The following is a 144,179-nucleotide window of genomic DNA, read 5'->3' on the forward strand; positions in this document are numbered from 1 at the left end:
GATTTTCAGAAGGCCTTTGACAAGGTCCCACACATGAGGCTGCTTAGCAAGATAAGAGCCCATGGAATTACAGGGGAGTTACTAGCATTGGTGAAGCATTGGCTGACAATCAGAAAACAGAGAGTAGGAATAAAGGGTATATACTGGTTGGCTGCCAGTTACCAGTTACCAGCGGAGTTCCGCAGGGGTCAGTGTTGGGACCACTGCTTTTTACAGTGTATGTCAATGATTTGGACTATGGGATTAATGGATTTGTGGCTAAATTTGCCAATGATACAAAGACAGGTGGAGGAGCAGGTAGTGTTGAGGAAACAGAGAGCCTGCAGCGAGACTTAGATAGTTTAGGGGAATGGTCAAAGAAGTGGCAAATGAAATACAATGTTGGAAAGTGTATGGTCATGTAATTTGGTGGAAGAAATAAATGGGCAGACTATTATTTAAATGGGGAGAGAATTCAAAATGCAGAGATTCAAAGGGACTTGGGAGCCCTTGTGCAGGATACCCTAAAGGTTAACCTTCAGGTTGAGTCGGTGGTGAAGAAGGCGAATGTAATGTTGGCATTCATTTCTAGAGGTATAGGATCTAAGAGCAGGGATGTGATGTTGAGGCTCTATAAGGCAATCGTGAGACCACACTTGGAGTATTGTGGGCAGTTTTGGGCTCCTTATTTTAGAAAGGATATACTGACATAGGAGAGGGTTCAGAGAAGATTCACGAGAATGATTCCAGGAATGAAGGGTTACCATATGAGGAACGTCTGGCAGCTCTTGGGTTGTATTCCCTGGTATTCAGGAGAATGAGGGGGGATCTCTTAGAAACATTCCAAATGTTAGAGGGCCTAAACAGATTAGATCTGGCTAAGTTATTTCCCATGGTAGGGGAGTCTGGGACAAGAGGGCACGACTTCAGGATTGAAGGACGTCCATTTAGGACAGAGATGCGGAGAGATCACTTCAGTCAGAGGGTGGTAAATCTATGGAATTTGTTGCCATGAGTGGCTGTGGAGTCCAAGTCATTGGGTGCATTTAGGGCAGAAATAGATAGGTTCTTGATTAGCCAGGGCATCAAAGGGTATGGGGAGAAAGCAGGGGAGTGGAGATTACTGGAAGAATTGGATCAGCACATGATTGAATGGTGGAGCGGACTCGATGAGCTGAATGGCCTACTTCTGTTCCTGTATCTTATGATCTTATGATTAAGCATCCTTTTTTGCATAATTCATTACAAGTTATATGTAAGAAATATGTGAATGGCATATGTCATAATGCCACCACATCATATGTGTGCATCTCACTAAAGAAAAGAAACTAAGTAGACATGTTATACCAGGCTCCCCTGCTTTTCTTTTGGTTAGTTTCAGGATTTGCAAAACATAACAGCGGTGATGAGATAGTTTTAAAACTAACCCAAGATGACGCTGTGCCTGTTGAAGTGCAGCATGTTTTTCTTTGAAAGGGAAGAGACACGTTTGAGTTTAAAAATAGGGCAGCCTGTGTTTCTTCAGAAGGGGACAGAGACTGTTGACTTTAAAAAAAGGTAAAAAAAAATGAAGGAAATTCATGGGTTCATAAACAGTGAGACCAGATGACGATAATCTTAAATTTAAAAAAAAACAGAACCAGCTGGCTACATCAGAAAGATGGACGTGTTCGATTGTACAACAGGTAACATGATGACATATACTGAATGAATTGAGCAGTATTTTAAAGTAAATAGAATAACCAATGAAAAGCAAGTGCCAGTGTTACTGGGTGTAATAGATGAAAAAGCATACAGTTTGCTTAGTTTAACTGCTCCAACCAAGCCAGCCAAAATGAGCTTTGTTGTTATCATGAAAGTAATACAGGAACATTTAGAATTGAAACTATTGTTGATTGCTTTAGGTTTCATAAGTGGAATCAGAAGGAAGGAGAATCCATTTCAGCATATGTGGCTGAAGTGAGAAACTGAGCATTGTCAGTTCCATGATAGAATTAATCATGCACTGAGAGATCATTTTGATTGAGAAATCTTACAAGAAAGAATTCAAAAACAGCTCCTAAATGGAGCACAAATCACATTTAAAAGTGCAGTTGAAAGTTCTGTAACAATGGAGAGTGGCCAGAGACACAAATCAATTGCAGTCAGGAATGAAAGTGAGCGTGAACAAAATTACAACATCTAAACAGAAACCTGCCTGGCCGAACAAATTGTGTTACCATTGCAGCAGGGGTTTACATACATCTGTCCAATGCAGGTTTAAAGGCGAAACTTACGGAAAATGCTAAAAACTTGAACATATACGAAGAGCATGTGGAGCAAACAAAAATAAATGTACTGCACATGGAAGAGAAGATAAAAAGTCAAGTTGCAGCTTCAAAAAGAGCACTACTCTGGATGCTGCTGTTAAAAAATCTGATTATGATAATAGTAACACAGGATTGGGTATTCTTGAGATTTACGATGTGAAAACCAACAATAGAAAAGCAATATGGCTTACATCAGAAGAGAATGGCAAATTAATTAAAATAGAATTGGACACCGACTCAGCTGTTTCAATCATTCCACAAAATGAGTTTTTACAGCATTTCAAAGATACTGAACTGAAGTCTGCAGATAGCTAACTAAGAATTTATACTGGAGAGAAGATAAATTCTGTGGGAATTATATTTGTAACAATGAAATACAACAATCAACGAGCCACATTGTGCTTGTATATAATGAAAACAGGAGGGCTGGCATCAAAGGGTTATGATTTGCTGAGACAATTACATCTCGAGTGGAGATCCATCCACGATCTGCGTAAGAGTCAACAGAAAGTGAATTAAGAAAGGTACTGGATTATGCCACAGCTGTATTCAAGTTTGGAACTGGAAAACCCAGTAATATCGAGGGGAAAATGGTGTTTCATGAAAATGCCACACCCAACTTTTACAAAGCCTGTCCAGTTCCGTGTACTACCTGTGGTAAAGTAGCCAGTGAGCTAGATCAGATGGAGGCTGAAGGAATTCTTTCCAGTTGAAATAATTCCATTCATCTGAGTGGAGCCCAGGGGCAATGCCAGGGTTCCCAGTAGCCAAGAAGGATGGGTCTTTCAGGATTTGTGATGATTTTAAGGTCATCATCAACCCAGTACTGAAAGTAGAGAAATAACCTCTGCTCTGGACAGAGGATATCTTTGCTAACCCTTTCTAGAGGGAAACATTTCAGCAAAGTGAACTTAGCTGAGGCCTACCTACAGATGGAAATGGAAGAAGAGTACAAAGAGTTTCTCACCATAAGCATTTACAAAGAGCTTTATCACTATAATAGGTTTATTTTTGGAGTAGCATCTCCACATGCATTCTGGCAGAAACCCATAGGACCAGGTGCTACAAGGCTGCTCAGACACTCAGTGTTACCTGGATGACATCATTGTTGCCAGTGGTGATAAAAATGAACATCTCCAACGTCTCCAAGACAGCGTTAAAAAAAAATTAGAAGATTATGGACTCAGAGTACAATGCAACAAGTGTGAATTCTTTAAACCAAGCACCCCTTACTGCGGTCACTCCATTGATGCACAAGAATTACACAACTGTGCAGAGAAAATTCAAGTAGTTGCAGACCGCCCAAAGCATTAGAGCATATTACAGTCGTGATTCTTTTTAGGATTTGTTAATTACTATAACATGTTTCTGCCAAACCTGGCTACTGTGCTCCAACCCTTGAACTCATTACTACAGATCAGGAAGACATGGCAACAGACAAAGCAGAGTGAGGTGGCTTTCCAAAAGGTAAAGGAAATGGTGAGATCATACACTGTACTCACCCATTATGATTCACATCTTCCAGTGAAGCTGGTCTGTGATGTCTTGCATTATGGTATAGTTGCAGGCATGTCACATGTTGTGAATGATGAAAGTGCATTACATTTCCTTAACTATGCAGAAAAAAGAATATGTGAAGATTGACAAAGATGTCTTCAGTCTGGTTTGGGTGTAAAACATTTCAACCATTACCTGTACAGAAGAGTGTTTACCCTCATGAGAAGTGTGTTCCTCTGACAGCAGCAGCAGGAATGCCGAGATTGGCTCTGTTTCTTGGAGGGCGCAATTACACAGTCAAATTCAAGAGGACAACTAATCATGGAAATGCCGATGGATTGTTCCGTTTGCCTTTGGAAAAGGAAATAGCTGAAAATTTTACAGAAGACGACAGTCCTCTCAACATAATTTGCCTAACGCAAATCAAAAGTCTCCCGGTTGCAGCAGAGATGATCCAAAGGGAAAGCAGTAAAGACACCACACTGTGGCCTGTATGGCCACTCAAAATGGCTAGAATGTTCAGCAGAAATTCCAGTTCCTCTGTTTTACCGGTGCTGGAACGGACATGCCCTTGACAGGTGTTGCCTTTGGTGCAGATTGTGAATGAAAATGAAAGGAATAAGACAAATTACATCTGTACTGTAGAACCCAGCTACAAATAGCTCGGCAGAGAGGTTTGTCCAGAGTCTAAAGTACGCACCACGAACAATGTCGGCAGTACACACTACACTGACACTGAATCAGAAGCTCACCGACATCCTCCTTCCATATCACAGTATAGCACACACCACAACCAACAACTCACCAGCTATGCTGTTGTTGGGCTGTCCCTTGCACTCATGCTTGGATCTCCTCAAACTCAATCTGAGGAATGTACAGGACAAACAACTGAGTCAAATTGAGGGCTCCTCAAACAAGGAGTTTTGATGTTTTACTCCTGGGCAAGCAGTCCTGGCAAGGGATCAAAAATGAGAACTTTAAAGATTAAGGACAGAACTGGGCCACTCTTCTACACAGTCCAGATTGCTTCTGATGCCATTTGGAAACAACACATTGATCAGCTGAGGAAAGCAGAGTCAATTGTTGGTGTCCACAGCTATCAGAACCCACTTCTTGACACCCCAGAGTCGACACCTCCAACCACCACAGAGGAAGCCCCAGAACCTATAATTGTTTCAGAGTCACAAGTCTCACCAGCCTAGCAGAGTAACTCTCCCCCCTCACCTCATCATTATCCCACAAGATGGAGAAATCCTCCATAGGCCTGAATGGGACAATTTAAAATTTACTATGCTGTGGATGTCTATGTAGTAATTGTACTATAGAGTATACCATATATAAGATAACTAGAGAGCAACATGTAACATATTTAAGTTGAGATGCATTCTATATTGAGTTGGAGTTTATAGCTAAGCAGAGATGAATGTAGTGTATTTAATATTTCAGCAATATTTGAGTAATACTGTAAATATATTGTTTGAATAGGCATTCTTTCTTCACATAATTCAATACAGGCTATATTTAAGAAGTACCTGAATGGCATACGTCATTACACCACCATTTCATATGTGTTCACCACACTAAAGAAACAAAACTACGTAGACACGTTATCCCATGTTCCCTTTTTTTTGAGTAGTTTCAGGCGTTACATAACATGACCACGTAACTGCCCAGAAATCACTAACCCAAACAGTATGCCTTTGGAATGTAGGAGGAAACTAGAGCACCTGGAGGAAACCTACAGGGAGAACATACAAACTCCTGTTAGAACGCCACACATACTGCTTCACGACCTTGCCACTTTACAGTTCTTTGGGGTTTCTCCACATTAGTGAAGTCCAATATCATGACATTAATATTTAGAAGCCTTCAGGGAATTGGCATTACCTTTACGTTGAATCTTCACATTTAGAAGAGAAAAAAACAGATCTTTTAAAATCAGGACTTGTGCTGTGACTTGTCCTTTGCTTGAGTTCATAACTTCACCTTCCTGTGTAAACTAAACCACATTCTGTGGGATGAACAGTTCCTCGTTCTGCGCTGGAACTAAGCTGGTTGACTGAACTCAGCCAAACACCCAGTAAGGATAGTAGAAGTGAATTAGTCAAGTCAACAATAGGGAGGAAGTCACTCATCCTGGGCCCCTGCTCTTCAAGGTCATCCATCGGTAGCATGTGGACAGTGCAGACTAGAAACGGAATCATGTTGCCTTTATTTATAGGCCCAGACGCCAGAGGAGACCAGTGCAGTTGCAATCCTCAAAAACATTTGGACCAGTACGTGGATAGGAAACATTCACAGGGATACTGGGCAAATGCAGGCAAATAGGACTAGCTCTTGGAAGGCATCTTGGTCAGCGTGGACGAGAATGGCCAAAGGGCCTGTTTCTGTTCCATATAATCGTAGCTGAAGCCTAACTGTTAGGCCTCACATCCCCACTCCCAGTGGTGGAGAGTGATTTTGGCCAGCCCTCCACATCTGGCCTAGGTATGTGCAAGTGTGCAAAAACAGTAGGCAGTGAGGCTGTTCCAGACAGTTTTTGGCCTTGTAGTTCGTCCTCAGGGAATACGAGTGCCCAACTCCAAAGAATATTATGAGCATTCATTTTGAGTCAGTAGTGCGATCACTTTACACATGGCAACGCTACTGATAATACATGTGAAATATGAGCAACGGCAACCTGCTGAAGAAACTCAATGAGTCAAGCAGCATCTCGACACACTGAGTTCCTCCAGCAGATATTGATGCTCCAGATTCCAGCAACTGTCGTCTCTGATATCTCCATGTAAAACATGAGCTTTATCAATATTTTGTGCATTCAATCATGGTGTTACCTTAGATACTTTCTATTTATGGCTTCAAAAAAGAACCAGCTATATTGGATATATCCAGAGGGCAGAGCATCATCATGATGGCACGAAACGGCGACTCCTTTTCTTGCATCTTCTGAAACACCTATCTTTGATATTTCTTTTTTTACCTTTTCAAGGTTCTTTTGAAGACCCTGACCTGGAGTTACACTCTGACTTCGGTTCTTTGCGAGAATGGGACCCGCTCTCAGGGCTTCACAGCCGGCTGTTTTTTGATATGCCAAGAACGTGGCCTGGAAGACTAGCGCGCCTTCAGGGTGCCGGATTTTCATGGGTCTGGAGCCAGGCTGATTCAAGGCCGGTGCCACTGACTGAGGCATCACAGGAGAACACGAAACATCAGAAACAACGGGCTGGCTGCTGGCTGTGTGTCCAGAGACCTGAATTCTTTGGGCACAGAGCTCAGAAAAAGCAAAGCAACAGACTTTTACCACCATAAATCAGCGAGTAATTTGTTATGTCTCCCCTCTCATTGTGAAACCTCTTTTTCCTTTATTAGGGGGAGAGAGGGGGGGGGGAGAGAGAGAGAGAGAGAGAGAGAGAGAGAGAGAGAGAGAGAGAGAGACTGTGGTATGTCAAATTACCAGGTGAATGAGTAGTCTTTGGGTTACTGCAAGCCGATGTCTTTATTGATGCTTTGCTGCATGCTTGAGTGTTTGGTGGGGAGCACGGATTTTTTTTGCTGGTGGGGAGGGGGGTCATTGCCTTGCTGCTGCTTGTGCGTGGGGGGAGGAGCTTGGGGGGAGTAAGCTTTGGGGTTCTAATGTTTTAACTGGCCATTCATTCTTTGGGTCACTCCTCTGTTTTTGCGGATGTTTGCGAAGAAAAAGAATTTCAGGATGTATATTGTATACATTTCTCTGGCAGTAAATGTACTTATTGAACCTATTGCCAAATTCCATTGCATTAGGATATAAAATGCTCTCCATGGTACATTTGGAGAAATTTGCTACAGTCTTTAGTGACATACAAAATCTCCTCAAAACTCCTAATGAAATATAGCCACTAACTTGCCTTCTTTGTAATTGCATCAATATGTTGGGCCCACGATAGATCTTCAGAGACGTAGAAGACCGATGTGTGTTTCCCTGACCTCCCTTCCTGAAGTCCGTAATCAATTCCTTGGTCTTACTAAATGCTGAGTGCATGGTTGCTATTACAACACCACCCAACTAGCTGGTCTATCTCACTCCTGTTCATCTCCTCGTCACCATCTGAGATTCTGACAACAACAGCTGTGTCATTGGCAAATTTATAGATGGTGTTCGGGTTGTGCCCAGCCACACAGTCATAGGCATAGAGAGAATGGAGCAGTGGTCTAAGCACACATCCTTGAGGTGCACCAGTGGGGATTGTCAGCAAGGAGAAGATGTTATTTCCAATCAGACTGCCTGTGGTCTACTGATGAGGAGATTAAGGATCCAGTTGCAGTGGGAGGTACAGTACAGAAAAATCAAAATACTGACACATGCAGGGAAACACGTTGTTTGCATAAAATCAAATCAGTGAGGATTGTGTAAGTATCAGTGATCTTAACTGTACATCTTTGGAATGTGGGAGGAAACCCACGGGGAGATTATACAAGCAACACACATAAAAGTTGCTGGTGAACACAGCAAACCAGGCGGCATCTCCAGGAAGAGGTGCAGTCGACGTTTCGGGCCGAGACTCTTCGTCAGGACTAACTGAAAGAAGAGATAGTAAGAGATTTGAAAATGGGAGGGGTGGGGGAGATCCGAAATGATAGGAGAAGACAGAAGGGGGAGGGATGGAGCCAAGAGCTGGACAGTTGATTGGCAAAAGGGATATGAGAGGATCACGGGACAGGAGGCCTAGGGAGAAAGAAAAGGGGGAGGGGGGAAAAATGGGAGGATGGGCAAGGGGTATAGTGAGGGGGACTGAGGGAGAAAAAGGAGAGAGAAAAAGAATGTATGTATATAAATAAATAATGGATGGGGTACTAGGGGGAGGTGGGGCATTAGCAGAAGTTTGAGAAGTCAATGTTCATGCCATCAGGTTGGAGGCTACCCAGACGGAATATAAGGTGTTGTTTCTCCAACCTGAGTGTGGCTTCATCTTGACAGCACAGGAGGCCATGGATAGACATATCAGAATGGGAATGGGACGTGGAATTAAAAGGTGTGGCCACTGGAAGATCCTGCTTTCTCTGGCAGACAGAGCATTGGTGTTCAGCGAAACGATCTCCCAGTCTGCGTCGGGACTCACCAATATATAGAAGGCGTATCGGGAGCACCGGACACAGTATATCACCCCAGCCAACTCACAGGTAAGTGTCGCCTCACCTGGAAGGACTGTCTGGGGACCTGAATGGTAGTGAGGGAGGAAGTGTAAGGGAAAAGTTGACTTCATTAACTTTGCCTTCAACTTTCACCCTGCCCTCAAGTTTACCTGGTCCATTTCCAATACTTCCCTCCCCTTTCTAGATCTTTCTGTCTCTATCTCTGGAGACAGCTTATCGACTGATGTCTACTGTAAGCCTACTGACTCTCACAGCTATCTGGACTATTCTTCTTCTCACCCTGTCTCTTGCAAAAGCGCCATCCCCTTCTCGCAATTCCTCCGTCTCCGCTGCATCTGCTCTCAGGATGAGGCTTTTCATTCCAGGACGAAGGAGATGTCCTCATTTTTAAAGAAAGGGGCTTCCCTTCCTCCACCATCGACTCTGTTCTCAAACGCATCTCCCCCATTTCACACACATCTGCTCTCAATCCATCTTCCCGCCACCCCACTAGGAATGGGGTTCCCCTTGTCCTCACCTACCACCCCACCAGCCTCCGGATCCAACATATAATTCTCCGTAACTTCCGCCACCTCCTACGGGATCCCACCACTAAGCACATCTTTCCCTCCACCGCCCGCCCCCCCCCGCTTTCCGCAGGGATCGCTCCCTATGCGACTCCCTTGTCCATTCGTCCCCCCATCCCTCCCCACCGATCTCCCTCCTGGCACTTATCCTTGTAAGCGGAACAAGTGCTACACATGCCCTTACACTTCCTCCCTTACCACCATTCAGGGCCCCAAACAGTCCTTCCAGGTGAGGCGACACTTCACCTGTGAGTTGGCTGGGGTGATATACTGCGTCCGGTGCTCCCGATGTGGCCTTCTATATATTGGCGAGACCCGAGGCAGACTGGGAGATCGTTTTGCTGAACACCTACGCTCTGTCTGCCAGAGAAAGCAGGATCTCTCAGTGGCCACACATTTTAATTCCACATCCCATTCCCATTCTGATATGTCTATCCACGGCCTCCTCTACTGTCAAGATGAAGTCACACTCAGGTTGGAGGAACAACACCTTATATTCCGTCTGGGTAGCCTCCAACCTGATGGCATGAACATTGACTTCTCAAACTTCCACTAATGCCCCACCTCCCCCTTGTACCCCATCCGTTATTTATTTATATACACACATTCTTTTTCTTTCTCTCCTTTTTCTCCCTCTGTCCCTCTCACTATACCCCTTGCCCATCCTCTGGGCTTCCCCCTTCCCCCTTTCTTTCTCCCTAGGTCTCCTGTCCCATGATCCTCTCATATCGCATATCCCTTCTGCCAATCAACTGTCCAGCTCTTGGCTCCATCCCTCTCCCTCCTGTCTTCTCCTATCATTTCGGATCTCTCCCTCCCCCTCCCACTTTCAAATCTCTTACTAGCTCTTACTTCAGTTAGTCCTGACGAAGGGTCTCAGCCTGAAACGTTGACTGTACCTCTTCCTGGAGATAGAACCATAGAACCATAGAAACTACAGCACAGAAACAGGCCCTTTGGCCCTTCTTGGCTGTGCCGAACCATTTTCTGCCTAGTCCCACTGACCTGCACACGGACCATATCCCTCCATACACCTCCCATCCATGTATCTGTCCAATTTATACTTAAATGTTAAAAAAGAACCCGCATTTACCACCTCATCTGGCAGCTCATTTCATACTCCCACCACTCTCTGCGTGAAGAAGCCCCCCCTAATGTTCCCTTTAAACTTTTCCCCCCTCACCCTTAACCCATGTCCTCTGGTTTTTTTCTCCCCTTGCCTCAGTGGAAAAAGCCTGCTTGCATTCACTCTATCTATACCCATCATAATTTTATATACCTCTATCAAATCTCCCCTCATTCTTCTACGCTCCAGGGAATAAAGGCCTAACCTATTCAACCTTTCTCTGTAACTGAGTTTCTCAAGTCCCGGCAACATCCTTGTAAACCTTCTCTGCACTCTTTCAACCTTATTTATATCCTTCCTGTAATTTGGTGACCAAAACTGAACACAATACTCCAAATTCGGCCTCACCAATGCCTTATACAACCTCATCATAACCTTCCAGCTCTTACACTCAATACTTCGATTAATAAAGGCCAATGTACCAAAAGCTCTCTTTACGACCCTATCTACCTGTGACAACACTTTTAGGGAATTTTGTATCTGTATTCCCAGATCCCTCTGTTCCACTGCACTCCTCAGTGCCTTACCATTAACCCTGTATGTTCTACCACGGTTTGTCCTTCCAACGGGCAATACCTCACACTTGTCAGTATTAAACTCCATCTGCCATTTTTCAGCCCATTTTTCCAGCTGGTCCAAGTCCCTCTGCAGGCTCTGAAAACCTTCCTCACTGTCTATTACATCTCCAATCTTTGTATCATCAGCAAACTTGCTGATCCATTTTACCACATTATCATCCAGATCATTGATATAGATGACAAATAACAATGGACCCAGCACTGATCCCTGTGGCACACCACTAGTCACAGGCCTCCACTCAGAGAAGCAATTCTCTACCACCATTCTCTGGCTTCTTCCATTGAGCCAATGTCTAATCCAATTTACCACCTCTTCATGTATACCTAGCAACTGAATTTTCCTAACTAACCTCCCATGCGGGACCTTGTCAAAGGCCTTACTGAAGTCCATGTAGACAATATCCACTGCCTTCCCTTCATCCACTTTCCTGGTAACCTCCTCGAAAAACTCCAACAGATTGGTCAAACATGACCTACCATGCACAAAGCCATGTTGACTCTCCCTAATAAGCCCCTGTCTATCCAAATGCTTGTAGATTCTGTCTCTTAGTACTCCCTCCAATAACTTACCTACTACTGACGTTAAACTCACCAGCCTATAATGTCCCGGATTACTTTTCGATCCTTTTTTAAACAACGGAACAACATGAGTCACTCTCCAATCCTCCGGCACTTCACCCGTAGACAGCGACATTTTAAATATTTCTGCCAGGGCCCCCGCAATTTCAACACTAGTGTCCTTCAAGGTCCGAGGGAACACTCTGTCAGGTCCCGGGGATTTATCCACTTTAATTTTCCTCAAGACAGCAAGCACCTCCTCCTTTTCAATCTGTACAGTTTCCATGGTCTCACTACTTGATTCCCTCAATTCCATAGATTTCATGCCAGCTTCCTTAGTAAATACAGACGCAAAAAACCTATTTAAGATCTCCCCCATTTCCTTTGGTTCCGCACAAAGCCGATGACTCTGATCTTCAAGAGGACCAATTTTATCCCTTACAATCCTTTTGCTCTTAATATACTTGTAAGAGCTCTTTGGATTATCCTTCACTTTGAGATACTGCCTGGCCTGCTGCGTTCACCAGCAACTTTGATGTGTGTTGCTTGAAATTCCAGCATCTGCAGATTTCCTCGTGTTTGGGAGAATATAGAAACTCCTTACAGACAGTAGCGGGAATTGAAACCCAATCAGTGATTGTTCGCACTGTAATATCATTACGCTAACCACTACACTACCATGCTGCCAGTGGTAATGATGACGGCAAAAAAAAAACTGAAGCATTGTTATATAAATCCACCTCCTTTACAAAATTCCTTAGGTAGAGAAAATTGTTCATCCTTACCTGGCTGTTCAATACATGACCCTTGTCCCACCAATGTGATTGACTCCTGAATAACGTGGCAAGCCATTACATTCTAGGGCAATAAGTGTCATCTTCACCAGCCATGCCCAGCTCTTGAAATATGGATAAATATTGAAAAACAATGTTGCTTTGGACATCGTGCTCTACACTCACCACCCCACTGGTTCTTTTCACCCTTCTTCTTACTACTACCTCTGATTCTTCCCCCAGCTCACCTTTTTACCACTGCAGTGAGCAAGTGTACTGGAATAATGGTAGCAGTGTGGCACAACCCCCAACTTGTCCTCAGCTGAATGACTCTGCCAGTTATGTACAAAGACAGACAATCCAGATTTTGTGAACAGCTGCAGACGTTGGTTGCTCATTGCTATTCAGATTAATTGAACCTTACCTGAGAACCATCCCACCAGGGACTTCTGGAATTTTTCTTGCCAATGGAACAACCATGTCCCACCCTATTTTAGCAAAAAATGTTTGACGGCCCTGTTGACTGTATAGGGTCAGCATTCTTTCTGAAATGGTATCATACAATCACACAGCAATAACATTTCATTACCATAAAATCTACCACTGAACAATTTCCGTGTAGCACCACTTCTGTCTGAAATACATGTTTTTTTAAGACCCTGGCAACATTCTGCGGGAGCCTTCCACGCCAGAGCTGTGTGAAGTACAGATTAAAATTGTTTCCTCTTACTCCACCCTGTGGTGTTATTGCTGTACTTCAATAAATGACAGAGTAACAAGTTACCATAACAAGGCATCTGTTACTTTACTTAGACTTATCTCATGCTTTGAGGTCCTCTCTTTATGAGATTGACCAAAGAAGTCTTATTAATTATTAAAGACTTCTAGTTAGACTTCTCTGTTGTTCCTTATCATCTCTACAATCTACCTCTTATGACTTTCCAACTCATAGATACCTAGCACGCAAGTGGGAATCCCACCTCCTCTTCTCTTAATGGTAATGTGTAAAAATGATCTCCAACATACAAGAATATTGCACCTACTTCATGGGACAACCTACACTATGCTAACTGCTTCTGGATATTTGGACAATCTTCATCACGTCTCAGTTTTTGCAAGTCCTTTCCTTATGGGATGTTTATGATCTATTGCAGAAGAACATGCAGTGTATCAAATAGAACCAAGTCAAGTAGAACTACATAAGTCAAATAAATCACTTAAAGTCCATTAAAAATCTGCTTATTTGCAAGCTACTACCTGATGAAAAAGTAAAAATGTATAAAGTGTTACTTTGATAATAAGTTTTTGATATATATTTTTAAATATGTACTGTTCTTATTCTCTGTCATTAAATTTGTCCTCATGGAAATCAAAACCTAACGCTTTAAATTTTATTAAATGCTGACAAGTTATTTGATATAACTTGGTTAACTCAGTCATAAAATATTTTGTCACACAAAGGGAGATGCACTCCTCTGAAGTCTGGCTCATGATGTTTGATTTCATGCATCCACTACTTCCTTGAAAAGAGTGGGCCATTAAAAACAAATACATATAAATGTTTATTGTGTATCAATCTTGCACTGAGCACACACTCCCAGTAAGAAGCATGCACTTCTTGTAAATATCACACTACTTCCTTTAAGAGTTGCTTTTGCATAGCTATAAAGTCTCACTATATACTGCATATTGATATATTTGACAGGAAGGATAAAGGCCATAAATCCTCAATAAAATCTTAAGGGGATAGAGAAACAAAGGATACAGACAAAAATCATTAAAATTTGTTTCAGAACTTAATAAAGTGATTCAAAATAAAATCAAACCATACTATTCACTTCATTTGAAGAATACTCATAGAACTATAAAGGGTAGATTTACTGTAATTCTTCTAATATTTGCATTTCTGTGCACTTTAATGCTACTATGACACTAGTTTCCTTTGGGATCAATAATCTATCTATAATATATAAAGGATTTGTATGTATAGGAAGGTGTTGAGGCTTTGGAGAGGGTGCAGAAGAGGTTTACCAGGATGCTGTCCGGTTTAGAAGGCAGAGCTATCACAAGAGGCTGGATAAACTTGGGCTGTTTTCTCTGGAGCGTTGGAGGCTGAGGGGAGATCTGGTAGAGGTTTGTAAAATTATGAGAGGCATAATAAGAGTGGACAGAGAGTATCTGTTTCCCAGGGTTGAAATGTCTAATACCAGAGGGCATGCATTGAAGGTGAGAGGGGATAGGTTCAAAGGGGATGTGAGGGGTAACTTTTTTACTCCAAGAGTTATGGATACTTGGAATCTGCTGCCTGGTATGATGGTAGAGGCAAATATATGGAAGCTTTTTAAGAGACATTTAGATAGGCACACGGATGTAAGGAAGTTGGATGGATGTGGACATGGTGTAGGTAGGAGGGATTAGTGTTTGGGTATTTTGATTTGCTTTTTAGCTGGTTCAGCACAGCATTGTGGACCGAATGGCCTGTTCCTGTACTATACTGTTCTATGATTTGGTGCAAGACATTACTGGAATAATAGCATCAATACAAAGTTGCACATATCTGAAAAGATCAAATAGTGGAATATTTCTTCCAGCAAGAGGTGAGTAAGCCATACCCTGATAAGACCTACAGCAAATTGAAGAGCGCATGCATGCAAGGTAGTAGCATAAGACTAAAGGCCACATATATAAAAAATCAATATGGAATTCAGGAGATATGTCCATAGTGATTAGAATGTCAAACTTGTGAATGGTACTAGAATCAGCAGAATAAATATAAAAGGAAGAATAAGAAAACAAGAATATGTTGGTAAAATTTGAGGCTTGAGAATTCTGAGGTGGAAATACTTTTACATTGAGCATAGACAATGGGGGGAGTTTAATAGCCTGAATAACTGGTTGCTGTGCCATGAATTCCACACATCAGATCTGACTGCAGCAATGTGGAATCTGCCCCTTTCCAAGCTTCTCACATTCTTTAAGGGACAACTGCACGCAACTTCCCTTCCGGGCTATGAATTTCCCCAGTGACTCAGGTAAGTTTGTACAGGAAGTGCAAGTAGCTATTCCACCGAGCTGCACAAACATCCCAACTGTCTGCGTTGAAATGGTTAGGCTGGTTGTTCTATATGCTGCTGAATTAGCATTGTTTTTGGACGAGTTTTGGAGATGCATTTCTTCTTCACTGGGGAGTCGAAGAGAATGGGTAAATGATATTAGGTTGGTCATGATTTTATTAGATGGTGATGCAGACTCCAGGGGCCAATCGGTTCACATGTGCCCCTGCTTCCATTGTTCTTAGGTTCCCATCCCATTATTGTCGTAATACGACTATCACTTTTGGTTAACAGGACTGAAGTTAGAGCAACTGCCTATATCGCGTGAAATATAAATTAGGACCAAAAAGAGGGAGAAGTAAATGTCAGAGAAGTGTTACAGCCTCCTGGAAAACTACATTAATATTAATATTCAAAATGTACATAAATTGTTGACTATGAAACACTTTGCAGACAGAGAAAAATATTATTTGCAAACTTTCTCTTGCAAGATAATTTTGGTTCACTCTATGAAATTCTTCTGATGCACCAGGCTGGTAACTTCATCCATCAGTTGGATCTACACTACAAAACCACCATTCACTTTATCCTGTCACTAAAGTCACCATACTCCAAAGCAACACACACAGAACACTGAAGGAACTCAGCAGAGCAGACAGTATTTATGGAAAAGAATAAACAGTAGACATTTCAGGCTGAGACCCTTCTTCGGGACTGAGATGGAAATGGGATGCCAGAATAAAAAGCTGGGGGAAAGAGGCTAGTTTGAAGGTGATATGTGAAGCCAGGTGGGTGGGAAAGATTAAGGGCTGGAGAAGAAAGAATCTGATAGGAGAGGAGAGTGGACCATAGGAGAAAGGGACATGGCTGTCATAGTGAGTCTGGGTGAGCACATGGTTGAAGAGTCGGAGGGCAGCAGACATCACAGAGGGGGAGCAGTGAGAGAGGGTCTCACTGAACTCCCATCGAAGGGAAGATTTAAGCTTCTTCAGGGTAGGCTTCCTTTGAAGAGACGTCACAGTCCACTTTAAGCTTTCCTGCAGCCGTACAACAGTCTCTGATACTGGGGATGATTGTCGCCAAACCAAAAGACTTATTTTGAGGGAATGGAAATCACCCTCTCCCTCTTCCTTCCGGAGGTGGATGGCTGACATGATCTCAGTCATAAAGATGGAGAGACTCAGATTCTTGAGAACCAATTCAATTATAAAATTTCCGGCTATCTGGGATCCATTTCTTGCCTACCTAGACGAAGCCGGGGGCAGATGAACAATTTCCCCCCAGCTAAGCTCTCACAGCCCTCATTCAAGAATTAATGCTTAGCATTTTTGAGCACTCTGTACAACAGACATCCCTCTAATGTTATGTCCCCTTTTTTCTTTTTTGTTTGCTTATTTTATTTTTACACATGTCTGAGCTTGTATGTTCTTGTTGATTTTATTGTTTTTTGAGAATAAAGTATTAAAAACAGACAAAAAAAACACAAGAAAGTCTGCAGAAGCTGGAAATACTGTCAATCTGATCAAATTAAAGTGTATTCTGACAAAGCAGTGCTGAGCCCTTATGTGTGAGATGAAGTCGCAATCCCACACTGTGTACTATGCATAAGATTTTGAACTAAGATACATTCCAATGGAAAAGTCAGAAGTAGACAGTACTATCAACTTAGAAGCTACACACTCGTTAACAGTGGAGACAACATATCAGAGTTGATTTTTAAAAACAAGTACAAACAGATACGTTCCCTGTTATAAAGGAAGTTGGAATTCATGGAACCAATATGAAGAATGGTTCAGGAGCACTTTGACAGAGTTGGTCACCACATCTCATCACTTGAATTGGACAGTGGCTGGATTCTTTTTATCGTTACTGATGTAATGTTCCTTCTGATACCTAAATAGGTAGAATCCTTTTCCTTTTAATTAACCATCTTCACTCGAGGATCATCAATATTTTGCTAAAGTTGACAAAAATGCCTTGGCTGGGCTTGCTGCTTGGACAAAACAAAACAAAGGAAATAATTGGTCAGAATACATAAATCATTCATTTCAGTATAAGAAAAAAAGAATTGCAATTAACAGGATGCGTACATGGCAGAACTGGTTTCCTTAATCTGTTTTTGCAGGCCTAAAGTCCATTAATCATTTTTTTCTATAATAAAATATGAGAAGATAAGATGCTGATTCAGCTTGAGCTACCATGAACTGAAAAGGCAGGAGGGAGAAATTTCTTAACACAAAAAGCAGCATCATTTAGTAGATTTTCTGTCTTACAGTTCCAGTGATCTTGGTTCAATGCTGACCACCAGAATTACCAGTAACGAGATTTCACACTTTCCCCATGACTGTATGGGCTTTTTCTGGGTCCTCTGATTCCTCCCACATTCCAAAGACATGTTTATTTATTTATTTATTTAGTGATGCAGCGAGGAGCAATTCCTTTTTGCCCCGCAGCCCACCTATTTTAACACTAGCCTAATTACAGGACAATTTACAATGACCAATTAGCCTGCTAACCAGTACATCTTTGGATTGTGGGAGGAGACATGCAGGTTGGAACCCTAATTGCTCCTATTGTATAGGTGACTGGTAGTATCTGGAGGTCATTGATGGAGTTGCAAGGACAGTAAAGTGGAATAGTGGAGGATTAGTGGGGATGAATGTTTGATGTTCAACATGGACTTTGTGTACAGAAGGGCCTACATCAGTCCTATCTGACTCTATAACAAGTTCACATTCTATCTTGGGTGCACGAGGTGATAAGAGGCACTTCTGGGGACTTCTTCCTTGAGCAGAAATGGCTAAAATGACAAGGCATAATTTTAAGGTGATCGGAGGAAGGCAAGAGCCAATGATTTTCACGCAGAGAGTGGTGGGCGCATGGAACGTGCTGCCAGGGTTACTGGTAGAGGCAAATACATTAGGGATATTTAAGAGACTCTTCGATAGACGCATGAATGATAGAAGGCTATGGGAGAGGGAAGGGTTAGGTTGGTTTTAAGGCCGGCACAATGTCGTGGACAGTGGGACCTGCACTGTACTGTAATGTTCAATGTTCTATGTTCTATCTGCAGTCCCTTATGTAACCATGATTTTTTTAGCAGCATATTTAATTTATTCATTAAGACATTAGAACATAGAAATCTACAACACGTTAAAGGCCCTTCGGCCCACAATGTTGTGCCGACAATGTAACCTGCTTTGGAAACTGCCTAGAATTTCCCTACCGCATAGCCCTCTATTGTTCTAAGCTCCAGGCACTGAGTGTCCCTTAAAAGACCCTATTGTATCTGCCTCCACCACCTCCATCGGCAGTGCATTCCACACACCCACACTCTCTGTGTGAAAAACTTACCCCTGACATCCCCTCTGTACCCATTTCCAGGCACCTTGAAACTATGACCCCTCGTGTTAGCCATTTCAGCCCTGGGAAAAAGCCTCTGGCTATCCACACGATCAATGCTCCTCATCATCTTATACACCTCCATCTGGTCACCTCTCATCCCCCGTCGCTCCAAGGAGAAAAGGCCAAGTTGACTCAAGCTTTAGACAGAGATGATGGTAACACTCATGAGGTCAGTGACAGTTCTGGGTATTGAAAAGTACTCTCTGGGCACTAACTAGGTGTTGCCTGGAGAGCTGAACCACTGCAAACAAGACTGACAGTAAACATGCCAAGTTTGGTGCTGCTCACTTAAAATTCCTTGCTGTTTGTTGTTCTGGCACAGGGAGATCACTACCTACTAACATGAAGAGAAAGCCCACTACCAGCGGCAAGAGCTTGACTTAAAACAGAAAATGTTGGAAGCATGCAACAGGCCAGGCAACATCTGCGGAAAGAGAAACAGGGGTTCACCCCTCAGGTCCGAGGCCCGTCATCAGAAATGGGACAGAGAGAAAAAATTAATTTTCAACCATAGAAAAAGTGTGGGAGGGATGGGTGGAACAAAATGGAATAGTTCTGACTGTTAGTGGTAGTTAGAGGCAGATTATGCTTCTTTGCCCGTGGTGCTAATAGCAAAGCTATGGGTATACTCGTTTGCTTCTCAATGTCAGCAGAAGGTAAAAATTTCTTATGTACTTTTAAGAAATATTTAGGCAAAAGTTTAGGTTTCCTTTAGATCATATCTTTAAAAAATCTTTGTCCACAGGATATAGACAGGATTGGTCCCTGAACCAAAGGGGTTTTAGACCATGAGGCCATAGATATACATAGACATAGGAGCAGAACTAGGCCATTCAGTCCATCAACCCTGGTCTACCATTCTACCATAGCTGATTTATTATGCCTCTCAACAGCATTTTCCTGTCTCTTCCCCGTAACCTTCCTAGTAGCTGTACTACTACTAATCAAGAATCTACCAACCTTTGTTTCAAATATACTTAATGACAGCAGTCTGTGGCAATGAATTCCACAGATTCATTAACCCCTGGGTTCAGAAATTCCTCCCTATCTCTATTGTATAGGGATGTCCCTCCATTCTGAGGCTGTATCCAATGGTTTTCTGCATTCTGATAATGTTTTCTCAAGAATAATTCCAAAAATGGTATATACTCACCATGTTAGTTTCTCTTTGGTGTAGCTATATGTAAGGTGCCAATTATTTTTGTAAGTGCCTTTTGATGATGTGAATGTATTTTTTTCATGAACATACAAACGGAGCAGCATTTCGGATACATGAACTCATCATATGACCTTAAGTTTCACTGCATTTTTCTGGAGTAGTCTGTTTTGCTAAAAGTATGAATTGTTTCTTTAATCCACTGCTTTATTTTTATTTTGTTAAAAATATAATAGTTACAAAACCTTAAGCAAAGGAATCAGAGCCACATTGCTCCTAAACAGAGGACCATGGCTTTGTCCTCACCTCAGTGAGTTGCCCCAAGTAGTATTGGAAACAAAATGGAAGATGATGGCATATCTATGAAAGCATCTTATTTATTTTATTTCTCATTGTTATGATCCTATGAGATTTTTTTTAGCTCATTGCAGTTAGTCTACTCACAAATTAACAGTTGACCCTCTTCTATTAAAGCAGTATAAGAATATAGAACATAAAACAGTACAGCACAGTAACAGGCCCTTCGGCCTAAAATGTTGTGCCAAACCAACCAAAAAGAAAATAAAAAAAAAACCCTACCTACACAAACAAGGGAAAATCTGCAGATGCTGGACACACAAAATGCTGGAGGAACTCAGCAGGCCAGGCAGCATCTATAGAAAAAAGTACAGTTGACGTTTTGTGCCGAAACCCTACACAATGTCAAAGTACCCACCCTGCCATCTTTCTGACATCCATGTGTCTATCTAAGTGTCTCTTAAAAGCCCGTAATGTATTTGCCCCTACCACCACACCAGGCAGTGCATTCCAGGAATCCACCACTCTCTGAGTGAGAAACTTAACCCACTTTGAATACCTAAGGTTCAAAAGCACTTTACTGGATATAGATTTTGTTAAGTCTTGAAGCTATGAACTACTATCCTGTAGTTCATTGTTGTGGATGAAGTTCCTGGCACAGTGGATTCTGAGCAAATGACAGACAGTTTCAGTGAAAGAGAATGGTTGCAGGAAGAATATTTTGAAATCCAGTTATTGAATAATACTCTGTTTGACGAAAGAAAGGGGAGGAGTGAAACATTACAGCACATCTATATTTATCAGAACCTGAAAACAACCCAAGGGCCTTTCTTTGAATTCTGAAGAGAAGTAATATTAAAAAGGAGTGCTGAATGAACACAGTGGGGTTCCAGGTGGGCGAATGCATGAACATTTCACTAATTTTTGATTTTCTCTACATCCCTACTCACCAAAACCCTTAATATGAAGAATAAATCTGATTGAACTGATAAAGGGATGTAAAAAAAGAACTCTCCAAGGGATTTGGACAACTGCTCCTGCAGAAGATAAATACAAGCAACCAACTTCTGTGTTATCATTTCTATGCAATACACAATTAATTTCTCCATGGGAAAGGCTCTGTTGAATTTTTAAGTTCTCAAAGATGATAGATCCTGGTGTGACAATTCCTCGCAAAGCAGTTACGTATTTCATCCATCCGTTCTGCCCTTTAATGCTAGGTCCTCTCTTTAGCCACAAGAGCTGCCATTTTATTACATCTTCAGTACTTTACCCAAATTGCCATCTAACAAGCAGCAGAGGTTAAAATCTCTGTTGAGCTGATACCCTGCTTGCTGCCTAGGAGCATACAGTATGAAAATCTCCACAAGTAAATCACATGACCAAAACAGTACATGCTGATCATGCCCTTGGGTTCCTTGAACTAGTTTCTCATGAGACCATTGCTACCAGCAGTTCTCCATCCTTCGCATCATTGTTGAAGCAATAGGTAGGGAGCTCCAGCAGGTAGGGACCACCATTAAACAACTGATTTTGATTGTCAAGCTGCTCAGCCTCTAACCCTGCCGCACACACGTCTAACTGCCCACGTGAAATACTCGGTGGCCTTCAGCTTAAGAGTTCCTCCAACATTAGTGCAGACCTGGTCTTCCCACAACTGCATCACCCTATCATTCAGCCATTGAGGTAGATCTTAATGATGGAATTACATGCACTCGTCAAATTTATACTCTGAGTTGGGTGCTACCTTTTGCTTAAATGTGGTACTCAAGGTACTGTCTTATTTAGGAAGATTGATCAGGGAGGTAATTTGATTTGGTTTGCTGTGCACCTTAGTAAAAGAGTCAGACAGAATGGTGGAGTCCTGCAGGCACTATCATTTCAATAAGCATATTTATATATTTTCTAAGGGTATATCAGTGCATATGATCTTTTAATGATAATCCACAGTGAGAACGGAGATTAATATAGAGCTCTTCACTGAGGTCCAACCACCCTACCCTTGGATTCTATAATTGGCTAAGGACTGGCAACCCTGGGAAGTTCTGCAACAGTAAAAGGTCAAACAAAAGCAAACCACAGTAACTATCTAAAGAGAAATAAAATAGTGCTAAATTGTGAGAGGAAGGAAATGTAAGGATAGGAATAAAATAGGAAGAGTAAGAGAGAAAGAGAAAAAGAGAAAGGAAAATATTCCAATGTTATAGTACCTACATAGCCTCAAGATCTACCTAAACACTTTAAAGCTAATGAAGTGCTTTTCAATTTTAGACCCGACAGTAACGAAGGAAATTCAAAAGGTTCTTTTTTACATTGGAAGGACCGATTCTGGTTAATTGGGCTATGAGTTATTTAGGGCAATCGCTTATTTGGGCTAATTCTAAAAGAAAAAAAAAATTGAGAAAATAGCCAGGATTCCCTTTGTTTATTTGGGACACTATGCCGCTTAATTGGGGCAGGAGACTGTTGCTGAACTTTTTCTAACTAGCGTCCATCACATGCATGTCATATGGCCATTAGACACAACACCATGCTTGCTAAATAGCATCACTTGCCTGTCTATGATCAATGAGCAATGCTTTTTGTCATTGCTAGTTGGCAAGTGATAAACAGTAAGACAATTCAGAGCTGTTTTATTCACTCTGGTTCCAACCATTCGGCTTCGAGATGCCAGCGACAGCTGGGAGTAGTAATATGAAGAATTTTAAAGGTATAGAGAATCATCTTGAATCTTACAATTAAAATGAAGATTGGGGGTTGCAACCCTCAAAAGCAAGGTTTGAAAGTAATCCTCTACCAGCACGAGGTGTCTGCACTGATTTTGTTCATGTACAGCCAATCAAAAGAACATGTCAGCTAAAAAAGAATGAATTCCTCTGTTGATAACTATTAGAAACTAATACATAGTTTTATAGTAGTGTGGTAGTTTTGGTAATGTTATAATTTATTCTGTATTTCATTTAAATACAAAATCTGTTACTCAGTTAAATGGCAGTTTGTCTTTTTTATATCTTTTGAACTATTTCCAGGAAACTTTGGCTAATTTGGGGCAGCTGCTTAATTAAGCCAAAATATACTGGTCCCGGTGTGTCTCAATTAACTGGAATCCACTATAATTACTGTACAATGCAATAATAATAAGCATTCCATTTCTGGGTGAGGTTCAGAATTCTCATCAAACAATCTTGAGAACAGGATTCCAGTTCTGTTCAATGGAACTTTTTCTCTATTGTAAAGATGAGGAATTGAAAGTAATCCCATTCATGCCTCTTTATTTTACATTAAACAGATCACTGGTGATTAATAATCATCCTCTTTTAGACACATCAACACCTTTTGTGTTGCTTTGAACAATTTTGTCTCCACCCTATACAGATTTTCCCAGCTCTCTCCACCACTTCCTTTTTCTGTAATTTCAAACATGCCTTTTTTTCGCATTTTGCCAGTTCTGAAGAAAGGCAATTGATCATGAGTTTGAATCCTATTTCTCTTTGAAGGTCCTGCCTGACCTACTGGTATTTTCAGATTAAGTAAATATCTTCAACATAAAATAAAGACAAAATTAAGAAGAGGAATGGAAATGCTAGAAATTGTCAAGAATCAATGGGGTGGATATGCTTTCATGAGCCCAGTACATCTTATTAAGTGCATCTGAGCAACAAAATTGTTCTGGGAGTATCCCATTCTTTCAAAAAAAATATCTACCGTGACTTTAAGGTTTCTTGGGGTGTGTGCAATACACCACAAAATTCACCTCACCAACTGAAAGACAAACATATAGACCACAAGAGGAGCAACTAAAATGGGAGGAAGGAGAAAAGAAATCCAATTAATTTGCACAGTCAATCTCCAGTATTACCAAAAACCAACAACCATCAGATTTTAGCCCAATGGGAAATTATGTCTAAGACCGGAATAAAGCTAAGTAAGTTTCAAAGCTTTCAAAGGTACATTTACTGTCAGAGAAATGTATACAATATACATCCTGAAATGCTTTTTCTTCACAACCATCCATGAAAACAGAGGAGTCCCCCCAAAGAATGAATGACAGTTAAATGTTAGAACCCCAAAGTACCACCCCCCCCAGCTCCCCTCCCTCCCGTTCATAAGCGACAGCAAGCAACGATCCCCCTTCCCCCCACCGGCAAAAAAAAGCATCCGTACCCGCCACTGAGCCCTCAAGCGTAAGCAAAGACACAAAGGCGCAGTTTTTATCAGATGTAGAAATATGAATCTTTAAATAAAATGACTGAATGACTACTCTGTGTTTGATCTGCAGACACAGGAGACTCTGCACATGCTGGAATATGGAACAACAATAAGCAGGAGGAGATCAGTGGGTCAGGAGAATCCTGGCTTCAGGAGTACTGATGCTGGGTTTCAACCCATAAACGTTGATCCTGAGGCAGATAATTCTTCAAGATTTCTTATTCTAAGTGTTATCCTGGAGGACAATCTAGACAACAAAGTTAACACAGGCGTTCCGATCCAGATATGGCAACATAGAGGCACATTTAGTAGAGCTGCTGCCTCACTGACCAAGCGGACCATGTTTAATTCTGATCATAGATGCTGTCTCTGTGGAGTTTGCACATTCTCCTGGTGACCTTGTGGGCTTCCTCTAGTTGTTCTTGTTGCCGTCCATATCCCAAGAACATGCAGTTTGGTGCATTAATTAGCCACTGTAGTTTGCTTTTAGGTGAGTGTAAAAACTGAGGAGAGCTGATGAGAATGTGGGGAGTATAAGGTGGCTTTGAGTAGGATTAATACAAGTAGGTGCTAAATGATTGGCAGAGACTCAATGGGCCAAAGGCGAGGGGAGAGGGGTGAGCCATTACCTGAAGTTCGAGAAATTGATGTTCATACCATCAGGTTGGAGGCTACCCAGATGGAATATAAGGTGTTCCTCACCTGGAAGAATTGTTTGGGGTCCTGAATGGTAGTGCGGGAAGAGGTGTAGGGGCAGGTGTAGCACTCGTTCCGCTTTCAAGGGTAAGTGCCAGGAGGGAGATCAGTGGGAAGGCATAAATGGACAAGGGAGTCACGTAGGGAGCGATCCCTGCAGAAAGCAGAAAGTGGGGGAAGGGAAAGATGTGCTTGACGGTGGGATTCCATTGGAGAGGGAGGTAGTTACGGAGAATTACAGTATATGCTGGATGCGGAGGCTGGTGGGGTACTAGGAACGGGAGGTGCGGGGTGAGGGAACTATGAGGTTGGTGGCAGTGGATTTGTCCCTTCCCACTGATCTCCCTCCTGGCCCCCCCCCCCCTCACCATTCCCCATTCCCATTTCCCTCTCTCAATTTATCTCCTTACTTGCCCATCACCTCCCTCTGGTGCTCCTCCCCCTTCCCCTTCTTCCATGGCCTTCTGTCCTTTCCTGTCAGATTCCCCCTTCTCCCATCCTGTATCTCTTCCACCAATCAACTCCCCAGCTATTTATTTCACCCCTCCCCCTCCCAGTTTCACCAATCACCTACCACCTTGTACTTCTTCCTCCCCTCCCCCTACCGTCTTACTCTGACTTCTCATCTCTCTTCTCTAGTCCTGCTGAAGGGTCTCAGCCTGAAACAGAATGTTTACTCTTCTCCATTGATGCTGCCTGGCCTGCTGATCTCCTCCAGCATTTTGTGTGCATCCTCTTCATGTCCATATTATACCATCTCAGAGTCTGAAATTATCTCATTTCTCAAGATAATTTATTTTACCTCCCTTCAGCATGCCACTGATACATTAGATTTTAGTTCAAATGACGAGGAGAGTTCCCTTATAATGTTCTTATTTCAAAATGTTGCACTTTCCAACGGTATCAGTTGTATCAGGAATATTGGAAACCATCTTGCTTTGAGAAGGCAGTGTTTTGTACTTGTTTCTGACATAAACTGGCAAAAAATGCAAGATCAAAGCTACTACAACATATGCAAACCAGTACCCTTAGTCATCCATTAATTGAACCTTCATGTTTTACAGTCAACATAATAATATTAGTTAACAACAGGACTTCACATTCTTTCTTCCTATCTCAAGTGCAATTAACTGAACTGTCCTGACACACAGAACATGATGACAGTGTGTAATAATAAACTACAGAGACTTACATACATTCACCCATACTCATTTCCAATTGGGGTGGCACGACAGCATATTGGTTAGCTTTACAGTAGCAGTGACATCGGTTCAATTCTCTCCGTGGCCGCGTGCATTTCCTCTGGGTGCACCAGGCTCCCCCCCCACACAGGCCAAGGACATACTGGCTGGTAGGTTAGTTGCTCATTGCAAGTTTTCTCTAGTGGTTCAGCTAGGGTTAAACCGGGGGATTGCTGGACAGCATGGCTTGAAGGGCCTTTCCGTATCTCAATAAATGTATAAATAATACCACATTAAACATTTACATAAATACACCAGCTTAATTAATCTAGCTGATGTTTCTTGATCACTTTGACAATAAAGCTGTGGCTAGATGACAATTTCCTGGTATTTATTTATGACATTTGCAGATCTCCTAAAATAAGTTGCAATGCTCTCCCAGAGCTTACAAAGTGAACCAGTCATAGACTCTTTAGGTACAACACAAAAGAGATATGCTAAGATATCTGGCATTGCAACCTTTGTACCCTTCCTACTACTCCTCTTCCTCCTACACCATACGGCCATAAGATATAGGAGCAGAATTAGGCCATCTGCTCTGCCATTTTGTTATGGCTGATCCGTTTTTCCTGTCTCCCCCGCTCCCTGTATCCCTTCATGCCCTGACCAATCAAGAATCTATCAGCCTCTGCCTTAAATATACATAAGGATTTGGCCTCCACAACCGCCTGTGACAAAGAATTCCACAGATTTACCATTCCCAGGCTAAAGAAATTCTTCCTCATCTCCATTCTAAAGGGATGCCACTCTATTCTGAGGCTGTGTCCTCTGGTCTTAGACTCGCCCACCATGGGAACCATCCTCTCCACATCCACTCTATCACAGCCTTTCACCATTTGATAGGTTACAATGAGGTCACCCCTTATTCTTCTGAATTCTAGTGAATACAGGCCCAGAGCCATCAGACACTCTTCATATGACAAGACATCCAATCCTGGAATTACTTTCATGAACCTCCTTTGAACCCTCTCCGGTTTCAGCACATCCTTTCTGATATAAGGGGCCCAAAACTGCTCACAATACTTCGTGAGGCCTCACCAGTGCTTTAAAACATCTCAACATTACATCCTTGATTTTATATTCTAGTCCTTTTTATATTACTCCTACTCAAAGCCAGTTTAGACTCCCTATGTATTCTCTTAATAATGTATACTCAATGTCAGCAAGACCAAGGAGCTGATTATTGACTTCAAAAAGAGGAAACCAAAGGTTCGTGAGCCAGTCCACGTCAGGGAATCAGAGGTGGAGACCATCAGCAACTTTAATTTCGTTGGTGTGATCACTTCAAAAGATCTGTCCTGGGTCCAGCACGTAAGTGCCAAAACGAAGAACGCACATTAGCCCCTCTAATTTCTGAGAAGTTTGCAAAGATTTAGCATGTTGTGTTGTGCGGAGTATATTCATTGGTGCATTACCGCCTGGTATGGAAACACCAATGTCCTCAAATGGGGAAGCCTCCAAAAGGTAGTAGTTACAGCCCAGCACATCACAGGTAAAGCCCTCCCCACCAATCAGCACATCTACATAGAGAGCTGTCACAGGATAGCAGCACGCATCGTCAAGGACTCACAACATCCAAGCCATGCTCTCTTCTTGCTGCTGCCATCAGGACAGAGGTACACGAGCCTCAGGACAGACACATCACCAGGTTCACGAACAGTTATTCACGAACCATCAAGTTCTTGAACCAAAGGGGACAGCTTCACTCACTCCAACACTAAACTGTTCCCTCAACCTAAGTTTCAACGACTCTTCATCTCATATTCTCGACTGTTGTTGCTCATTTATTTGTATTATTATTATTATTTATTTCTCTCTTTTGGTAATTGCACAGTTTGTTGTCTTTTGCACCTTGGTTGTTTGTCTGTGCTGTTGGGTGCGGTCTTTCATTGATTCTATTGCGTTTCTTGTATTTCTTGGACTTGCACTTGTTTCTTGCACTTTACTGTGAATGCCCATAAGAAATTGAATCCTAGGGTTGTACATGGTGACCCACTGTATATGTACTTTGATAATAAATTTACTTAGAACTTTTGGACTTTGAACTTAAAAGAGACTTTAAAGTGTCTTATTCGTAAAGCTTTCCTTGCTCCAATTGCTACTCTATACAGTTAGTGAATTACAAAGTCGAGGAAGCTAATGACTAAAACAAGACTGGATTGAGACAAGCATAATCCTACAATTTGCCAACACACTTGCCAAAGCAAACAAAGTGAGAAGAAAATATAAGCTAATAGAAAATGTTTTCACATTTACAAAGTTCGCTGATTGCTTTACTCACCAGTGGAAATAGCAGTGCCCTGCAAACTCCCCATTATGTAGGCCATTTTCGGGAAACTCCAGTTCCACTCCGAAACAGACTTCTGGTGCACCAGGCAACATACCCATATACTTTAACACACCTGTGCCAATTTTGCCAATTGGCAAGATAATCTTCACTCTGTGCCCAATCTTTAAATCTAAGATAGAGTGGGGTGCATATGCTTTCAAGGGTTGAACATTTCTGAGAGCAGTGTTAAATCTAGGAGAGAGAATAGAATCACATGTAATAACCAGAGGTCAAACCTATTCAAAAAAACTAAGGATATACTCTGTAGAGAGTCAGAATTCACAATGGTGTAGGCTATCAGACATTCTAATGATAGCCCATTCAGTAAACCCTTTACATCTCTTGTGATTTTCATCTCGTGAACTTCATCTGCTGAACGGATCCTGACCTGGATCTGGGCCGTACCCTCCAAATATCCGGACCTGCCTCTCGTTTTTTTTCGTACTACCTTTCTTTCCCTTTTCTATTTTCTATTTATGATTTATAATTTAAATTTTTAATATTTACTATTGATTTGTAATCCAGGGAGCGCGAAGCGCAGAATCAATTATCGCTGTGATGATTGTACGCTCTAGTATCAATTGTTTGGCGACAATAAAATAAAGTAAAGTAAACTAAGTTCTATGGGTAAAAACCCATGCTCTCTCTCATTCATTCACACACACACACACCCCAAAAAACAATTACCCTTGTGGAAAGATGCCTCCCCTTAACATACATACAGGTCTCCCTCACCTCGAGTCATTTATCTCTTACCACCTCCCACTCACTTCACTCCAGACCAAACATAAATCCTCTCCCTCTCATTCTCCTCTACTTTTCAGCTAGCGAATCTCTTTAATTCCTTCTGCCTTTCCCATTCTTAGAGGGTTAAAATCACAGGATTGCGTCTAACCATCATGATCGACCCAGTAAGTTAAGCTTTTGTCTGCCTGCGTCTTCTGAATTAGCTTTCTCGTGACTCCATTTATAGCTGTTGGAAGAATATTAGCACTTGACTAGTTAAAATTCCTGCATCTACACATCTTGGGGAGTATCATTACAACACCCAATTCATACATTATAATAAGATCCACAACTCAACAGAGGGTTCACTGAACACAGATTAGAGAGGTTCCTGTTTGCCTTCAACTCCAGGAGGGCCACAACCTTGTCACTGGGTTTGTGGGCTTGCATACCTCAATGATCTGCACAGCTATGTTGGCTGGAGTCTGGGCTCAATGAATTGGCTCTTGGTAAGGTCACCCATGCCAAACAGGTCAAAGGCCAGAGGCCAGACTAATAGTAGTCCACTAGTCCTGCAGGTTCTGAGGTTCAACTCAGGGCTAACAATACTCAGTTGTAAAACAAAATTGTTACGGAAACAGCAATGAAGAATCCTTCTACATCTGAGTGTGATAGTATTCCTGAGTGTCCACCCGGGACTTGCATGACTGACAGTAGTGAAAACGTAGAGTAAGCTACTAACATGATGAAGAAAGCCCTAAACATCGCCAGAGATGGAGAACCTTCATTGCTGCCCTAAGTGACTGCAGCAGAACAGATAGTAAGTAAATAAGGAGCATCCTTTGCCCATCTCTAATTATCATACAGAGAATCATTACTTTCCTATATTACTTTGACAGTTCTGGTTATATAAGGAGTTTCAGCGTTTTCAGCCAGTGATGATGAAAGAACAACAATATACATTTCCCTAGTTTACAGCCAGAGTTGGTGCAAAATTCCTGAAGAGACTAAGATCCTTTGAAGTATGTAGGCCTCTCCTTCACATGTCCTAGCAGTCTGTTGTTGCCAATACTACCTTCTATGTAGTGGTGTGCCCGGGCCTTGGCATCAACACGGGTGATGCCAACAGGCTCAATAAACTGATTAGAATTGCTGGCCTTGTCATAGGAGTCATACTGGACATACTGGTGGAACAAAGGACTCTCCGGAAAAATCCTGGCAATTCTGGACAGTGTTTCTCACCCTCTGCATGCCACCTTGGGGGAACAGAGGAGCACTTTCAGGAGTAGACTAAGACATCTATGCTGCTCCAAAGAGCACTGTATGAGATCATTCTTATCCTTGGCCATTCGGCTCTACAATGAGTTAACCTATAGCTGGGGAAGTGATGACCCCCTCCTAATAGACCATTATTAACCTCGGTTTACCAGAGCTCTGTTTACCACACCCTGCTATCGCAGACACCCTGTGCAATACTGTGCAGTACTCCCATCACTTCTTACCTGGACAGTATGAATGTGCTCCCATTACAGTATAATATTATGGTAATTTTTGCACTATCATCTTATCAGTGTGAACTTGTTAATCTTGTAATCTTTGACTTGTAGATCTTGTACATCTTATTTTTAAGATAACTTTTTAAAATTCTTTCATACTTCTCTTCTAATATTTGTGTATCTGTGCTATTGTGACACTGTAATTTCCTCTGGGATCAATAACAACTGCAGAAGTTCGCCATTATCCATTGACATTAATTTTATTCTATAGATGTTTGCGAAGTTCCTTTAGCTGAATTCCATGAAACTAGTGAATCTGCTTTCTGAATAAGTACACTATTTTTCTTGTCAATCCTGTCAAGAAACTAAATGAAAAGGGCACAGAAAACTTTTCTTTCAACAGCAATGCACACCTCATTAAGTAAATATCATGCCCTACAACTGTAGTCACGTAATGCAGTGCTGATCAAAACCATATTATTAAAATTCTATTCTACTTTGTGCACATGCAGTGCTGTTACTGGGTCCATTATGAATATGTTTAGAAAACATATGTGGGCTATGGAGCCTAACCATCCTTCCCAAACTGCTGAATCAATCTGTGACTTGCTAATAGGCATTTAGCATCTGAATGTGAATGACGTTAACTCAGGGGGACTCAGGCTACGTCCACACTAGACCGGATAAATCCATAACCGAAGCTTTCTCTCTTCGTTTTGACCCTCCGTCCACACTGAAATGGCGTTTTCCTCCCCCAAAAATGGAGTTTTTCTTTCTTTTTCTTTTTCAATCTTTTGTATTAAGTTTCAAAATTAAACATAACAATAATAGTAATGATACATAGAGATCGGGATTACAATAATAACAGTTAACGTGTACAAGCACAGATTCCAAGTAACAAATATAGTTTAGCCTCCCAATCTCAAGTAACTGTTCATGAAAAATAAATTTTATAAAGAGAGAAAAAGGAAACCCCCTAAACTAAAGAAAAACAAAACTAAAAAAAAACAAACAAAGCTTGGGCTGTCATATTATGTCGGCTAAAATTATTATTTGTCGTTAACTCTGCTCCTCTATACATGAACAAAAAAATTACTATGAAGGATTCAGAAAGGGTCAACTTACATCATATGAAAATATTGAATAAATGGCCTCCAAGTTTCTTCAGATTTAATAGAAGGATCCATAGTACCACTCCTAATTTTTTCCAAGTTTAGGCACACTATCATTTGGGAAAACCATTGAAATGTAGTGGGGGGATTAGAATCTTTCCATTTAAATAAAATGGATCTTATGGCTATTAATGTAACAAATGCAATTAGACGACAAGCTGACAAGGATAAAGGACTTGAGTCCATCACTGGTAGTCCAAAAATTGCAGTAATAGGATGAGGTTGTAAATCAATACGTATAACTACTGAAATAATATCAAAAATATCTTTCCAATATTTTTCTAGAAGAGGACAAGACCAGAACAAGTCAAGGAAGCTACCTCAGAATTACATCTATCACAAACATGTTTTATGTGGCAATAAAAACGAGCTAACTTATCCTTGGACATATGAGCCCTGTGAACCATCTTAAATTGTATCAAGGTGTGTCTGGCACACATTGAGGAAGTACTGACTAATTGAAGAATTTTTTTTCCCATTTCTCTGTAGATAATGATATTTGAAGTTCTCTTTCCCACTCATACTTAATTTTATCAGATGTGCCTAGATGTATTTTCATAATCAGATCATAAATAATTGCTATTAAACTCTTCTGATAGGGGTTTAAACCTAAAATTTTTTCTGTAACTTCAATTTGATGCGATATCAGAAAGGTAGATAAAGTAGTGTTCAAAAAGTTTCTAACCTGTAAATACCTGAAAAAGTGTGATCTAGGCAAATTATATTTATTAGACAACTGTTCAAAAGACATAAAACAATCATCCATGAAGGAATCATGAAAACATGTTATTCCCTTTGTTTTCCATAAAAGAAAAGCTTAATCAATTCTAGATGGTTGAAAGAAAAAATTAGATCATAGAACTTGACAGGATAAATTTGTTCAATCCAAAGAATTTACGAAATTGAAACCATATTCGTATTGTATGTTTAATTATTGGATTTATCATTTGTTTATTCAATTTAGTAAGTGCAAAGGGAAGCATAGTTCCTAGAATAGAAGTCAACGAAAAACCCTGTACAGACTCCCGCTCGAGGTTCATCCATCGTGGACATTGAGATTCATCCAATTCTTGTGTCCAAAATGTTAATGATCGAATGTTGATTGCCCAGTAGTAAAATCTAAGATTCGGCAAAGCCAAACCACCTTCCTTTTTTGATTTCTGTAAATATTTCTTACTTAACCTGGGATTTCTATTCTGCCACATATATGAAGAAATTTTAGAATCAATAATATCAAAAAAAGATTTAGGGATTAAAAATTGATACTGCCTGAAATAGATACAAAAATTTAGGTAAAATAATCATCTTAATAGTATTAATTCGACCAAACAAAGATAAGGACAAAGGGGACCATTTGGTAAACAGTTGTTTAACATGATAAATTAAGGGTAAAAAATTAACTTTAAATAGATCCTTGTGCTTCTTAGTAATTTTAACACCCGAATAAGTAAAATAATCAGAACTATTCTAAATGGTGATTGTCCATAAATTGGAACTTGCATATTTAATAGGAAAAGCACTATTTTTAACAAAAGCACGAAAAGTAACGATTTTTTATAAATCCTGTCTGATCTTTGGAGACAATTTGTGGTAGTACCTTCTCTATTCTAATTGCTAATATTTTGGAAAAAATTTTAGAATCCACATTCAACAAAGATATAGCTCTATATGATGCACATTCAGTGGGATCTTTATCTTTTTTAGGAATTAATGCGATGGATGCTTCATAAAAGGATTGTGGTAATTTACCTACAGATAAGGCATCTTTAAAAATTATATATAACCAGGGAGAAAGTACATCTGAAAAAGATTTATAAAATTCAACTGTATACCCATCCGGGCCAGGTGCTTTACCAGAATTCATCAAAAAAATTGCTTTCCTTATTTCCACTTCGGTAATGGGTGCATCTAATGTAAAACGTTCATCAGCTGGTAATTTCAGAATATTTAGCTTCCTTAAAAATTCATGCATTATGGTAGGATCATCAGGAAATTCTGATTGATACAAATTGGTATAAAATTCTTGAAAAGATTTATTAATTTCATCATGATCAATCGTTAATTTACCATCCCGCCCACAAACTTTATTAACCTGATGTTCGACAAAGCAGCTTTCAATTGATAAGCCAGTAATTTGCCCAATTTATCACCATGTATGTAAAACTGACTCTTAGTTTTAAGTAATTGATTTTCAATCGGAGCTGTTAATAACAAATTGTGTTGCATCTGAAGTTCAACTCTCTCTTTATAAAGCTCCAAATTAGGAGCAATGGAATATTTTTTATCAATTTCTTTAATCTTATCAGCCAATGTACGTATTTCACTATTAATACATTTTTTTCACTCCAGCAGAGTATGAAATAATTTGCCTACGAATATATGCTTTAAAGGTATCCTATAATATTCCACTGGAAATTTCTTCCATTGAGTTAGGTGAAAAGAAAAATGCAATCTGTTCTTTAATAAAATTATCAAAATTTAAATCTTGAAGCAAAATGGAATTGAACCGCCATTGTCTAGTACTAAAAGTTGCATCCCTAAATTTAATTGATAATTTCAAAGGTGCATGGTCAGAAATTGCGATTGTATCATACACACAGGTAGTGACAAATGAAACTAATCGAGAATCAATGAATAAGTAATTGATTCTGGAGTAATTATGATATACATGAGAAAAGAAAGAGAACTCTTTATCATTAGGGTATAAAAACCTCCAAACGTCTAAAATTCCTGAGTCAACTAAAAAGGAATTAATAAAAATAGCAAATTTGTTTGGAAGTGCCTGATTGGGCACAGACCTATCCATCATAGGAATCAAACAACAATTAAAACACCTCCCATTATTAACATATATTCATTTAAATTAAGAAGAGATACAAATAAATGTTTAAAGAATTCAGGATAATATTTGGTGCATAAACATTAACCAAAACTACTTTTTGGTTATAAAGTAAACCAGTAATTATTAGAAATCTACTATATTGGTCTGAGATTATATCCTAATGAATAAATGAGATCAAAGAGTCTATAAAAATAGAAACACCTTTCACTTTGCTCGATGAGTTTGAACGAAACTGTTATTCCTTCCAAAACCAAAAAAAAACACTAAATTATCCTCCTTCCTCACATGAGTCTCCTGCGCAAAAATAATCTGAGCATTCAATCTCTGAAAAACTTTAAAAATCTTCTTCCGTTTAATTGGATTATTCAAACCATTTGTGTTCCATGAAACAAAGTTAATAATATTATCCATTTTCCTTAAATAAACCATATGGTAAGTAAAGGGTTAACCAAATTGCACAGGAAACTCACAAATCTGGAAGAGGAACAGAAGTTTAAAGAGGAACTGGAAGTTATGACAATACTAACATTTTTGTAGTTTCAAGTCAGCCCAAGTGAGAAAAACTAAAGTAAAACTAATCCCCTCCCCCTCCTAGAAAGCCCTGAACCCTGGCCAATAGGCAGCCAGTAAACTAACTAAGAACCATCCAATCCCCATCTCTCTGACGGCAAATCACTGATTATAAAAGATAAAATAAAAACCACCCATAGTCTAAACATTACAAATGGAATGCCAAACACATTTAGATGAAAAAAAAACCAATCCTTTACAGACCATTTTAAAAGACCTGGTCTTAAGAAATAAAACAGAGTACAATCTTAATAATATTTCAAGAAAAATCAAATGTTCACCAAGTCAAAGTCTTAATGATTTTCTAAAACAGACATTTAAAAATAAAAGAAAATTAAAATAATCAGGGAAAAGAAAAGGGATATTAATATAGAGCAGACATAAGCAAAAACAAAGTACCAGAAGACTCAGCCCAAGGCCAAAGCTCTACGAACATAAAATGTCCAAATCTATATGCTGATTATTAACTAATAAACCAGGTGTATACAAACTCAAAAGAACAGAAAATTCATTAAACATCCAAGTTCAAGGAATGTTCTTTGAAAAATTATTGTGCGCCGTCCACGGTTTTAAACCATTTAAATGAATCATCGGGTAAACAACTCTTAAGCGAGCGGAGTATAACAACGCCGGATGAAAGTTCCTTTGATATAATTCCAACATCACCAATCTAAAACGCAATCTTTCTTGGAATACCTCAGGGCAATAATCTTCAACCAAACAAAACTTAAGATTTTGATGAACAATAATTCCTTTCCGACGAGTAATTTGAGTTAAGTACTCCTTAGTACTCATGTGGTGAAACCGGAGAATTACAGGATGCGAATGCAATTCTTTCGAGGGTTTTTGTTTTAATAATCGTTGGGTGCGATCAAGTACTGGAAAGGAAGAGCGGGCCTCTGATCCAAAGACTTCCATTAAAAATTGAGAGAAAAATTTAGTAAGGTCCCCGCTCTCAACCTGTTCACTGAGTCCTATTATTCTCGCATTCTGTCTGCGATTACGACTCTCCAAATCAATAATCTTGACTTTATACTGCTCCAATGTACGAGTAGTCAAATTTAATTTCTTTTCCAAAGAGTTCATTCTGGAATCTCTCTGTTTCCCTGCTTCACTAAGCTCTGAAATTTGCTGTTGCTCTTTTTCGCTCTCTTTTCCAAGTGCTATCAATTTGATTCTCTTTCAACATTGCTTCCAATGTAACGAATTTCTTGTCGAGTTTTTCATCCAATAAATTCGAGAGAGCTTGCAAAGTAAGTTGAGGCCGTTTAGGTTGTTTGAAAGGACCTTCCTTCTTCCCATTTCCATTTTCAGTTTCTTTTCCTTCGGCTAATGCTTTCTTAGTCTGGACGTTTACGTCGATTAAAGTTCAAAATTCAAACATATAAGGGTATTAAAGACACTTTAATATATATAATAGAAGGATGATAGAAAAATTGAAAAAAGTCCGGAGCCCAGCCAAAAATGACCTACTCCATCTGGCACTGCCAAGAGAGTCAGCGCTTTTCTAAAACTCTCTCCAGAGTGTGTAAATCTGAAAACGCTGGTTGGGCGTTGTAGTGTGTATGGAGTAACCGGAGCGTTTTAAAACACTGTCATGACGTGGCGGAACATATGGTGGCGGCAGCACTGCATTTCATTGTTTTTTTGAACGCATATAGCGTTCTTTATAGCGGTCGAGGATGTTGTTGTATTTGGTTTGGCACGACCCCCAGTCTACGTTCTCCACTGCTTTGCTGAGTTTGTAGTCGTTTGTAACTCGCAGAAGCAGCTCGCCTTCATCGTCTGTCCAAACCAGGAAGTCCGGTCTGCTTTTTCCAGTGGAGGTTTTCTTTGTATTCCTCGAAGACATTGTTGAAAACTTTCTTTCGCTGTTGTTGTAGGTACTCCAGTTTTTGACCAATGGAAACAGCACAATGCCGCCACTGAAATGGAAATAGTATTCCGTTTCCTCTTCAATTGTTTTCTGTAAATGTGTCCTGTGCATGCCCAGTAGGAGGGGATTCGCCCAAATACCCGTTTTAATGTGGACGGAGGTATTTTCAAAAACGCCTGGTGTGAATGCCTATTGTTTTTATGCAGAACCAGCATTTTCAAAATTATCCGGTCTCGTGTGGACGTAGCATCAGGAGAGAAAGAGATTGGTTTTTGCTTCTTACTTCTGACATACATCAAAGTTATCACACCATAGAAGGGATCTGATCATACCAGATTTATCACCTCTGCCTCAGTAAACACAATACTGAGCTAATGATAATTGCAAGTGATTCTGCAGATGCTGGAAATCCAGAGCAACACATACAAAAGAGTTCCCACTGCTGCCTGTAAGGAGTTTAACCGCATGGATTTCCTCCGGGTGCTCTAGTTTCCTCCCATGGTCCAAAAGACATACCAGTTGGTAGGTTAATTGTTCATTGTAAACTGTCCCATGATCTGGTAAGGATTAAATGGGGGATCGCTGGGCAGTGTGACTCATAGGACCAGAAGGGCCTATTCCACGCTGTATCTCAATATATAAATAACAAAAATGCTGGAGGAACTCAGCAGATCAGGCAGCATCTATGGAAAGGAATAAACAGTCGACATTTCGGGCCAGCCTCCAGGAGGGCCACAGCTTGTCATGAGGTTTGGAGGCATGTGTTCCTCAGTGACCCAGAGAGCTATGTTGGATGGAGTCAGGGCTTTATGAATTGGCTCTTAGTAGGGTCACCCATGTCAAACAGGTCAAAAAGGTAGAGGACAGACGGTCCACCGGTTCTGCCTTTTCGGGGGTTCAGCTTAGGGCTAACTACCCTGACTGGTAAATCAAAACTGTTACGAAAACAGCAATGAAGAATCCTTCTACATCTGAGTGCAACGGTATTCCTGAATCTCCACCTGGGACTTGCATGACTGACAGAAGTGGAAGCTACTGACTTGATGAAGGAAGCCCAGAACATCTCCAGAGATGGAGGACCTTCATTGCTGTCCCAAAGGCCAGAGGTATAATGGGCAGTAAGTAAGTAAGTAAGTAAGTTTCAGGTTGATATTCCTGGGTGTCAATATCTCTGAGGATCTAACCTGGTCCCAGCATATCGATGCAACTACAAAGAGGGCAGGGCAGTGAGTGGCTATATTTATTCAGGAATTTGAGGAGATTTGGTTTGTCACTGAAAACACTTGAAAACTTCTACAGATGCACTATGAAGAGCATTCTGACTGGCTGAATCACCATCTGGTGTGCAGTGGGAGAAACCACCATACAGCATGGAAGTAAGCTTCAGAGAGTTGTAGAGTTAGTTATTTCCATCTTGGGTACAAGCCTCCATTGTATCCAAGACATCCTCAAGGAGTGGTGCCTCCATCATCGAGGGCCCCCCACCACCCAGGACATGCCCTCTTCTCATTGTTACCATCAGGTAGGAGGTACAGAAGCCTGAAGGCACACACTCAGCAATTCAGGAACAGCTTCTTCCTCTCTGCCACCCAATTTCAATATAGACATTGAATCCATGAACACTACCTCTCTACTTTTTTTAAAATTTCTGTTTATGCACCACTTTCCTTAATTTAACTAATTATTATTACTGTAATTCTGTAATTACTGTAATTCAGCTTATTTATGTATTTATCATGTATTCCCACAGAGTTAACAAAGTTCACAACACATGCCGGTGATATTAAACCTGATTCTGTTTCTGAAATCTTTCAAGAGCGAGGGTCTTGGCCTGAAATAGCGACTGTTTATTCCTCTGCATTGGTGCTGCCTAACCTACGGAGTTGTTGCAGAATTTTTAATGCATTACTTTGAGTTAATAATACTTCTGGATTTAATTTATGCAGATCTAGTACTAAGCTCAAGTCAACTACTGTACCTATTTCTTATTGCTGGACTTGCTAGCTGCTCTTTAAGTAGAGTCCGAACAGGGTGACAATAATTGCATAAGTGAAGCATGCAAAGATCAATTTCCTGACTTTATTCAGTAAGTGAGCGTTACTCTGAGATGTATGTTGTTCTACTCTGCGAAGCATTTCACAGTTTTAATGCTCTTATTGGATTTTTGAAGGGCAAGAGAGTCAAGAAATATTAGAAACGGGACATTGGACAAAGATGAAGACGAACCATTATCTAACTGAATGGCGGAGCAGGTACAAGTGGCTTTGCCACCTAAATTCACTTCTTCCTTAACAAAAATCTTTGTGCATTATCCTGTCATTTAATGGCAGAAATATTTTAATTGGATTTCCAAAGAAAGAAAGGTTTGCTTTTGGAACTCAAGAGATTCTGTAGATGCTGGAACTCCAGAGCAACATTGACAAAATGCTGGAGGAACTCAGCAGGTCAGGCAGCATCTACGGAAATGGATATAGAGTTAGTGTTTCAGCCTGAGTCCCTTCATCAGGGCTGGAAAAGAAGTGGGAATATGCCAGAATAAAATGGTAGTGGGAGGGGAAGGAGGACAGGGTAGAAGGTGATAGGTGATGCCAGGTGGGTGGGGGAGGGGATGAAGTAAGAAGCTGGGAGCTGATAGGTGGAAAAGGCCTGGGTGAGCTCATGTTCAAAGAGTCGAAGGGCAGCAGAGATCACAGAGAGCGGGGCTCACTGAACTCCCATCGAAGAGAAGATTTAAACTTCTTCGGGGTGGGCATACTCACGACAGTGACAATAGGCAGACTCAATGAACATTCATCCAGCATTTCCTGTGTTTCCATTCCTTTGACAAACTTACCTGTACAGCAGAGATCCATGTCTGTAGGAGTGGTAGCTTGTCACAGAAGTGAGACAGGTGGACTCACATGGAAGGCTGCAAAGGGGCATCTCAGTGATATAGTGCTTGGCAGGGAGTCCGCCTGTAAATGGTATCAGCTCTGTTTGGCTACTTTTATTGGATTGTGGTAGGAAATCTGTCAATACAAATACAAGGAAAGCAGGATTTTACAAAAGCAAACTCTAAAAATACTCAATGAAAAAACAAAAGACTTTAATAAATATTCCACAATAACATAAAAATCTTATGGCACATGTGTTCTATTTTCCACAAGATTTCCAGCATAAAGTCTTGTTCCACTTTTGCAATGTTATCGGTTTATATAAACTTGTCATAAAAATTGACAGCAAAACACACAAAATGCTGAAGGAGCTCAGGCAGCATCTATGGAAAAAAGTACAGCCGACATTTCAGGCCAAAACCCTTCGGCAGGACTAGAGTCAAAAAAAGATGAGGAGTAGATTTAAAAGGTGGGGGAAATGGGAGAGAGAAACACAAGGTGATAAGTGAAACTAGGAGGGGGAGGAATGAAGTAAAGAGCTGGGAAGTTGTTTGGTGAAAGAGATACAGGGCTGGAGAAAGGTGAGTATGATAGTGGAGGACAGAAGGCCATGGAAGAAAGGAAAGGAGGGAGGAGCACCAGAGGGAGGCAATGGGCAGGCAAAGAGATAAAGTGAGAGAGAGAAAAGCAGATGGAGAATGGTGAAGAAGCATTACTGTAAATTTGAGAAATCAATGTTCATGCCATCAGGTTGGAGGCTACCCAGATGGAATATAAGGTGTTTTTCCTCCACCCTGAGTGGGGCCTCATCGTGACAGTAGAGGAATGGAAATGGGAAGTGGAATTAAACTGGGAGATCGCGCTTCTTCTGGCAGACAGAACATAGGTGCTCAGTGAAGCAGTCTCCCAATCTACATCGGGTCTCGTTGACAAACTGGATCCAAAATTGGCTTGGCAGTAGGAGACAAAGGGTGATGGTAGGTGGTTGCTTTTGCGATTGGACACCTGTGACTGGTGACGTCCCACAAGGATCAGTACTGGGACCCTCGCTGTCTGTAATATACGCCAATGGTTCAGATGTGGATGTGGACGGCACGATCAGTAGGATCACAGAACATGTGAAGATGAGCGGAGTTAGAGGTTGTGTGTAAGTAAGGCAGAGTTAGGCTGCAGGGAGATATGGAAGTGTGGGTGAAATGGGTTGCAAGATAGCAGATGGAGTTTAAACCAGACAAATGAGAAGTGCCAAGATGAGGCCACCCTCAGGGTGAAGGAGCAACACCTTTATATTCCATCTGAGCAGCCTCCAACCTGATGATATGAATGTTGATTTCTCATTCTGATATACAATTTTTTTTTCCCTTCTCCACCCCTCTTCCTCAATTTCTAGTCTGGCCTTTTACATCTTCTCACCTGCTTATCACTTCCCCCTGTATACCCTCCTCCATCCCTCTCTCCTATGGTCCACTCTCCTCCCCTATCAGATTCCTTCTTCTCCAGCCCTTCTCCTTCCCCACCCATCTGGCTTCATCTATCACACTCTATCTATCCTCCTTCCCCTCCCTTGCACCTTTTTATTCTGTCTTCTTCCTCCTTCCTTTCCAGTCCTGAAGAAGGGTCTCAGCCCAAAATGCCAACTGTTTGTTCATTTCCACAGACGCTCCCCAGCCTGCTGTGTCCGGCCAGCATTTTGTGTGTATTGATTTGAGAAGTGATGTGTTTTGGGAGTTCCAACAGCAGTCCAGGTAGGGTTGAGCTATTTTCCCCGGTCAATGAACTTCTAGTTCTGCTGGTTAACACTTGCTTCAACTATTCATGATCAATGCTGTGTTTATATGCATTATTAATTTTAGCCACTCTGTTCATGGACGTCATGTGCACAGAGGATGCAGAGTGAAATTCCAGAAGTGAGGTATCGGTACCTGAAGAAGTTCGACAAAACGTGTGAGTCTCAAAAGAATTTCTGAGGCACTGTTTCTAATAACGGAAAGTTCAAGGAGCATAGAACGAAGTTAGTTGGAAACAACATAAGGGGAGAAAAAGTATTTAGTAAGTTGGTCTGATCTGGAATGTACTGCCTGAAAGTGTATCAGGAGAAGATATAATTATAACTTCCAAAAAGGAAGGAGATAAATAGTTGAACAGGAAAGAAATGATGATTTTGATGGAAGAGTTCTTCACTGAAAACTCATGCTACACATGGTCTCCTGCTGGCCTAGGTGCAGATGGTACAGTGGGCCACTCAGATTGAAGATGTCATAACTGCTGTAGGAATACCAGACACTGGCTTGATTGGTGCTGCATGGTCACACACTAACAAACATTGGGACACTGGATTACCGCTCAGCTCCAGTACACAGCATGTATAATAACATACAGATCCCTCAAAGCAACATGTCCTCTCAGAGGTATTCTTTATTTTTTTCCTCTAGGAAGTGGTTATCTCCGGAAAGGTCAGAATTTATTAGCCACCTCGGATTATTCTAAAGAAGATGGTGGTGAAATGTTTTCCTAAACTTCTGTTTTCCACATGGTGAAATTTTACCCAGACTGTTGCTGAGGAGGGAATTGTTTTGGTGGCTGCTTCACACTGTTGTCATGGTTCTTCTATGGTGAGTGTTTAGGTCGAGGACTGGCTGCCAAGCGAGCAGACCAGTTTATCCTGGACGGTTTCAAGCATCTTGCATTCTTGGACCTACAGCCTTTCTGCACAATCGAATAGCCTGTGACCTCTGTAAAGTCAAGTGGTCACTTTGCCTGTTGTCCTCTGGTAAGGAAGGCACGGAGATGCTGCTTTTTGAAAAGAGAGTGTTTGTGACCATCTTCATAGCAGACTGTGAGGTGTTGAATCTATCTCCAGGCTCCAACTTGGAAGGAATCTGCTTAGTTCATGTCACAGTAATCTTTATAGTCAGCCATTGCCCAGCCTCTGTGAGAGAGGATCACAGTCCAGAGTATGGCACTGGACACCAGGAGTCTGAATCCTGTGCAACCTACTCTCAAGTTCTTCATGCATGCTTTACGGAGGAAATATGGCAATGATGCATTGCAAGAGAATATACTGAATTGATAGGACAACCATTGTAGGGAATGGTATGTCCAGTCATATTTACTGTATTTATTACTTACCATTAATTATTGTTTATTATTTATTATTACTGAAAAATATATTTTGATAAAACATATCTTAATAGCCTCTGGCAAAACTAACCTTGCACTGAAGATAAAGGTGTGAATGAACTATATGGAAGATTTTAGTGAGGAGGCCATGACTGAACTGTAAATTGTTCATATTATTTTCTCAATACGACTCATGTAGAAGGATTGTCCACTGAGCACCCTTGGTGCACGTGTTCCAGTAATGTTCCCAGTCACGTTGTGTTTTGAGGAAATGGCTTGGATCTGGGAACAACAATTCATGGCAAATTAAAAGACTTCAGAAAAAACCAAGCCAGTCTTTAGGTATATTTAAGGCAGAGGTTGATAGATTCTTGGTTAGTCAGGGCATGAAGAGATACAGGGAGAAGGCAGGAGATTGGGACTAAGATGGAAATGGATCAGCCATGATGAAATGGTGGAGCAGACTCGATGGGCCAAATGGCCTACCTCTGCTCCTGCATCTTATGGTCTTTTGGCCCTCACATATCAGTGTGGCCCAGCGCAGTGCAAGATAAGTGAAAACCTGCTCTGATAGAATGTCTTTGATGCAGATTACACAATCTCAATGGCTTCCTTTGACATACATAGGCATTGAAAAAAAGTTATAAAGCTAATAGTTAAAGTATTTTAAAATTACAATTAAAATGCTAAAAAGTCAAAGCATTAAATATCCTAAATGCACTTAAACCTACCGACAAGTAAAATGATAAGGTCTGATTAGCAATGTATGGATGCCGTCTCCTCCTGGTGATTTCAAGTGAATTATTATCCTTGCACTAAGGTCACTGGGCAGGTTTGCCAGCCTTGGTACGAAGAGGTCAGTAAAGAGTTACACTACCCTGATGCGCTCCATAAAGACTCCACAGGTTCTGTACAAGGGCAGATGGCACACACAAGCTGGCATGACAGACGATGATGCTGCTGGCTTCAGCCCAGCACTTGCACCGGGCTTCAGGATCTCTTTGCAGGGGTAAATCAGACCGAAATACTGGTGGCTGGGCTGAAATCTAGCCCTGCGCACCGGCTATTTGGGAAGCAATGGAGGATGTTTGTAGTTGTTGGCTAACACAATGAGCACCGGCTTCCTTTAACGTTCATAGGCATTAAAAAAAACTTTGAAGCTAATATAACCATATAACCATATAACAATTACAGCATGGAAACAGGCCATCTCGGCCCTTCTAGTCCGTGCCGAGCTCTTACTCTCACCTAGTCCCACCGACCTGCACTCAGCCCATAACCCTCCATTCCTTTCCTGTCCATATATCTATCCAATTTTACTTTAAACGACAACATCGAACCTGCCTCAACCACTTCTGCTGGAAACTCGTTCCACACAGCTACCACTCTCTGAGTAAAGAAGTTCCCTTTCATGTTACCCCTAAACTTTTGCCCTTTAACTATCAACTCATGTCTTCTTGTTTGAAACTTCCCCATTCTCAATGGAAAAACCCTATCCACGTCAACTCTATCAATCCCCCTCATAATTTTAAACACCTCTATCAATAGTTAAAGTATTTTAAAATTACAATTAAAGTCCTAAAAATTCAAAGCATTAAAAATCCTAAATGCATTTAAACCTACCGACAAATAAAATAATGAGACCTGTTTAGCACTGTATGGACACTGTTTCTTCCTGATGATGGGGTGTTACATGATGCACAGCCTTAACAGTGTGAAGGATGCAGCATTACCATCAGTCACACAGTCAATGACCAAAGAGCAACAGGAAGAGATAGGAGAAGGCAAGCTAGAATCCCTCTTTCTGGCCAGAATAACGCATTGTTTGAATGCAGTCACACTTCCCTATTCGCCAAGCTTCCATGTTATCTCCCCCTTATTACTGACCATTATAGTATATTTTCACTCACAATTCAAAAATAGAACGCTGAGGCTGTCTACAAGAAGGGTCAGAGCCGTCTCTATTTCCTGAGGAGACTGAAGTCCTTTAACATCTGCCGGACGATGCTGAGGATGTTCTACGAGTCTGTGGTGGCCAGGGCGATCATGTTTGCTGTTGTGTGCTGGGGCAGCAGGCTGAGGGTAGCAGACACCAACAGAATCAACAAACTCATTCGTAAGGCCAGTGATGTTGTGGGGATGGAACTGGAATCTCTGACGGTGGTGTCTGAAAAGAGGATGCTGTCTAAGTTGCATGCCATCTTGGTCAATGCCTCCCATCCACTACATAATGTATGGATGGGCACAGGAGTACATTCAGCCAGAGACTCCTTCCATTGAGATGCAGCACAGAGTGTCATAGGAAGTCATTCCTGCCTGTGGCCATCAAACTTTACAACTCCTCCCTTGGAGGGTCAGACACCCTGAGCCAATAGGCTGGTCCTGGACTTATTTCATAATTTACTGGCATAATTTACATATTACTATTTAACTATTTATGGTTCTATTACCATTTATTATTTATGGTGCAACTGTAATGAAAATCAATTTCCCCCGGGATCAATAAAGTATGACTATGACTATGACTGTGACTAAATAAAAATCAATACAAAGTAAACAAATTTATGATTCACATCATTTAAGCTTCCTCTACCTTTACATGTCCTGTTGCTGCAGCAGTTTTGGTTGTAACTGAGCTTGTACAATGTTTCGGAGCATGATCTTAAGTTACATAGTGGATCGCACAGCGCTTCACAATACCACTGTCCTTTGACCAGGGTTTGATACCTGCCACTATTTGTAAGGAGTTTCTATGTTCTCCCTGTGTTATGGTATGTATAGTTAAGGTTAGGGTTACTGAGTTGTGAGCGTGCTATGTTACTGCTATAAGTGAGGCAACACTTGTAGTCTGTGTTGGTCGATGAATCAAACAACCCACTCCCCCGTATGTTTCAATGTATGTTTGACAAGTAAAGCTAATCTTTATCTTTGTTAACGTTTTTATCTTTAAAATCTTCAGCTTTCTGTTTCAGCAGCAACAAACAGACAGGCTTTAGACTGCATTGTCTTCCGCTGCCTGATGGACAACGACAAGGCCACAGGTGGTGTGAGAGTGGTGAGGGGACAAGTGTTCAAAGAAGCAAGATCTTTATGCTCCTTGGAGCCACTACGAGAGCGGCATCTCTTTAATCCCACTAATTTGTGAAAAATCAGTGTGGCACAATGCAACACCCTGCAAGCCCTCTGCATGATGGCTTCAGTGGCTCAGGGTGAGCTGTAATAGTAGCAGTCTCGACTTGCATGACAATGAACTGAACCCTGTTGATGGAAGTCTGAGCATTCAGCGTACACCCAGGTCTGGAGCCTGACTGTGCTGATAGGAGACTGCTGCATCAAAGCCGCTGGTTAACCATAGCCCCTCAGCACAGTCCAGGTTCACCCACCTGTGCCTGGTAACACTGAAGTTCAGAACATACTGGAGATCAGTTGCCCCTGCATCTCAAGTCAAGTTTATTTTCATTTAACTATATACTTGTATATAATGTATATGACCATATAATGTATATAGAAATGAGGCTGTAAAGCACAGTAGAACACATAACACACTTATGAAGGTAAGGATAAAATCTTCAGCTAAATCACACATAAATAACAAGCTAAAGTGCATTAATATTAAATATTGCAAGGTATGGAACAGATTAATCAGTGATATTTTGAATGCGATATGGCAGGGTATTCGGAACCCTAATGGCCTGAGGGAAGAAGCTGTTTCTCATCCTGACTGTTCTTATTTTTATGCATCGTAGTCTCCTGCCTGATGGTAGAAAGTCAAACAGGATGCTGGATGGATGGCTGGGACCTTTAATAATACTGAAGGCCCTGCATATGCTGTGCTCCTGATAAATGACCTCGATGGGTGGTAGAGAGACTCCAATGATCCTCTCAGCTGTTCTCACCGTCCTTTGTAAGGACTTCTGGTCTGACGCTCAACTGCTTCCATACCAGGTGAAGATGCAACTCATCAGGATGCTCTCAATGATGCTCCTGTAAAATGCAGTTAAGATGGGAGGGCGGAGCCTTGTTTGCCTTAATCTTCTTCAGAAGTTGAGGTGCTGCTGTGCTGTTCTTGTTCAGGGAGGTGATATTAAGGGAGCAGGTGAGGTCATCCATGATGTGAAATCCCAGAAACTGTTGCACTTAACTCTCTTCAGGGAGGAGCCATCTATTCGCAGAGGGGGATGTTTATCTGCACCTTCCTGAAGTTCACAATGATTTCCCTTGTCTTCTCCATGTTTGGGCTTAGGTTGTTCTTCTCACACTAATCCACCATCCGCTCCACTTCCTCTCTATACTCCGTCTCATCATCGTTCTTGATAAGGCAAACATGATGGCACACTTTGAGCTGGATCCTGGGACACAGTCGTGCGTCATCAGTGTGAACAGCAGTGGGCTGAGCACATAGCTTTGGAGAGCGCCAGTGCTTAGCATAACGAGGCTAGAGACGTTGCTGCCCAGAAGGACTGACTGTGGCCTTACAGTTAAGAAGTCCAGTATCCAATTGCAGAGGGAGGTGTTGATAAGCAGTGAGGACAGTTTCCCCGCCAGTTTCTGGGGTATGATGATGTTGAATGCTGAACTGAAGTCTATAAACAGCAGTCTGGCATATGAGACCCTATATTCCAGGTCGGACAGGATAGAGTGGAGGGCAGAGAGTATTGCAACATCAGTGGAGTGATTGAAGTGATAAGCGAACTGGAAAGGGTCCAGTGTAGCCAGGAGAACGTGCTTCATGACCAGCCACTCAAACCATCAATGGCTGATGTTCATGCCACAGGACGATAGTCATTTAGGCAGGTGAGTGTCGCTTTCTTTGGCACTAGAATGATGGTTACCACCTTGTAAACCGAGGGGACGATGGATTGTTCCAGAAGGATGTTGAATATATCCGTCAGCACTTCAGTTACCTGGGCAGTTTTTCAGAATCCTTTCAGTCTGTCCTTCCATTGTACCCTGGACCCACTACAAAATCCAAGGGCTATTCTTAATCACACTGGGCTGTGGCACCAGATTTACCTTGCAGCTACCTCCTCAGCTTTATACTAGAAATGGCTGGTATATCTCATGTCCCCATTGATATGAACATGGCCATGATCTACATCGTAAAGGTATGGTAATCCAAGCGATGTGTTTCAATTGCTCAAACAACAGGAAATCTGCAGATGCTGGAAATTCAAGCAACACACATAAAAGTTGCTGGTGAACGCAGCAGGCCAGGCAGCATCTCTAGGAAGAGGCGCAGTCGACGTTTCAGGCCGAGACCCTTCGTCAGGACTAACTGAAGGAAGAGTGAGTAAGGGATTTGAAAGTGGGAGGGGGAGGGGGAGATCCAAAATGATAGGAGAAGACAGGAGGAGGAGGGATAGAGCCGAGAGCTGGACAGGTGATAGGCAAAAGGGGATACGAGAGGATCATGGGACAGGAGATCCGGGAAGAAAGACAAGGAGGTCGGGGGGGGGGACCCAGAGGATGGGCAAGGGGTATATTCAGAGGGACAGAGAGAGAGAAAGGAGAGTGAGAGAAAGAATGTGTGTATAAAAATAAGTAACAGATGGGGTACGAGGGGGAGGTGGGGCATTAGCGGAAGTTAGAGAAGTCGATGTTCATGCCATCAGGTTGGAGGCTACCCAGACGGAATATAAGGTGGTGTTCCTCCAATCTGAGAGTGGCTTCATCTTTACAGCAGAGGAGGCCGTGGATAGACATTTCAGAATGGGAATGGGATGTGGAATTAAAATGTGTGGGCACTGGCAAATCCTGCTTTCTCTGGCGGACAGAGCGTAGGTGTTCAGCAAAGCGATCTCCCAGTCTGCGTCAGGTCTCACCAATATATAAAAGGCCACATCAGGAGCACCGGATGCAGTATATCACCCCAGCCGACTCACAGGTGAAGTGTCGCCTCACCTGGAAGGACTGTTTGGGGCCCTGAGTGGTGGTAAGGGAGGAAGTGTAAGGGCATGTGTAGCACTTGTTCTGCTTACACAGATAAGTGCCAGGAGGGAGATCAGTGGGGAGGGATGGGGGGGGACGAATGGACAAGGGAGTTGCGTAGGGAGCGATCCCTGCGGAATGCAAAGGGGGGGGGAGCATCTGCTCTCAGGATGAGGCTTTTCATTCTAGGACGAGGGAGATGTCTTCCTATTTTAAAGAAAGGGGCTTCCCTTCCTCCACTATCAACTCTGCTCTTAAATGCATCTCCCCCATTTCACGTACATCTGCTCTCACTCCATCCTCCTGCCACCCCACTAGGAATAGGGTTCCCCTGGTCCTCACCTACCACCCCACCAGCCTCCGGGTCCAACATATTATTCTCTGTAACTTCCGCCACCTCCAACGGAATCCCACCACGAAGCACATCTTTCCCTCCCCCCCCCTGCATTCCGCAGGGATCGCTCCCTACGCAACTCCCTTGTCCATTCGTCCCCCCCATCCCTCCCCACGGATCTCCCTCCTGGCACTTATCCGTGTAAGCGGAACAAGTGCTACACATGCCCTTACACTTCCTCCCTTACCACCATTCAGGGCCCCAAACAGTCCTTCCAGGTGTGGCAACACTTCACCTGTGAGTCGGCTGGGGTGATATACTGCGTCCGATGCTCCCGATGTGGCCTTTTATATATTGGCGAGACCCGACGCAGACTGGGAGATCGCTTTGCTGAACACCTACGCTCTGTCCGCCAGAGAAAGCAGGATTTCCCAGTGGCCACACATTTTAATTCCACATCCCATTCCCATTCTGACATGTCTATCCACGGCCTCCTCTACTGTAAAGATGAAGCCACTCTCAGGTTGGAGGAACAACACCTTATATTCCGTCTGGGTAGCCTCCAACCTGATGGCATGAACATCAACTTCTCTAACTTCCGCTAATGCCCCACCTCCCCCTCGTACCCCATCTGTTACTTATTTTTATACACACATTCTTTCTCTCACTCTCCTTTTTCTCCCTCTGTCCCTCTGAATATACCCCTTGCCCATCCTCTGGGTCCCCCCCCCCCCGACCTCCTTGTCTTTCTTCCCGGACCTCCTGTCCCATGATCCTCTCGTATCCCTTTTGCCAATCACCTGTCCAGCTCTTGGCTCCATCCCTCCCCCTCCTGTCTTCTCCTATCATTTTGGATCTCCCCCTCCCCCTCCAACTTTCAAATCCCTTACTCACTCTTCCTTCAGTTAGTCCTGACGAAGGGTCTCGGCCTGAAACGTCGACTCCACCTCTTCCTAGAGATGCTGCTTGGCCTGCTGCGTTCACCAGCAACTTTTATGTGTGTTGTTTCAATTACTCGATATTTTGATAATCTACATGTACATTTTAAATCATTTACGTACTTTAATAACATGTTTATGTGATTTTTACTTTCTTGCATTGGTTAAACTCACTTCAGCTGGTCCCATGCGTTTCTGATCATCAGAGACATTTCGAGTAGGAGCCGTCAGAGGTCGTCTGCGTGATCCACAGGGACGGCCTCAGTTTGTGCTCAGTAATCTCAGACTGCCCCATCTCATGTGGTGGTTGTGGCAGCCGAGTCACCAAGTCTCTGGAAACCACAGAGCCATAAACCATAATGGTGGACATTCTGGTCATATTACACAGGTGCATATTGGTCTATTATTGGGACATGTACCAAGCTACAGTGAAAAGCTTTTGTTTTTGGATTTGGAATCGGTCTTCAGAAAGGGTAAGATAAGGGAACACACACCAGTCCTCATGGAGGGATCAGAAGTGGAAAGAGTGAGCAATTTCAGGTTCCAGTCTCTGAGGAACTATCCTGGATCTAACATACTGATGCAGCGATGAAGAAGGCACGACAGTGGTTATATTTCATTAGGTGTTTGAGGAGATTTGATACGTCACCAGAGACACTTGCAAATTTCTACAGGTGTCCCGTGGAGAGCATTCTAACCGGCTGCATCACCATCTGGTACGGGGAGGGTTGCTGCACAAGATCGAAATAAGCTGCCGAGAGTTGTAAACTTACTCAGCTCCATTAGGGGCACTGGCCTCTATAGCATCTAGGTTTTTTTTCAAGGAGCGATGCCTCAAAAAGGCAGCATCCATCAATAAGGACCCCCATCACCCACATCATGCTTCGTTCTCATTGCTACTATCAGGAAGCGGGGTACGAGAGCCTGAAGGCACACACTCTGTAATTCAGGTACAGCTTCTTCCCCTTGGCCCTTCGATTTCTGAATGGGGATTAAATCTATGAACACTACTTCACTACTTTTTAATTTCAGTTTTTGTGCTACTTAATTAATTTAATTAGTTAATATAGGTGCAGTATATATTCACAGCAATTCACATTTTTGCCTATAATTATGTATTGCATTGTACTACTGCCACAAAGGCAATAAATTTCACGACATACACCGGTGACATTAAACGTGATTCTGATTATTGTCACATACACCAAGACGTCATGATAAGCTTGTCTTGCATACTGTTTATGCAGATCAAATCATTACAAGGTGCTTTGAGGGAGAACAAGGTAAAACAATAACAGAACTGACACTGTTTCTTTTCATTTTAGAGTTGGCTGTTTTTAATTCAGTTGTAACTTAGATGTCATTCTAAATAACTCAGACATTATTTTAGATTTAGTCATTGAGTTTTTAGTAATTGACTTGACCGTAAGCTGTTTTGCAGTGAATGGAATAGCACTGTCAACTTCTTGTCCTCGGCAATGACAATAAAGCTCCAGCTGTTGACCAATTACAGAATAAAGTGCACCAGCTACCGAAAAAGTGCAATGCAGGTAGACGGTGATCACAACAACAGATCACACTATACACAATTATGTTGGGTTAGACGAGCATGAGCGGTGGGCCTGAGGGGTATGATTTATCCCAATGAGTGGCATCTGCTTGTGTTAGAGCAAACGCTGAGATATCAATCTTCATTACGTATCTGGGTTAGGCCCAGAAGTGTCCTAATGAAGATCGCCACCCTGCTTGATATTTCCGTGTCATGACTCAACATATGCAGATACAACCCTCTAAGCTATCTTCTCTTCTATCTGTAGTTTCACTGTATTATAGGTATGAAACGTTCCTTTGTTATCAGTGTCTTCTTGCTCCTACACTGTTGTTCTGTTGCCTCTGCCTGGTCAGGTGGCAGTTTCCGGCTCGCTCAGAGAAAGCACAGGTATTGGGCTTTGTGATGGGGAGAGGAATAGAAAGTGAGGCTCCAATACCGTCTGCAACTTCCAAAATCAGAGGAGATTCGGAGATGTGCAGAAAGCCACATGTGAGAAAGAGGAGAAAGAGGAAAGGACTCTCGTCGTCCATTGTTTTTGCCTGTTGAGAGGCACTGATAGAGCCAACAGTCAATATCTGTTTCCCAGAGTTGAAATGTCTAATACTAGAGGACATGCAGAAGAGGGGGCAAGTTCAAAGGAGATATGCTGGGCAAGTTTTATTACACAAAACCTGGCATGCAGTCCTATTGATTAGTGAGCAGCACATACTCTCCCAATCTGACGATCAACACTGGTGCACCTCAGGGGTGTGTGCTTAGCCCACTGCTCTACTCTCTCTATACCTATGACTGTGTGGCTAGGCATAGCTCAAATACCATCTATAAATTTGCTGATGATACAACCATTGCTGGTAGAATCTCAGATAGTGACAAAGGGACGGCTGCAGTTATAAAGAAGGCAAGACAGCGACTATACTTCTTTAGAGTTTGAAGAGATTTGGAATGTCAACAAATACACTCAAAAACTTCTATAGATGTACAACATTCTGACAGCCTCCATCACTTGTCTGATTTGGGCGGGGGGGTGGGGGGAGGGCTACAGCACGGGACCAAAAGAAGCTGCAGAGGGTTGCAAATTTAGTCTGCTCTATCTTGGGTACCAGCCTACAAAGTACCCAGGACATCTTCAAGGAGCGGTGTCTCAGAAAGGTAGCATCCATTATTAAGGACCTCCAGGGGAACAGTTTCTTCCCCTCTGTCATCCAATTCTTAAATAGACATTGAACCCTTGAACACAATTTTTAATCTACTCAATATACATATATTACAATTGGTTTATTTATTTATTTATTATTATTATTTGTCTTCTATATTATGTATTGGATTGAACTGCTGCTGTTAAGTTATCAAATTTCACGACACATGCTTGTGATAATAAACCTGATTCTGATTCAATCCAACTTAGTCCTTAGTTCTTTGAAATAATAATCCCAGGTCTACGTAACTCACTGCAGGGGTAGTCCACTTCATCATTCATGGAGTAATCTCTCCTCTGTCGGCAGGTGAAGTTTTGAGTCTGGGTTTCTTTCGGCATCTTGTACTCCCAATGCAGATCCACATCCCTGGTCCTCATTCTCTGATCGTTGCACTCAACATAAGGCTGAAAGAAACAATTAATGAAAGGAATCTGTTAACTTTCTGTTACCTCTATTGAGTTATTTCCAAGTACCTAATCAACTGCCCTTTACTCCTGAGCTTGACTGAATAATAACTTAATATCATTATTAATGAAAGCAGAGCAACATTAGAAGCCAGCCACTACTTGAAAGGGAAAGATTGGTTAACACATTGGCTGAGATGCTATGATAAAGATTCTCACTGGAAATGTTCATTGTGTTTTTCTTTTAGTATAGACTGATCTAAATTTTGTATGGTTTCAATATTAATTTGTATTTTCAAATCTACAGTACTGTGCAAAAGTCAGGTACATATATATAGCTAGGGTGCCCAAGACTTTTGCACAATACTGTTTTAATTTTATACATTGCACTGTACTGCTGTCACAAAAAAAAACAAATTTCATGACATATGTGAGTGATGATAAACCTGATTCTGAAATGGGTCTCTATAGTGGGCTGAGAGTGGGAAGGGGGCAGGGAGAGGGCAATCATGATTGGGAAAAGGTAAAGGGGAGAGGGGAGGGAGCGGGAAGAACCAGAGAGAAGTCCTGCAATGAATAATAATCCGATTGTTTGGAATCAAAGGATCTTGCCTGGTGTCTCAGGGCTGGGTGTGTCTGCACCGCAACATCCCCTGCCCCTGGCACTCTTTCTCTGCCACCTGTCCCACACCCTTCCCACGGCACTCCACCCTCACTGTTCCTACATCCTTTGCTCTTGCCAGCTTTACAGACTTGCTCCCCATTCCACGTTGACAAATACAATACTGAGCAAAGTCTAAGGCAACCCAGCCATATATATGTGCCTCAGACTTTTGCACAGTACTGTACAGTTACTTCAGTCTGAAAATTATTGAACTTAATTGTTCAAAACTTTGAATCATGTCAGTTCGAAATTGGTTGCTAACACAACTCATCATAAAAATGCATAATCAATGAGTCTTTACTTTAAAGGTCCGGTCATTTAGTCCTGGTCACAACTGAGTTATGTGTTTGATGTACACTTCCAAGTGTGTGTGTTTATGCCTGTGGGGAGGGATGGTTGGCATTCTAGCCCATAGTTTGGTTTTAACTTGCATAAACCATGTCTCACTAAAAAGTATCTGTGCTTTGTTGTACAATTGTTACTGATAGCTTTCAGCAGGTAGATTTAGATCTTAATTGAAAAAGTGAAACATCGAGACACTTTAAAGAAGAGAAAGTTTAAATGTTCTATTTACCTGACCCTTGGTTCTACTGCATTCTGTTGGTATTTCTTGTTGTCTGTATTGCCATTCTGTCTGAATCTTGGCTATTTCTAATTTAATAGACTCAATGTCATTTTCAATCATAATAATTCTCTTTGTTGATTCTTTGCTTTCTTCTTGCAGTCTAATGAACTTCTGAATAATCTGATCTGCAGTTATGTTAAACAAGAACAAGTGACTTAAATTTCCAGATAGAAACAACAATATTGTTCTGAATAAACTATATATGCACAAGACTGAGCTCATTATTCAATTTATACATTTAAGAAAACAACACTTTGAAAATAGCTCTACAGGTTTAATTGGCACAAGGGAGCGCAATATTATCATAACAGGTACCTCCCACGGCTATTTATTACGTATGACCTAAAATACAAAAATAGGTTATCCATTGCAATGTGGTAATACCTTAGAGCAGAAGCTGCTCAAACTTGATCTACAAGTAACGTTGTGGGCTGTATTTCAAATGACAATCAGATTACAGGAAGGAAATGAAGCGCTTAGTAACATGGTATCTTGACAACAATCTTTCCTCCATGTCAGCCAAGCCCAAGATCTGGTTATTGACTTCATTAGGGGAATGGGCGGTATACACCTCTCTGTCTACGTCAACAGTGCTGAGGCTGAGAGCTTCAAGTTCCTTGGTGTGAACATCACGAGTATCACTCTCGGACTGTGTTCGTCATTGACAAAACAACACATTTGGTTGTATGTTTCGATGTTTCAATGTACATGTGACAAATACAGCCAATCTCTTTTAAAAATATTATGATTTTGTCAGTGGAAGGAATTAAACAGGGAATGCACTTAAATTCCTCAACTGGAGACAGGGAGCGATTACTGATCAAACCTCACATGTATGTGCAAAAATGCTGAAAATACTCAGCATATCAGAAATTAATGTAAAGGGATAAGCAAAGTGAATATTTTAGATCTCATCATGAGTAAAGGCCCATGGCCTGAAATGTGAATCCACTTCCTCCATTGAAATATGCTATCTAGCTTGCTATGCATTTCCTGCATTTTCTATTTATAATGAAAAATTAAGAGTCCACACTATTCTGCATCTTAAACCTGAGATGAGTACTTAAATCTTTCAGATTGTTAGAAGCAAAAGTTATATTCAAGACATTGCAAATTGATAATCCTGTACTAAGTTCTCGCCCAATTTCAAAGAGTAGAAAAAGACCATTTTCCTAAAGTCATTTCATTAATCAGTTGGTGTTTGTATTTTTATCATAAAATTCACACCTGTCTGGCTGTGGCCAGTCTCTGAGGGGATGGTGAGGCTTGCATACAATTTTCCATTTGTTGAGATTGGAATTGGTTCCTGAAACTGAACCTGAAAGACAAAAAAGTTCATCACGTATCCTGACTGCAAATTATGAGTAACGTCATTCACCAACATGTATCAGTAATTAATAAGCAATGTAATATACTGTGTAATTTCATCGATTGAGACCCCTGCAGATTCATTATAGACTGGAAAGAAGTAATAAATATTTTTCCTTCAAAATAATTTCTGGAAGGAATTGTTTCTAATGAAAGGTCATCAGCATGAAGCAATAACCTCGTTTCTTTCTCCTCAGATGCATTTCATACATTTTCAGCATTTTGGTGTTTTTATCTTTCAGATTTCCAGCATCTGCACTATATCCCTTTTAGGTTGCAAAATTGTCACTTATAAATGGATTTGTAATATTCTTTGTTATTATGTATTTGACCTTTCTTGCATCTGCCTACATTTTACTATTTGCAAGAAATAGCCCATCATGCCTGCTCCATTAGTAACAATAAGATCAGTATAACTTTCCTGCACTAACTCAAATCTCATTAACTCCTCTCTACTGCCCTCGCAGTACATACGTACAAAGCTATGCAGTGAGTTAAACAGCTTCTCAAAAATCATCCCAAGATAGAATCTTCTTTCAGCGTTTTTAATTGTGAAATTATATTGTTATTTTGAGGACAAATAAAGAGAGGATGGAGATAGATGTCTTCCCATTGTGTGCTTCAAGTTGAATCCAAATCAACCCACACAGGAGATGATATAAAAAACAGCTTACATAGGCCGACTGGTGGCACAATGACATTGGCGCCAGACCCGGGAGCGGAGGTTCCTGGCTTTGAAACCAGTCGGGTCCGCTCCCGAGTACGCTTCGAGATCGCAACTCGACCTCGTAAAATAAAGGGAAAAATACTGTGAAAATGTCTGTGTGAGGAGTGGCGAGTCACACAGTCTCTCTCTCGCTCTCTCCCTCTCGTTCCGCGCCTTGTAAAAGCCATGAAAAAGACATCATCACGGATGCACGCACACACAGCCGCACACGCAGGCACACGCCAAAAAAAAACAGCTTACATACAGGAAGTGATGTTCATATAAGCTGCACCTCTAGAGGCCAGAACACCCTCTGATATACTTTATGCTAATACCAATTTCCTTAAGTTCATCACTTATTCTAAATGGTTGTTGTTACTATTTCCAGGTGGATTTTTGTGTCATCTGATGAAGAGAGACACAAAATACCTGATAGCATTTTCTGTCATATCTTTATTCCATACCCCAGCAGCATAGCAACATCAGAACGTAAACTTCATTTGAGTGCTGGACTGTATTTAGATTGTATATAATTGTATGGCCAGTCTATTCTTGCTAAATGCGATACTTAAAAGCAATCCATAAAGATTTCCTTGTCATTTCAAGGTTATGACAGTAAATTACTGTAAACCAGAATATAAAGTTGTAAAGTAATGTATTAAAACCAATATAATTACACAAAATGATACATTATTATATTTGGAAACAAAATAGTGCAAGGTGCAACTACTGGTGAATTAGACTGAGACAAGAAATCTGCTTTTAATCTTGCTTGTATGGTGTTTAGTGGAAATGGGTACACAATATTAATGAATTTGAATTGGAAATAGGCAGACATTGTAAACCTACTTCCTGCACTTTGTTCATTCTGAGCTTTTAAGAATCAGATTCTTTTCATTTTAGTCATGTTCTATGGAGTGATTGGTTTTTATTACAGGCCTTTGATCCACCTCTCAAGTTGCTTAATTGTTTATCAAGCAGTAGTAAAATCAAAGCAACTGGACTTGCGTTTTAACTCCACTTCCCATTCCCATATGTCCATCCATAGCCTCCTCCACTGTCGTGATGAGGCCACACTTAGGTTGGAGGAACAACACCTTATATTCCGTCTGGGTAGCCTCCAACTTGATGGCATGGACATCGATTTCTCAAACTACTGGTAATGCCCCACCACACCTCCCCCTTTCTTCACAATTTCCCATCCCTTTTTCCCTCTCTCACCTTATATCCCTGCCCACCCATCACCTCCCTCTGGTGCTCCTCCCCCCTTTTCTTTCTTCCATGACCATCTGCCTCCAAGCTCTTTACTTCATCCCTCCCCCTCCAGGTTTCACCCATTACCTTGTGTTTCTCTCTCCCATTCCCCCCCCCTCTTTTAAATCTACTCCTCAGCAATTTTTCGCCAGTCCTTCTGAAGGGCTTTGGCCCAAAACGTTGACTATACACTTTTCCATGGATGATGCCTGACCTGCTGAGTTCCTCCAGCATCTTGTGTGTTTTGCTCGGGTTTCCGGCATCTGCGGATTTTCTCTTTTGCTGTGTTGTCTAGAAGATGTTTCGCCACTCATCCGAGAGGCATCTTCAGTTCTGATCCATGGAAGGCAGTTTTCCGGCTTATAAACTCTGTGAGTTGTTTAAAGGTACAGCACTCACATGAGGGTCATTAAGAGACATAGAGGTAATGAGAGGGTCATTACTCTTACCTTTGCATGAATGCAGGTGTGAACTGCTGTGGAGACGTCAGGGTAAAGATGTTAGGACTGCATTGCAAGTAGCTGATAGGCAATGTCGTACCCTATCCCCTCCGTCCAGTGATGGGTTTTTCAGTTTGACAAAGGTGGCTTCTTTAACCCTTCTTTCAAACCACCTGTCCCTCCCTGTCTAAAATGTGTACGTTGATATCATCAAAGGAGGGTCCCTTGTCCTTTAGGTGTAGATATACAGCTGAGGTATTAGCTCCCATTGTCTTGATTTACAACTACTTGATACACAATGACCTGGATGATTGAGAACCTTCATAGATCTAATTGTTTGTTCCGAATACATCCACCAATCACGTCAAGCCTCCCATCTGCCAGGCTCCGATTTTTAAATTCCAAGGTATTAATCTGCTAATCATCTGGCATTGCTGAAGAAGTCTCTGAATTTTCCTTATCATTCTGAACAAAACAGTCTTAATTACCAGGCGCTGTGAATTTTTCTGTCCAGTTATTCAAGATTCAAGTACATTTATTATCAAAGAATGGACAAATTATACAACCTTGTAATTTGCTTGCTCACAGGTAAACACAAAGCAAGAAACCCAAAAGAAACCAATTAAAGAAAAATAAAGAATAAAAATAAAAGACCAACACTCGATGTGTAAGAGAAAGAAAAAAATATAAATCATGCAAACAATAGCATTCTGAACCAAAACTGAATCCTCAAATACAAACCCTGGAGCAGCCTGCAGTAGGCCCAAAGCCTCGGTTATCAGTTCGTCAGTTCAGGCGCAAAGCACAGCAGCCGGGCAGTCTTTATAGCCACAGCGCCTTGGAGATGACCATCGCAGAGAACGAGCAAAGCTGGCTTTCGTCCCAACCAACACCCTGTCTTTGTCAGTCTATCTCAGCCGGCATTTAAATTGACCAAGCAATGAAAGAGCAAAAGGCCCCAGTGCCCTGGAGAGCAAGTGAAATCATCCCTCACCTCCAATCTGGGCCGGCATTTAAATTGTCTAAATGGTGTATCATACCTTGCACTAAGACCCAGGTACCACTCCTGCGAAAGGCTCCAAACCTAGACTACACCACCTAACGATTTGCTCCAGCCCCAGATTTCATCGCCCAGCCCGAAGCCGCTCTCGAGCTCTTCAATCAGTTCAGACCAGTTGTATGGGCATCGAATCTCCTCTGCACAAGCCCTGACTTCTCCTTTTGGCGCCCAGAGTGACCCAACCTCACTCCTGGGCCAGCTGAATGGGCGTCAGAATCCATCTGCAACACACAAGCTCAGCTTATCCCCCGAACTCGCCTCACCATCACTCGCCCCCTTCACTCCTTTGCAGTGATAATTTAACACAATTTACCTCAGAGAAGTATTTTTAGTGATATTTTTAGCCACATTTCTTAGCTTTTTGACTACCAGAAAGCTGTTGCTCATCTTAACCAGTTTGATGAAGCTGTTGCAATTGATCTTTTCCTGAATGAAATGCTAAATGCTTTAATGACCAAAAATTGCTCTTGTGCCCTTGATTTCATCATCAGAGGCACGTGGATGCTCTCTTCCCTTGTGTATTTTTCATCCTGGAGAAGTACCTGTGACCTTGGATTGCCAGATATGGGTGAGCACAGGGACATCCGTTCCCTGGACCTCGGTGTGTACGCCATCTTCTATTGTTAAAATGCAGGCTCGAGGAACAACACGTTATAGGCTGCAGTACCCAATATCATATCGTCATTCTCTAGATAATTTACTCTTTCTTTCAGTGTACTCAAATATTGGCTGTATTTGCCTACCACTTTTTTTCTTCTTTTTTGTATAATCTGCCCTGACGAGTATATCCCAGTAGGCCAGACTACAGCGTTAGCAACACATTTTTTTTTGTGTGCCATACTCTGCCAGAGCCTCGGCGACCACTTTTTTTTTCCAAGTGGTTGTCTTGGAGGAAACATTCTGTGAGTGATCCCCCACGTCCTTCTCACAGTGCAGTTTTATTTTACAAGGCCGAGTTACGAGCTTGACGCTCAACCCGGCATGGATGGAAAGCGTGTCCGGGAGCGGCCCGACTGGGTTCGAACTCGGGAACCTTCGCTCCGGAGTCCGGCACTGATGTCACTGCGCCACCAGCCAGCCTAGCAACACATTACGTGGACAAATTAACTTAATCTAATATTAACTGCTGCTGATTGGTACACCCTATTGGGGACATCCCTTTTGTTCCATCCACTGACCTCCTCCACTCTCTCCACTACTTAGGCTAACTTGTTCTGCTTAGATTAACACGATTCTTACTTCTCAGTTCTGGCAAGGGGTCCTAGACCTGAAATATTAACTTTATTTCTCCTGCTTGAGCTTCTGAGATTTTCCTAGCACTTTGTATTCATGGTAGCATAGAGGTTAGCACAATGCTTTACAGTACCTGCAGCCCGGGTTCATTTCTCACCACAGCCTGTAAAGAGTTTGAATGTTTCCACTGAGAATGCATTGGATTGCTCCACGTGCTCCGATTTCACCCCCCACAAGGTCCAAAGACGTACTGGTTGTTAGGTTAATTGGTTGTTGTAAATTGTCCCGTGATTAGGGGGTCCCGTAAATCGCGGGTTGCTGGGTGGCACAGCTCAAAAGGCCCGAAGGTACCCTATCTCAACAAAAAAATAAATATTCTTTCCCTCAGAATTCCAGCATTTTCATTTTTTTCTATTTATAATTTACAGAGATATTGTAATTTGAGGGTAAGTAATTATACATAGGCTATATATGATTTCAGCTAATGCAATGCCTTAAGGTTTATTTTTCACTCTTCAAGCGTTTTCTAAAGGCAAAAATAATTTGCTCAGCTAGCTATAGGAACAGAAGGGGTTGAGGAAGAACATAATATATCTCTATTCTGAGGACTCATAAAATGGCTGGTGCTGAAGAATTATCCTGTTTGCAGCTTGTTACATACCCGTAACTGGGTTGCCAAACCAGCAGAAATGGATCACTCAGTTGGAGTCTGGATTACTAGAACTAAGAAAGTTTTATTAAAGAAAGAAGCAACACAGTAATCGAAAGGATAATAAATGCAACAGTTCAGCAATGATAAACACACATGTGCACAGAATTAAGATAATAGGATCAACCAAGCTCTATCGTTGTTTAGGGGTAAATGACCAATTTCAAAGTGACACAAAGTCCAGTTCAATTTAGTTCAGTTCGCAGTAATCGTTGCCATGGCGATGGACAACGTGGGGGGAGGGAGAGAGAGAACGAGAACGACTGATCATTCAAAACGGCTTCCACACACAGACCTGCGATATTGCTCATAAGCAGCTTTCGGGCGAGTCCTTTGTGATGTCACCTGGGGTCACCGACTGTGACTCCTCCTCCAGATGCGGTCGATCCTCTGCAGTGAACCCGGCACTCAAGCAAGGGCGGACACACACCGGGTTCCCGCTGATCGTACCTTTCCACCCTGTGCGTCTAAGGCTGATCCCGCGATCAGCCGTCCAAGAGCTTCCCACCGACTTGTGAGAGGCGCACCGCTTCCAGGGTCTCGTTACCTCGGGGTGTCGTGTGTGTCCTGCCTCAGCGAACCTGTCCCTTTTTATCCCCTTGCTGGGGTATTGCCTGTCCGTCACTTCAAACAGTTCAGGGTTCAAAGGGGGAGCCGATCTTGACAATACCCAGACTGATGGCTCCTTCATTATCATCTCCACATGCTGCTTCATTGTGTTCCTTATCTCTCCCTCCCCTTAGGACAGGTGGCAGACCAACTGCTGATCACACAGGACAGCTAACATCTATGTGTATTCTCGTCACAAGCTACACAGTGGGTGACTGTCCATCCAGATCAGGCAGATGATAACAGCCATGACTTGTTTTTCCCCTCTGATTGCAACACAGGGCAGAGCACAATTCAGAAAGCTATCTAGGAACAATTATCCAATGCAATGACTTACAATGTAGATGACCCAAATGTGTATGTCTCAGATTTTTGTCTATTAACTGCTGCAATACAACTCATTTACAAATACTCTTTGAATTTTACAGCACATTATACTGTTTGAACTCAAACTGGGCATTTGTTCAAATGCAACCTACACAAACTCCAAGAGGATCACAACCTTGTCACGGCTTGGAGGCTAGTGTTCCTCAATGACCCGGAGAGCTAGGTTGGCTGGAGCCAGGGCTTCATGCTTGGCTCTTGGTAGGGTTGCCCACGTCAAACCAGTTAAAGAGCAGAGGCCAGACTAAGAGTGGTCCTCCAGTCCTTCAGTGCCGGAGGTTCAGCTCAGGGCTAACAACCCTGACTGGTAAAATAAAATTGTTACGGAAACAGCTTCCACATCTGAGTGTGGTGGTATTCCTGAGTCCCCACCCAGGACTTGCATGACAGTAGTGAAAACCAAGGGGAAGCTACTGAAATGGTGAAGGAATCCCTGAGCACCACCAGAGATGGAGGACTTCCATTGCTGCCCTAAATGCCAGCTGCATTATGGGTAATAAGTAAGGAACTAGCACAATGTTTCAGATTCAGATATATTCATCACATGTATATCAAATATACAGTGAAATGTTTCATTTAATATTCAATTTGAATATAATATTCAAGTTCCATTGAACTTAATATGCGTCCTTTTTTATATTCCATTCAATCTAAGAGCGTTAAAAAGCGACAGAATATGAGATATCTGAACATTTCAAGGTGAGTGCCATTCACTTTCTAATATTTGTTTTGTTGATCATTCACTTACACACAGTCAAATGCATGATCACACAAACATCACCCACTCACCGCAGTGTAATACTGACTCTAACCGAAGATACCCTCAGCGCACATTCCCTGCTCGTCACCTCTGAAACCATTCACAGAAGCGGAAAAAGTAGACTGAAGCACCTCATCTGAAGCCTGAATCACCTGTACAGCTACTTGCCTTGTGGTTCATGAGTTTGGCAATTAGCACTGAATAGGTCACGGTACTGAGGTGAGAAGGAGTACATGGTGACAGCCAAGAAGCACCAGTGCACAAGAGATTCTGCTGATTTTGGAAGTCTTGAGCAACACACAAAATGCCGAAGGAATTCAGTACGTCAGGCAACACTTACGGAGGGAAATAAACATTGGGTTTAGGCCCAAATTCTCAATTCTTTAATTCCCTCTGTAGATGCTGCCTGACCTACTGAGTGCGTCCAGCATTTTGCGTTTGTTGCTCAAGGAACACTAGGAACCTGTTGGATATGTGGTTGTCAAAAACTGATCTCCTTTTGAACATAACAATGAAGTGAAAATACACAGATGTGCTTTGTGTTTAGTCAGCAGAAGTGATGGAAATGCTATGATTATAGTGAACCATTCCAGAGATGACTTAAGAAGTTGGCTGGGGGTCTAAGCCAGTAACCATTCTGCTAAAGATCTATTAGACATTAATAAATAAGGATTATAGCTCTGATACAACTTCAGTAAGAGAGGTAACATTACAATTACATTCCTGTTGTAATGGACTGCACTTTTACCTAACGAGTTCAGGTATAAGATGCTGCTACCAAACGCCTGCAACATTTCACTGGTAGTTCAAAAGGCAAGAAATCAACTGAAAACATTCTTCATAATACGTTTTCTGCAGTAAATTGTGGTAAATTATCACCGCAAACAATGAAGAGGTGAGCGAATTCGAGAGATGAACCGTGCTGTTTTGGTGCAGAGTCAACACAGATGGAGCGAGCCACTTGGAGAGGAGAAGTCGAGGCAGAGGAGTTCTGATACCTGTACATCCGGCCCAAATGCAAGGTTGGATTACTCTGGGCACCGAGCTGATTTGGGGAAATCAAGAGCAGCTTCAGGCTGGGCAGTGAAATCTGGGCCTGGAGCAAGTCACTGGGCAGCATGGTCTAGGCCCGGAGCCTTTCACTGCAGTGGTGCCTGGGTCATAGTGCGAGGTATAATACGCTGTTTGGACAATTTAAATGCCTGCCCAGATAGACTGGAAAGACGGTGTCAGGATCAGAGGCGAGAGCCTATTTCGCTCACTCTCCCATTATATTCACTTCTCTCTCCATGGCAATAAGGCTACAAAGACTGCCCAGTTGATATGCTCCTTGCCCACTAATATGATGAACTGAAACTGAGGCTTTGGGCCTACTCCAGGCTGCTCTGGGTTTTGGATCTAAGGACTAATTTTGGTTTAGAATGTTGTTGTTGCTTGCTTCTATTGTTTGCATGATTTGCCTTTCTCCCCCTTTTTCTGCGCATCGGGTGTTGGTCTTTATTTTATTACTTTTAAAATTGGGTTGTTTCTGGTTTCTTGCTTTGTGGCTGCCTGTAAGCAAACAAATCTCAATGTTGTATAATTTATACATTCTTTGATAATAAGTGAACTTTGAAGTGCCTAGTGGCAATAAACCAAGGAAGTTAATGTCTAATCAAGGCTAGAATCTAGACTTTCTAAGTAAAGACAGTGAAATAATTTTACTGCAAAATCAAATATTCAAATGAGTATTGCAGTCAGAGATTTAATTGTAGCCTAAATCTCTGGACAGGAAATTCACTGAAGTAGGTGCAACATTGGCTTAATATCCTGTGAAATGCTACATTTCACTGAATTTACTCCAGTGAGAGGCAGGTTGAGGGAAAGCTTCCTGTTCAGCAATTATTTACAGATGTTCTGTTGGGTCTACTTAAGGTAGAGGTCGATAGATTCTTGATTGGTCAAGGCACGAAAGGATATGTGGAGAAGGTAGGAGATTGTGGCTGAGAGGGAAAGTGGATCAGCCATGATGAAATGGTGGAACAGACTTAATGGACCAAATGGCCTAATTCTGCTCCTGTATCGTATGGTCTTATGAAATAGTGACTTCAAATACCTGATTTTAACGCTCTCGTACAATGTTCATTCCACAAGTTTCAAAGTAGCTTCTACTTAAATGTTTAGACAGTCTCAAAGGGGATTCTATTCACTACTTCTGTTCCAACTGTTTTAATCTGGCATCTTTTTGTACATTATTGAAGTTTCACATTTAGACCAAGCGATAAAAATATTCTTAATAAAACATTTTACCAAAATCTAAATCACAACACTTTCGGTAACAAGTGTTCTGGATCGTTATATGCTACTACATCTCACTTTCACCCTCTTTGAAAGTCAGATTGAACGTAGTTGAATTGTGAAGTGATGGATATCACGTAGGCTTTGCATATGTGTTTGGCTGATTCTCAGGGTGAGCTATTACTACACGTACAACAGACTATTTAGCTAACTGAGCAATTTTTAATCACACTTACCTGATCTGAGATCACATTCTGACAAAACAAAACAGCATCCACCTATTCAATCAAATTCCAAACATGGACAAATGTCTGGCTCAACCGCTGACTCGTCATAAATTTCTGTGGGCATAAACTCTTTCTTCTTTGTTCTTAAGATGTCTTGGTTCTATGCCTGGTCTCCTGTTTGACACTCCTCAATTACCGTAAAGAAAAATTCCCTTCATCTACTCTGCCCTTTTATCGTTTTTGACATTTTAACTACTATTTTTGTTGCGCTAATCTTTCTTTAAATTTAATCCATCCTGAATTATCTGTCTGTGGAAAACTTAAATCTTTATCTTTATGACACATACTATATCTCATTAACATGGAAACAGAAAGTGCCTTTATTCCCATCAATATAGACATCAGTAAGCTAGATGAAAACAGTGAAATCAAACAGACGTAGTTGCACAGTTTACATTAATCTTTTCAATTTATAATCTTTTTCTCTTTGATTTACACTTTCTCCCTTTCTCCAGTTCTCATTCACCATCAACATCTTTATTTTATCCTTCCTTTCCTAAATATTGCTGACCCTCGCCAACACCATTCTGTAGTTATCACCAGCATTTTTCGTCCAATGCCACACAACAGCAAAATATCATATCACTCAACATACACTTGACCATTTGCACACATGCCGAAGCTATTTAATAAAAACAAGAAAATCGGCAGATGAAAATGGCAAATCCAAAGCAACACACACAAAACCCTGGAGGGACTCAGCAGGTCAGGTAGCATCTATGGAAATAGATGTAAACTGTCGAAATTTCAGGCTGAGATCCTTCTTCAGGATCGAAAAGGGAGGGGAGAAGTTAGAGTAAGAAGGTGGGGGGAGGGGAGGAGGAAGTACCAAGGTGGCAGGTGACAAGTGAAACAGGGAGGGGGGGAGTGGTGAAGGAAAGGGCTGGGAAGTTGATCGGTGGAAGAGATAAAGGGCTGGAGAAGGGGGAATCAGATAGGAGAAGGTAGAAGACCATGGGAGAAAGGGAAGGGGGAGGAGCACCAGAGGGAAGTGATGGGCAGGTAAGGAGGTAAGGTGAGAGAGGGAAACAGGAATGGGGAATGGTGAAGGGGGATGGAGGCAATTACTGGAACTCCTTCCTCCCCTCCCCACACCTTCTTACTCTGGCTTCTTCCCTTCCTTTCCGGTCCTGATGAAGGGTCTCAGCCCAAAATATCGACTGCTTACTCTTTTCCATAGATGCTGCCTGGCCTGCTGAGTTCCTCCAGCATTTTGTGTGTAGCTATCTTTAAGTGTTTGACCATCTATTCCAGCACACACATACTGTCCTCAGAAAATCCTTATTGAAGTCCAGTTGGCTTCAGATCTGACAGGCAACTCAGACTGAGTAAACTAGTAGACATGATCATGGGTCATATCATGAGCTAAAACCAGGGGATGTCCACTCCTTTTTAAATCATGACCACCGAATTTAATAATAAATGCAAAGTTCCCCATGTTACTTCCTATCCATTCATTTGAACCAGCACCGTTAAAAATAAGAAGTACTTACTTTAGTTGTCCAGTAGGAGAAAGGCTCGATCTTCGGTTTCAGTTTGGGCTGTGAACGTGGTAAAAGAATATTGACATTTATAAAGTTCAGAGGATCATTGTAGCCCACTCAACTTCATGACCTTGTTCTGCTAGGTAAATTATGACCTTGACTTTGCCTAGGTTCGATAACGTTCAACACCATTCCACTCCATGCCCCCCCCAACAAAAATAATCTGTTTAGAAGATGCTCAAGTATCACACGCATGAACATTTTCGAATGAGAAGCTCCAGATTTGCAATGTTTCCTGAGGTCATTCCTAGGTATGCTTGATGCTCCCTTGATTTTAGTTTAGCCATCAGAGCAAATAAAAACCTTCCATATATTCTACAACTCTTTTGACATTTTAAGTGCAAGAATTGGATTAACTGTTAAACTTCTGAAATCAGGAGAATACAGTCAGATTCTGTCATGTTGCTGAACTAAAGTGACAGTGCAATGCACTGCAGTGGTCCTCCGACCAGAATCCAAAATCCAAAGTCCAAATTTCATCCTTGGATATTAAGTTTCAGACCAGATATTATTTTGATCTATCTACAAAGCATGTCAATGTGCCCTTCATTTATAACTGGAAGATGCTGGAATGCTGCCTGACCTTCTGAGTAATTCTGAAGATTTAATTTCAGATTTCAAGCATTTGCGGCTTATGGATTTTCAACATCTTTGAGTTACAGTGTTTGGAACTGAATGCAGTAATTCAGATGAGATCTAACCACATTACCATCAAATGCAGCGTAATATCTGAGCCACTATACATCTCTGAGGAACATTCAGTCCGTATAAAGCTGCTGTAGATAATCAGCAGAAATGATGTTATAAATGCACTGTTCAATAGAAGAAATCCAAGCTTCATTAATTAATCTCAATAATTTTGTTTTGTTAACATACCTGCTTTCTGCATCAATAAAGACATTTGACAAGACATATTTGTATGTGATGTATGAAGAACGATTGGGTCAATTAAGTATGTAATCACCACTAGAGTTGAGAAGAACTAAAGGGGATCACATAGAAATCTAAAAAAATTCTATTACGGCTGAAAGAAATAGATGCTCCGGATGGCTATAGAGTCCTGAACCAGGGGTCATAGTTAAGGTTAAGGGATGAATCAGAAAGCTGAGATGAGGAAACAGTTCTCCTCCGAGAAAATGCTGAACTTGTGGAAATTTTCTACCACAGAAAACAATTATTAGCCTTATCTTTGAACGTACTCAAGATAAAGTCGGTTAGCGTTCATAGGGCCACAGAGAGATGAAGGTTTAGGGGGAGAAAGCTGGATTAGAGCAAGGATTCCCAACTGTTTTTATGCTATATACCCCTATCATTAACTGAGGGGTCCACCAACCACAGGTTAGAAATCCCTGGGTTCGAGCACTGAATTTCAGTGACAGCACATCTTGATGGTGGAGCAAGATTGAATGGCTGAGTAAGTGAACCCTGTTTCTTTTCTCAAAGTTTTTGTAAATAAAGAAATGATCAACTATCTAAACAGGACATAGGAACATAAAAAGATGTAAAAAGAAAAGGTGTAAGAACCATAAGAACATTACAGCGCAGAAACAGGCCTTTTGGCCCTTCTTGGCTGTGCCGAACCATTTTTCTGCCTAGTCCCACTGACCTGCACCTGGATCATATCCCTCCATACACCTCTCACCCATGTACCTGTCCAAGTTTTTCTTAAATGTTAAAAGTGAGCCCGCATTTATCACTTCATCTAGCAGCTCATTCCACACTCCCACCACTCTCTGTGTGAAGAAGCCCCCCGTAATGTTCCCTTTAAACGTCTCCCCCTTCACCCTTAACCCATGTCCTCTGTTTCTTTTTCTCTCCTAGGCTAAGTGGAAAAAGCCTGCTTGCATTCACTCTATCTATACCCATCATAATTTTATATACCTCTATCAAGTCTCCCCTCATTCTTCTACGCTCCAGAGAATGAAGTCCTAACTTATTCAACCTTTCTCTGTAATTGAGTTTCTCAAGTCCCGGCAACATCCTTGTAAACCTTTTCTGCACTCTTTCAACCTTATTTATATCCTTCCTGTAACTTGGTGACCAAAACTGGACACAATACTCCAAATTCGGCCTCACCAATGCCTTATACAACCTCACCATAACATTCCAGCTCTTATACTCAATACTTTGATTATAAAGGCCAATATACCAAAAGCTCTCTTTACGACCCTGCCTACCTGTGACGCCACTTTTAAGGAATTTTGTATCTGTATTCCCAGATCCCTCTGTTCTACTGCACTCCTCAGTGCCCTACTAATTACCTTGTATGTTCTACCTTGATTTGTCCTTCCAAAGTGCAATACCTCACACTTGTCTGTATTAAACTCCTTCTGCCATTTTTCAGCCCATTTTTCCAGCTGGTCTAAATCCCTCTGCAAGCTTTGAAAATCTCCTCACTGTCTACTACACCTCCAATCTTTGTATCATCAGCAAATTTGCTGATCCAATTTACCACATTATCATCCAGATCATTGATATAGATGACAAATAATAATGGACCCAGCACTGACCCCTGTGGCACACCACTAGTCACAGGCCTCCATTCAGAGAAGCAATCCTCCACTACCACTCTCTGGCTTCTTCCATTGAGCCAATGTCTAATCCAATTTACCACCTCTCCATGTATACCTAGCGACTGAATCTTCCTAACTAACCTCCCATGTGGGACCTTGTCAAAGGCTTTACTGAAGTCCATGTAGACAACATCCACTGCCTTCCCTTCATCCACTTTCCTGGTAACCTCCTCGAAAAGCTCTAATAGATTGGTCAGACATGACCTACCATGCACAAAGCCATGTTGAGTCTCCCTAATAAGTCCCTGTCTGTCCGAATACTTGTAGATCCTATCTCTCAGGACTCCTTCCAATAATATACCTACTACCGACGTCAAACTTACCAGCCTACAATTTCCCGGATTACTTTTGTATTTTAGTAAAATATTTTACAGCCACATTAAAAACTGAAATTTAGAAAGATAAAGGAAATCAGTACCACCAGCATCAGTCTCCACCAGTTTAAGACCCTGTTGAGAATCTTCCATAAGGCAGACCATGTGGAGTGGAGAACCATGTCTGTTGGGCATCTGTTGTCTCAATCGTGTGCCTACTTCCAGACTGATAAATGTCAGCAGTACCGTTTTCACAATGGGGGATCTGAGGCTGAAAGAAAGGTAAACATAAAGTCCAGTATTAAGTAACACTAATTCAAATTGTAAGATAAACATGGTCATCCAGGTTTATAATTATGTAACAATTATGCTGGGTAGCTTCTCAGTTCCTTAATGAAGTGCAAATGAACAAAAGCAGATTTGTCCTTCACATTCTTGGGATATCCCAATGTATTTCACAGTTAGTGGGTCCTGTACCAATCATCTCAAGCTTCTGGTTGCATATCATTTTAATTCTCCTTCCCACTCCCCTACCAACCTGTCTGTCTACAGAGAGGCCAAATATGAATTGAAAGAATACCATCTCATAGTCTCTTGGGTAGCTTACAAGCTAAATAGCATTAACATTGAAATTTCCATTGCGGATAACTCACAAACACCTACTCTTCTTCTCCTTTTGTTCACCTCTCCCATTTCCCTCACCCAACCTGGTTCCATCTATCTGCTATCTCCACCCCCATCTGATCCCACCCATCACCTACCAGTTTCACACCCCTACCCCCTCCATTTCCATCTGCTCATCATCCCATCTCCATTTGGTCATTTGGTTCTACCTGGCACCTACAAGCCACTATCCCAGTCCCACTGCTACCTCGTTCTGCTACACACTGCCTCTTACTCCCAGTCCTGATGCAGGCTCTTGACCTGAAATATTGACTTACAATTTTTGCCTCCACAGCTGACCTGCTGAGTTCTTCTAGAGTGTTGTTTTCATTCCAGATTCCAACATCTGCTGTTTTTCTTGTCTTCAGTAAGAAATTATTTGAAAAATGCAACGTAAGAAATGAAGCTGTTGATTTGCACACTGCAAGTCCCCCGCAAAAAGAATTGTGATCATGGTCAGATTACCTGTTTAGTGAAGGATTAAAATTGAATGGAAATTCTGGCTGCTCTTCCAAAAGTAGTGCTATGGGGTTATCTTACGTCCAGACCCTATGCTGCACTCAGCCAAGCTGAAGGCTGGAGCTGGGCTTCCAGTGGAAGATGGTGTACGAGACCATATGGGAAAGAAACAGTGTAACATTTTTCCTCAGGATGTCAGAAAGCCCAAATTAGCCATTAAAGACTTGGACACTAACACCGTGTCTTGCTCTCAACTAGAAAACTGTAGAAGTCTGGAAATTCTTTTTCTGTTGTATTTGCAAAATGTGAGATTGTAAGACGCAAGAGGTAGTGCAGATGCTGGAAATCTAGAGCAATCCACACAACGTGCTGGAGTGGCTTAGCGGGTCAGGCAGCATCTATGGATGGGAATAAACAGATGGCATTTTAGGCTCAGACCCTTCATCTGGACTGGAAAGGAAGGGGGAAGAAGTCAGAATAAGAAGATGGAGGGAGGGGAGGAGGAAGTACAAGGTGGCAGGTTGGAGGTGATATTCCATTTGGGTGGCCTCCAACCTGATGGCATGAACGTTGATTCCTCGAACCTCTGGTAACAGCCCCCCCCCCCCTCCTTCACCATTCTCCATTCCTGTTTCCATCTTACACCTTCTCTTCTTACCTGCCCATCATCTCTCTCTGGTGCTCTTCCCCCTTTCTTTACTTCCATGGTCTTCTGTCCTCTCCTATCAAATTTCCCCTTCTCCAGCCCTTTATCTCTTCCACCAATTAATTTCCCAGCTCTTTACTTCACCCCGTCCCCCTCTCCCAGTTGCACCTATCACCTGCCGCCTTGGTGCTTCTTCCTCCCCTCCATCCACCTTCTTATTCAGACTTCTTTCCTCTTTCTTCCCAGTCCTGATGAAGGGTCTCGGCCCAACATGTTGACTGTTTATTCCGGTCCACAGACGCTGCCTGACCTGCTGAGCTCCTCCAGCACATTGTGTATATTGTGAGAATCTTAGTAGTACATGCAAATTGAAATTCTGAAATTCAGTTCCATTTAAACAGAGGACAAAAGTTTTTGCTTTACTTTGTTTTTCCCTAGTTTTAGCCAACTCTTTAGGTCTCTGATTTTATTTGTGGAATCAACATTTTTCACATTTGGACCAAATCCTGGCTATTAGACACAAAAATTTTGTTTGTAAGTGAGCTATTGTGTGCCTGTCACTGGAGAATTGAATTTGAGCATAGCTCACCCTGCTGGATGTCTATCACTTCACTGTTGTAGTTACCAATTACCAAGTAACTAAAGTGGTACAGGAACACTTCACTTCCAACTCCCCATAAACTCTTAAAGTCTTGCAGTCATGATTAATAGGATTAGAGGCAAAACTATGAATGGAATGTCGCTTAATGATATGGATTATCTAGGGGAAGCAACTTTCAACACATCTATATGAACTTGCAGGAGGAAGACAGCTGAAACCTCCTCTTCCACTCTAACATGTTAAAAAAGGGAAGGTTAGAAAAAGTAAAATTATCAATGTCACTTACATTAAAAAATATATTTTAGTATCCAAATTGATGTCGCTCAAGGAAAGTTTGGATCAAAATGGCTTCTGAAGACTAGACTTCCCTCACCCCACTAAAGTAGTGGTATGTCACTTTGAAGAAGCCACATGAAGTTACATCAGGAGACCTTGGTAAGTACCACATGAGAAGTTACTCTGCATACTAAGGCTAATGAAAGTAATAGTGAGACATACCAGTCTAGTAGAGACACAACTAAGTATTGTATATACCTTCATTTACAAAAGCAAGGTCTAATAGAGCTTGACAATCCCACAGCCAATGCATTCTCTCAGCATGACAGTGGACAATTAGAAGCTAAGAGAAAACTTCGGGAAACTCCATGATTTCAAGGTAATTCACCTGGTACATGCCAAATACATGGCCGAAATTTGCACCAACTTTATCCAGAAGAACCATAAATGAGTCATCTCAGATTCATCTCGAGAACTCCACCATTACAAAAGTAATTTTCAGGCAATGCAATTTATTCCATGTGGCAGCAAGAAATGATATAGAACGCTGGATTGAGCAAAGCCTCAGTGACTTAACAACATCAGAGTCCTGATAATTTACATTCTGGAACTAGACATGTCTACAATCACACTGTTCCAGTACTGTTATAATAACTTGCAATAACTCAATACACACCCAGGTATGTCTTTGTCATGAAAAGGCAGGATTTATTTATTTATTTATTTATTTATTGAGTACAGAACAAAATAGACTCTTCCAGCTCTTCAAGCCATGCTGCCCAGCAATCCCCCGATTTAGTTATAGCTAAATCATAGGACAATTTACAATGATCAATTAACCTACTAACTGGTACATGTTTGGACTGTGGGAGGAAACCAGAGCACCTGGAGGTAATCTATGCAGTCACAGGGAGAACATACAAACTCCTTAGAGGCAGTGGTGGACATGGAACACGGGTCACCTGTACTATAAAGCGGTGTGCTAACCACTACACCACTACGCTGCCCATTCCAGCTATTAAACCCAATCAGTCTGTTTTCCATCATCTGAAAAATTAAGGAATGTGTTGTCTATAGTGCTATGATTCATAGATTACCTGTTTACTGATGACCACTTTGGACTTTGTTAGGACCACTGAACTCCATGTTTCCTCATAACCTAAGGCAAGACATGGATAGATTGCTGAATTCCAGAGTAGAGGGGGTTCTGGGTGAAACTTCCCTTAACATAAAGTAAGTGTGACATCTTGGAGACTGGTAAAACTAGAGTCAATGGGAATTATGAGTAAAAACTCTCCAATGATTAGGATCATCCCTTGCTCAAAGGACGACGATGTAGTTGTTGAGGGTCAAGCATCTCAGCCAAAGGATATTCCAGCAGGTGTCCTCCAAGATTGTGCCCTTGGTCCAACTATCTAGAGCTGCTTCATCGGTGAGTTTCCTTCTATCATAGATATTTGCTGATGATCCAACAATGCTAATTCCACTTGCAGTTCCTCAGTAAATGAGGCAGTCAATGACTGCATATAGCAGTTTTGGTCAATGTTGATGCCACACAAATGGCAGAAAATAACTATATCCTTTAAGGGAAACTCTACTTTCTTAAATAGTCAATGGTATTAACTTTGCCAAATCCCTATTGCTAAGATCCTGGGAGTCACTATTGATTAGCAATATACCTGGAGTATAAATATTTTGGCAATAACTGGCATAAGAAGTTAGATAACCTATGGCGAGTGATCTATCTGACTCTTCAGAATTCCTCATCGCCTTAAGGGCACTTGGGTTGGATATTAAATCTTGCCCTAGCCAGCAAAGCCTAAACACCACAATAATAAAAAAACAAAAGAATGAAAGAACCAGTTGCGACTTAGCAGGTAACTTGCAGTTCTGTATCAGAATGCTGTAGATTCAAGCCCATTCACTATATCCCTACACAGTCTAAAATGGATTTTGGCTTGGTGGGGAAGGAAAACTCTACTTGCTGCAAAGTTCAGTAAAGCGTATTCAGTAAGGCAGCGGTCCCCAACCACCGGGCCGCGGACCGGTACCAGGCCACAAAGCATGTGTTACCGGGCTGTGAGGAAACGATATGATTTGGCAATATGAGCCGGCTGCACCTGTCCTCATTCCCTGTCACGTCCACTGTTGAACTTGAACACACACAAGGTCATTACCCGCGCGTCATCCACGTCAGCGCGGGAAGAAGATCAACTCCTTGAGCTTGCAAATGACGGCGGGCTGAAAAGTATGTTTGACATAACACCTCTGCCGGCATTCCGGATCAAAGTCAAGGCTAAATATCCTGAGACAGCCATGAAAGCACTCAAAACATTGCTTCAATTTCCAACATATCTCTGCAATGAATGCAACGAAAACTAAATTGCGGAATAGACTGGACATAAGGAACCACGTTCAAGTATCGCTGTCTCCCATCACCCTTTGATAGGACCGTCTTGATTCAGGGAAACAAGCCCAGGGCTCCCACTGATTCAGCGATATTGGTGTGTTGCAATGATTTTATATGTTCATACGGGGAAAATATGTGCTGTGTGTTTAATATCCAAACGTTACTTAAAATGTTATGATGCTATTGACTTATAAGTGACTTATATAACCATATAACAATTACAGCATGGAAAAAGGCCATCTCTGCCCTTCTAGTCCGTGCCGAACGCTACTCTCACCTAGTCCCACCAACCTGCACTCAGCCTATAACCCTCCATTCCTTTCCTGTCCATATACCTATCCAATTTTTCTTTAAATGATAATATCGAACCTGCCTCTACCACTTCTACTGGAAGGTCGTTCAATACGTACTTCAAGCTCCCCTGTCCTCCCCTGATAATTAACTTATCACTATATTCATGCGAGGAAAATATGCGCTGTGTGTTTAATTTTAAATTCATTAGATAAACCCTTTTAGAAATAAAATTGAGTGTATTAGCCACTTATCACCTATATTCCGGTCGTGATTAGCACCCCCTCCAACCCAAACAGAATCGCCAAAACGATTTGCAGAAAAAAAAATCGGCAGGTACACGCATGCGCACTGGTGCCCATGCAAGATGTCATGGTCATTGTAGTCTTTCTCTGGGTAAACACAACGTATTTGACTGCTACTCTTGTCCGCTGGCAACCCTACCCACCCCCGCCCCCGGGTCGGCCCGTCCGCAAGAATATTGTCAATATTAAACCGGTCCGCAGTGCAAAAAAGGTTGGGGATCCCCTGCGGTAAGGCATAAAACTGTTGACCTATGTAAGTCCTTACACTTATTTTTAGTAAAGAGAAATCAAGGGCTAATATAATTCCTGATAAGTAAGTTGGATTTCTATTTTGCTTTTTTTTTGCTACTTATGACTGATTAATTGCTGATGGTTTTTAAAAGATTAGCTTTATTTATCCCATGTACATCAAAACATTGAAAGACAATGAAATGTGTTTCAGCAATGACCACACGATCCAAGAACTGTGCTGGGGACAGCCCACAAGCATCACCACACTTCTGGCGGCAACGTAGCAGGCTACAACTCACTATCCCTAACTGTGTGTCTTTGGAAGGTGGGGGGAAACCAGTGCACCCGCAACAAGCCCACGTAGTCATGGGGAGAACTTACAAACTCTTTACAGAGAGTGGTGGGAATTGAACCCTGACTGGTGATCGCCAGAATTGGAAAGCATTGCACTAACCACTACACTACCGTGCCGCTAACAGTGCATGGCTCGGTACGCTACTCCATATAACCAAAACAGCACGGAAACAGGCCATCTCCAATGGGACTAGGCCTCATTCCACTGTTTTTACCTGCTGAAGTGCAGCCAATGTTTCTGGGTGTCTGACCCATTCATATGAGAATTTAGCCTTTTGGTATGCTTTCAACTTTCCGACTGTAATTTCATGCTTATTTTCCAACATGGTATATTTCAAATGTTTCATAAAAATTCTATTTATGGATATAATATACAAGAGTGCCACAAGTTTGATGCAATAAGGTTGACGCCTTTATAGAAAGGTCTTGCCAAAGGGAAGAGTTTTAGATATGATGCAGAAATGGGACGTGCAGAAACAAGTTGGACTAAGTTGGTGTTGTTAGTAAAACACAAGTGCACACAAGTTATTTTCCACTCTCTGTTGACTTGGACGAGTTAAATCAACAGCAATTTGGTGTTCTGCTATTGTAACTCATTTTAGTTATATTTCAATGAACTAAAATCAAAATTTCTCTTGTTCTTGACTGTGCTGGCAGCTCTTACATTTAACTCTTAACATGCTTTGCATTGCTTTCAAAGATTTGTAAAATTAATTGGGTTTCTCCAATTAGGATTATCTGTATTTTATAGTCACCTTATATTTTATGACAAATTAAATAATTGTTGAGACATTGGGTAGGAGGCAAGTGGAAAAGTGTCAGGTTTGGCACAAGAATATATATTAGCAAAGGTCCAACTTTAAACATCCACACAATGATTTCATCATAATGCTCCTGTTTTATTTGCCTCTTTTCACACCTACCAGACTCCCCAAGCCCCTACCCCCCTCATCACACTTTCAGATTTCCTCTTAAAAATAAATTTTCAATCAGAAGGTAACAAAAAATATGACAAATATGATTTAACTAAAAAGAATAAAATTTATATTTACACATATCAGTTCTTCACAAGGAAAAATTAAATGTAAAATTCTAAATAAAGCTTATTTGATCAAAGCAGACATCACCAGACTTGAGAACAGCTGTTATCAGATTCTTGAATGAATCTCTCAAATGCTAAAGATGATTTCTTAATTTTTCAATCTACCTCATAATGGCCCTTGCACTTTATACATTTACCTGAATTGAACTTTCTCTGAAGCTGCAACATCATAATTGGCGTTCAGTTTTTTATCACTATCTTGATGTGCTTATGTGGGGCATGATCTGCTTGTTTAGCACCCAAATAAACCTTCTTCACTGAATCTTGGTGCACACGACAATTATAAACCAGTACACAATTTAACATGCTTCATGTAGCCCTGAATTCCTATTTATCTTCTTCTGATGTCCTGAATATGTTCACTTACAGATATGCTGTATTAGCAAAAACTTATCATTTACATCTCAAAGAAAGGAGTATCTTATCTGATCATTTCCATTTGTTAATTAATCTAATGCTAAACTTATGTCGATGTTAAGATCTTAACTGCTATATTGAAAAAAATAAGCACTTTGACTAAAGCAATACATGCAGAATATTTGATATTAAAGTATTTGTACTTTATTTATCATAGCATCTAATTCCACTGCTTCATGTTTTCAGGTGGGATACTAGCAAAAAAAACTTATTGTATTTTTGAGCTTAACTAAGCAGTGAGCTATCTCATTTACTGCAAATGTCCTGCTAGTAATTGATACAATCTGTAATACAATAAAGTGCTGGTGTTTTACGAGGGAGATGCTGATGAGAATAGAATATAAAGCTACGACAAAAGACAAGAAAGTCACCAATACCACATTTCTACCGGTAACTTCAATCCTCATCCAGGCAGAATGAAGATGTGCAATCTTCTAAAACAAAGTAAGAATTCCTACCTTTCAATTTTAGTTGAACAAAAATGGAACCTTGTGAGCAAATCTTGTTTATTCTTTCATATCAGAATCCCATGCAGGCTACTGCAAACTCTCTTTTTGCCTGAGTACATGATCATTCTGATCAGCAGTAGTCCAGTTCTCAATCTGTTAATACTATGAGACTTCCAACTGTGTACACATACCACCTAATGTTGCCATGTCTCTCTTAGTAACTGCACAGCCGATCTGATGTGTAAACAAACGCAAGGGGAAACAGATTGTAATCCAGTTCTTGACATGTAAACGTTATTTTAATCCGTCTCATGAAAATACTGTCTTGTTGACCAAATAAATCTTGGAACTCTGTCAATTTTACCAGTCTAATCCTCTTAATATTTAAATACTCCCTTTTATTCTGATTCTAAAATATCGCTAGGTCTCAAGTAACTTTGTTCATTGTTCAGTAGCTTTGTCTAATTCAAATACATTTAAGAGCTTTAATTTGACAGTAAACAGCTCCACCTTTTAAAGCTATACATCCCCATAATTAACGTGTTAATTGAAACATGTGCGTACAACAAAAACACACTCAACCTTAAACTCATCTTGGAGTCCAAATTCGTGTGCTGTTTTACTACTTTTGTTGTTAGTTGTAAATTGCAAAGATAAGTTAACTTGTAACAAATAATATTGCATATGTACTAATTAAAATAGATATATCCATTCAGCAGCCAATATTCCAATGGATGAAAAAGGCAGCAGTGAATAAACTTCGCACACCTTGAAGATGGTAGAACCATCTTTCCTTCCAGTGAGGGAAGATTCACAGTGAGGGGAGATCTTCTTGGCCAATTGTATCCTCATCATTGGAACTGTACCCCTTTGAAAAAAGAGCTCCTGCTGCAGGCATGATAAGGTGTTTCCTTCAATTTGGCATGGAAGTTTTAGCAGATTCACAGCAGTCAAACATGCCTTTTGGAGTTCTGCAGGCTCTGCTCGTCAAAGGTCAAAGATACCCTCCCTTCTTTGTTTTGTAAAAGGTGGAGGATACTTACTTGGTTAATCTGGTATTTTTTTTTTGCCAATGGTCAGTTTGTGAGGTAGTTAGTTCCTTCAGCCACTTGAGCAGGGTTTTTACATTCTCCTGATGTTCTCATGTTTTTGTGGATGATTCCTCTCCATTTTGATTGGTCAATGCCCAGGGATTTTTAAGTTGACATGGAAGTTATATTTTCTTTAAGGGGGCATTTCTTTAACGTTTTCTTTGGAGCAGCAGAAGCTGTGGAGGAGACCTAACGGAACTTACAAAATTATGAGAAGCACAGACAACCAGTTTCTTTCTCACAGAGTCAAAATGTGAATACACTGCCTGGAATGGTAGTGGGAGCAAATATGATAGAAGCATTTAAGAGGCTCTTAAATACATAAATATGAAAAGAATGGAGGGGCATTTTGTCGGCAGAAGAGATTAGTTTAGCACTTAATTAGCTTGGCACAGCATCATAAACTGAAGGGTATTTTCCTGTGCTGTTCTCTTATATGTTCCATGACGCTTTGAGTACACCCTTGAAGCCTTTTCTATATATTCCTCGTAATTTCTTACTGTGACATAACTAGGCTTAGTATGCCTGTTTTGATATTTTGGTGTTGGGTATGCAAACAAATTGGCCTGCCTGTTAGAACTGATGGACTGCAATAAAAACCTCACAGCTGCACAGATTGGATGGGTTGCACCTGAACTTGAGGGGGAGCAATATCCTTGCAGGTAGGTTTGCTAGCATGGTTCAGGAGGGTCTAAACTAATTTGCGAGGGGGATGGGACCTGGAGCGATAGAGCAGTGAAAGAAGTGCATGGAGTAAAGCCAGATCTAACATATAGAGAGGCTTTGAAGCAGAATAAATGGTGTAAAGACAGTAAGGTAGAAGGGCTGAAGTGTGTGTACCTCACTGCAAGAAGCATCAGGAACAAAGGTGATGAACTGAGAGCTTGGATACATACATGGAATTATGATGTAGTGGCCATTACAGAGACTTGGCTGGCACCAGGATAGGAATGGATTCTCAATATTCCTGGAATTCAGTGCTTTAAAAGGGATAGAGAGGGCGGAAAAAGGGGAGGAGGGATAGCATTACTGGTCAGGGATACTATTACAGTTACAGAAAGGGTGAGTAATGTAGCAGGATCCTCTTTTGAGTCAATATGGGTGGAAATCAGGAACAGGAAGGGAGCAGGTACTCTGTTGGGGGTATTCTATAGGCCTCTTGGTAGCAGCAGAGATACAGAGGAGCAGATTGGGAGGCAGATTTTGGAAAGGTGCAAGAATAACAGGGTTGTTATCATGGGTGACTTTAACTTCCCTAATATTGATGGCACCTGATTAGTTCCAATGGTTTAGACGGGGCAGAGTTTATTAAGTGTGTCCAAGACGGATTCCTGTCACAGTATGTGGACAGGCTGACTAGAGGGAATGCCATACTAGATCTAGTACTAGGTAATGAACTGGGTCAGGTCACAGATCTCTCAGTGGGTGAGCATCCGGGGGACAGTGACCAACGCTCCCTGGCCTTTAGCATTATCATGGAAAAGGATAGAATCAGAGAGGACAGAAAAATTTTTAACTGGGGAAGGGCAAATTATGAGGCTATAAGGCTAGAACTTGCAGGTGTGAATTGGGATGATGCTTTTGCAGGGAAATATACTATGGACATGTGGTCGATGTTTAGAGATCTCTTGCAGGATGTTAGGGATAAATTTGTCCCGGTGAGGAAAATAAAGAATGGTAGGGTGAAGGAACCATGGGTGACAAGTGAGGTGGAATATCTAGTCAGGTGGAAGAAGGCAGCATACATGAGGTTTAGGAAGCAAGGATCAGATGGGTCTATTGAGGAATATAGGGAAGCAAGAAAGGAGCTTAAGAAGGGGCTGAGAAGAGCAAGAAGGGGGCATGAGAAGGCCTTGGCGAGTAGCGTAAAGGAAAACCCCAAGGCATTCTTCAATTATGTGAAGAAAAAAAGGATGATAGGATTGAAGGTAGGACCGATTAGAGATAAAGGTGGGAAGATGTGCCTGGAGGCTGTGGAAGTGAGCAAGGTCCTCAATGAATACTTCTCTTCAGTATTCACCAATGAGAGGGAACTTGACGATGGTGAGGACAATATGAGTGAGGTTGATGTTCTGGAGCACGTTGATGTTAAGGGAGAGGAGGTATTGGAGTTGTTAAAATACATTAGGACAGATACGTCCCCGGGGCCTAACGGAATATTCCCCAGGCTGCTCCACAAGGTGAGGGAAGAGATTGCTGAGCCTCTGGCTAGGATCTTTATGTCCTCGTTGTCCACGGGAATGGTACCGGAGAATTGGAAGGAGGCGAATGTCGTCCCCCTTGTTCAAAAAAGGTAGTAGGGATAGTCCAGGTAATTATAGACCAGTGAGCCTTACGTCTGTGGTGGGAAAGCTGTTGGAAAAGATTCTTAGAAATAGGATCTATGGGCATTTAGAGAATCATGGTCTGATCAGGGACAGTCAGCATGGCTTTGTGAAGGGCAGATCGTGTCTAACAAGCCTGAGGAGGTGACCAGGCATATAGTTGAGGGTAGTGCAGTGGATGTGATCTATATGGATTTTAGTAAGGCATTTGACAAGGTTCCACACGGTAGGCTTATTCAGAAAGTCCGAAGGCAAGGGATCCAGGGAAGTTTGGCCATGTGGATTCAGAATTGGCTTGCCTGCAGAAGACAGAGGGTCATGGTGGAGGGAGTACATTCAGATTGGAGGATTGTAACTAGTGGTGTCCCATAAGGATCTGTTCTGGGACCTCTACTTTTCGTGATTTTTATTAACGACCTGGATGTCGGGGTAGAAGGCTGGGTTGGCAAGTTTGCAGTCGACACAAAGTTTGGCGGTGTTGTAGATAGTGCAGAGGATTGTCGAAGATTGCAGAGAGACATTGATAGGATGCAGAAGTGGGCTGAGAAGTGGCAGATGGAGTTCAACCCAGAGAAGTGTGAGGTGGTACACTTTAGAAGGACAAACTCCAAGGCAGAGTACGAGGTAAATGGCAGGATACTTGGTAGTGTGGAGGAGCAGAGGGATCTGGAGGTACATGTCCACAGATCCCTGAAAGTTGCCTCACAGGTAGATAGGGTAGCTAAGAAAGCTTATGGGGTGTTAGCTTTCATAAGTTGAGGGATGGAGTTTAAGAGTTGCGATGTAATGATGCAGCTCTATAAAACTCTGGTTAGGCCACACTTGGAGTACTGTGTCCAGTTCTGGTTGCCTTACTATAGGAAGGATGTGGAAGCATTGGAAAGGGTACAGAGGAGGTTTACCAGGATGCTGCCTGGTTTAGAGAGTATGGATTATGATCAGAGATTAGGGGAGCTAGGGCTTTACTCTTTGGGGAGAAGGAGGATGAAAGGAGACATGATAAAGGTGTACAAGATAATTAGAGGAATAGATAGAGTGGATAGCCAGTGCCTCTTCCCCAGGGCACCACTGCTCAATACCAGAGGACATGGCTTTAAGGTAAGGGGTGGGAAGTGTAAGGGGGGATATTAGAGGAAGGTTTTTTTTACTCAGAGAGTGGTTGGTGCGTGGAACGTACTGCCTGAGTCAGTGGTGGAGGCAGATACACTAGTGAAGTTTAAGAGACTACTAGACAGGTATATGGAGGAATTTAAGGTGGAGGGTTATATGGGAGGCAGGGTTTGAGGGTCGGCACAACATTATGGGCTGAAGGGCCTGTAATGTACTGTACTATTCTATGTTCTATGCTGGCCTGAGACATTACACTGACATTAGTTCACATCATCAAAGTGAGGCACAGTAGTGTAGCAGCTAGCCTAATTGCTTTACAGCACCAGCGATTACTGAAAGCTGTTTGATTCCCACTGCTGCCTGTAAGGAGCTTGCATGTTTTCCTCTGACCACATCAATTTCTTCCTCGTGCTCTGCTGTCCTCCCATATACTAAAGATGCAAGGTTAGGGTTAGTAAGTTGAGGGCATGTTTTGTTGGCGTCATGAGCACACTGACGCTTGTGGGCTGAGCACAGCCCTGTCCTTGGACTGTGTTGGCTGCTGAAGCAAGATGACATTTTAGTTTGTTTCGATGTACATGTGATAAGTAAAATTAACCTTTAAATTCATTAAACCGGATTTTCCATTGTTGTAACAGGTAATACGAAGCATGAAGGAGAGGGATCACTGTTGGCCTGCTGACCACTAGCTTAGTCCTAGGTCTTGATTGTCAAACATCTTTTTCCTCAAAGGCTGTGCTGGAGTATTGAGGGCAATGGTGAATTTCTTCATCAAAGTCTGCCTTTCTCAAGCGGTGGCCGCTGGGTGTATGTTTGTGGCTTTCTGCAGCTGTATCCCATCCACTGGGGTGTATGGGGTGTCAGGGAGGGGTAGCACCTCTGGTGGGAGAACATGTCACGTTCTTTTCAAGGCAGTTAGTCCACCTTTGTTCCCCACCTGGCACTCAGCTCTCACTTGTGGTTCCCCGTAGCTGTTTGCATGCGACAGCGGCCATACCCCGGGCAACGGCTTTGACAAGCTGGCTAAACCAGGTGAGGGTAGCCGACGGGTCTCAATCCCTCGGTGAGATAGGGAGTTGTCTATCCCAGCATGTGATGACAGACTCTGGCGGATTGAGCGGATGAGACCAATGGAAGGTCCAACGGCCAAGAAGGCGGTCTCTGCGAGCGTCGTGGAACGTGTAGAGCAGGACAAGAGACAGAAGACGTCCTGGTCATCCATTGCACCTAGTCCCATCTCCAGCCGTCTCGACTCTGTCTTGCCACTGGATCCAGATGGGAATTGGGAAGAGAGAGTGAGGCTAACGCTGCGCAACTCTCCCTCACTTAAATCCAAATCACACGCTAGTCTCGACACCATCAAATGGTGTTGAGGTCCTTATCAACGTCGACGATAGATGAACACAACACATCCCATCCACTTCAACGTGTGGTGTGTTCAGAGATGTTCTTCTGCACACTACTGTGGTTACTTGAGCTGCTGTCACCTTCCTGTCAGCTTGAACCAGTCTGGCCTTTCCCCTCTGATCTCTCCCATTAACAAAGTGTTTTCACCCACAGAACCGCTGCTCACTGAATAGTTTGTTTATCGCACCATTCTCTGTAAACTCTAGAGACCGCTGTGTCTGAAAATCCCACATCAGCAGTTTCTGAGATATTCAAACCACCCCATCTGGCACCAATCATTCCACGGGTCAAAATCACATTTCTTCCCCACTCCGATGCGAGGTTTGAACAATTAAACCTCTTCCAGGGGTTCCCAAACTTCTTTATGCCATGGGCCAATACCATTAAGCAAAGGGTCCGTGGACCTCATATGGGGAATCCCAGATCATATTCTGCATGCTTTTATGAATTGAATTGCTGCTGCAATTGGCTGATTAGATATTTCCATTAACAAGGTGTACAGGTGAATGTAATAAAGTGACCACTGAGTGTAGAAGTAATCCAGATCATGAACTTTTCTGCAGATTTGCTCGTGTTCATAAACTTTTTTTTTTGTTTGGAAGGCAATGTTGTAGATCAGGGCCAGTTTGGTAGATTGACCTTTTGATTTGCAGATACAGAATGCGCGCGCACACACACACACACACAATACTGTAGCTTGACACTGTGGTTGGAGTAATCTTGGCTCTGGAATGTGGTGCCATAAACTTGAGTTTTTCAATTAGATCTGAAGATCAGCTTTTTTCCTGTAAGATGTTTAGAGGAAAGATGCAGTATTGACATAAGACTTGGGGGAGGTGGATAATGCTGCTTTGTTTGACACTGGTCTTCATTTCGATTGCTGTCACAGGCATGTTGATTAGGATTACATTTTGCATACCATCAAAATGAAAAGGTACAAATTTCTGTGGGTAATGTATCTAATTTGAAGGTAGTGTTCCAACATATTTTCCAATTGGAGTCAAAGACATTAACGAGGCTTAAAAGGGCTATAAACAATGATTACTACTGCTTCCTGCACTTGCCCTGGATCTGTAATTCAGGGAAGTGCAGATCTGCAATTTCTTTAAATGGATGGAATTTGTACTGTGATTCAGGGAGCTGCTCATTGGCTACTGGAAGATAGTTGAGGAAGACCCTGGCAATGGCTTCCCTTCTATTTAACAGCAAAGGGGCCTCTTTAATCAACAGTCAGAAGTTTCATCTCCAGCAATTATTTATTTATCCCTTCTGTTACGAGAATACACATAAAATTAAGATGTTTGCTGGCCTGGGCTAGCATCAGTGGCATCAGCAGTTGGTCTGCCATCTGCCCTCAGGGGAAGGAGAGATAAGGAACAATGGAGCAGCGTCTGGAGATGTGTAATGAAGGGATGTGGGAGAGAGAGCTGTCTGGAGCGGCTCCCCCCTTTGAACCCTGAACTGTTTGAAGTGATGGACAGGCGATACCCCAGCAGGGGGATAAAAAGGGACAGGTTCGCTAAGACAGACACACACGCCACCCGAGGTAACGAGACCCTGGAAGCGGTGCGCCTCTCACGAGTGGGTGAGAAGTGCCAGACAACGACAAGGGTGGAAAGGTACGATCAGCGGGAACCCGGTGTGTGTCCGCCCTTGCCTGGGTGCCGGGTTCACTGCAGAGGATCGACCGCATCTGGAGGAGGGGTCACAGTCGGTGACCTCAGGTGACATCACCAAGGACCCGCCCAAAAGTTGCTCGTGAGCATCTCGCTGGTCTGTGAGTGAAGCTGTGCTGAATGATGAGTTGTTCCTGTTCTCTCTGTCTCTCTTCCCCCACCTTGTCCATCGCCATGGCAACGATTACTGCGAACTGAACTACTAACTGGACTGAACTTTGAGTCATTTTGAAATTGGTCATTTACCCCTAGACAACGATAGAGCTTGATTGATGCTGTTATCTTAATTCTGTGCACATGTGTGGTTATCATTGTTGAATTGTTGCATTTATTATCCTTTCGATTACTGTGTTGCTTGTTTCTTTAATAAAACTTTCTTAGTTCTAGTACTCCAGACTCCAACTGAGTGATCCATTTCTGCTGGTTTGGCAACCCAGTTACGGGGTACGTAACACTTCTAAGATGTGGACAATGAGGATTTGTGACTTCTGCTCTTTACCACTCAAGTTTTAGAAATTCTTAGGCAAATTGTTGGCTCCAAGGGTCCCGTTTTTTTTTAAAAAAGGGATATGGCCTTTTCTGTTTCTTACTGATCAGGAGTGACGGGAACATTGATCCTAACAGGCTGTTGAAGGATAGCGTCCAGGGCTACTATATCAGAGATAGTTGTGGAGGTCTTCAAAATGGACTTCGTCTAGCACATAACTCCTGTAACTATGGTTTACTAAAATTGAATATTCACAGACGTTTTCCACTGCCATGGAAGATGTTTCATTTGGGGTTGAAGCTGTTGCAGGTTACTTTGTTTAAGATATTCCAACTTCCATGCTATTTTAAATATTTTAGTGTACAATCAAAAAACTCAGTTAAGTGTGTAATGTAGGGTAACATAGTTGCAATTTTGAAAGTTCATTTCACACAAAGCCTTTAACAGAGAAAAGCCACTAACCCTATTCTTAACCCTACAGTGATGATACTGTCAAATGCAAAACAATGCTTTCAATATAATTTTTCTTTTATACTGTATCTTAAATCTCTGAATGCAGTTACCACCACAGAGCCAAACATGATGGACAACCTACTTATGGCAAAACTCAAAACCAGTAATGAGAAAAATTATTCAGTCTAAGAAGTTGAACTATTCTAGAATAGTGTTAACTACTTTGGGAGAAATTGCATACTTAATTTTTTAAACAATGCAACGTTATCTTTTACATTGAGCTGAATAACAAGACCCCAGAAGACCTCAAAATCTATCCCCAGATAATACATTTTCTGCACTTCAATGCTCATCAGTATGTAATAAAGAATCACCTAAGATTAGGCATTTAAGAGATAGAATGACACTTGTCACCTTACTCAAGTGGCCAGGGAACCATTGTACATATCCAATTATTCAAGCAAACTACACCCACTACTGAAGCTCGTGTCATCCTTTGACATTGCTGCTGTTCCTTTCCATGCCTTGTGGTGCATCGGGCGGCAAGCTTACCGTTTCTTTAGCATTTTTGCCTATTTTCTACAAGGCCAAGTTGCTAGCTCAACGCTCAACCCAACAGAGATGGAAAGCGTGTAAGGAGCTAGCCAGATTCAAATCTGGGATCACTCACCTTGACCTCCAATGCGGACGCCACTCCATCACCGGCCGGCTATCCTTTGACATAATAAGTTTATACTTATCAGCTAGGTCAAGTACTTCCCACCAGTTTTTAGGGTGAAAACCAATCAATAACCGAATAAACAACAAATTATATTTAACTTCTTTAATACAAAATGGTCACAAATCCATTTTCCTTCTTTAAAAAAAATAATAAAGCCATGTGTCCAAAAAATGTCATAATTGTACAAATTAAAAAGGTAATATTTATACATACAATATCCAAAGCACAAAAAATATAATGGGTTCAAAAAAATAAAACCACATGTTGCTATTAAATCTAACTCCATTGAGTCCATTTAGAAATATCTGGAGATTATGGCCTTCTGTGCTTTTCTCACACTCACAGCTCCACAAGGCTTTGACCCCAAAATGAGAACAATGTGCCTGTATACAAAATCTGTAAAGGCACAATCCAGCACAGAAGAAATTATTTCAAATTAATTTCAGGACAAAGTAAAATAAACCACCATTTGTACTCAAAGTGAAACAGGAACTTCCAATAAGAGATTTAAAATTTGAATTTTACCAAATTAAACACACTATGTAGAATACAATCTCACATAAATGTCACAGGTAACATCAAATAGTTAAACTGAGTCACAACAGACATAAAATCGACCAATTAATTCCCCAGTTTCCCCTCACCCCATGACAATTTAAATTGGTTATAAAACCCAATGGATGCCTTACTTGTACAAATAACAAACAAATGGGCTGTAATCAAACAGTGACGTCCAAATGAACACAAATCAGATGTAGCTGATAAAGACGCAATGTGTGGCCTCGAACACCAGGAGGAGGCAAGGCTGCCTTCATACAGTAGAGATCAGTTAAAATCATGGCAAATGCCTGAAGCAACTCGATTTTAATGTTTTGTTTTATGTCCATGTTCCTTAAACTTTGATCTTGGCATCTGCAACTGGCAAAGGTCCTTTAGTAATCCTATATAAATGATAAATTTTAAAAAATTACATCAAGAATCAAAATACCCAACATATTTTCACAACTAAGCATATTATCTAGATCAGATAAAATGACCTGAGAGTGAAAGACAGAACAACTTTACATTGAACTACTACTGAAGCTTGGAGATTCACTTTGAATGTTAAATAGTGACTTGCAGTAATCGGTGAAAGATCAATTTAACAGCACATCTAATTATTTAAAAAATGGTTCCAAAATAATTCTTTCCACCCTGACTTAATTTATGTTTCATTGCTAGTGTAAAAATATACCAGTGGCATGCAAAGGTTTGGGCACCCCTGGTCAAAATTTCTATTACTGTGAATAGTTAAGTGAGTAAAAGATGAACTGATCTCCAAAAGTCATAGTTAAAAGATGAAACATTCTTTTCAACATTTTAAGCAAGATTGGAGTATTATTTTTGTTTTGTACAATTTTAGAATGAAAAAAAGGAAAGGAGCACCATGCAAATGTTTGGGCACCCCAAGAGATTTGAGCTCTCAGATAACTTTTGCCAAGGTCTCAGACCTTAATTAGCTTTTTAGGACTAAATACTGACCATACTGACCCTGCATGGTCAGTACTTAGTAACACCCCCTTTGGCAAGTATCACAGTTTGTAAACGCTTTCTGTAGCCAGCTAAGAGTCTTTCAATTCTTGTTTGGGGGATTTTCACCCATTCTTCCTTGCAAAAGATTTCTAGTTCTGTGAGATTCTTGGGCTGTCTTGCATGCACTGCTCTTTTGAGGTCTATCCACAGATTCTCGATGATGTTTAGGTCAGGGGACTGTGAGGGCCACGGCAAAACCTTCAGCTTGCGCCTCTTGAGGTAGTCCATTGTGGATTTTGAGGTGTGTTTAGGATCATTATCCTGTTGTAGAAGCCATCCTCTTTTCATCTTCAGCTTTTTTAGAGATGGTGTGATGTTTGCTTCCAGAATATGCTGGTATTTAATTGAATTCATTCTTCCCTCTACCAGTGAAATGTTTCCCGTGCCACTGGCTGCAACACAAGCCCAAAGCATGATCCATCCACCCCCGTGCTTAACAGTTGGAGAGGTGTTCTTTTCATGAAATTCTGCTCCCTTTTTTCTCCAAACATACCTTTGCTCATTGCGGCCAAAACGTTCTATTTTAACTTCATTAGTCCAGAGGACTTGTTTCCAAAATGCATCAGGCTTGTTTAGATGTTCCTTTGCAAACTTCTGACACTGAATTTTGTGGTGAGGACGCAGGAAAGGTTTTCTCCTGATGACTCTTCCATGAAGGTCATATTTGTGCAGGTGTCGCTGCACAGAAGAACAGTACACCACCACTCCAGAGTCTGCTAAATTTTCCTGAAGGTCTTTTGCAGTCAAATGGGGGTTTTGATTTGCTTTTCTAGCAATCCTATGAGCAGTTCTCTTGGAAAGTTTTCTTGGTTCTCCAGACCTCAACCTGACCCCCACCGTTCCTGTTAACTGCCATTTCTTAATTACATTACAAACTGAGGAAACGGCTACCTGAAAACGCTTTGCTATCTTCTTATAGCCTTCTCCTGCTTTGTGGACATCAATTATTTTAATTTTCAGACTGCTAGGCAGCTGCTTAGAGGAGCCCATGGCTGCTGAATGTTGGGACAAGGTTTGAGGAGTCAGGGTACTTATAAAGTTTTGAAATTTGCATAACCTGACCTTTCCTAATGATGACTGTCAACAAGCCATAGCTTCGCGCCCCTTTCCTTTTTTGTTATTTTGAAACTGTAAAAGATGGAAATAAAAAAGTAATATTGCTTAAAACATTGAAGAAATGTGTCATTTTTAAACTTATGCCTTTTGGAAATCAGGTCATCTTTTACTCGCTTAGCTATTCACAGTAACAGAAATTTTGACCAGGGGTGCCCAAACTTTTGCATGCCACTGTATTTTTAGTTCACAAAATTAACCTAAAATGCATAATTAGTATTTCTTAATGCTATCCATGTGGTATTGATGGTCCTCGAGTGCTACTGGATTAGAGTTTCCAGTATTTACGCCTAATGACAAAAGTGCAATATATTTCCCAGTTCCGAGGATAACACTCTTTCCTTTACGGCTGATGTCTTTATTCTAGAATCAATCAGACAATAGTTTTGAGGTATATTGTTCAAGATCCAATATGTAAAATGAAAGCTTGCTTTGGTAGAGTCAGGGATGGTGGAATGGCAGCCTATCATGCTGCTGCTTTGTTCTGGATGGTTGCAGTTTCTTCATCCTGTTGCACTCATTTAGAAAACTGGAGAGTATACCATCATACTCCTGGCTTGTGCTTTGTGGGAGCCATACTCTGCAAAATACCCAGTCACTGAACTTCCCTTGCAGGGTCAGTCTTTATGTAAGCTCATCCAATTAAGCTTCTGGTTATTGGCAACCCTCAGAACCCTTGATGATGGAAGATTTGATGATGGTAAGACATTGAAGAGTTTGATAGATTCTGCCTTGCTGATATTGCTCATTCTCTGGCACAAGGTGTTATGATTATTTCTTGGTCCTGATTTCTGACTCTGGGCGAGTTTGCACATTGTTCTGTTACCACATGAAATACCTACAAGTGCTCCTGTTTCCTTCTGCATCACAAAGACCTGCTGATTGCTTGGCCACCTAGCTAACAGACCCTTGTGCAAGTGAGTCAGGGCAGGTGAGCCAATAGGGTGTTGAGTACATTGCAGAGAAATGGGTGGAGAAGAGGAGTTAACAACCAGCATTGCTTTAAAAACCAGCATGGACTGAATAGTCTCTTTCTGATAGAAATAACATTAACAATGAAATGATCTATTTCAACTGCTACAACAATTGTTGGGGAGGAGAGAGAGGCTTCGGGATTCTAACGTTTTTACTATCATTCATTCTTTGGGGCACTCTTCTGTTTTCATGGATGTCTACGAAGAACAAGAATTTCAGGATGCATATTGTATACAATTCTCTGATATTAAACAGAACTATTGAGCTATTGCCAGATACAATGCTAGACAGTAGGGAGTTTTCCCCTAGGTTTCAAATGTCTCCAGTTTTACTTGGACTCCTTCATGCCACTCAATTGGATTACGCCAAAATACCACAGACATCTTACTTTACCTCTGGAATTAAGTTCCTTTGCATCATAGCCTGGAATAAATGATGCTGGCAGAACAGATAGTGTTAGTTAGATCTGTTAGTGAGAAAATGGTGGCAGACAACAATGTTGATGATACCTTTGCCAATGGGACAATAATTAACTGGATTTGATTTTCTGGTTTTCTGGACGGGACATACTTGGGCATCATTTTATATCATAAATATAATTGTTCTGCTGTAATGTGGCTATAACTGTAACTAGTTCTTGGGTATCCACTGCTTTTAGTTGTTTTTCGATATCATGGACTGAACTGAATTTGGCAAAAGACCAGCTGTGAAACACAGCGGAAATTCAGGAACAACAGAGGTGAATTGATCAGTTCTCCTTGCTAAGGGCAGTTTCACGTACTTCTTCATCCTGGTCTTCTGCAACAAAGCTGGGGTGTTCTGCTACCTTTGAAATCTGTCCACTTCTGAGGTGCTTAATTATCCACCACTATTCACTACTGGGGTACAGAGAAAGCATTGTTATCTCCGATTGTTAAGATTATAAACTAGGTAACATACTTCACCTTCAGCTACTTCCATCTGAAATCAATTCACTCCCTCATTTTAGATCACAGAGATACTCCACAACATTCTAAAACTTGGCAAGATAAATAATACAAGTTGTACTTACACTTCTTGGCTTTTTATTCAGCTTGATATCAATCCTATAATTAAAATCAGAATATTTGACATTGTTACTTGAAAAATCACACTTACCATCCATTGATATCAACAGCAACAACCAGAACATCAAACCATTTATTTCAGTTTATAACTTGTTTCTCCTTAAATGGTTATTCTATTTCAGTTTATTTCTTGGCCTCTTACCAGCCCCGTAACTAAAACAGCATCTTGTACAAACTAACGTTTAAAGTTATTTCACTGTCACCTTTCCAAATCGAAAGTTGGGTCACAATGTTGAGAGAACAGAACATGATAAATTCTGTCAATTATATAGATCAAATGTATAGTTAGGGCCGAAAGTTATTGTTATGTTTTACATTTTCCGAAACTGACAGGACTAAAGCCAAAGAGTTCAAAAAGTAGCACATAGGAGAGGAAGAAAGGGAACTTAATGTCATCTGGCCATTGCTGGAGGTTGGAATCATAGACTAAAATTTTCCTATTTGAACTCATTTTGAATCTTACACTACAACTTGGCTAATCTGGTTCACGGTCAAATTATGAGTTGTGGACATACTGTACATCCACCAGAAAATGAATAAAACTCAATCATTTTGCGGATGCATAAGGGTTATTTGGATCTCATTAATAGCAGCTGTATCTGACTCAAGAGTCTAAAATAGCAAAACTTGTAGAGGCACTAAAAATTTAATTCATCTCAAAATGGCTATTTATTAAGGTGCTCTTTTCCAGGGCAAAGTATTAAGACATCCAACCAATACACTGAAACAGCCACAGAAAATCATGCTGATCAACGTCAACTTGAAATGCAAAACGATAAAATATAACTTTATACATGCTCACATATTTAGACACAGGTTCTAATATTTATATACTTGCTATGCAATGTTAAATATCAAAATGACACACACTAGAAACAAAATTCTTCAATAAACCATTTTATACCCAAGGATTTTATTTGCAATCAGTATCATTCAAGTTCAAATAAAGATGAAAAAGACCTAACTTAAGGATTTGTGGGAAATTATTAATATCCACAGTCCTGCTTGCTTTGTAATTTGCATTAAGGTGCTTATCTGTCTTTTTCTATAAAGATATTCTTACTTAACTTACTGAAGGGTATTTATAGTATTTTTCCAAAGCTGCAGAATTATGAAAAATACATTGATCAATGCTGAAATACATGCATCACTAGTGAGATGAAACAACTGTGGAGTGCAAACAGTATACAGCTTGGACACATATTCTGCTCACCAGCAGAGGTTCCTACACTTGCTCATAAGTCTCAATGACTGACAAACCATTTATTAGGAGATTTAATACAAAGTTCACTCAGTATTATATCATCATCCTTATGCACAGAATATATCCTGAACACAAGAAGAATTTAGTGTTTGGTAATCTATATACAATTATATATCAGTGAGTATTCAATCCTAAAACTACTGGCAAAAGATACTTCCATAAATGTCTACAGTCTACACATCACAGTAAAGGGGAATACTGGAAAAGAGACAGCACATATACTGACAGAAAGCAAACTTACTCAAAGTCATAATCAAACATGCCAGATGGGCTTGATGGTAGCATAAAGGAGGAAAGAAAGCAACACGTTAACATATCAATTATCCAAACCAGAGTCTCAACCTTTTTTAAATATACAATTTTTAGCAAAAAGGCAAGAGACTACTGGTATTTTGATAAATTTACTGGAGAAACAAATATATCCAAAAATGTTTTCCATTCAACATTTATAAACCCGTAGAAAAAAAATCAGAGGATTTAAAACAAAAACTTATTGCATAGAACAGTAACAGTAATTCTGTCTAATCCATTTAATGTAAAGGCAAAAGAGTTGATGGGTCAGTGAGAAGAGTCCTTGCAACAGACAGACACTAAAACAAAAGCATTACATCTAATACGTTAAATTTAATTTATAAAACTGATTATTTCCAATAAGCTGCTATTCATTTATTATAAAAATTACCAAAGGAAATCCCACGTCACATCATATTTTGTTCCCTACAATCCCAGAAATAGTTGCACAAAACTCATCCACTCTAGCCCACACATCTGAGAATCTCATGAACCTCAAATAATTACCTGTGACGGTTTTTATTTTTCCTTTTCTTGTGACTCCCATGGTGACTGCTGGATGACGTAGAGGAGGCTGCTTTCTGAGGTTTCACGCCCTGCAGGTGTGACCCATCCAATTCCTCAGTGTCCTCCTGGTTGGGTTCATTCTCCTGGTTCTGGAAGTCTGGTGAATTGTCACTTTCTGTCCCACTGCCTGGTTCACCTAACATATTTCACACAGAAAATGTAAGAGATTTTAAAAAAAACATCTGTTAATTCTACTTTTGATAACTACATTCTTCAAAGCACATCAGCACAAAGAATACAATGATCAACCTTAGAAAATGTCATCAAATTTTAAGTATTAGAAATTGTTGCAACAGCTCTTCAGTTTCTAATGGTACAATCAAATACTGCAGACAAAACGTTCACAGTATACATGGTGAACCATGAAAAGTTATATCATACTGTTGACACCATTGGTCCTCGTTTCCCCGCCATGATAAATTAAAAAGCAAATAAAACCAGAAACATATCCAGGTTAGCAGAAATTAATAAAATAAGCAGGTGTCAGAATTGCAATGAATTTAGAAGACTTGTTCAAAGCTTGATGACGTCAATATATTCACTCTTCTACTGAACCAACCTTCCCTGCCTCATTTCCCACAACTACTCAAAACATCTGAGAAAAATTGCCTGCTACAGGTCAATTTCTGCCAATAGATTAAGCATGGTTTTAGACTTACGTTTTTCCACCAGTTGGTCCTGGACACCAGTCAAAGCACTGACTGCCTACAACAAGAGAGGGATCGAACAATAATACTAAATAGACAATACAAAATATATCTGCAAATTTTAAGCATTTTATAATTAGTATTTGAAAAAAAAACTGTTTTACGCACTGCTACTGAGGTAACAGAGGACTTGCTAAAGAGACGTTCCGCTTCTTTAAACTTCCTGTTCCTTCGATCATTCTTACTGTTGGTGTTTCTGAAACAGAAAACAGCTCTCCGTAGGTAAAGCACCCAAGGTAATTGCCATTCAGAACCTTAAGTACATTGTATCATTTACGCAGGTACCCTGATTATAAGATTTTAAAAAAGAGTGCATACAGGGAAAGGGAAAAATAAAATGAAAACAAGTTACCCTCCTTCACCTAAATAGCTGGTTTACACAACTATTGATTATGCTCCCAAAATAAGCGATCCACTTTACATGCTGCACAGGATGAAGTAATTCAGAGATGAATAAAGGAGAAAAAGATGTATTTGCCTTTAGTAGACATTTTTACTTTTGATCTTTGTAATTTTGAACTACGAGATGTATCCTGACACTTATTTGAACAATTGGGATTGTTGATCCACAAATGAATGCTGCAGGTGTGGTTAAAACTGGCTTTCCCGCAAGGTGCTGCCATTAGTCAATAACTTGCTACATAACTTCAATACAAATTCATACTGGATTAGGTTATAGTTCTGAGAACTTCCAAGCCTCAAAAGAAATCTATTTCATCTTGTATCAATCTGCACTCCTCAGCTGAACACACTGAATTTTATCTGGGTATGATTCCTCAGGCCCTAGAATCCACCTATACCTTTCAATGGTGATTCTTCCCACAACTGTGTTCTGATCTTGTTGCCTCATTATAGGAAGGATGTGTAAGCTTTAGAGGGGGTGCAGAGATTTACCAGGATGCTGCCTGAACTAGAGGACATGTCTTATGAAGATAGAGTGAGCTGGAGTGAAGGAGGATGAGAGGTGATTTGATTGAGGTGTACAATATAAGGGGCACAGATAGAGTAGATAGCCAAGGACTTTTTCTCAGGGTAGAAATAGCTTATACAAGGGGCATAATTTTAAGGTGACTGGAGGAACACATAGGAGGGATGTCAGAGGTAAGTTCTTTACACAGAGTGGTGAGTGAGTGGTCAGGGGTGGTTGTAGAGGCAGGTACATAAACAGCATTTAAGAAACACTGAAATCAGCACATGGATGATAGAAAAATGCAGGGTTTATGTAGGAGCAGAGGGTTAAATTTCTCTCAGAGCATGTTAAAAGGTTGACACAACACCGAAGGCCTGGTACTGTGGCGTAATGTTCCATGTTTTATCAACTCAAGCATTCAAATATTAGTAAACTCTTCATTACGGGAATAGCAGTAGAGCCTAGCTCTATTCAACAGCAGGGTGATTGAGAACACAAGACCAGCTGTACAATTCCCTAAACTGTGGTCCAATAGTCCTGAGATCAAGTTTACTTATCCAAGTACTACCCTGTATGGGTTGAACCCAAGATACCTCATGGCTCTATTTCATACCAGTTTGTTACTATGTAAAGTCTTATTCAAGAGATTCATTTGGAGTTTCTTTGTACACTCATAACAGTCTTCACTCAGAATAAGCAAATCTTAAAAATGGAACATACACTCACTTTATAAGGTACATCTGCTCATTAATGTAAATATCTAATCAGCCAATTATGTGGCAGAAACTTAATGCAGACATGGTCAAAAGGTTCAGTTGTTGTTGTTCAGACCAAACATCAGAATGGGGAAGAAATGTAATCCAAGTGACTTTGACCATTGCTACAAGACAGGGTATTTTCAATATCTCAGAAACTGCTGACCTCTTGGGTTTTTTTTTCCCACACAACAGTTTCTAGAATTTGCAGAAACAGTGCGAAAACAAAAAAAATCCAGATTTATGTGCAAAAGTGCCTTATTAATGAGAGAAGTTAAAGGAGAATGGTCAGACTGGTTCAAGCTGACAGGATGGCGATAGTAACTGAAATAACCAGGCATTACAACAGTGGTACGTAGTAGAGTATCTCTGATCGCACAAGATGTTGAATCTCAAAGTACATGGGGTACAGCAGCAGAAGACTACAAACATACATTCAGGGGCCACTTTATTAGGTACAGGAGATATCTAATAAAGTGGACACTGAGTGTATATGGTCCATGGACATGATACGAGATTCTTTTAAGGCCCAAACAATATAAACTTTACATTTTTTTAATTTGGGAAATTCACAGTAGCTACAATACATTATACATCTGGAACAGATTAAATTTTTTTAAAAGCCAAGAAAATTCATCACTGCAGAATATATGGAAACCTCAGAATAATAAAAAATTGTCAATGATTTAAGAGCACTATTGAAAAGCTCTTCCTGGTAAACATACTTCTGATTGGTTAAATAACGATCCCATCCTCGAATGATATTCCCATACATCTGAGTATCTTCCAAATAGCTTCCCTCAAAGGCATAGATCTGCCGTTCAAGGTTTGCCAAAGTCTCCTATAAAAAGAATAAATTAACTGTTAAAACTGTGGGAGAACAAAAATTCTCTTGTTTTGCAATGTAATGCAGTGAGCACGGGTAAATTTCAGAAATGGGATAGAAAATTAAATGCTTCATATTCTCTACATCTTCTGATTAAATCTTATACAAATACCTAATGCATGACTTTACAAAGGTACAGAAAAGGAATATAAAGATCAATTATTGAAAATTCTGAATGGAAAATTAGTCTCATTGTAGGCATACATTTTAGCTATAAAACTTCTAATTAAGACCTAGATTCTAGTAATCAAAAGTATGCACTTGGATATGGAGAATATAATTTAACACTTTACACAATTCAGGAATTTTATACTAGTCATGCAGCTGATCAACACAGGTTTACCAAAACACCATTGCTGTACCAGAAGAAATAAGGACAGACTAGAAACAACAGGAATTCTGCAGATGCTGGAAATTCAAGCAACACACATAAAAGTTGCTGGTGAACGCAGCAGGCCAGGCAGCATCTCTAGGAAGAGGTGCAGTCGATGTTTCAGGCCGAGACCCTTCGTCAGGACTAACTGAAGGAAGAGTGAGTAAGGGGTTTGAAAGTTGGAGGGGGAGGGGGAGATCCAAAATGATAGGAGAAGACAGGAGGGGGAGGGATGGAGCCAAGAGCTGGACATGTGATTGGCAAAAGGGATACGAGAGGATCATGGGACAGGAGGTCCGGGAAGAAAGACAAGGGTTGGGGGGGACCCAAAGGAAGGGCAAAGGGTATATTCAGAGGGACAGAGGGAGAAAATTGAGAGTGAGAAAAAGAATGTGTGTATAAAAATAAGTAACAGATGGGGTACGAGGGGGAGGTGGGGCATTAGCGGAAGTTAGAGAAGTCGATGTTCATGCCATCAGGTTGGAGGCTACCCAGACGGAATATAAGGTGTTGTTCCTCCAACCTGAGTGTGGCTTCATCTTTACAGTAGAGGAGGCCGTGGATAGACATGTCAGAATGGGAATGGGATGTGGAATTAAAATGTGTGGCCACTGGGAGATCCTGTTTTCTCTGGCGGACAGAGCGTAGGTGTTCAGCAAAGCGGTCATTCCCAAATGGATATTCCCAAATAAACAGGGCTAACCTGTTCCAATTGCTTAAAAACATGGGATTTAATTGGATATAGAGAAAAAATATTTTAACTGGTGCAATCTTGAAAATGCTTCAAACTGGAGATTAACCATTTAAGGCTGAAATCAGGAATTCCAATTGTATACACGGGTTTCCCAAAACGCAAAACTGTCTTTGCCAAAAGGCAACGGATACTACAACAAAGAAATTTCAAGAGATGCAAACGTATGAATTAGGATCAGGACATTCTCTAGGTTTCATCTGCACTAATATCATGGCTGTCTGCAAGCTCCACTCTGCATTCCCATTTGTCCAGCACAAACTATTACATCCTTGGAAAGAATCTATCCTCTGCCTGAAACAAGCTAGAGGTTCAAGACCCTCTCAGGAAAAACATTCACCATCTCTACCTTCATTTTTTTTTAATATCACCTCTGGTCTTAGCTTCTCGCTTGAGAAGAAACATCCTCCTCACCCTTTCAAAACATCTCAGGAACTTATGTTAATCAGTTCTCTCTGACTTTTCTTTACAAAACCACCTTATTCAACATTTTCTCACAAGTCAACCCGCCCGATTCACTTATCAACCTGGTAAACTCCTGAACGACTTACAACGTATTTCTGCCATTCCCTACATCAGAAATCAATGCTATATATAGTATTCTAAACATGGTCTCACTAACACCCTAACTGAGACATGACTTTCTGACTTTTGTATTCAATTCCCTTACAGGTAAACAATAATATTCATTACCTTTCCCGCTTATCTGTAATAGCTGCACACTTGCCTTCTGAGACTGTGTACGAGGACACCTGGATCCTTCTGCATATCAGAGATCTGTAATCACTTACCAGACTGCTTTTAATTGATTCTGCCAAAAGTAGTTATAAAAATTTTGTAAGCATGGGCATCAAAGGAAACAGAATTGCGGTTGCTCAGGAGTTCAGTGAAAGGCCATTTATTCTACAGTGACTGAACAACTTATCCTTGTTCCTCTGTCTTTTATGGCAATGCTGAGGAAACTGCAATAAGGAAAAACTGCTGCTGTAAGTGTTAGCAGGGTGCAACAAATAAAACAGACTTGAGTACTGACCATTCACAAACAAGAGAAAATCTGCAGATGCTAGAAATCTGAGCAACACACACAAAATGCTGGAGAAACTCAGCAGGCCAGGCAGCATCTAGGATAGGGTTGTCAAACTCATTTTAGGTCACCGGCCGGATTGGGCAAAATGCAACTTCATGCTGCCGGATCGGTTGTGCACACGTGAACACACGTGAGCGTGCTCCAACAGCTTTTGTTGCCTTCATTTTTTCAACCTGCTCTCATGTGTCTCAGTCTCTGCTATAACTACAAAGTGTTCCACTTTACAAATTTCGTTTCTTATGAAGATTGCCTAGCAAGCATTATTTTTATGATTGGTATTAACTTACAGTCATAGGCTACAAGGAAGTTGTGATGAGAGAGAGAAAAAGCGATGCTATTTCGGCTAAGATTGCTTTGGGAGACACACCCTTTCCATTAATAAACCATTTGAAATCCAACATTAGCAGACACAAATGTAGACCTAACAAAACAAATTGTAAGTGTAGGCTACACAACTGCACCTATTTTTTATTAGCCTGCTTCCAGCAATCAAACTCAGACAATGAACAGTTAGCCCCTAATTTTTTATTGAAGTGATCACATTTACAATAATAGAATAGTCAGAAAATGAATGAATCACAATATTATGACACTCAATATTTCATAATGCATTTTGTTTACATGTCGCAGTGCATCGAATAGTGTCAACTCATTTTTCACTTGCTGCTTCCAGACACCTGTCCCAGGTATTGATAGAATGAGTCCAGACCCACAGTCTCAACTTTATATTTCAAAGCCGAGTTACATTGAATTTCAATTAGTTCAATTTGGAGTTCGTCTGGCACATCTGATGCTGCGTTGATGGCAAATGGCGAGCAAAATAGTGAGAATTCCTTCTCGAGCTGAGTGAAGACTTGGAAACGATTCTGAAACTCACTTTTCAGCAGTGATATTTTGTCCTTGTACCTGTTCATGTTGTCACTTGCTTGTTACATACACCTGTTGGGGTGCATTCTCCAGTTACCTTATAAGGTAACCGTAGCCTACAGCAACATTCCCATGAGCGACACGCACAGACTGCAAAGAGGGGAAATAAGCTGGGTTACTCTGGGATAGTTGCATCTCCCACAGGCCTAATTTAATTTGAAAGGCACGAGTGCCATTGTAGTATTCTGTAACAAGTTTATTGCGGCCTTGCATGTTAACATTAAGCACATTTAAGTGCTCTGTTATATCCACCAAAAATGCAAGATCATGAGGCCAGTCTGGGTCATCCAACTCTGCCACTGGCTTCCCTTTCTCGTTCATGAAGTCCAATTTCCGCACGTAATTGAAAAAAACGTTTGATCACAACCCCACTGCTCAACCAGCAGACTTCAGTGTGGTAGGGTAGGCCGTGTCCAATATTACTTTCAGACAAAAGAGTGTCAAATTGCCAATGATTGAGTCCCTTAGCTCTAATAAAATTAAACGTTTTGATTACTCCATCCAGGACATTGTCCATTTTCAGGCTCCTGCTACATAACGCCTCTTGCTGTACAATACAACGAAAACTCCTGCTCTGGATTCCCTGTCTGAACTTTCTCTCTGAGTTTCACAACAACTCCTGCCTTTTTCCCGACCATGGACGGTGCGCCATCTGTTGCCACGCTGACAGCGCGACTCCAGTCAACCCCAGGCCTCGACGAGGCTGGAGAAAACGTCGTTCACCATTGTGGTGTTTGTCATGGGCACCATCTCCACAAACTCCTCGGTTACTGTCAAAGATACAGCAACACCACGAATAAATATTCCCAATTGAGTTACATCAATCATGTCAGTGCTCTCATCAATTGCAATAGAGAAGGCAATAAATGACTTCACTTTATCTTTTAGTTGACCGTTCAAATCTCCTGCAAGGTCCCCGATTCTCTCTGCTACAGTATTTCTTGACAAGCTGACATTACCAAAAGCCTGTCTCTTCTCAGGGCACACCAGCTCTGCCGCAGTCAGCATGCATGCTTTGATGAATTCCCCCTCTGAGTATGGCTTCGACGCAGCAGCTATTTGTTGGCAATAATACAGCTGGACTTGACAGCTCCATCATGAGTCTGTCAACTTTTGGTGAGCACTGATTGCCGTTCTGAATCGTCCTGCGTACTTGTCATATTTTTCTCCGTGTGACGTCTCATAGTGTCATTTGATATTGTACTCTTTTGCCACAGCCACTTGTTGCCACTCAAGTTTGCCGTTGACCTCACAGAAGAAAAAACGATCTTTCCAATTATTGTTGAATATCCGACCTTCGTTGTCAACTTTTCTTTTCTTGGAAAGCATTTTGAACCACAGCAGCAAACAGTCTCAGCTTTGCTACAGGTGTTACTTACCTGAGTACTCTGTGTGTTTATACTGTGTCTGACGTCATAAGTGGGGCCCTAGTGGTCTTCAATGCAGGGTGGTACTCCTTCCTCCACGCTTCACAGTTGGGAAGAGGTTTTGGTGTTGGTGTGCAGGGCCCTTTTCCCTCCAGACGTGTGCATTTCTGCCAATCAGTTCAATTTTTGTCTCATCTGTCCACAGAACATTGTCCCAGAAGCGTCGGGGAACATCCAGGAGGTCTTTTGCAAACTTGAGAGGTGCAGCAATGCTTTTTTTTACAGCAGTGGTTTCCTCTGTGGTGTCTTTCCATGAACACCATTCTTGTTCAGTGTTTTTCTTCTAGTGGACACATGAACAGAGACTTTAGCAAGTTCCAGAGATTTCTGCAGGTCTTTAGCTGTTACCCTTGGGTTCTTTTTCACCTCCTTCAGCACTGCACATTGAGCTCCTGGTGTGATCTTTGCAGGATGCCCACTCACAGGACGAGTAGCAACAGTACTGAATTTCCTCCATTTGGAGACAATTTCTCTCACTGTGGACTGATAAACACTCGGGTCTTTAGAAATGCTCTTGTAGCCTTTTCCAGCTTCATGCATCTCTATAATTCTTCTTCTAAAGTCCTCTGAAAGTTGCTTTGATTGAAACATGGTGCACATAACCAGATCTTTTTTGAGAAGAGTAGGCTCTCTCAGTAACTTGACTTTGTATTTCTTTTTTATAGGGTAGGGCACCGCTACAATCCATACCCCCAATCTCATCTCATTCATTGGAACACCGGACTCCAAATAGTTTCTGTAGAAGGCGTTACCCCAGAGGTTCACATACATTTTTGAACCTAGTCTGTGATTGTTTAAATGGTGTACCCAGTATTGATGAGAAGTGTTATTAGTTTAGGCAGATAGTGTTGGTCTATTATTGTGACTTACAAACCCCATTTCCAGAAAAGTTGGGATATTTTCCAAAATGCAGTAAAAACAAAAATCTGTGATATGTTAATTCACGTGAACCTTTATTTAACTGACAAAAGTACAAAGAAAAGATCTTCGATAGTTTTACTGACCAACTTAATTGTATTTTGTAAATATACGCAAATTTAGAATTTGATAGCTGCAACACACTCAACAAAAGTTGGGACAGAGTTAAAATAAGATTGAAAAGTGCACAGAATATTCAAGTAACACCGGTTTGGAAGACTCCACATTAAGCAGACTAATTGGTAGCAGGTGAAGTATCATGACTGGGTATAAAAGTAGCATCTATCAAAGGCTCAGTCTTTGCAAGCAAGGATGGGTCGTGGCTCACCCCTTTGTGCCAAAATTCGTGAGAGAATTGTTAGTCAGTTCAAAAGAAACATTTCTCAACGCAAGATTGCAGAGAATTTAGGTCTTTCAACATCTACAGTACATAATATTGTGAAAAGATTCAGAGAATTCAGAGACATCTCAGTGCGTAAAGGGCAAGGTCGGAAACCATTGTTGAATGTGCGTGATCTTCGAGCCCTCAGGCGGCACTGCCTAAGAAACCGTCATGCTACTGTGACAATTATAGCCACCTGGGCTCGGGAGTACTTCGGAAAACCATTGTTACTCAACACAGTCTGTCGCTGCATCCAGAAATGCAACTTGGAACTGTATTATGCAAGGAGGAAGCCATACATCAACTCTATGCAGAAATACCGGCGAGTTCTCTGGGCCCGAGTTCATCTCAGATGGACCGAAAGACTGTGGAACCGTGTGCTGTTGTCAGATGAGTCCACATTTCAGTTAGTTTTCGGAAAAAACGGGCGTTGAGTTCTCCGTGCCAAAGATGAAAACGACCATCCAGATTGTTATTAGCGAAAGGTGTAAAAGCCAGCATCGGTGATGGTATGGGGGTGCATCAGTGCCCACGGCATGGGTGAGTTGCATGTATGTGAAGGTACCATTGACTCTGAGGCGTATATTAGGATTTTAGAGAGACATATGTTGCCATCAAGGCGACGTCTCTTCCCGGGATGACCATGCTTATTTCACCAGGACAATGCCGGACCACATTCTGCACAGGCTACAACAGTGTGGCTTTGTAGACACAGAGTGTGTGTGCTTGACTGGCATGCTGCCAGTCCAGATCTATCTCCTATTGAAAATGTATGGCACATCATGAAGAGGAGAATCAGACAACGGAGACCATTGGCTGTTGAGCAGCTGAAGTCTTATATCAAGCAAGAATGGACAAAATTTCCAATTGCAAATCTACTACAATTAGTATCCTCAGTTCCAAAACGATTAAAATGTGTTATTAAAAGGAAAGGTGATGTAACACAATGGTAAACATGCCTCTGTCCCAACTTTTGTTGAGTGTGTTGCAGCCATCAAATTCTAAATTTGTGTATGTTTACAAAATACAATTAAGTTGGTCAGTTAAACTATTGAAAATCTTTTCTTTGTACTTTTGTCAGTTAAATAAAGGTTCACTTGAATTAACATATCACTGATTTGTGTTTTTATTGCATTTTGGAAAATATCCCAACTTTTCTGGAAATGGGGTTTGTAGATGAAGATCAGACCACATTTTATGAGTAATTCATGCAGAAAATCAGGTAATTGCAAAGGGTTCACAAACCTTTGTTTGCAATTGTATAACTTTGTCTTTTGATTACTTTATGGCCATAAAACATATGAACAGAATTAAACCATTTGGCCCATCAAGTCTGCTCTGCCACTTGATTTAATTTCCCCTCAACGTTATTCTCCTGCCTTCCTCCTATAATCTTTGATGCCCTTATAAACCAAGAAACCATCAACCTCCAATTTAATTATACCCAATGACTTGGCGTCAATGAATTCCACAGATTCACAACAATCTGGCCAGAGAAATTCCTTCTCATTTCTGTTCTAATGGGATGCCCTCCTATTCTGAGGCTGTGCCTTCTAGCTGTAGATTTTCCCCACTATTGGAAGCATCCTCTTCACATCCACTCCAGCAAGGCCTTTCAAGTGGTCATTAGTTTTGACTGAAACACTGACACTGCAACTGGTTACACTTCCCCACAGCTCCAGCAGCCTGTCCTGCAGCGCTGCATTGTGTGGATGGAGACTGCACATTTGCCCTATATCCAATTGCGAACTTCCCCACCTCAGATCAGGTGTTCCAGTTTTCCCCTCACACCCCAGTGCTGCTAGCTGTTAGGTTAAGCTACCGTAAACGTAAACACAGGTGGGAGAATAAGGAAGGTGTGAATAGCCACGTATGAAAGAATAGGTTTCAAGGAAATAAACGGGGAATATAACTGATCCAAGAGCAAGCAGAGATTTGATAAACCAAGCAACCTCCTGTCTTAAGGAAATATGAGAAATACTTCCATTCAGGCTGAGTGACAAAATAAGCAGAAAAATATGCAATTAGGTGATTCACAGTTACGATAATTAGGAATGAAAATTCTAAATACAGTTAACTGCAGAACACACAGTTTCAATAATTTAAGCTGATGGTTGTGAAGAACTGCAAAGCATTACTGATAATTAATTTTCCATTCTGATTCACCTGAAATCCAATTCAAAGCATAGAGTCTGAATTAATCTCATTCCGTACAAGAAAACCTACAAAAACAAACCCTACCAGGCTAAGTGCAATTGCATGCTGTTACCCCACAGACCCAGTGGCCATTGGTCCAATGTTACTAGACTAGAGATGCAGTGCCTGTTGGATGCATATTAATGTTCCAAAGACGCAGTGGCCATTGGTTGAATGCTGTTAGCCTGTAGGTACAGTGTGGTTGGGTGGACGTCGTGGACATTAACATGCAGGGACTATAGGGTGGACATTGTGGACGTTAAGCTGCAGTGTCCATTGGGTGAACATTGTGGTCATTAAGCTGCAGTGACTCTTGGGTGGACGTTGTGGACATTAAAGTCCAGTGACCATTGGGTGGACATTGTGGACATTAAGGTGCAGTGACCATTGGGCAGATGTGGGCATTAAGGTGAAGTGCCCATTGGGTGAACGTTGTGGACACGAAATGCGGAGACCATTTGTTGGACATTAAGGTATGGTGACTGTTGGGTGAACATTGTGGACATTAAGGTGTAGTGATGGTTGGGTGAACGTTGAGGGCATTTAGGTGCAGTGACTGTTGGGTGAACATTGTGGACATAAAATGCAGTGACTGTTGGGTGAACATTGTGGACATAAAATGCAGTGGCCATTGGGTGAACGTTGTGGACATAAAATGCAGTGGCCATTGGGTGAACGTTGTGAACATAAAATGCAGTGACCACTTGGTGGACATTAAGGTGTAGTGATTGTTGGGTGAACATTGTGGACATTAAGGTGTAGTGATTGTTGGGTGAATGTTGTGGACATTAAGGTGTAGTGATTGTTGGGTGAACGTTGTGGACATTAAGGTGTAGTGATTGTTGGGTGAATGTTGTGGACACTTAGGTGCAGTGATTGTTGGGTGGTCATTATGGACACTTAGGTGCAGTGACCATTGGGTGAACGTTGTAGACTTGAAATGCAGTGACCATTTGGTGGACATTAAGGTATGGTGACTGTTGGGTGAACATTGTGGACATTAAGGTGTAGTGATGGTTGGGTGAATGTTGAGGACATTTAGGTGCAGTGACTGTTGGGTGAACGTTGTGGACATTAAGGTGTAGTGATGGTTGGGTGAATGTTGAGGACATTTAGGTGCAGTGACTGTTGGGTGAACGTTGTGGACATTAAGGTGTAGTGATTGTTGGGTGGTCATTGTGGACATTTAGGTGCAGTGACTGTTGGGTGAACATTGTGGACATTAAGGTGTAGTGATGGTTGGGTGAATGTTGAGGACATTTAGGTGCAGTGACTGTTGGGTGAACGTTGTGGACATTAAGGTGTAGTGATTGTTGGGTGAATGTTGTGGACATTAAGGTGTAGTGATTGTTGGGTGGTCATTGCAGACATTTAGGTGCAGTGACTGTTGGGTGAACGTTGTGGACATTAAGGTGTAGTGATGGTTAGGTGAATGTTGAGGACATTTAGGTGCAGTGACTGTTGGGTGAACATTGTGGACGTTAAGGTGCAGTGACCATTGGATGGACATCAAGGTGCGGTGAAGGTTGTGGACATAACATGCAGTGACCATTGGGTGAACGTTATGAACATGAAATGCAGTGACAATTTGGTGGACATTAAGGTGTAGTGATGGTTGAGTGAACATTGTGGATACTTAGGTGCAGTGGCCATTGAGGGCATGAAATGCAGAGACTATTTGGTGGACATTAAGATGTAGTGACCGCAGTGTGGTCATTCTGGACAATAAGGTGTAGTGACTACCCCTGTTGGATGCACACTGTCGGTCCATGTCTGCAGGGCGTGCCGCTGGGCAGCGGTCAGTGGTGGGAGCAGCGCCGGCGAGAGGCGGCAAAGCAACCAGGGAAGGGGGGCGGATGCTGGATGGAGGGAGGGTGGCAGTCAGGGCTGCGAACTTCCCCTCGCCCGGCCCTTCAACACAGCCCGAAGCTTCCCTTTAACCGGAGCCCCGCTTCGCCGATAACTCTCCGCGGGCTCCCGTACTGGCAGCTCCGCCTCTCAGGCCTGGCTCCCGCCGTCTGGCCTGGCCCGGCCTGTACCCGCCTTCCCTCCTCTAAACCGGCTACCGCCACGACGCAAGGTCCCGCCTCTTTCTCGAAGCTTCGCGCCGGCTCCCTGCTTATTAACGGAGAGGGTTTTGTTTTGTTTCGCATCTAACGCCTCTGCACCGCGCTCACCGCCAATTCCTGCTTCCTCTTCACCAGCTCGGCCAGCTCCCGCCGGGTGTCCGGGATCTGCGGTGCCTGCGCCTTGTTGTGCATCGCCATACTGGAGACGAGGAGCGGGAGGCGCCCCAAGCCGAGCCGGACCGAGCTGAACGCTTCTTCAGGCCGCAGTAACTCGGGGCTCGGTGCTCGGCGGACCTCCGGGCAGCAGGGGCCGCCAGCGCGCTGCAGCGCCAGATAGACACGACGCTCAGAACCCGGCGGGCGGACTGCCGCCCTGCAGCGCCGCCGGCAGCACGGGAGGGCACATTGCAGCAGCCGAGCGCGGAAATGACATCCAGGCGCAGCGGCCCCTAGCGCATCAAACTGCTGGAGACACTGAGCGGGTCGGGCAGCGCCTAGGAACATAGTTAATATTTGAGGCCCAACATCCTTCAACAGACCATAGAACAGTACAGCACAGAAAGATTTATTGTCACTATTTAAGTTATTAAATTAAGTATTTTAGAGTCTCATTTTGTAATGGCTAGTCTTAATTAACTTAGTGGGCAGCATGGTGATTTAGCAGTTAGGGTTGCACTTTATAACGCCAGTGATCGGAAGATCACGGTTCAGTTCTTGCTGCCTTCTGTACAGAGTTCCTATGTCCTCCCTGTGACTGCGTAGGTTTCCTCCGGGTGCTCCAGTGTCCTCCCACATCCCAGATGGCATGTGGGTTACTAAGTTGTGGACATGCTGTACTGATTTTCTTTCTCTAAAGATACTTTATTCAGAAATATTACAAAATAAAGTTATTTACATAAAAAAAACGTTTGTTGACTCTGAGTCCTTTTTCAATAAATAAAGTTATTTACAATAAAATTATGCGTTGACTCTCAGTCCATATTCAAATGAAAGATGTTTACAATAGATTGTTCGTTGACTCTCAAACCTTAGTCAAGAATTAAGACTTACTTACAATAAAATTATTAACAATAAAAAAAACCAGCGTTGGCTCTAATTCCTTTTCCAAAGTGACAATTCCAGCCACTCCTGGGGCACCATGTTGATTCATCTATCCACACCGCTGATGAGGGGTGTTCTCCTCCCCACCCAACCCCTCCCACTCCCACAGACGACGAACCTTAAACTGTAGTCCTTCCCCACTGGGCTTTGCGGTCAACACGTACTCCTGCAGGCAAAAATGAGCCAGTCGGCAGCATTCAGTCATGGACATCTCCATGTGCTGGTAGACCACCAAGTTTCGGGCAGACCAAAGAGCATCTTTCACCGAATTGATAATCTGCCAGCAACATCGGATGTTTGTCTCTGTGTGTGTCCCCAGGAACAGCCCGTAGATCACGGAGTCCTCAGTAACGCAGCTGCTGGGCATGAATCTTAACACCGTCCCTTCCATCCTCCTCCACACCTTCTTCGCGAACCCACAGCGTACAAAGAGGTGAGTCACTCACTCCACCCCATTACAGTCCTCCCGCGGGCAACGGGGTGTGGAGATGACGTTCTGGGCGTACAGGAGGGATCTGACTGGGAGGGCGCCTCACACTGCCAGCCAGGCGAGGTCTTTGTGCCTGTTTGTGTGGTCTGGCGATGAGGCAATTTAGATTATGAAGACACGCAGTCCTCTTTTATTGTCATTTAGTAATGCATGCACTAAGAAATGATACAATATTTCCTCCGGTGTGATATCACAAAACACAGGACAGACCAAGACTGAAAAAAAACTAACAAAACCACATAATTATAACATATAGTTACAACAGGGCAACAATACCATAACTTGATGAAGAAAAGTCCATGAGCACAGTAAGAAGTTCAAAGTCTCTCAAATGTCCCACATCTCACGTAGACGGGAGAAGGTGGAAAAACTCTCCCTGCCATACCCGACCACTGTCCAACTCTGAGTTGTCCGAAAACTTCAAGCTCTGATCAGCTCTCCGACACTGAGTACTGAGCGCCATCTCTATCTGAACGATTCGTCCTCCACCTTGGTCGCCAACAGCAGGCAAAGCCAGAGATTTTGAGGCCTTCCCTCCGAAAGATTCCCGACTGCGCAGTAACGACAGCAGCAAATGAGCGTTTCAGAAATTTTTCCAGATGTTCCTCTGTGCTTTCACGTCCATTCTCCATCAAATCAGAATTGTCCACGGCCCCTATTTTACAGATATGATATCATTTTTCACCGGAGGGCTGCGCACACACGGCGCGCTGCTTCTGTCTCCTCCTGCCAAATATACTGGATAGTCTGCTCAGGGAACCACCCCACTGAATCCATCTCATCCTTCTCCTGCAGGACATTACATGCCAACCACTGTCTAATTGCCTTGTGGTCAAAGGCGTTGGCCTGGAAGAACTTTTCTATGAAGGACAGGTATGGAGGCAACGACCAGCTGACAGGGGTGTTGCGCAGGAAAGGGGCCAGACCCATCCTTCGTAGCCAGGGCGACAAGTAGAACCTGGGCACATAGTGGTACTTTGTGCCCACGTATCTGGGATCCACGCACAGCCTGATGCAGCCACACACGAAGCTGGCCATCAGGGTGAGGGTGACACTGGGGACGTTCTTGCCCGCATTGTCCAGGGACTTGTGCATGATGGTCCGTCTGACCCGCTCCATCTTGGATCCCCAGATGAATCTGAAGACAGCTTGGGTGATTTCCGAGCTGTAGGGGCAGGGGACAGGCCACACCTGCACCAAGTACAGCAGCCCTGAGAGCACCTCACACCTGATGACCAGGTTCTTGCCCGTTATCGACAGGGAGCGCCCTCCCAACCGTCCCGGTTTCTGTTTCACCTTGGCAGTCCACTCCTACCAGTTCTTGTTGCATGCCTCGGCCCCTCCGAACCAAATCCCCAGCATCCAGACCAACAGTAGGGCGGCTCTCAGCAGAATGGTCCTATCAGTCCCATTTCTTAGTGAATTATTCCCTGCAATTCATTCTCTCATATGCTCACTGGCTCCCCCTGTTGATTCTTTTATCATTTAGCTATATTAAGGGACAATTTTCAGTAGCCAATTCATCTAACATGTTGTCATTGGGATATAGAGAGAAAACAGAACAGCTGGAGAAAATAGATGGAGTATGCAAACACACACAGCCCCCAAGCTCAGGAAGTCTGGCGCCATGGTGAGGGAGATGTACCGCTATCAGTAAGCTCATTATTGGAAACAAGAAGCAGTTTTCCAAAAAGTGATATTCAATTAAATTATTGGTGTTAATCAAATAGATGCCATTGTTTGCAAAGAGCCATTATGAAAGCAATGCTTTAAAAGAGGCTGTTTTGGGTGTGTGTCCAGCTTCCAAACAATGATTTACGTTATGTTATTTTTTGTATTTTTTTTTCACGGTAACACGTTGAAGCTGCACCCTCTCTAACATGCTGGTAGAGAGAGTTTTATTTGGGTTTTTAGTGCTGAAATAGTTACATTCTGACACGTTCATTAGCGGGACAGAAGCATGGTCGCATTGTTTATTCCAGGGATCAGCTGCTTGCACTTATGTTGGCCGGTTTAGCGAGCAGAGCGGTATTCCTGCTGAAATCTGGAAGAAAACACACAGAAGATGCAGAGGGGGATCACAAAGTCGAGGAAAGAGGACCGGGTCGAGACAACAGAGACTTATGGAGAAAAGGAGTTCGGTGGGTAATAAAATGGACGAGTTCTCGGCACTAGCCAGGTGTCAGAGAACATTTCAGGAGTGCAGTGTTAGGTGTTTCACTGGAACGGGGCTGTACGAGGACATACCCGATCAAAACTTCTCCATGGACGGCTTCCAAACCATTCCAGCTGACCGGAAGTGCACTGAGAGCGGTAAGCATAAAGGAGTTGGGTGCTTACTGTTCTGGTTAACAACAGATGGTGCAATCCGGGTCATATTACGATCGAGGAACATGTTTGTAGACCGGATATTGAACTTTTTACTGGTGGACTTTGGCCATATTCCACCGAGATACAAGATTGGGCAGCACGGGAGGTCGTTCCTGCTGTGGCCATCGAACTTGCAGCTCCTCCCGTGGAGGGTCAGACACCTTGAGCCAATAGACTGGTCCTGGACTCATTTTCCATCTGGCATAGTTGGCATTTTGTTGTTTGATTGTTTGTGGTTTTTGTATTACTATATTTATGCTCTATTCTTGATTGGTGCGGCTGTAATGAAACCCAATTTCCCTCGGGATCAATAAAGTATATCTATCTATCTACCTATCTAAGCTCAGGAAGTCTGGCGCCATGGTGAGGGAGATGTACCGCCATCAGTAAGCTCATTATTGGAAACAAGAAGCAGTTTTCCAAAAAATGATATTCAATTAAATTATTGGTGTTAATCAAATAGATGCCATTGTTTGCAAAGAACCATTATTAAAGCAATGCTTTAAAAGAGGCTTGTTTTGGGTATGTGTCCAGCTTCCAAACAATGATATCTGAATATTCAGAGGAGTTTTTGTCAATTGGGGTAGGCTCCCATCGTTAATATGTAATAGTCTTTCTCTCCTCCCAGAGATATTGAAGTAAGATATATAATTACAACACCTTAATGCATTCAATCACCTGCTGCTAGGTTGTGACAAAGAGAGTTATACCATTATGTACTTTCTTCCCCCATGTCTCTGCAGAGTCTGTTGTTGTTCAGAAATGAAGACTTTTTACATTAACAGCTCTGGTCTCGGTGTGGCTCATTCAATGACATTGCATCAACTTGCTGATCGTATATTCATGCATGACAGACCTTTATTTACTGAGATACAGTGCGGATGAAACAGGCCCTCTGCACCATGCCTGCCCCAAGCAACCCCTGATTTAACCCTGCCCTAATCACGGGGTGATTTACAATGACCAATCGACCTACTAACGGATTCTGTCTTTGGACTGTGGGAGCACCCGGAGGAAACCCACGTGGTTACGGGGAGAACGTACAAACTCCTTACGGGCAGTGCCGGAATTGAACCTGGGTGGCTGATGCTGTACAGCATTGTGCTAACCACTATGCTACTGTGTCACTCCAATATGTAATGAGTATGGGCTCATTTCCATAAGGCTCTGCTGTTTATTATTACACACTCTCATCAAGTTTATTTATTGAGATACAGCGTGGAATAGGACTTTCTGGCCACTCAGCAACCCCTGATTTAACCCCAGCCTAATCATGGGACAACTTACAATGATCAATTAACCCACAAACCAGTACTTCTTTGGACTGTGGGAGGAAACTGGAGCACCCAGAGTAAACCCATATGATCACGGGGAGAACGTACAAACTCCTTACAGCCAGCGGCAGGAATTGAACTCAGGTTGCTGGTACTGTAAAGCCTCTGGGTCCAGATCTAGAAGAGGACCAGGGCTAAGCCTGGTCTGTATCCTGGTACAGAGGCAGCATTGTGTGAGAACCTGGAGATTTGGCCCTATATTCAGAAGAGCTCCCAGTTACTGTCGACGGATTTATTAGCTCTGAAGACCATGCTCCCATTGGTTGAACCCTGGGGATCTGACTTCAGCACCAGTTGGCAACAAGGTCTAGGCAGAAAGGTGGCAGTTTCTAACCAGAAATCCTTACACCGTAGTGCAAAACTGCTCATTTTAAGCAGTTGTAGCTGACACGGGGACTCCCTGCCTAATCTTCATTTGGTTTTATTAGAAATTTAGCATCCCATTACAATATCATCTAGAGTGGCTAATTTTCCATTCAAATACAGTAGGCACTGGACGATGTGGGATTATGGGCAATACTAGTGGCAGCTCAAGCATCATCATCAGGCAGAAAATGTGGCAATTTTCATGGATATTACTTCAATTCAGAATAACAGGCAAACTCAATAGACCACCTTAAATGTAAATCAACATTCAGAAAAAAAATTAACACCGTTTGGCAGCAGACCTAAGAAGTAGGGCAATTTCAACTAATAAAAAGCCCTTAAAACTACAGTACTTCAAAGCCAATATCCGCCAATCACTTAGAGGTGCCATTTCATTTACTTTGTCTTAAGAACGTTACAGGGCTTCCGTAAGGTCAGGCTTGACAATGGTTGTTGTGTCCAAGCTGTCTGGATATGCAAGCCTGGGCAGTATGGAGAGCAAGCTGCCCCTCCCCAGGAACGGCAGAGACCAATGGCGCTTGGCACCAGCAGCATCACAGGAATCACCAAAACTTAACATAGGATTGCCTTAGGGACTGCAGCTCCAGATTTTTTCCCCTTGGGGTTTACTCCCAAAGCCATCCCCACAAGCAGGCACGGCCACATGGGTGCGGAGGTTTGCGATCAGAGTTTTCCTTCTCCCTGTTGAGAAGCCAGCCACGGCTGACGAGCCCCACCTGACTAAAGCAACTGATATTAAGACGCCAGTAACCTGCCTTTGTCCCTTCTCCTGTCAGTAGAAAGGGTTCCATCGACATTAGTAGCTAAGCCACACATGAAGGCCAGGAGCTGGACTTGGTTGTCAGAGGCTATTTGAGGTGCATGCCATTGGAAGTATTCAATAGGTAGTGGGAGCTTGTCCCCATTACCACCCCCGGCTATAACAACCTTAAGGAACCTGTTACAAGGGCCTTTCAAAGGATAATAATATACACTGAAAATCCCATTTGCTTGTGGTAGACGGTGGCAGAAATGTTCGCAAAGAATAAAAGCACTTCAGAATACTGCAGAGCAGAAGGCTGTACACAAGTACATGAAAGAAAATTATTTCTTTGAAATTGGAGTTAGAATTGGTTTATCATTGTCACATGCACCAAGGTACTTTGAAAATCTTGTTTTGCGTACTGTTCAAACAGGTCAAATAATCACACGGTGCTCTGAGGGAGTAAAGGTAAAATAACAACAGAATAAAATAACAACAGAATGCAATAACCACAGAGAAAGTATATTGCACACAGAATCTTTACGGTAAAAACCTGATCTTTTTGGGCATCAATCAACTGTCCTCGTGGAAAACAGAATTGGAAATGTATTTTAAATACAATTTATGAATAAGTAAAGCATGTCCAAATTTGCTCTTGATAATAATAATAGCTGAAATCTTTTGGAAATTGTCACGTAATGACTTGAATGTTAGAACAGAAGTCGAATCTAGAAGAAACTGAGGGGAAATACATCAGATCAGATATTCTGAAGTTTCCGCTGAAAGCTGAACACGATTTGGGGTTTTAGAATGCGGGGCTGCAAGAACCGTTCTGCCTAGTGCACAACCTAATTTAAAACAGACAACCAGACATCACAGTGGAAATAATAGTACAGGGTCCTGGTGCAGTGATGACATTGCGTCCACCTCTGTGTGCAAGCTAACTATACTTTCCCCGCGAACGGGCATTAGGAAGATCAAATGGAGACAAGAAATGAGCATTTGTTAATGATCGGCACTCAGTTCATAGACTTTATATGTGATGTGCTAACTCTGATAGACAACAATGAAGCACAAAAGGTTCTCTTGCTACATGCTGTCACAAATCTCATAAAATACAACTGGGAAGATATGGTCAAAGAATATATATTTTAGCATACAGTATATAGAATACATAGAAACATAGAAACATAGAAAATAGGTGCAGGAGTAGGCCATTCGGCCCTTCGAGCCTACACCGCCATTTATTATGATCATGGCTGATCATCCAACTCAGAACCCCGCCCCAGCCTTCCCTCCATACCCCCTGACCCCTGTAGCCACAAGGGCCATATCTAACTCCCTCTTAAACATAGCCAATGAACTGGCCTCAACTGTTTCCTGTGGCAGAGAATTCGACAGATTCACCACTCTCTGTGTGAAGAAGTTTTTCCTAATCTCGGTCCTAAAAGGCTTCCCCTCTATCCTCAAACTGTGGCCCCTCGTTCTGGACTTCCCCAACATCGGGAACAATCTTCCTGCATCTAGCCTGTCCAATCCCTTTAGGATCTTATACGTTTCAATCAGATCCCCCCTCAATCTTCTAAATTCCAATGAGTACAAGCCCAGTTCATCCAGTCTTTCTTCATATGAAAGTCCTGCCATCCCAGGAATCAATCTGGTGAACCTTCTTTGTACTCCCTCTATGGCAAAGATGTCTTTCCTCAGATTAGGAGACCAAAACTGCACACAATACTCCAGGTGTGGTCTCACCAAGGCCTTGTACAACTGCAGTAGTACCTCCCTGCTCCTGTACTCGAATCCTCTCGCTATAAATGCCAGCATACCATTCACCTTTTTCACCGCCTGCTGTACCTGCATGCCCACTTTCAATGACTGGTGTATAATGACACCCAGGTCTCGTTGCACCTCCCCTTTTCCTAATCGGCCACCATTCAGATAATAATCTGTTTTCCTATTTTTGCCACCAAAGTGGATAACTTCACATTTATCCACATTAAATTGCATCTGCCATGAAATTGCCCACTCACCCAACCTATCCAAGTCACCCTGCATCCTCTTAGCATCCTCCTCACTGCTAACACTGCCACCCAGCTTCGTGTCATCCACAAACTTGGAGATGCTGCATTTAATTCCCTCATCCAAGTCATTAATATATATTGTAAACAACTGGGGTCCCAGCACTGAGCCTTGCGGTACCCCACTAGTCACCGCCTGCCATTCTGAAAAGGTCCCATTTATTCCCACTCTTTGCTTCCTGTCTGCTAACCAATTCTCCACCCACACCAATACCTTACCCCCAATACCGTGTGCTTTAAGTTTGCACACTAATCTCCTGTGTGGGACCTTGTCAAAAGCCTTTTGAAAATCCAAATATACCACATCCACTGGTTCTCCCCTATCCACTCTACTAGTTACATCCTCAAAAAATTCTATGAAATTCGTCAGACGTGATTTTCCTTTCACAAATCCATGCTGACTTTGTCCGATCATTTCACCGCTTTCCAAATGTGCTGTTATCACATCCTTGATAACTGACTCCAGCAGTTTCCCCACCACCGACGTTAGGCTAACCGGTCTATAATTCCCCGGTTTCTCTCTCCCTCCTTTTTTAAAAAGTGGAGTTACATTAGCCACCCTCCAATCCTCAGGAACTAGCCCAGAATCTAACGAGTTTTGAAAAATTATCACGAATGCATCCACTATTTCTTGGGCTACTTCCTTAAGCACTCTAGGATGCAGACCATCTGGCCCTGGGGATTTATCTGCCTTCAATCCCTTCAATTTACCTAACACCACTTCCCTACTAACATGTATTTCACTCAGTTCCTCCATCTCACTGGACCCTCTGTCCCCTACTATTTCTGGAAGATTATTTATGTCCTCCTTAGTGAAGACAGAACCAAAGTAATTATTCAATTGGTCTGCCATGTCCTTGCTCCCCATAATCAATTCATCTGTTTCTGTCTGCAGGGGACCTACATTTGTCTTTACCAGTCTTTTCCTTTTTACATATCTATAAAAGCTTTTACAGTCTGTTTTTATGTTCCCCGCCAGTTTTCTCTCATAATCTTTTTTCCCCTTCCTAATTAAGCCCTTTGTCCTCCTCTGCTGAACTCTGAATTTCTCCCAGTCCTCAGGTGAGCCACTTTCTCTGGCTAATTTGTATGCTACTTCTTTGGAATTGATACTATCCCTAATTTCTCTTGTCAGCCACGGGTGCACTACCTTCCTTGATTTATTCTTTTGCCAAACTAGGATGAACAATTGTTGTAGTTCATCCATGCAACCTTTAAATGCTTGCCATTGCATATCCACCGTCAATCCTTTAAGTGTCATTTGCCAGTCTATCTTAGCTAATTCATGTCTCATACCTTCAAAGTTACCCCTCTTTAAGTTCAGAACCTTTGTTTCTGAATTAACTATGTCACTCTCCATATTAATGAAGAATTCCACCATATTATGGTCACTCTTACCCAAGGGGCCTCTCACGACAAGATCGCTAATTAACCCTTCCTCATTGCTCAAAACCCAGTCCAGAATAGCCTGCTCTCTAGTTGGTTCCTCGACATGTTGGTTCAAAAAACCATCCCGCATACATTCCAAGAAATCCTCTTCCTCAGCACCTTTACCAATTTGGTTCACCCAGTCTACATGTAGATTGAAGTCACCCATTATAACTGCTGTTCCTTTACTGCACACATTTCTAATTTCCTGTTTAATACCATCTCCGACCTCACTACTACTGTTAGGTGGCCTGTACACAACTCCCACCAGCGTCTTCTGCCCCTTAGTGTTACGCAGCTCTACCCATATCGATTCCACATCTTCCCGGTTTATGTCCTTCCTTTCTATTGCGTTAATCTCTTCTTTAACCAGCAACGCCATCCCACCTCCCCTTCCTTCATGTCTATCCCTCCTGAATATTGAATATCCCTGAACGTTGAACTCCCATCCCTGGTCACCCTGGAGCCATGTCTCTGTGATCCCAACTATATCATAATCATTAATAACAATCTGCACTTTCAATTCATCCACCTTATTACGAATGCTCCTTGCATTGACACATAAAGCCTTCAGGCGCTCTTTTACAACTCTCTTAGCCCTTATACAATTATGTTGAAAAGTGGCCCTTTTTAATGCTTGCCCTGGATTTGTCGGCCTGCCACTTTTACTTTTCTCCTTTGTACTTTTTGCTTCTATGCTCACTTTACACCCCTCTGTCTCTCTGCACTGGTTCCCATCCCTCTGTTGTGAACTAACCTCCTCACGCCTAGCCTCTTTAATTTGATTCCCACCCCCCAACCATTCTAGTTTAAAGTCACCTCAGTAGCCCCCGTTAATCTCCCTGCCAGGATATTGGTCCCCCTAGGATTCAAGTTTAACCCGTCCTTTTTGTACAGGTCACGCCTGTGCCAAAAGAGGTCCCAATGATCCAAAAACTTGAATCCCTGGCCCCTGCTCCAATCCCTCAGCCACGCATTTATCCTCCACCTCATCGCATTCCTACTCTCACTGTCGCGTGGCACAGGCAGTAGTCCCGAGATTACTACCTTTGCGGTCCTTTTTCTCAACTCCCTTCCTACATAGGATATAGACCATTAAAGCACAGGGACAAACTCTTCGGGCCACAATGTTGTGCTGAACTAGTAATGTTAATGACATCTAATATCTTCTGCCTGCATATACCGGTATCTCTCCATTCTCTGTGTATTCATGTGCCTACTGAGTAACTCTTAAATGCCTCTATCATTTCTGCCTCTACCAGATACCCAGGCACCCACCACTATGTAAAAAATCTTGCACATCCCCTTTAAACTTAAAGCTATGTCCTCTAGTTGGACATTTTAACACTGGGGAAAAGATAATGGCTGCCTACACTATCTATGCCTCTCATAATTTTACGAACACCTTTGAGATCCCCTCACTCCTACACCTCAATCTGCGGCTCTCCAAATAAAACAACTCAAATTTGTCCATCCACACACATCATACACGTTTCTCCCTCACCTCCCATCTGGTTCCACTGAAATTCACCCCTCCCCGAATGGTTCCCATTCTCACCACCTTCACTTTTGTCAGAAACTGTCCCGAAGGAAGGTCTCGGCCCGAAACTGCGACTCTTTATTCATTTCCAATAGATGCTGCCTGACTTGCTGAGTTCCTCCAGCATTCTGTGTGTGTTGCTTAGCATTTGTAAGCAGCATTCAGAAGAAACAAATCATAAACTAAACATAAATTATACACAAATTTTACAAGAGAACATAATTAAAACAAAAAAATAAGCCTATTTTGGGCAAAGTGGTCAAAATGATCACAGTGCTCTTCAACTGCAATCATTACATTTTTGGCAGTTAATTCAAGAACTGAATAGCTGAAGGGAATTAGCTGTTCTTGAACTGGTGGTGGGGGACTTCAGGTTACACTGATGGCAGTCATAATTTGCTGAAGATCACTGACAATAGATGCCACCCTCCTGAGGCAGTGCCTCCAGCCTGTTACCAGTGGTGGGGAGGGATGTGCCCATGATTTATTAAGCAGAGTCCACCACACCGCTCTTTGCTGCCTTTTACAGTACATTCCTGACCTTCAAATTGCCATACCAGCCAACTAGTTCATCTATTTATGGAAGTTTGTTTGGGTCCAATGATAAGCGGAAGTTCTTAAGAAAATAGACACTGGCACACTTTCTTTATGATTGAATCTGTAAAATGAGCCCAGTACGGGTCATCCCATATGTTGGCACGCAGTACTCTTCCCTCTGCTGACCACCAGATTCATCGATGTATGACCAAGGTGCTACGTGTTGTGGACAAGGATGATTGGAGCCCCCCAAGTACATGTCAAAACCTGGAAGGCATGGTATATTCTTTAAATAAAGCCTCAAAACATTTTCATGGAACTGTAATAAATAACTTTAAATCTTACACCTCCCTCCCACGATCTTACATTCAATTCTGACATATATTGTCAACCAGTGTTCAAAAATTGACTACGACAACTGTGATTCAAAAGCAAGTTGTCCACTTTGTTAATGAAGCAACCCAGTTAAGTTATAAGAATCCAGAGATGTTTAAGTCCCAGCATGACAATCTGGAACTTCGAATTTAGTTAATTAAATATACTGTATTGGGAATTAAAAATCTAATCTTGGAAACGATGCATGGGGAAAAAATGTCCAGTGAATTTATTTGGTTATCTAATGTGTATTTTGGGAGAGATCTGCAATTCTCATCTAGCCTGGGGTGAATTGTTTTATTCCATGTGCCCAAAATATGCAGTCAGATGATCAGTACATTATCACCTTTATTCACTGTACTGAGCAATCTGATGTGTTAGTGTCAATAGTGTCTCATCTCCAAGCATTCAGTCAGCATAACCTATGAGATTATTACACGGACACAGCCCCTCGGCATTCAGCCAGGACCATAGTCTGTGGTCTTTCCTCCCAGAGCCGTTGCAGTGGCTGCACCAAAATTCAACATGTCCCTGACAATATACCCCATTCAGTTGCAGATATCCCATCAGACTTAGCAGAATTAGGCCATTCAGCCCATCGAGTCTGCTCTGTCATTCCATCACGACTGATTTATTATCCCTCTCAAACCCATTCTCCCAGTCACCTTTGACACCATGACAAACGAAGAATCTATCTACTTCCCTTAAATCATGTAACCAATGATTTGGCCTCTACAGCCATCTCTGGCAATGAATTCTACAGATTCACTATCCTCTAGCTAAAGAAATGCCTCATTTCTGTTCTAAAGGGACAACCCTCTATTTGGAGGCTGTGATAGGAAACAACCTCTCCACATCCACTATATCTAGGCCTTTCAATACCCAATAGGTTTTAATGAGATCTCGCCTCATTCTTTCAAACTCCAGTTAGTACAGGCCCAGAGCTATCAAACTCTCCTCATACGATAACCCTTTCACAGCCAGAATCATTGTAGTGCACCTGCTTTTGGACCCTCTCCAATGCTAGCACATCTTTTCTCAGGTAAAGGGCCCAAAACAGATTACAATGCTCCAAGTGCTCCAAAGCCTCAGCATTACTTCCTCATTTTCATTTTCTAATCTTGTCAAAATAAATGCTAAGATTGCATTTGCCTACCTTACCACTGACTCAACCTGCAAGTTAACCCTGCTTGATTACTCCGCAGATCCTTTGCAGCTCTGATTTCTGAATTTTCACCCCATTTAGAATATCTGTGCTTTTATTCTTTCTACAAAGTGTATTAACCATACCCTTCCTTACACTATACTCCACTTGCCATATCTTTCCATTCTCTTCATCCAACTCCTTCTGCAGACTCCCTGCTTCCTCAACACCACCTGCTCCTTCATCAATATGTGTATCGTCTGCAAACTTAGCCACAAAGTCAACAATTCTGTCACCCGAATCAACGACACGTAATGTGAAAAGAAGCAGTCCCAACACCGACCCCTGCTGAACACCAGTCACCGGCAGCTATTTCCGCCCTTCACCACCTGCCTATCAGCCATCTATGCTTCGTACTTGCGTGAGAGCTTCAGTGAAGGTGCATTCTGCAAAATGATTTTGTCACCAAGTCTGAGCTGTATGTGACCCCAGAAAGAGAAAACCGTGTTTAATTTATCATTGTCTGCTAATATGACTTAGCAAACTAATAATTTGGACCAATCTTTACACAACAGCTCATCTTGAGTGTCATTAGGGGGTGGAAACTAATTACTGGTCTTGCCCATTGTACTCACATTCAATGAGAGAATGAAGATACTCTGCACACGCTTTAATGTTTTGTATGTGTTTTAAAAATTCACATCCTAAAATGTAGTTCTACCAACTTGTGAGTTAAAAAGCAAAAACCTAAATGTTAAGAGACTAGAAGCGAAGCTTTAGCCTGGAACCAGATAAGTCAGTTCACCTCCACAAATGATCCAATTTTCTGAGCTGGAGAATCATGTTGGGTTAAATGTAGCAATAAATGGGCCAGTACTGGCAACCTGGTCTTACAAATGGCACTTGGACATCATAGAACTCTCCACCTGCAATGAGTCAGTGTGTTCTAATTCTTAAAAGCAAATAGGCAAACAAATATTTTTCATGAAGGATATATAAAAAGCTACTGACCTTCAATAATTACCTAAATAGTGACTACTTACAGCCCGTTGGGAGTACTCAAATAGAACAGATTTGGTTAATCTTAGCTCACTTTAACAGCTGAAGCAGCATAACCACATACTACCACCAAAGCCACAGCTCATAACTTGTTTTTTAAAATCAAGTGAGCATTTTATTTTAAACCAAAAGCAACGTCATAATAAAGGCACTCAACACATGAAAAATATTGTTGGAAATCTACTTTACTAAAAATTAAACAGACTGCCAAAAAACATAGGAGTGATTGTAACAAAGTCAGTATTACAATCTACAGAACACCAGTATTTTTTATACAACAAAATATAATTTTGAGCAGTATTTTAAAACAGCTTTCCATTTAATAGTAAATTGTGGCAAAAGGTAGGCTTGTGCCACTGCTCATTATCACCTCCTGTTGCTTAGCAACAACTTGACTTGACTATACAACTGCACTGGAGACGGGGTAAAGTTGAGCCCTTTGGTATGAAAATCTATGAACAATTTTGCAGACACATTTATTAGCAACAAATTTAAGTAAAGAAAAAGACTTTTCCTTAATGGTTGTTTCCAAGGCCTACACATGTCAGTGTAATTACACAGATATAAAAGCAGTAATTTTTCATTACCTGCCTTCCTAATATTTTGTGAAGAATGCACTATTTAGATGCCACATGTAGCATCTCTGTCTCTCAACATCAAACTCTTTTTGTCGTGGGAGTTAAAAATCTCTTCAAAAGAAAATCAATGCAATAGGTGAATTAGAAATGCAAATCAATAAAGCCAACTGAATTTGATTGCATTCCTGCCCCAACCACTGTCATTTATAAATGACTATCTTCATTCCAAGCAGTTATGATGGAGGTGGTAGATGGGTAGATGCAGTTATATGTCCTAGACATCCAGGCATCTTAACTGGACAGTCCATCAACATAATGTAAGTTACTTAAAAACAGAATTTGCCGGTAAACACTCATTAAGTCAGACAGTCTGTGGAGAGAGGCACAGGGTTAACATTCTGGGTCCATGGGCTTTAACAGGAGCTACTAAACATCAAAATGAATGTTGGTGGAATATGTCTCTTACTGTAAGATGTCAGAAACACTTGTAGGAATAGAATATAGCTGCGTTTTTGAACCACACAATTCATACTAACTCTTCCTCTAATTCAAGAATTTTACAGACCAAAATTAGATTATACTGCCAGCTGAAAGACTCCAAGCTCAGGTGCTGGGTAAAATTGATGATTTTCAACTAGTGACAAACTGTACATAGATTTAAATTAATTTGATCTATGCCTCAATTAAAATTGATTGAATTACTGTGTATCCAGGAATTCAGTTGATTATATAAAGAAAGTTTCAGTAGAAAGTACACATTTAATGAAAGTATTAGACACAGTATAATTTGAAATTAATGTTTAATGCTCCAGTTGGTCAATGCCCTTGGCATGTCATTTTCACTGTGCACAGGTACAGCTGCATTTGTGACTGTATCCAAATCAAAATGTGATGGATCAATACCAAGACACAGAGGGTTAGATTGCAAGGTTTACTATGTAGGAGTTTGTGAGGTTCCTATTACTTCCTGCTCCTCAATGTCATTCAAAACAACAATTCATTGCTGGCAGATTTAAAAAAAAACCTTTAATCAAAAATCTCTTGCCTTGTTGGAGCATTTATATAACCGAACATCATATATTACTAGCAATAGAATCCCCGCTTTCCCACCCGTTAACCAAAACAGTAACATAAAATCAAAATTAGAAAGATAAACCCTGTGAGCAAATAAAGCACCTTACATTTTAACACAAGGTTAAAGATAATTTTCAGACAAAAAAAAGTTCTGCTCATTTTTACCATTAATTCAAATGCAGGAGGCATCTGAAATTTGATGTAAGGAGCTTTAAATTATAAAGGACACTGTGCACAATTTTCAGTTAGAAAAATTAAAGGCTTGAGACTTGCAACCAAACATCTCAAAGCTCGCAAAAGCCGACATGTATAAAAGATGAAACAGCCATATGACAACTTGTTGTCTGACATCCTCAGACCAGAGCCCACTGGTAAACTTGCTCATGGAGTTCAATACTCTCCACTAAATAACTTGAAACTAATAAACACCAATAAAAACAATTGTGTCTTCCTACACAGTTAATTAGAGCCCTTTTGCAGCTGCTTGGTAAAATCTATGCAGCAATTCCATGGGCTTTGCTAAAAGCTTCCTGAATGCCATACTGAAGTCAAAGAACCAGGTTGCAACACATGAAAAGTCAACTGCAAAACAGAACCTTGAACGTTTGGTCTGAAGGGATTTCATGTTCAATCCTGTTAGTCAGGCTGCAATTCAAACACAAGTTGATCTGGAGCTCCAGTATGAGAGTCATTATGCACTCGCTGTTGGCTTCACTTCAACAGAAAAAACAAAAGTGGTCAAATGTCCATTGGTCCTTCCAATTATAGCATAACCATTCAACTACAAGGGGAAGTGGATATGCAGACAGAAGTTTTCTTTTAAACATTAACTTTCAACTTCTTCATCATCATCCTGTTCTTGTTTTGCATCCACCTCAGCAGTATCTGAGAACTCGTGCAAAATGACATATTCCCTGCTACTGAAACCAAACTTCAGCACATCCTTTTCTCGGAGTTCATAGTATCGCTGGACTTCAATGCGCTGATTGTTAAGATAGGTGCCATTGGCAGAGCTCAGATCGATGATGTATGGCCTCACCCTCCTTCCAGGAGTACCATCGCTACGCGTGAACTCCACAAGTCTACGAAGAGAAAACAGACAGCATGTTATTCACTGATTGTACTTAAATTCCATTTCAGCTTTATTAAGGGATTTGTACGTTTCCCAAAAAGGGAAGCAAAAATGTGCATACTGGGTAGGATGGTAAAGCTGCTGCCTCAGCTCCAGCACCCCAGATTTATTCTTGACCTCCAGAGCTATCTCTCTGGAATTTGCAAGCTCTTCAAGTAGATATTCTCACCCACAACCCAAATACGTGAGGGTTGGTAACTTAATTGGCCCTACTGTGTGAGTGAATGGCAGAAGGGGAGATGGGAGAGGTGTAGTAGGTGTTAATGGGAATGGGATTAGTGCAGATGGGTGGATGATGTTCAGAGAATGGGCTCAAGCCCTTTTATATGCCGACGATGACCCCCTAACATAAATAACGAGTTACTAAATGTCATGTGTTTTATCTTAGGCCCTTAGGAGTGAAGTAGAAAAGACGCCTAGTAAATTCACTAGAGGCACTGTAATTAACATTTCAAGCGAATAAATTTTCACTAAACTGAACCATCAACTATTCCTCTCTTTACAAATGCTACCTGATGCTGAGTGTTTCACAGAGTTCTCTTTGTATTTCAGAGATGGTGCCTCCTTACGGTTGCATAGCTGGAGGTGGTAATGGAGACAAGCGCTCACTACCTATTAAATGCTCCCAATGGCGTGTGTCTCAAATAGCCTTTGACAATGAAGTCCAGCTCCTGACCTTCACATGTGGTTTACTTACTATGCCCAGTGGAACCATTTCTACTGATAGCTTGCTTCGGGCAGATGGGGCTCGTCAGCCATGTATAGGCAGTCCTATGCTGAGTTCAACGCGGACTGGAAACTCCTGCGATGCTGCTGCTATCAAACTACAGCCGTCTCTGCTGTTCCTTGAGGTTCATCAGATGCACGGAGAGGGGGAGCTTGCTACAACGGGAACAGTATGATCTCCATATCTTACTGCCCAAGCTTGCGTATCTAGTTTGCTAGGACGCAGTATCAATGGTCGACCCTGACTGACAGAGGCCTCTCTCATTCACTCACAGGTGCAATGTTATAGATGATATGCAGAGGATATCTAATACAAATTGGCATCAAGATCGGCATAATACTGCAAGCTGAATAGCTCGTCCAATGTTATACTGTTTTAAGTTCTATTTCTAGCAGCTTGTTTTATTGACAATATAAAAGCATTTATAATGAGTGAAAAAAATAAGCAATTTTCTTAAGGGAGATGCCTAACAAAACGAAAGGATTAGAATTGTGTAATTGTTACTCCAGCTTCCTCACAGCACAAAACAGTTTGGAATCACAATGAAATAGAAACACAGAAAATCTACAGCACAATACAGGCCCTTCAGCCCACAAAGCTAAGCTGAACATATCCTTACCTGAGAAATTACCTAGGGTTACCCATAGCCCTCTATTTTTCTGAGATCCATATAACTGTCCAGGAGTATCTGAAAAGACCCTACCGTATCCACCTCACCACTGTCACTGGCAGCCCATTCCACGCATTCACCACTCTCTGCGTAAAAAAAATTACCCCTGACATCTCCTCTATACCTACTTCCAAGCACCTTAAAACTATGCCCTCTCGTGCTAGCCATTTCAGCCCTGGGAAAAAACCTCTATCTACACGATCAATGCCTCTCATCACCTTATACACTTCTGTCAGGTCACCTCTCATCCTCTGTCACTCCAAGGAAAAAAGGCCAAGTTCACTCAACCTATTCTCATAAGGCATGCTCCCCAACCCAGGCAACATCTTTGTAAATCTCCATAGTAAACCTTTCTATGGTTTCCATATCCTTCTTATAGTGAGGCGACTGGAACTGAGTACAGTAATCCAAGTGGGGTCTGACCAGGGTCCTATATAGCTGCAACATTACCTCTTGGCTCCTAAACTCAATCCTACAATTGATGAAGGCCAATGCACTGTATGCTTTTTTACCCACAGTGTCAACCTGTGCAGCAGCTTTGAGTGTCCTATGGACTCGGACCCCAAGATCCCTCTGATCCTCCACACTGAGAAGAGTCTTACCATTAATACTATATTCTCTCACCATATTTCACCAACCAAAATGAACCACCTCACACATATCTGGGTTGAACTCCATCTGCCACTTCTCAGCCAAATTTTGCATCCTATCAATGTCCCACTGTAACCTCTGACAGCCCTCCACACTATCCACAACACCTCCAACCTTTGTGTCATCAGCAAATTTGCTAACCTATCCCTCCACTTCTTCACCCAGGTCATTAATAAAAATCACAAAGAGTAGGGGTCCCAGAACAGATCTCTGAGGCACACCACTGGTGACCAACCTCCATGCACAATATGACCCATCTACAACCTCTCTTTGTCTCCTGTGGGCAAGCCAGTTCTGGATCCACAAAGCAATGTCCCTTTGGATCCCATGCCTCCTTACTTTCTCAATAAGCCTTGCATAAGGTACCTTGTCAAATGCCTTGCTGAAATCCATATACACTACATCTACTGCTCTACCTTTATCAATGTGTTTAGTCACATCCTCAAAAAATTTAATCAGGCTCGCAAGGCACGACCTGCCTTTGACAAAGCCATGCTGACTAGTCCTAATCATATCATGCCTCTCCAAATGTTCATAAATCCTGCCTGTCAGGATCTTCTCAATCAACTTAACAACCACTGAAGAAAGACTCACTGGTCTATAATTTCCTGGGCTATCTCTACTCCCTTTCTTGAACAATGGAACAACATCCGCAACTCTCCAATCCTCCGGAACCTCTCCCGTCCCCATTGATGATGCAAAGATAATCGCCAGAGGCTCAGCAATCTCCTCCCTCAGCTCCCACAGTAGCCTGGGCTGCATCTCGTCCTGTCCCGGTGATTTATCCAACTTGATCCTTTCCAAAAGTTCCTGCACATCCTCTTTTCTTGATACCTACATGCTCAAGCTTTCCATCTGCTTGAAGTCGTCCCTACAATCACCAAGATCCTTTTCCGTAGTGAATACTGAAGTACAGAACTCATTAAGTACCTCTGCCACCTCTCCCGTTCCATACACACTTTTCCACTGTAACACTTGATTGGTCTTATTTTCTCACGTCTTATCTTCTTGCTCTTCACATACCTGTAGAATGTCTTGGGGTTTCCTTAATCCTGTCCATCAAGGCCTTCTCATGGTCCCTTCTGGCTCTAATTTCTTTCTTAAACTCCTTCCTGCTAGCCTATAATCTTCCAGATCTCTATCATTACTCTGCTTTTTGAACCTTTTGTAAGCTCTTTTCTTGACTAGATTTACAACAGCCTTTGTACACCATGGTTCCTGTACCCTATCATCCTTTCCCTGTCTCATTGGAACATATCTACGCAGAACCCCACGCAAATAACCCTGAACATTTGCCACATTTCTTCCATACATTTCCCTGAGAACATCTGTTCCCAATTTATGCTTCCAAGCTCCTGCCTGATAGCCTCCTAATTCCCTACTCCAATTTAACACTTTCCTAACTTGTCTGTTCCTATCCCTTTCCAATGCTACGGTAAAGGAGATAGAATTGTGATCACTATCTCCAAAATGCTCTCCCACTGAGAGATCTGACACCTGACCAGGTTCATTTCCCAATACCAGATCAAGTACAGCCTCTCCTCTTGTAGGCTTATCTACATATTGTGTCAAGACACCTTCCTGAACACACCTAATAAACTCCACCCCATCTAAACTCCTCGCTCAAGGGACATGCCAAGCAATATCTGGGAAACTGAAATCTCCCACCACGACAACCCAGTTATTCTTACATCTTTCTAGAATCTGTCTCCCTATCTGGTCCTCGATGTCCCTCTTACTATTGGGTTGTCTATAAAAAACACCCAGTAGAGTTATTGACTCCTTCCTGTTCCTAACTTCCACCCACAGAGACTCTGTAGACAATTCCTCCACGTCTTCCTCCTTTTCTGCAGCTGTGACACTATCTCTGATCAACAGTGCCACATCCCAACCTCTTTTGCCTCCCTCGCTGTCCTTTCTGAAATATCTAAAGCCTGGCACTTGAAGTAACCATTCCTGCCCCTGAGCCACCCAAGCCTCTGTAATAGCCACAACATCATAACTCCAAGTACTGATCCACACTCTAAGCTCATCTACTTTGTTCATAATACTCCTTGCATTAAAATAGACATATGTCAAACCATCAGTCTGAGCGCGTCCCTTCTCTATCACCTGCCTATCCTCACGCACACACTGTCTCCAAGCTTTCTCTATTTGTGAGCCAATTGCCTCTTCCTCTGTCTCTTCAGTCTGGTTCCCACCCCACAACAATCCTAGTTTAAACTCTCCCCAATAGCCTTAGCAAACCTCCCTGCCAGGATATTGGTCCCCCGGGATTCAAGTGCAACCTGTTTTTTTTGTACAAGTCACTTCTGTCCCAAAATAGGTCCCAATGATCCAGAAATCTGAATCCCTGCCCCCGCTCCAATCCCTCAGCCACGCATTTATCCTCCATCTCACTCTATTCCTATACTCACTGTCACGTGGCACAGGCAGTAATCCCAAGATGACCATCTTCGTGGTCCTGCTTCTCAACTTACTTCCTAACTCCCTGTACTCTGCTTTCAGGAGCTCCTCCCTTTTCCTGCCTATGTCATTGGTACCAACATGTACCACGACCTCTGGCTGTCCTCCTTCCCACTTCAGGATATCACGGACGTGATCATAAACATCCCAGACCCTGGCACCTGGGAGGCAAACTACCATCCGTTCTTCTTTCCCGCGTCCACAGAATCGCCTGTCTAACCCCTAACTATAGAGTCCCCTATCATTGCTGCCATCCTCTTCCTTTCCCTACCCTTCTGAGCCACTGTTGCTTCCCCCCCAGGTAGCCGTTCCCCACCCCCCAACGGTACTCAAGCAGGAGTACTTATTGTCAAGGGGTACAGCCACAGGGGTGCTCTCTAGCCTCTGACTCTTGCCCAACCCTCTCCTGACTGTTACCCACTTATCTGTCTCCCCAGGCCCCGGTGTGACTATGCCTATAGCTCCTCTCTAATCACCTCCTTACTTTCCCCAACCAGATGAAGGTTATCGAGCTGCATCTCCAGTTCCCTAACACGGACCCTAAGGAGCTGCAGCTCAACACACCCCGGACTTCCCACATCTGACAAACAAGCACAGAACACCGGCCTCACACACATTCTTCCTGTCTATATTCTACACAGTTAACCTACCTCGCCTCAACCCATTACCACCGAAACCCTGTTGAGACAAGGCCTTCCTACTCTGTCTCCCGCTCTATAAATCTGTCTCTAACTTTTAAACTCTTCTCCCTGTTCTCACTGGCTGACATCCACACGCTTGCGCAGTCGTGCCCCGACCAAACCGCTGAAGAAATAAGCGGTTTCAAGAAATAAAGTTGTTCATTATTTTTGCACATTTCAAAGATTGAACCTGGGATGGTTTGTGCAGATTAAAATCAAAACTGACGGATTATGCTAATCAACCACACCCATACATTAACAGCAACAAATTGCAGCAATGTTAAGACGGTATTTGAGAAATAAAAATTGGCAAGATGTGAACTTGGAATGAGCAAAACCAACTTCTTATAACCAATGTAAAATTGATCTATCTTAAATGCTTCTTAGCAGTTTAATGTTCTATGACTCCCAAAGGCACTTACTAATTATCGTTTCCAACTACTCAAAAAAAAATTTCTAAAATAGTGGACACATTTTAAAAGTATACCACTGGATGTAAAGTGTCTTGAATTGTATGTAGAAAATGTAGAATGATATACAAACTCATGCTCTTTCTCCTTCACCACCAGAATCTCTCTGGTGCTTCCACCCTCACCACAGGAAAACATTATGTTTTTCAGAATGCTTGCTAAGTACTTATACAACAGGCATCCCCATTCTTTTTTTTTTGAGTAGTCTTTACCACACAAAGTACTGTCTAGCCAATGATAATAACTATTTATTAATTTCAAAATATCCCGTTAAGAATAAGTGGAAAAGAAAAATGTGAAAAATAAACAGAAGCCCCAAGGCAAAAATATGGCCTGACGGAACAAGAAAGAAGTTTCCATTCTCAAAACAGGTATACTGAACAGAATATGATACAAAAACAAGGCTCTTTCCTTCCCCCATGGTATATCCTTCCAATAATATGGCTATATGACAAAGCAATAAATTAAGTGAATGCTTTAGGATGCCGTTAGTTCCAGGGTAATTTTCTGTGAAGCTTGCATACAGTCATTTAAACTAGTGGATGCACTTTTCATTGCTCCTTTATCAGTAACTGCAATTGAGAAATCACTGACCATTTTATGTTACATTTGAAAAGGGAAAGGAAATCCCAGACTTGGAATCAGGCTGAATGACACCAGTAAAAAGCTGAGTGGATGTTGGCCATCTATTACACAATCTTTAATTTTTCTAGCTCCAAAATATTTGAGGCCAGGTTACAATTCATATCCTAACCTTTAAGGTTCTGGAAGTCATAGAGCATGGAAACTACCCAACCGGTCCATGCTAATCAAAATCCTGTCCCTATATCCCTCAAAATCCTTTGTGTGTAAATATAGGATAGGTGGGTATATATATATATACCTGTCCACCTGTTTTTAACTGCTATAATTCAATCACTTCCTCTAGCTCATTCCACATATCTGCCACCCACTGGGTGAAAATGTCCCTCAGATTGCTTTTAAGTCTCTTCCTTTTCACCTTAAACCTATGCCCTTTTTAATTCTTGAACCCCACAGTCCTAGGAGAAAAGACAGTATGCACCGATCCAGCCTCATGATTTTATATACCTCTATAGGATCACCGCTCATGGTCCTACTTTCCAATAATAAAGCCCTAGCTTGCTCAACCTCTCTATATATCTCAGTCCCCAAAGCTATAGCAACATTGTCAAAAATTTTGCCTGTATTATCAACTTACCATCAAGTCTGTTATCGAGAAGTGATTTAAGGACAGCAGATTAATCAAATTGAGCTGCTTTAATTCCTTTGAGTGCATGTAAAAGGAGACATCTAAATCTCCTTCTTCCTAATCAGAGATCAACACAAACCTGTACTGTAGCACTGCATGTTGCTTGGAGCAGGAGGGATGATCAAGCGGGATGTCCACTATTCTTCGCTGCCGACCCAAAAGATAGGCACTCTGGCGATGAATGTACATGACTGGGAGAGGCTCGTCGTTCTTGAATGGATAAAGGCGCCATCGTTTCCTTGGGACTCGGGACTCTGGCGGTTCGTTGTATTTTATCACCACGCCACGAAAGGTGTTTGTATCTTCCACAAGAGCACCAGATAACTCAAAATTCGGCTCCTCTTTAACCTGCGCAGTATTGCCCCGACCAGCCTGGCTACTGTTCGGTTCAGACTGGGGATTCTCGGCTGTGAGAGTTTTGAAACGATCACGGTTCTGGCGCCGCCTTTCATTGTGCAATTCGCGCTCAGCCTGCTGCTCGTGGAGCTGTTGAACTTCCCTGTCTCGGCCACTAACACTGTGCTCTGTGCGAGGCCCACCATTCTTTTTGCTGTGGCCCCGCCCACGATCCGACCACTCTCTGCGTCGCTCTCTGTCATCGGCCTTCTTATGTCGGTGCTCTTTCCCTTCAGAGTGGTCTCTGTGACATCTTTCATGGCGCTCCTGTCGCGGATGGTCATGTCTCTCCTAGATACAATCAGAAGATCCAACTTTACCAAGTAAACACAGCTAGGATTTAAAAGAACTCCAGTTTTCTTTAACAATCTACTTCATGAAACAAATGACCCAAACAGAAAACAATACTGCATACATAATTTTAAATTTGACTTGCATAAGCATCTTATCACCAGAACAAATTAAGAGTTGCCTCCATGCTGAAATTTGGATTTTGAGCAATAAATGTATAATTTTACCTCACACTGGAAGAGTTCAGTCCATAGCATTTGTTTTAGTTTTAAAAAGATCTACCCAATTTGCCTCATTTCCCTCCAGCAAGGGAGATGAGGCTAAGTACAGGGCTACGGTAGGAAACTTTGTCATATGGTGTGAGCAGAATTATCTGCAGCTTAATGTGAAAAAGACTAAGGAGCTGGTGGTAGACCTGAGGAGAGCTAAGGCACCGGTGACCCCTGTTTCCATCCAGGGGCTCAGTGTGGACATGGTGGAGGATTACAAATACCTGGGGATACGAACTGACAATAAACTGGACTGGTCAAAGAACACTGAGGCTGTCTACAAGAAAGGTCAAAGTCGTCTCTATTTCCTGGGGAGACTGAGGTCCTTTAACATCGGCCAGACAATGCTGAGGATGTTCTACGAGTCTGTGGTGGCCAGTGCAATCATGTTTGCTGTTGTGTGCTGGGGCAGCAGGCTGAGGGTGGCAGACACCAACAGAATCAACAAACTCATTCGTAAGGCCAGTGATGTTGTGGGGATGGAACTGGACTCTCTGATGGTGGTGTCTGAAAAGAGGATGCTGTCTAAGTTGCATGCCATCCTGGTCAATGTCTCCCATCCACTACATAATGTACTGGGTGGGCACAGGAGTACATTCAGCCAGAGACTCATTCCACCGAGGTGCAACACAGAGCATCACAGGAAGTCATTCCTGCCTGTGGCCATCAAACTTTACAACTCCTCCCTTGGCGGGTCACACACCCTGAGCCAATAGGCTGGTCCTGGACTTATTTCATAATTTACTGGCATAATTTACATATTACTATTTAACTATTTATGGTTCTATTACTATTTATTATTTATGGTGCAACTGTAACAAAAACCAATTTCCCCCAGGATCAATAAAGTATGACTATGACTACTATGACTTTCCCTGCTTTTTTTTTTAAAAGCACATTTCACCATTGCCCTCCATTTTCAAGCAGTTACTCTGACATCACTGCCAATTTCATTTTCACCGCTCTTATATTCCGGATTCCTGCAATGTACCACACCACTATCTTTGTTCTACCTCCAAGTTTTTTTTTTACATTGGTGCAATTTGAGTGATAATTCATAATGCACCCATTCTTGAACTAAAACGAATTTCCTTCCCACTCTCTAACCCTAACCAGAGAACTACATTCTTGTTACATTTTCCCTGAATTGAATTGGGAGAGTGATGGCTATGAATGCCTCAACAACAATTCAACCCCCCTCATTTTCAGTTCCTGCTTCCCCACCCCACTGCCTCCCTCCCAATAACACAATCTTTCCTTCCTCTTCCTCCACTTCCCTCCTTCCCCCTCCAGCAGATAAGCCCTCTCCTTCCCTTCACCCACAGCAGCTGATCCCCATCTGCTCCTCCTTACCCACCTAGTCAGATGACCGCCCCTCTCTCTTACTCCAACTCTTACCAGATGACCCCCCTCCCTCCCTCCACTCTCGCCGGATGACCCCCTACCTCCCTCCACCTCGCAGGTGACCAACTCCCTCCCTCTTACCAGATGACCTCCCTTCCTCCCCCTCTCTCCGAAGGGCCCCCCTCCCTCCACCCTCTCTCACCCCACCTCCTTCCTTCCATTTCCCCTTCCTTTCCCGTCACCGGCCGCTCCTTCAGCTCGATGCCGGAAGTCCCTGCTTCCCGCCCGGTTCGGCGCTCAGGAATCATGCTGTCCGACCGTACTCACCCGCCTGTACTTGCCCTCAGGCCGCGGGTGTCTCTGTGTGCCGGGGCCGGGCTTCGGCTCCCTCCGGGCCGGGGAGCGGCCTCTCCAGTGTCCGGGCGGAGACAGGCTGCCGCCGGACGAGCCGGAACTCGAGCGGCGCCGTTTGTAGGCCGCAGCCTCGCTCTTGATGCGCACCCTGTCGCGGCCGGGACTGTGCGAGGCCCTGCGGCGGCCCCGCGCCTCCATCGGAGCGGCTCCGGCCGACGCTTGATGCCCGGTGAAACGCCCGCCGGCAGAAGCGGGGGAGGAGGGAGGACAGCGCTTCCGGGGCAGAGGTCAGGACTGGAGACAGGGTCCATTCACGTCCAACTGCACTCACCTTCCAGCCAGCCTCTTTCCCCTCCCCAAACCATTTAATTCACACTTCTACCACCCCCACCCCTATCACTCCTGAAGAGAGCTCTCGGCCGGAACGTTGGCTGTTTATTCTCCCACGGATGCTGCTTCACTTGCTGAGTTCCTCCAGCATTTCCTGTCTGCTGCTGCACTCCTACAGCCTTGTTCTGGGCATTCAAGCAACAAGCACAAAATGCTGGAGGAACTCAGCAGGCCAGGCAGCATCTGTGGGAGGAGAAAGAATAGTCCTTTGCTTCCATCGATGCTGGCCTGCTGAGTTCCTCCAGCATTTTGTATGTGGTGCTTAAATTTCCAGCATTTGCACTTTTGTTTATGGTTGTTCCGGGTATTGAGCACCCCACCCTCCTTGTACCCTTTGATTTCAACAGATTGGATTAAGGCAGCATTCCCCCTCAAAAATGCAATTCATTCTTAATATTTGCAAATATAATGAATATTTAAATACCTCCATTGTCAGGCAGAAATATCTATCTACTTGTATATGATTTACTTCGACACTACCACCAGGTTTAAGAACAGTTCTATCCCACTATTTGCTCCCAGGACGATAAGTTGGACCCGTGACCTGAAATAACCTGAAAAACCTTTTTTTTTGCACTACCTTACTTTCCATTTTTCTATTTTCTATTTATTGTTTATAATTTAAATTTTTAATATTTACTAATTTTTACCATTTTTAATATTTAACATTTGTAATCCAGGGAGCGGGAAGCGCAGAATCAAATATCGCTGTGATGATTGTACGTTCTAGTATCAATTGTTTGGCGACAATAAAATATAAAGTATAAGTAAAATATATCACATTATGTTCTTGTATGTTTGCCTGCTCTGCACTTTCTCTTTAACTGTAACAGTCTTTTTCGGTATGCTGTCATTGCTTTCCGTTGTACTACCTCAATGCGCAGTTGTAACAGTTGTCCACTGTAGCTCATTCAACAATAATAATAATTCAACAGTATGATTTAATATATCAAAAATGATCAGCAAACGATAACTTAACAATATGATATTGTTTTTTCCTGACACATGTCCTTGCAATGAGCCCTTCAGTGCCACAGCATGGGAATGGGCTTGTCAGCCCACTGCTTTAACACCTAATATCGGGGAGATCTGACAGAATTTTTAAAGATTATGAGAGGCATAGATAGGGGGCAGGCAGCTGGTATCTTTTCTCCAGGGTCGAAATGTCCAATACTAGAAGACATACATTTAAGTAGCGAGGCGACGTTCAAAGGAGATAGGCATGATTACGCAGACAATGGTGGATGGTGGGAATGCAGTGCCAGGGGTGGGAGTGGAGGCAACCACAATAGAGGCTCATAGAGATATGGACATTGTGCAGGTAGAAGGAATTAGTTCAGTTGGGTGTTTAATTATTAGTTTGGCACAATATAATGGACTATATTCTATGAAACAACCATTGGTACTAATCTTACGCTTAATTCCACTTTTTCTCTCACACTTACATCAACCTCCCCCTCCCCACCCAAGTTTTGTTCCACCTGCCTACACTGGAGCAATTTGCCAATGAACCTATTGATCAGCAAACTTTTGAAATCACAACCCCAAGCAATCACAGAGAACCTCTAAACTCTACAGAAGCAGCATCTCGTCAGGATCATAACCATGTCCCTGGAGCTGAAAGGCAGCAACAGCAATGATTACTGTAGCGTTATACTGCTCAGATTAAAATCAAGTTTACCATTGCTGACGTGCGTTATGAAATTTGTAGTTTTGCAACAGTACAGTAGAATACATAAAAGTAGTATAAGTTACAATGAGAAATATATTTTAAAAAGTGCAAAAGGAGCAAAATTGTGAGGACATGTTCATGGTTCATAGAGATTTCAGAAATCCGATGGCAGGGAGGTAGAAGCTGCTTTCTAAGGTTCCTGTACCTCCTCCCTGATGGTGGTAATGAGAAGAGGGCATGTCCTGGATACTGAGGGTCTATAATGTTGGCTCCTGTCTTCTTCAGGCACCGCCTTTTGAAGATGTCAAATTGTTTAATCCCAGTATAGGTCTTTGTAAACAAGAACAGAATTGAGACAGAAGAATGCTATTCATTCCAGACGCACAAAGATCCTTAGAGAAGAGACTTTGGACAGGGTGCAAAACTTCAGATCAGGATCTAAGTTTTTGTATTTTATCACAGTGCTGAAAGCCTTTTATGGGTCAATAACTCCACATCACAAAAGAAAAACAATCACAAAAGCAAACAGATCTTTGCTATCTAGTTTACAGAAGAAGTTGTTAAATACCTTCCCAGTGAAAACAAAAACAATCTTGTGTTATAAATTTCGCTACTTCAGATTAGGCCAAAGCATTTTACAGACAATAAAGGTTCTTTAATCTAGCAATTGCAACAGTCATTCTGCAAGATAACCATGATATATTCTAGTTTAGTAATGTTCATGAAGATGTAAGTATTCGTCAAATTAGTGATAACTTCTTTACAATTTTCTACAGTAGCACAGGATCTTTGTCTTGGCTGGTAGGGACAACAGTGCCTCATTTGAAAAACATCACGTCAAATAATACATATAGTACTGCCCTGCAGAACAATTTATCTGTTACAACGCTCTTGATTATGGCGATCAAATGGTACATGTTCCCCCATACTGTTAACAAAGGCAGTTGCTCAGGGAGCATTGAAGAGAGTTGCACCAGAGCTGTATTTTGGCTAGCATGGTGAGTGTTGGTCAATACTGGAAGCATTGCTGGTAGCTCCCTGCTCCATGTTTTGGCAGACTCTCATGATGCTCTCATCCCCAACACACATCCAATACTCTTCAACACACCAAACTCACTGACAATGTTGAAACCTTGAATAGTACTTCTCTCAAACTGAATGCAATTCACTTCGGGAACAATTTGCAGTGGTTAACTGACCTACCGACCAGCAGGTAGGTCTTTGGAATACAAGATGAAACCTGAACACAAGGAGTGAAAAAAGTGTCAACATTACACAGCATCCAAGATCGAGATTGAACAGAGATTGTTGGAGCTGCAATAAGCCCTCCTTATTTCCCATCTCTACATTTGGTAATGTGTCTGGCTCAGACTGACAGAGTTTTTAGCAATAGTTTGTATCACTGGAATAGGCAACCAAAAAATAAATTTTGGTTCATCCCTGGATATTAGATTAGATTAGATTATTAGATTATGAGGACACACAGTCCTCTTTTATTGTCATTTGGTAATGCATGCATTAAGAAATGATACAATATTCCTCCAGTGTGATATCACAGAAACACAGGACAGACCAAGACTGAAAAACTGACAAAAACCACATAATTATAACATAGTTGCAACAGTGCACACAATACCGTAATTTGATGAAGAACAGGCCATTTTGCACAGTAAAAAGTTCAAAGTCTCTCGAAAGTCCCACATCTCACGCAGACAGAAGGAAGAAAACTCTCCCTGCCATACCCGACCACAGTCCGACTCCGAGTTGTCCGAAAGCTTCGAGCTCCGACCAGCCGTCCAACACTGAGCACTGAGCACCATCTCTGCCGAACGCTTCGACCCCAGCCCCAGCTGCCAGCAGCAGGCAAAGCCGAGGATTTTGGGGCCTTCCCTCCGGAGATTCTCGATCGCACAGTAGCAGCAGCAGCGAACCGGGCATTTCAGAAGTTACTCCAAATGTTCCTCCGTGCTCTCACAGCTGTCTCCATCAAATCAGAATTGTGCACAGCCCCTATTTAACAATCCAATATCATTTCACCGAAGAGGCTATGCGCACTGCGTCGCACCACCATCTTCTCCTCCCGCCTTTACATACTAGAAGTAGTTGTCCCTTGCCTTGACCCTCTCGGCATTGACTCAAACCCACACTGATGGGCTAAATCTAGTCTAGGCTCAGAGACCAACACAGCTCAAAATTCTTTTAAAAATGTATTAAGACGAAGGAAAAATACCAAGAAAATAACATGAATACAAACACTACAAGAGACTTGTTTTAAGAAATTATCAACACTATGCAAAATCTCACAAACTATTATACACAAACTGGACTGGTCAAAGAACACTGAGCCTGTCTACAAGAAGAGTCAGAGCCGTCTCTATTTCCTGAGGAGACTAAGGTCATTTAACATCTGCCGGACGATGCTGAGCATGTTTTACGAGTCTGTGGTGGCCAGTGCGATCATGTTTGCTGTTGTGTGCTGGGGCAGCAGGCTGAGGGTAGCCGACATCAACAGAATCAACAAACTCATTCGTCAGGCCAGTGACGTTGTGGGGATGGAACTGGACTCTCTGATGGTGGTGTCTGAAAAGAGGATGCAGTCCAAGTTGCATGCCATCTTGGACAATGTCTCCTATCCACTACAGAATGTACTGGTTAGGGACAGGAGTACATTCAGCCAGAGACTCGTTCCCCCGAGATGCAACACTGAGCGTCATAGGAAGTCATTCCTGCCTGTGGCCATCAAACTTTACAACTCCTCCCTTGGAGGGTCAGACACCCTGAGCCAATGGTCCTGGACTTATTTCCTGGCATAATTTACATATTACTATTTAATTATTTATGGTTTTATTACTATTTAATTATTTATGGTGCAACTGTAACAAAAACCAATTTCCCTCGGGATCAATAAAGTATGACTATGACAATGACTATAACTTAAAATGAAATTTGTACCCAGTACTTTACACAGATTTTACTCTTAACTTCAATTATGACCAATGTTTATGTGTACTTCTCTCAAACCATGGATGTAACTCAATCCTGTGATGACACAGAGGATTCATTAGAATTTAAGACCATAAGATATAGGAATGGAATTAGGCCATTTGGCCCATCGAGTCTGCTCCACCGTTTTATCATGGCTGATCCAATTTTCCTCTCAGCTCCAATCTCCTGCCTTTTCCCCATATCCCTTCATGGACTGACCAATCAAGAATCTCTTGCCTTAAATATACATTAAGACTTGGCCTCCACAGCTGCCTGTGGCAAAGAATTCCACAGATTCAGCACCCTCTGTCTAAAGAAATTCCTCCTCAACTCCACTCTAAAAGGATGCCCTTCTATTCTGAGGCTGTCCTCTGATTTTAGACTGTCTCACCATAGGAAACATCCTCTCTACATACACTCTATCAAAGCCTTTCACAATTCAATTGGATTTAATGAGGTCACTCCTCATTCTTCTGAATTCTAGTGAATACAGACCCAGAGCCTTCAGACACTCTTCATATGACAAGCCATTTAATCCTGGAATCATTTTCGTGAACGTCCTTTGAACCCTTCTCCAGTTTCAGCACATCCTTTCTGAGATAATGGGTCCAAACCTGCTCACAATATTCCAAGTGAGGCCTCACCAGTATTTTATAAAATTTCAGCATTACATGCTTGCTTTTATATTCTAGTCCTCTTGAAATGAATGTTAACATTGCACTTGCCTTCCTCACCACAGACTCAACCTGCAAATTAACCTTCAGGGAATCCTGCACAAGGACTCTGAAGTCCCTTTACGTCTTAGTGTTTTGTATTTTCTCTCAATTTAGAAAATAGTCAGCTCTTTCATTACTTCTGCCAAATTGCATCACCATACACTTCCCAACACTGTATTCCACCTGTCATTTCTTTGCCCATTCTTCTAATCTGTCTATCCTTCTGTAGCCTCTCTACTTTTTCAAAACTAACTGCCCCTCCAGCTATCTTCATATTGTCTGCAAACTTTGCAACAAAGCCATCAATTCCATCATCCAAATCATTGACATATAACGTAAGAAGAATTAGCCACAACACAGACTCCTGTGGAACACCACTAGTTACTGGCAGCCAGTCAGAAAAGGCTCCCTTTATTCTCACTCTTTGCCTCCTGCCAGTCAGCCACTGGTTTATCCTGTAATACCATGAACTCGTAGCTTGTTAAGCAGCCTCATGTGTGGCACCTTGTCAAAGGCCTTCTGAAAATCCAAGTACACAATATCAACCGATTCTCCTTTGTCTATTTTGCTTGTTACTTCATCAAAGCATTCCAACAGATATGTCAGGTAAGATTTTCCCTTGAGGACACCGTACTGACTATGGCCTATTTTATCATGTGCCTCCAAGTACTCTGAGACCTCATCCTTAATATTGACTCCAACATCTTCGCAACTACAGAAGTCAGACTAACTGGCCTATAATTTCCTTTCTTCTGCCTCTCTCCCTTCTCGAAGAGTGGAGTGACATTTACAATTTTCTAGTCTTCCGGAACCATTCCAGAATCTAGTGATTCTTAAAAGATCATTGTGAATGCCTGCATAATCGCTTTAGTCACCTCTTTCAGAACGCTGGAGTGTACACCATCTAGTCCAGCTGACCTATCAGTTTCCCAGGACATTTTCTCTAGTTATGGTAACTTCATGCCCCCGATATCTGGAACTTACAACATACTGGTAGTGTCTTCCACCATGACTGGTGCAAAATACTTATTCATTTCCTCTACTATTTTGTTGTCCCCCATTACTACCTCTCCAGCATCATTTTCCAGTGGTCCAATAGCCACCCTCACCTCTCTCTTACACTTTATGTATCTGAAGAAACTTCTAGTATGCTGTTTAATATTATTGGCTACCTTACTTTCGTATTCCCTCTTTACCTTCTTGATGACGTTTTTAGTTGCTTTCTGTTGGTTTTTAAAAGCTTCCCAGTCCTCTAACTTCCCACTGCTCTATTATATGCCCTCTCTTTGGCTTTTATGATAGCTTTGACTTCTCTTGTTAGTCATGGTTGTGTCATATTTCCTTCAGAATACTTCTTCCTCTTTGGGATGTACATATCCTATGCCTTCCTAATTGCTTCCAGAAATTCCAGCCGTTGCAGCTCTGCCGTCATCCCTGCCAGTGTTCTCTTCCAATCAATTCTGGTCAACTTCTTTCGTGCCTCTGCCTCTGTACTTCCCTTTACTCCAATATAATACGGATACATCTGACTTTAGCTTCTTCTTCTCAAATTTCAGGGTGAATGCGATCATATTATGGTCACTTGGGTTCTTTTACCTTAAGCTCCCCAATCAATTCCGGTTCATTGCACAACACCCAATCCAGAAGAGCTGAGCTGATCCTTTTGTGGGCTCAATCATGAGCTGCTCTAAAAAGCTATCTCATAGGCACTCTAGAAACTCCCCCTCCTGTAATCCAGCACCAAACTGATTTACCCAATCTACCTGTATATTGAAGTCCGCCATGACTATTCTAACATTGCCCTTTTGGCATGTAGTTTCTATCTCCTGTTGTGGGCAACATCCTTACTACTGTTTGGGCGTCTGCATACAACTCCCATCAGGGTCTTTTTACCCTTGCAGTTCCTTAGCTCTATCTACAATGATTCAGCACCTTCTGACCCTATGTTACTTCTTTCTAATGATTTCATTTAATCTTTTACCAACAGAGCAAAGCCACTCCCTCTGCTTTCATGCCTATCAATACAATGTGTATCCTTGGACATTAATACCCCAGCCATGATTCTGTGATGCCTGTTAATCTGCAACTGTGCTGCAAATTCATCGACCTTATTCTGGATACTGCGCACAATCAGATACAACACCTTCAGTCCTGTATCCACTCTTTTTGATTTTGTGGCACCATGTTCAACATTTTAATTCCTAACCTTGTCTGAGGTCTTACCAACATCTGCCTCAACCACCTCTCCACTAACTGTTCTGGCATTCCGGTTCCCACCCCCCTGCAACGCTAGTTTAAACCCCACTGTGCAGCATTACGAAACCTTCACACTACGATATTAGTCCCCCTCCAGTTCAGCTACAAATCATCCCTTCTGTACAAGTCCCACCTTCCCTGAAAGAGAGACTAATGAGCTAAAAATCTTATGCCCTCCATCCTATACCAACTCCTCTGCCTCATATTAAACTGTATAATCTTTCTAGTTCTAGCCTCACTGGTATGTGGCATGGGCAGCAATCTTCAGATCACAATCCTGGAGATCCTACCCTTTAACTTTGCACCTAACTCCTATGTAGAACCTCGTCACTCATCCTACCCATGTCATTGGTACCTACGTGGACCATAACTTCTGGCTGTTCACTCTCCCACTTAAGAATGCTGAAGATATCCCAGAACCTGGCATCCAGGAGGCAACATACCATCTGGGAATCTCATTCTCACCCACGTATAAAAGCAAGGATGTAGTGTTGAAGCTTTATAAGGCATTGCTCAGACTGCACTTGGAGTATTATCAACAGTTTTTGGCCTCTTATCTAAGAAAAGATGTGTTGGCATTGGAGAGGGTCCAGAGCAGGTTCACGAGAATTATTCTGGGAATGAAAGGGCTAATGAATGAAGAGCACTTAATGGCTTTGGGCCTGTACTCACTGGAGTTTAGAAAATAAGGGGGGAATCTTATTGAAACCTATAGTAT

General features: G+C 42.0%; 3 protein-coding genes and 1 long non-coding RNA gene across 7 annotated transcripts; 1 reads left to right on the forward strand and 3 right to left on the reverse strand.

Annotated features, from left to right (window-relative positions):
* The first annotated feature begins 8,291 nt into the window (after positions 1-8,291).
* On the forward strand, positions 8,292-13,555 carry LOC134338199 (uncharacterized). The gene is made up of 3 exons (XR_010016168.1): positions 8,292-8,355; positions 8,740-8,942; positions 13,469-13,555. It is a non-coding gene; the product is annotated as an uncharacterized LOC134338199 (long non-coding RNA).
* A 3,516-nt stretch (positions 13,556-17,071) lies between these two features.
* Positions 17,072-79,075, reverse strand: LOC134338205 (uncharacterized). The gene is made up of 9 exons (XM_063033874.1): positions 78,950-79,075; positions 70,841-71,007; positions 67,799-67,846; positions 56,446-56,536; positions 55,168-55,343; positions 53,779-53,929; positions 40,418-40,592; positions 28,855-29,094; positions 17,072-17,559 (listed from the first exon to the last, which is right to left on the reverse strand). The coding sequence occupies exons 2-9, from the start codon at positions 70,916-70,918 to the stop codon at positions 17,502-17,504; spliced, it is 1,017 nt and encodes a 338-aa protein (XP_062889944.1). The 5' UTR covers positions 70,919-71,007; positions 78,950-79,075; the 3' UTR covers positions 17,072-17,501.
* A 9,237-nt stretch (positions 79,076-88,312) lies between these two features.
* meaf6 (MYST/Esa1-associated factor 6) lies at positions 88,313-108,820 on the reverse strand. Of its 4 annotated transcripts, XM_063033759.1 has the most exons (9): positions 108,594-108,820; positions 98,195-98,310; positions 95,913-96,000; positions 95,757-95,802; positions 95,038-95,233; positions 94,481-94,510; positions 92,921-92,954; positions 90,844-90,909; positions 88,313-89,150 (listed from the first exon to the last, which is right to left on the reverse strand). In XM_063033759.1, exons 1-8 carry the CDS (start codon positions 108,681-108,683, stop codon positions 90,862-90,864), a joined length of 648 nt encoding a protein of 215 aa, XP_062889829.1. In that variant the 5' UTR covers positions 108,684-108,820; the 3' UTR covers positions 88,313-89,150; positions 90,844-90,861. The 4 variants fall into 4 exon arrangements, with proteins under 4 accessions (XP_062889829.1, XP_062889830.1, XP_062889831.1 ...); XM_063033760.1 differs by lacking the exon at positions 94,481-94,510 and having other exon boundaries at positions 108,594-108,818; XM_063033761.1 differs by lacking the exon at positions 90,844-90,909 and having other exon boundaries at positions 108,594-108,815.
* A 14,373-nt stretch (positions 108,821-123,193) lies between these two features.
* On the reverse strand, positions 123,194-135,788 carry snip1 (Smad nuclear interacting protein). The gene is made up of 3 exons (XM_063033964.1): positions 135,416-135,788; positions 132,868-133,475; positions 123,194-125,804 (listed from the first exon to the last, which is right to left on the reverse strand). The coding sequence occupies exons 1-3, from the start codon at positions 135,638-135,640 to the stop codon at positions 125,549-125,551; spliced, it is 1,089 nt and encodes a 362-aa protein (XP_062890034.1). The 5' UTR covers positions 135,641-135,788; the 3' UTR covers positions 123,194-125,548.
* Positions 135,789-144,179: the final 8,391 nt, after the last annotated feature.

Source organism: Mobula hypostoma, chromosome 26 (assembly GCF_963921235.1).
Source record: "Mobula hypostoma chromosome 26, sMobHyp1.1, whole genome shotgun sequence".
Taxonomy (NCBI): domain Eukaryota; kingdom Metazoa; phylum Chordata; class Chondrichthyes; order Myliobatiformes; family Myliobatidae; genus Mobula; species Mobula hypostoma.

Bases quoted from the DNA above. Each gene is read 5' to 3' on its own strand.
- LOC134338205 (XM_063033874.1), bottom strand. From the start codon at position 70,918: ATGGTTCTCCACTCCACATGGTCTGCCTTATGGAAGATTCTCAACAGG. The intron at 67,847-70,840 runs GTACTGATTTCC...CCACGTTCACAG, and splicing joins GGTGGAGACTGATGCTGGTG to CCCAAACTGAAACCGAAGAT. The intron at 53,930-55,167 runs GTAAATAGAACA...TGTTTCTTTCAG, and splicing joins GCAGTAGAACCAAGGGTCAG to CCTTATGTTGAGTGCAACGA.
- meaf6 (XM_063033759.1), bottom strand. From the start codon at position 108,683: ATGGCGATGCACAACAAGGCGCAGGCACCGCAGATCCCGGACACCCGG. The intron at 98,311-108,593 runs GTGAGCGCGGTG...TTCTTTTTATAG, and splicing joins AGAGGAAGCAGGAATTGGCG to GAGACTTTGGCAAACCTTGA. The intron at 92,955-94,480 runs GTAAGTTTGCTT...TTTTAATTATAG, and splicing joins ATGTTTGATTATGACTTTGA to GATTGATATCAAGCTGAATA.
- snip1 (XM_063033964.1), bottom strand. From the start codon at position 135,640: ATGGAGGCGCGGGGCCGCCGCAGGGCCTCGCACAGTCCCGGCCGCGAC. The intron at 133,476-135,415 runs GTGAGTACGGTC...GATTGTATCTAG, and splicing joins CTGAGGGCAAGTACAGGCGG to GAGAGACATGACCATCCGCG. The intron at 125,805-132,867 runs GTTTGTGTTGAT...TTCTCTTCGTAG, and splicing joins CATGCAGTGCTACAGTACAG to ACTTGTGGAGTTCACGCGTA.